This window comes from Trichosurus vulpecula, chromosome 2, assembly GCF_011100635.1.
Source record: "Trichosurus vulpecula isolate mTriVul1 chromosome 2, mTriVul1.pri, whole genome shotgun sequence".
NCBI lineage: Eukaryota > Metazoa > Chordata > Mammalia > Diprotodontia > Phalangeridae > Trichosurus > Trichosurus vulpecula.
In genome coordinates, this window is record NC_050574.1 from 425292020 (window position 1) to 425436198 (window position 144179).

At 38.7% G+C, this 144179-nt stretch overlaps 1 protein-coding gene across 4 annotated transcripts; it reads right to left on the reverse strand.

The window, feature by feature from the left end:
- Window positions 1-3386: 3386 nt before the first annotated feature.
- On the reverse strand, window positions 3387-116562 carry PHKA2 (phosphorylase kinase regulatory subunit alpha 2). Of its 4 annotated transcripts, XM_036745890.1 has the most exons (33): window positions 116384-116522; window positions 88400-88558; window positions 83573-83620; window positions 81897-82065; window positions 79179-79261; window positions 73335-73415; window positions 71484-71582; window positions 65753-65899; window positions 62995-63048; window positions 61195-61317; window positions 57397-57492; window positions 54343-54450; window positions 46069-46147; window positions 37378-37512; window positions 36435-36544; window positions 35014-35158; window positions 34679-34757; window positions 32578-32747; window positions 31775-31948; window positions 26590-26678; window positions 24769-24902; window positions 21979-22135; window positions 20313-20392; window positions 19771-19849; window positions 19539-19668; window positions 18620-18721; window positions 16102-16220; window positions 15276-15305; window positions 13440-13493; window positions 9963-10136; window positions 6026-6079; window positions 4700-4900; window positions 3387-4110 (listed from the first exon to the last, which is right to left on the reverse strand). In XM_036745890.1, the coding sequence occupies exons 1-33, from the start codon at window positions 116459-116461 to the stop codon at window positions 3940-3942; spliced, it is 3711 nt and encodes a 1236-aa protein (XP_036601785.1). In that variant the 5' UTR covers window positions 116462-116522; the 3' UTR covers window positions 3387-3939. The 4 variants fall into 4 exon arrangements, with proteins under 4 accessions (XP_036601785.1, XP_036601786.1, XP_036601787.1 ...); XM_036745891.1 differs by lacking the exon at window positions 15276-15305 and having other exon boundaries at window positions 116384-116530; XM_036745892.1 differs by lacking the exons at window positions 13440-13493; window positions 15276-15305 and having other exon boundaries at window positions 116384-116524.
- Window positions 116563-144179: the final 27617 nt, after the last annotated feature.

The window sequence follows — 144179 nt, forward strand, 5'->3', positions numbered from 1 at the left end:
CTCTAAGGACAGGGGTAGAATCGCTGGTTGTGATAAGGGTAGTGAAGCGACCCGACTGGCTGCTCAACAGCAGATAACGGGATATAACTGGTTCTTGGGGAGGCAGAAGGGAGAAATTTAAGAGGGAATGCACAAGGCAAGGCAGTAATGGGACAGAGTTTTGACCTGAGTTGAGTCTTCCGAGTACCTATATCCCATCACTCCACTGTTGAGAAATGAGCAAGAGGAATGGTTGGTCACTCTGATGGACATCAGATAGGAAGCAGTTGGGGGCAGGGGGAATCTAACAGAAGTGTGAATGAAAAAGCATGGCACTGACGCTTCCCCATCCTGATCTTGCCACTGATCCCTGAGAGGCCATGAGTTGAAAGGCATTTTGGTACTGCTACATTCTACATTACTTTGCCCATGCCTGGTTGCTGCCATGGTGGGGAAATGGCCCAATTTTATCTTTACTGGAACTCCTGGGTTCAATGTGCCTATATACTGGTTGGAACCTTGGTTTAAGAAAAGCTAGGATACGTAGCTAAGTTATAGATATCCTAGTATTTCAAAAATTCACTTCACTGAGTCTATACAAACTGTAGCACTCCATGCTAAGCATACCTGTCCATTCATAAGGCGGTCTGACTCCCTCCTATAAGATCATGTAACTAGGATTCAGCGAAACCTAAAAGATATTCAGGGAGGATGACAGGATTTCCAGTAGGTAGGGAGTGAAAAAATCATAGCTCTAAGAACTGAAGGGACCTCAGAAGTCTGTCTGATCCAATTCCTTTATTTTCCGGATGAGGAAAATGAGACCCAGTGCAGTGATGTGATTTGCCCGAAGTTACAGACATGATATGAACCCTGGTCCTATGACATCACAGCCAGTAAGATCCCTCCATTGTACCATCCTAAATCCATACAAACTAAGGGGAGAGGGGGATGGGAGATAGTTTGATGTGGTCATAGTCAGAAGTGGCGTGGGGGCCTAGTTCTGGCCAAGATAGGAAAGCCTACCTATAAAAGCAGGCTGACCTAAAGGTCACATCCAAGATCACGTTGGGAGGGAGATGAGAATAGTGGGAGCGCAGGCAACCAGTTGGGATATTCAATTTCATATTATAGTTCTGTAGGCATGTGCACTATCTCTTTGCTCAAAGGTCCTGGATGATGGGCACCGTATCCTTTGCTCCAAGGCCTAGTGCAGTGCACAGCACACAGCAAGCCCTATACATACAGTTGAGTATGGGGGTTGGGCCCACTCTACCACGGAACTTTGGAGGTAATGGTTCTTCCACTACACTACTCCTTTGTGTATCAGGAGGAAATTTCTCTTTCAGAAATCTATGTTTTTAGTTGAAGTATGCACTTACCAGCCTGGGAAGCCAAGGAAAAAATGGGTAAAATGATAGTTATGTCCAAGCATTATCTGATCATGAGGAAATGATGAGTGTTGGACCTGGAAGATGACCTGAATTAAAATCCAGCTTCAGACCCTTACTAGTTGTGTGACCTTGGGCAAGTCACTTCACTGGTTTGCCTCAGTTTCCTTACCTACAAAACGATAATAAGGACACCTACTTCTCAGGGCTGTTGTGAAGATCAAATTAGATATTTGTAAAGTGCTTAGCATTGTGCCTGGCACAGACTAAGTACTAATAAACACTAGTGATTATTGTATGACTTAGACTTTGCCTTAAACTTTCCTTGGTCTATGAAAAGATGCAAATCAAACTGGACTTTTCCAAAGAAGGGAAAGGTTGGTATCAGAATCAGCAAAAGCTTTGGAGAACCTTCCTCTATGAAGTGGATCTGAACATCAGCTTTGAAACTTGAAGCTTCAGTAAAAAAAACATGATGCTGAAAGAATGAAAAAGCCATTGAGAAAGAGTTGCTTATGTAGATGGTGTCCATGTACCATCAACTAAAAATAAGTGTGTACATAATATTGTATGGATTTTTCTCTTCTGCTGAACTAAAAAAGCAATGATACCTTAGATACTAAGGGCCCTTTAATAGAAAGGTTTAAGCAAACTATTATTAACACACTGGATAGTAGATTTTTAATTTACTATTTTCATTCTAGATTTACTGCTTCCTTATGAACATTAGGGAATTATTAAAAATATTAGAGAATCTTAGAACATGAAAGGATCTTGGAAAGCATCTTGTATCACCTCCTTACTTTACAAAAGAAAAAAAAAGAGGCCCTGCCCAAAGATCATAGAACTAACCTATCTGATGGTAGAGCCAGGCCTCAAATCCAGCTCTTCTGACCTGTCAGTGCTCTTATGAGCCCTATTTTTGGTCCTCCTGAGAATGAGCTACCAATGCATCCCTACAATGCTGGTGACTCTCCTGGCTCCCTGGGAGCAGTAGTATCCAACTGAAGTGCAAAGGACTCTTCCTCTCCAGAAGTAGAATGTTCTCCTAAAGTTATCTTTTCTTTCCTAAGTTTCAACAAAGTGGGAGTTCCTTGTATGGCAACTCCCTTCACCAATGCAGACTGACAACTGCTCTTGGAGAACTGCCTAGGGAACATTGAGAGGTGAAGGGACTTGCACTATTTATTACAGGTCCCCTTCCCTCTCTCCTTAACACTAGTGTCTTTCACTAGCTGTAAGAGACATAGAGAATGATAGGCTTAAAGAGGTCCTTAGAGATTGTGGTGGTGTTCTACCATCATTTTATTGCTTAGTCCTCAACAATGAGTTTGAAGGTTCCTATGACAAATTGCCTCTGTTCCTCTAAATCATCACCTATAACAAGATTTATCTAATAACATTAGGATGAAAGCAAATCCCTGAGAAGTTTTCAAGTCCCATGCCTGGTACTATTTATAAGGCAAGGTATTGTTTTTCCTTGGGAACACACCACTAATTTTCATCTGCATCTAATGAGTCATACCCATTACACCCCAGGCTCCCTCAAAAGGGCAAGAAAAAGACATCCATTGCCTTGCCAGAATGTGCTAAAATGGTTTCAAAGAGAAGGACAGGATATTCCACTTTTGTCTCTTGGCAGACAAGGTGCTAGAAAGCATCTCTAGGTCTCTAGGGTGAGTGGCCCTGTTTCTAAGAAGCTGTTTGCCCAGTCTTTTAAAGTGAATTAAACCGTACTCATGTCCACCCCTTCTCCAAAGACTCAATGATCTTCACCTTCCTGTTTTCCCCAGGGGTGAGAAAATGAAGCGTTTTTGTGAAAACAGAGGAAGCCTCCTGGTTGAAAGACTGCCAAGCTATGAATTATGCCACCCTCCCAATCACAGGAACCAATTTCTTAATTTTGGCAATAGACAAATTTCACTGAGTTCTGAAAATAAGAAAACTGAGTCACATGGACATCCCTACAATAAAATAACCACAGGTCAAAGAAGAAGAGTCAAACCACACAAAAGCCAAGTTTCATAAAAAGATGTACTTGTTATATTTAGGGGGGAAAAATAAAGTTCAGTGCACAGATACACTGAGCCTGAATGTTAATTTTTTTTCTATGTGACCGCAGGGTACATAGATACTGCGTGGATAAAGGTCTTTTCCATCTTTAGGATACATTTTTATCTCATGGAATCTATTTCTGTGCCTCTTCTAGAGAAGCAGCTTAGGCTAGATTCTTATTTACTTTGTACTCAAAAGAAAGACATTTCCATTCCCTTTCACAACCAGTGAGGCCAGATATTCCAAGATCTACATCAGAAAAGTGACCTTTGAAAATGACACTATAGAGTGACTCAGGGGAAAGCATAGGTCTCATAATTTTTTATGGGACTCGTACACACATGGGGTATGTATGGCACAAGGTCAGATTCCAGTGTCTCTTGGGATAATGTTTTCTGATGGACTACCATTTGGAAGCAGTACAGAGAGATCCAGAGGTCCAACAAAAGAAGCATCTTTCAAGGGTGAGGCCCAGGGCAGATCTGGAAGCATGTTAACTTTTGGGGGGGATGCCTCATTGCATCAGGCATCCTGTATTAGGAAGTAATTCCTGCAAGTAGGTGGCAACTGCTTTGGTCAGGTAAGTCATAGTCCCATAAGCTCCACTTGGGGCACTGTCATAGAAAAAGTGGCAAATTCCTGTTGCTGGGTCTTGCTCCAGGGTGTCCATGACTCCCAGGGATGTCTGTGGGAGAGAGAAAAGAAGGTGATGGGGTGGAAAAAGATGAACGATAAAGGCATGAGAGAGAAACATCTAATTTTCTACTTAATTCCATAGGTTAGAAAAGTTTAGAAACTGGAAGGGAGGGATATCACACTATCACCTATGATAGTTTCTTTTTAAGTAGGGGAAAAAATTCCAACGCTGACACCAGGAACACCAAAACCACCTTGAGTTTAGAAGTATTCAGAAAACTCAATGAGTTTTCACATACTTATCTTTAGGATTTTTAAAAAATTTTATTTCTCTCCCCATAAGCAAGTATAAATTTTCCCTCTTTTCCACTATGCTATCTTGTCTCAAAATATTCATTATTTTATTATTTTTAAATATATGTTATGTATGTTACTTATATATTCATATAATTTGTTTCATAAATCGCAGAAATGTAATTCTCTAAGTCGTAAGATCAATTTCCTACCTTAGGAAAATGCACTGCCCCTATTACATGAGCATGCCTTCTTTTATCAGAGGCAGGGCCTCCAACCAACTTCCAAATCCTATATCCCATCTCTGGTTACATTAATTTCTTTTAGGGCATCACTCCACAAACCTGATCCTTTAGGAAGAATTCATTGGCCATCTGCACTATCTGGTCTATGTGGATGATGCCTCCGATGCTATTCAACTCTATGTCTGAGAGAAGCGTGAGGACAAGGATAGCTTCTACGAGCAGCTGTCTGTATTCTGGCTGAGGTACGCGGTTCAACACAGATTCCACGTGGACAGCAAATTTGATTTCCTGAGGGGTCATCTGCCAGAGACGAGGGAGGGAAGAATAACAGGAAAGAAACAAAAAACATATCTTCTCATGTTCATGTGAATAAACTGCTCTAAGATGCACATTCTCAAAATAAAACAACTCAAGTTATATAGTCTAGGAAATAACATGTTGGTTTGCTGTTGTGGTTTACTGAAGTGACCTGTTTAGAACAATTAGGAAAGACACACTTTTAAATTCTGTGGAATCTCACAGAGATAAGCCATTTGTCCTGAATGGCTTAAATATTAACCAGTCTAAGTACAGTGGGATAAAATACAGGATTTAAACTCTTCCGGAACTTCTCTGATTCTATGAATAAATGGCCAAACCAGAAAGAGAATTGATTATATTTTTCCCTCATATATATTTGGAGCCATGATACCTAACTTTTAAGATACGTTCTCCAGGCAGTGGAATGACTTGTGCTTTTCCAGTTCTGTTAGCCTTACTTCTATCTCCCCTCTTCCACAGCATGTCCTAGCTCTTAACTGGACTAAAATAAATGAGAGGACGTTAAAGGAAAGTGATAGTGACTTAAGTCTGCTAAATACCAATGTGCAGATTGGGAGGAGGAACAAGGTAGCACATCTTTTTTTCAACCTAATGTTTATAGTTTATGTAAACCAATACAAGGTACAATAGTACATGTTTGAAAACTGCGAGTATACATCCAGAAAGAGCAGTTCTGGCTGCAGCAACGCAAAGCCAGTGTAGATAATGGTAGTCAGCTGAGAAGGAAGGATCAGGAGAGCCTTATTTGTGCTTCTGGCTAGTGAATGACAAGAGAAATAAGTGGAACACTAAGTATACAACATTAGTTTTCATGGGAATGTGTTTATGGAGTCAAATCCTCTATGTAGCTTTAGAGATGTTTATGTCTTCTTGAGTTAAGGATATGGTGGGTTGGGGAGAATAAAGGGAGGCGGGAATGGTCAGAGGAAGGTAAGGCTGATAAATGCAAAAGGAAGACCGTGAAAAATTAGTGGGTCAATATTCTATTTGAAAGGCTGCTTGAAAAAAAAATAGCATACATTTTTAAAAGGAGGTACTAACCACATGAAAACAAAGTGCTTATCACAAAATAGTGGAGGAATACTACCATTTTCATGACTCTACCTCTCTTGTGGTTGAAGATGGGAGAACATAGCCATCGATAGACAGACCATGGCACTAGGAAAAAAAAAAACAACCAATAACTAATTTTGGTATAAAGTATAGAGGGTGTTAAATATACACACAGAGCTATATACTCACCTTTGTACTACCTATAAAACCTGCAAGATGCATGAAACATGGCAGGGTATTTTTAAAGAAGGAATGTTCTCATTACCCATAGCTGTCATCTTGATGGAACAGTTCTCAGTGGACCAACAGGCATCTTTCATTTCTCACAAGAACAAATATCCCCTAGGGAGCAGGTGATTGTTGCTTTATGGAAGCTCACAATCTAACTTAGCACCAGATGACTGACAGGGCTGAGTGGCTCCCCTTGGTGCCATACAAAGGGAGATTTTCATCAGTCTGGTCAGTAAGGTGATGGTTCCGTGCATTTGTAATCATCTATTTTTGAGACTTCCAAAAAGAGCACCAATCTCACAAAGAACTAGTGTGTGCACAGATGCTGTGTGTATAAATATCAAGCCCTGAATTAACAAAAAGCTGCTTCTTAAGGACAGAAAGAATCTTTCATCAAGCCAGTGAAAATCTAGATAGAAATGCACATTATTTAAGGAAGCACAATCAGGTTTCTCTGAGGGTGCAGTGGTCCTACTCTTTCTTATGCTGCAATCCTAAATTCCTTAAACCAGTTATACTGGCCTTCACACTCTGTTGGGGCCAGGGACTATAGGAACACTGCCGATTGTACATTTACCACTCTGAGTCCTCCAGAACACACAAAAGAAAGGGTGAGGAACCTTCTGCATGGGGTCTCTACTCTTCAATATGGGTGTCAGGAGTCTGATTTTGGGGAGTGGGAAAAGATCTTAGATTTTTCTGTAAAAAAAAAATACTCCCTATGGGTTGTGGAAATCCTAGCATTCTATTGCTGGGACTGTTTTTCTTTTACTTCTATTGTGAAATGGAAAAAAAATGGGGGGAAAAATAACTGTCATACAGTTAGGTCCCGGTAGGTTTCAGAAATTTTATGTGAGGAAAGCTAAAGAGAACAGATTTGTTCCTTTAAGCAAAAACAAAAATAAGCTTTTATGTCAACCTGAAGAAGAGTGAGAAGGGCCATGGAGTGAGATCTTTCTATTCCTTTCCTTTTTTTGTGTTCTCTAGACAAACATGAGGAGCTGTTTTCCTCCAAGCCCACAGCACAGTTAAAGGAGATGCTGCAACAGCCTGGGTGCTCAGATTTAAAGGGGAAGCAACATCAGAAGCTGGCTCAAAATAATAAGGAACTTCCTAATAGTTAGTTGTCCCTCTCATATTCCACACCATTTAGAAGTCGAAGACTCCCTGTCCTTCTCATATGCTTTCTTTATCTTCCATGTCCAGAATGAATTATTAAAAACCATTCAATAAAACGTGTTATCTAAAGATGGGACAGTAAACTATCAAGCTTATAGCCGTAGTAGGTTTTTGGGGACACCCAGGATGAGGCATCTTCATCATAAGAGTTTACATTTATAAATGACTTAAAGTTTCACATAGTACTTTACATACATTATGCCACTTGGTCCCAAACCTTGTGAAAGAGATATTCCAGATATCATTTTAAAAATAAGACGACTGAGGCCTAGAGAGGTTGAAATTTTGAGGATATAAACAGAAGCAGTTCTAAAGATGAAAAAAGAGGAAAGCTGTCAAAAGAGACGGTTAAATCAGATTATAAAAGACATGTCTACAAGATAGAAGAGCAGACAAAAGCAAACGAATATAAAATGTCAGGAAAATACTAGAAGCTGAGACTAAAGCTCAGAATTAGTCAAGGCTGGCAATGAATGCTAAAGACAATGAGAAGTTCTGTTCTGTTTTGCGGAAGCTATACTGACAGAGAGGATCAGGGAAAGGAGAAGATGAATTCTCAGGGTTTTAATAATAATAGCTAATAGTGCGTTAAGGTTCATAAAGGTCTGTACATATGCTGATCTCATTTGAGGGTAGATAGGATCACAATGGATAATGGGGAAAGAACAAAATTACTTACTTTGCTGATGTTTACTCTATCAAGGACAAAACAAAAATTGTTCAGAGGAAGTGAAAACACAAGAAAAGTTAAGGAGATGCTAAAAGATCCCCAGCCTTCCCTTAATTAGTTCAAGACATCCGGCCCAGATAAACATCAAAGGGCACCCAAAGAACTGGCAGATGTGCTTGCCAAGCTCTGTCATAAACGTGAAAGGTGACATAGATGGGGAGGAGGACAAATGTTAGCTTGATTTAAAAAAAGAAGGGCAGATTCAACTAACCATTGAGTGTCTACAAACAAAGCCAAAGGAGCTTACATTTCATCAAGGGAGACACGTTCACATAAAATACATATTCACATATCCATACATACACATACATAATCTATGTATCGCACAAATATAAAGTTAATAGATACACTTACACGTGTTTTCACTCTTGATAGAATGTAAGCTCCTTTAGAATAGGCATTCTTTCATTCTTTATATTTGCAGCTCCAGCAACTAGCACAGTGCCTGGCTCATAGTAAGCACTTAATAAATGTTTGTTGATTCGTTGACTAATATGTGCATGCTTATCAAATTTGCAAAGGACACAAAATTGTGAACAGTTACTATGGATGGAAGGAAGAATGCAAAAAGATCTCAGCAGATTAGAATGTGGGCTATTACTTAATAAGAAAATTTAATGTGAAGTATGAGATCCTAAAGTTGGGTTCAAAAAAATCAAATTAACAAGCAGAAGATGGGGAAGGCATGGTTAAAGTGGATGCTGATCTGCTAATGATATGAGAGTTTTTGTGGACATTTTCATCTTTGCAACATCTCTTGAATATGCGTCCTTCTCTCCTCTGACACTGCTGCCACTCTAGTGCAGGCTCTCATTACCTCATGCCTGAACTACTGCATTAGCCTGCTGGTAGATCTGCCTGCCTCAAGTCTCTCCCCACTCCAATCTATCTTCCATTCAGCCACTGAAGTGATTTTCCTGAGGTGCAGATTCGATTGTGTCACCCCACTACTTGATAATCTCCAGTGGCTTCCTATTGCCTCTAGGAGCAAAGACAAAATGCTGTTCAGCATTCAAATCCTTTACCTCTACCTTTCCAGTCTTCTTACACCTTTGTCCTGCCCTCCATATACTTTTTGACCCAGTGACACTGTCTTCCTGGCCGTTTCACAAACAAGACATTCCATGTCTCAGCTCCATGCATTTTCTCTGGCTGTGCCCCTTGGCCATAATGATCTCCCTACTCATCTTTAACTGCTGGCTTTCCTGGTTCCTTCAAGTCCTAACTAAAACCCTATCTTCAACAGGAAGCCTTTCCCAACCCTTCATTCTAGTGCCTTCTTGCTTTTAATTATTTCTTATTTATCTCATACGTAGCTTGTTTACATATATTTGATATTGCCTCCCTTATTAGACTGTGAGCTCCCTGAAGGCAAGGACTGTCTTTTGCCTTTTTTTATCTGTCAAACTTTCACAAAGTGCCTGGATGCTATTTAATAAATATTTACTGAGCTCAAGCTTACTGAGTCCACATGACACATGGCAGTTGAAAAGCAGCCTCAGTAGTTTGTGGGATCTTCAGGCACTTGGAGGTGGAATAGTTAAGATACTCAGTCAAGGACAGGTAAAGCTTGATGGCCTTTAAGGTCCCTTCCCACTCTGTGACTCTGATTTGTCCATGGTCACAGAAGCTGGTATTTTTTCAGTCATAATTCTCTCCCAAATCCAAGGTCAGCCCTCTTATCATGGCACCATGTTGCCTCTGAGAAGTGAGTTACCATACGAAGTGACCAAGTGTATTTCCTGGGAGCTTCTTGCTCAGGACTGCCTCATGTGACAACCCCACTGGAGTGCAACCTGGTCTGCCCTTTGTGCAGACAAACTTATTCTTCCTTTATCCCCTGCTCACCTTCTGAAGGATCTTCCACACTTTCTGGTAGAACCCCACTGGAACTCTGTTAATGGCACCATCTAGCCTTCTCCTGCGCAGCCACTGACCCTGGCGCTCTCCCCAGCTGAGATGGTGACCACCAGAATCAGAAGACGACACTGTGCCCGTGGGAGAAGAAGGAGTACTGCACCTCTGCAGGAAAGAAGGTAAGCAGTCTTCAAACATTCCAGGAATCCTGGCGCTTTGACAAATTAAGCCAATTCCTGTGCTAAAAAATGTAGCATTTAACAGTTATCACAATATCATCTTACTTTAATGTGCTTTCTAGGATGAGTACCTAATGAAGGTCATTGTTTGGATGTTTTTTTCCATCTTAAAGGCCGTTTCTGTTAATAATTCAAAGATAGTAGGATGCAGATTTTTCCCAGAATCTAAACTATTCCTAATACATTTCTGGCCATGCCATTTCTACTCAAAAACTTTCAGAAGCTCTTTAATGGCACCCAAATAAATTCCTTTTTGCTTGCATTCAAGGTTGTCCACAACCTGGATCCAACTTACCCTTTTAACCCTTTCTACTCTCTTCACATGTACCCTGTATTTTACAAAAATGAAATACTCTTTTTTTCCCCTCCATTCTTAACTAGTCTTTACTTATCTTTATGTCTTTGCTCAAGCCATGCTCCCATTTCTAAAATGGGCTTCCCTTAACCCCTCCTTCAGACCCTTTCTTTCTTCAAGATCCAACTCACATTCCACCTCCCCACTGATCTTTTCGAAAAAGGAAGTGATTTCTTCTAATTTCTCACAGCAGTAGTCTTGGATCTCTCCCTCGTGTAACAGTTATTTGTGCACACATCCTTCTCCTTATTAGCTCCTGGAGAGGAGGATTTTTGTATCTCTAGTACCTACAACAGTGTCTTATTCATAGGAAGTACTTAATAAATACTTCTTGAATTGCATTCCCCAGTTGTGCTTTGGGTATGTTTGGAAGGTGCATTCAATTGTATTGAATCGGGTATTGTGTAATAAACTGCTCTTACAGGTAACAACACCTGACATTTATAAAACACAACACTGCATCTGAGCCATGTGACAATCCTTTGAGGTAGACATGATACATTTACATTTTAGGCTCAGAGTGGATGAATGTCTTGCCCAGGGCCACAACAGTTAATAGGACTCAGAGGAAGGATCTTAACCAAGATCTTCCTGACTCCAGGTTTAACAGTTTAGCCATTATACCATGGAAACTTCTACTAATATAAATGAATCGCTGTAGTTTCCAAATGGCTCCAAACTGAGGAGGAGTAAATTACTTCAGATCAAGACTACTTCTAAGAGAATCATGGTGGTTGCAAGAATGAAATCTGTAAACCATATGATTGCCTGAAAAGATTTCTTTTATGTGATTTTAAGCCTATACAATCTTTTATTGTCAGGGTTCTAGAATAAGTATATTCTAGAGCTGAATTGAGAATAACACTGGATATTTATTTACTAGAAGCGAAAATACTAAATTTTGCCAATTCTAGACTTAAAGGTCACTTATTTATCACCAAAAGGCTAGCCCCACAAAGAGTTCAACAGGTTATAAAAGCGGAAATGGTACATCTAAGAATGAAGAATGGAAGCCAGAATCCATATTACTATCATTGACCACACAGAGTCTATGTTACAGAACACATGAAACCTTCAGCCTCTTTTAAAATCTTTCTTTCTAGTCTCATAGCCATCCCAATACATCCCTCCTCCTTTTTTCTGTCCCCTTCACCAGAAGGTGTTTATCCTCATGCTTTATCTTTATCCCATTTAATTCCTCCCTCTCCACCAGGAACACATGTTCCTGTAATGCAGAGGGGGAGAGGAACTGCTTTCATCTCTTTTCTTCTCCTAAAATGATGCTTATTTCTTTCAGAGAGAATAATTTTCCTATGATTAGTGGTTTGGCTGTTGTAACTTCCTGCTCCCATATCAACAGCCCTCCTTTAAAATTAACAGAGAAAAATCTCTCAATAAGTGTACAAGGGAAACATCCCATCCTATCTTCCAGCAGATTATAAACTCCTTGAGGGCAGGGACTATTTTAATTTTTGTCTTTATATCTCCAACATCTAGCCCCAACCCTGGCACTGAGGAGGTGCTTAATTAATGCTTGTTGAACTGACTTGACCTCTAGGGGCTATTCAATTTAGGGAACTAGGAAATAAATTGGGCATTGGCCACATCTTTGAACTTGTGTGGGTGGTTTGGTGAAGGAGAAGAGAAAATAAGAAGAGAAAATAATGAAGATCTCCCTAGGAGAAGCTCATACAAGGTTCCTCTTCAGAAGATTACATATAAATCTCTGACCTCCAAATTGAAGAAGGGGACTTATTCATACTTTCAGATTTTCACAGCTATTCTGATTTTGGTATCCTTTTATACTTCTAGTTCTAAAACACATCTTGTTTTATAATTTTCTAATATACTTTAATTCTCAGATGTACTACCAGAAGTCAAGGCAGAATTCTCCCTACGTCTTTTTTTACTTCTTGGGGTCTTATTTTTAAATAGTAGTTAGGCTAGGTTGTTTGGTGGTCTCATTAAGACCCTTTAAATGAGGCAACAATTAGGCATGAGTAAAAGCAATTACTGCTACGCTCCTCAACGCCTCAGCTGACGTTCTATATCTAGTTTAGATCCACACAAGCAAAGCAGCTATACCCTTGCCAAAAGCACTATTTCTTCTTCCTTTTCCTGATCTCAGCCCTCACGTCAAAGTAAGAATTGGAGCAAACTTCTAATCACAGACTAGCAGAAATAATCTATGACTATATCATAACATAACACTCCAAAATCAATACCATTTCAATTCAACCAAAATTTAATTGGACAAAGGGCTGGTCTCAGAATTAAGCTGTGTGACCATGGGAAAGTCAATTAAACCCAGTGCCTCAGACAACTATGACCTTACAGAAGAGTTGCTAACTTGCTTTGGTAGAGGAAATTTCTAATGCTGGAAGTTCCATACACTCATGGAATCAAAGGTCTGGATCAAGTGTCTACTATGCACTAATCACTAGGGATACAAAGACAAAACAGAAATAGGCCTTGTCTTCAAGATTATAATCTATTCAGGTATGGAGATAATAAGGATATGGTAGGGAGAGAAGGAGATGTCCAATGAGGAATAGCCTTACATGTCAGGAAATGCTAGAAGTTAAAGATTTTTTCTTTTTTTAAAAACTGAAAGCAAGTTTCCAGTCTAGAACTTTGAAAGATTTCATGCCTGCCTCCGCAAAGTCACAGGCTGTATGTGGGATTCTGTCAGCTATGACACTAGCTACCTGTCACAGTACTTCTCCAAAGCCCCTAATAGTCTTTCTCAAGTATCAGAAAGTTTAGGATAAGGTGGGAGGTGGGGGTAGAGGAAAGGTTACAAGAGGTTTCCAAGACTACAAATTAGAAGGTGACAAAGAACATAATGCAAAATACTCATAATGGATGGTTTACCATGGACTTGGAAGAGTGAATGCTGCTGGAAATGGAATGGCCGACAGAAAATAACTACAAAACAAAAAACAAATACCTTAATAACATACAATATCTTAGTAAGAAACTGCAGAAAGGAGTTAAATGGAACAAAAAAAAAGTAGCAGAAGACATGGAATTAAAAAAGTCTGCCCTCATTAAAACAAACAAAAACATTCACTTCCCCGTGGGCTCACCCTTTCCAAAGCTAAAGGGCTGGGTAATATTGATATTAAAATTTATTTTAAGCACCACTACATTCCTATCAATCATGGAGATGACCAAGTTAACAAGCAATTTGTTTCCTGAGTGATATCCTGGCCAACATTTATAATGTATGTTAGAACTGTGAACGTTTCACCCGGATTAGCAAAATAACCATCACCACATTAGTCAAATTGTCTCTAGTCAAAAAGACATGTCTATAGTGCTTGAAAAATCAGGAGCATGCTCTTATTTACATTACCTTTCCCAGTTAAAAAATAATGTAAGAAATGTTCTTGATAAACTGGGTAGAAATTAGGGCTGGATCTGTTATTTAAAACCACAGAACGTTTGAGCTGGTTAGTTTATAAGATCTGTTAAATGTCTCTTGTGAAATGTCTCTTTGTTTGAATGACCAAATATAGAATTTTTCAATTGGTGAGGAAAAGTTAATTTAATCCCACTACCAACCAAGCAAACAAGGCATCTTAGGGCAGAAGGAGACTGATTTCTAGCTTCATTTGAACATGGATGACACAGACTTGGTGCCATCAAGTGGTTAGTCAAGGAAAAGCTAAAGAAAAATCTTTTTTCTAAGATTTCTATTTGAACAGGATCAGTGTGAACTGGAAGCTGGGGACTGACACCTGTGTTTTGCTCTGGGCTAACACGTTACGTTTGTGTTTATGTAACCACAAAGATCTGACTATGGCTGTAAAGAAGCATAAATATTAAAACACTGGGAGACTGACTAGATGTCATACTTCCTGGTAGGGTGCTGGGTACACAGGGTCCCCTTTTTTACTTTGTGTTGGGCATTTCTGGTAACTGAACTCAGCAGTGCAGGAGAGATCCAATTGCTCCCTCTTCTTACAACATAAACTCGAATTTCTAGAGCATATTTTTCAAAGTCTTTCATATTATTTGATCCTCACAACAAACCTCAGAGTTAAGACAAGGCAGAGATGAGTCCAGTTATGCGGATGAGGAAACAAGGTTCAGCGACTGTGTTACAGCCTGACCCCAACATCTTTTGCCCCTTTCCTTGTGCTCTTTCCACTGCTCCATGTTGTCGTGCTCTCAATGTTATAAGAAAGGATGGGAGGTCGCGTTTTACACTGATTTTCTTTCAACTACTTAATTTAGTTCTGTATCTATATGATATCAGTCTTTAAGGGCTATCTTTTTTTCTCAAGTGAGGAATAGGACTTTGTTTCATATCCAGCCCAAGAGGAGAGACTGAGAAATGGTGACTAACTGGACAATGTGGACCCAAGGGCAAAGACTACCTTACTTTCTTTTGTATCTCTCTCCACAAAAAGCTACTATATATCCCTAACCCTTGTAGAATTTGAGCTCCTGTAAGGGAAGGGAATGTATTTCTCTTTGCTTATATTTGTATCTCTTATGCTTAGCACAGTGCCCAGCAGAGGAAGCAGTGCTTAATGAGTGCTTGTTTCTTTCCTTCCTTCCAAGAGACATAATTTGATAGGCAGAATTGTTCTATGTACATTAAAGTTTATTAGTATAGATAGCTTCTATTTTTTTAGGTTTGAGCCAGAAAGGAAGAAAACCATGCATGAAAGATCCAAAAGCCAGTCATGTTTCTTTCACCTGCTCATCAGCACTGAACTTCCTAGTCATCTGTAATTAAGAATAAATTAGGCAGTAAAGATAAACCAGTTTTCAAACAAAGTATTCTTAAGTACCCACTCCTATAGCATCAATCTTCTAAACAGGAAAGTCACAACCCAGCCCAACCAATGGATTAAAAAAAGCATTATTATGCATTGGTAAGGAGGTTTTAGATAATAAAAGCATTGAGTATGAATCATCAGCCTGTTTATTAATGGAAAAATTATACACCACCTTTCTTTTATACCTTTGCCCAAAATGAAAAAAAGTGTTCACTGGGAGAATTTCATGTTACATAGGAGTGGGATGAAGAATTAAAGAGAAACACAACCAAGAAATAAATACCTCTGTAGGTGTGTGTGGAAAAAAAAAATACAGGTTATGTTTGAATCATTATGTTCTTTTCTTCCCCTAATACTCCACTTGAAGGTCACAATAGAGTTAACTACAAACCTGCTTGTTCGAGACAGGTAAAATATATTTTATTGTTAGCTATGTTTTAAGGTTGCTATAGTCTAAATGAAATATTTCCCATAAATGTAGAAAATCACTGACAAGTGTTTACTAACAATTTAAAAAGCAACAAAAAAACCAAAGCTTTTTGAAAGAGGGATAGAGAGGGGAGGGTCTTATACAGGGAAACCAAGCCCTCCTTGCTACATCTGAAATCTACCTTATACATCCATAAAGAAAAAAATCTGAAACCATGAAAACTAAAGAACATTGGATTTCAATCATTTTGAGGGAAAAGAAAAAAAAAAGGACCAGCTTTCCCTCTAACTGAACCACTGCAGAATTCCCTTACCTGTTTCATCTCACTTCTTAATCTATTAATACCACTCCTTTCTGTTTTGGTCACTCCAGTATGGCCCACCTCATGAATAGAGATAGCTGGGCTAGATGTAGAGGAGTGAATAGGCCGCACTAAAGGGGGAAAAAACCAACATATTAAAGTTCTAGCAAACTAAGCTTATATTTAGGACAGTCTTCATTCCTCTCTTCTGTACCAGAACTTTACTTATAGGTCCTAGGAAACAAAGCAATTCCTTCTATTCCCAAAGACATTCTATTTGTAATTGAAGCTATTCGAATCTTTTTTTTTAAAATAACAGAGCTAAATTATTTGTAGACCATTTGTAAATTTACACAATCAAGTCAAAGAAATAAGTTGTGGGTTGTTTTTGGCTTTGATGTTATAATAAATGGGTTGAAATATAGTAAAATAAACAATATTAAAACATATTTAACTACCTTGTTTTGAAACAAAAACACCAGCATCTCATTGTGTAACAGAAGTTAAGAAGCATCTGGCTGGGAAAGTGCTGGAGAGAAAACATGTATGACCACAGGCCAATTCTGGAGTGTGTTTACAAAGTTTGGGCTACATGCCCTATCTTATCACTTCTGGACTTCTAGTCCCAGAAATGACATTTGCTCACTCTGTGACCTAGGCCTTCTAGTAAATAATTTTAGAAAACTCAAACTATTGTACTTCTTTTTTTACCTTGTCTTTTAATTAAGAAAACTCATGGTATTTTAGGTGACACAGTTACACAAGCACTTATATTTTATACCCAACCAGAATTTTAAAATTGTCTATATCAAACCTTGTCTGTGTAGATAATTCCAAGAACCACATATCTAATCCTAATATTTCACCTGAGCCCAGTCCCACATCACAAACTGCCTATTGTATATCTCAAAATGGATGTTCCATAGGCATTTAAAACTCGGCATGTTCAAACCAGAACTTATCTTTTCCCCAAAACTCTCCCATCTTCTGATTTTTCTGTTGAGAGCACCATTATCCTTCTAGTCACCCATATTAGCAACTTTGGAATCTTCCTCTACTCCTTCTTCTCCCTCAATCCTCATATCCAACCAAATTTTTATTCTATCTCTACAACATATCTCATACCTTCCTCTCCACTCAGATGGTCACCATCCTAGTTCAGGCTTTCATTACGTCATATTTACAACTGGAATAGCTTCTAATTGGCTTCCTAGCCTCTAATCTCTTCCTTTATGAATCTGCCCTCCACACTTGTCCAAGAAATATTCTTAAAGTACAAGTCTGACAATACCACTCTTCAGTTCAAGAAACTCCAGCAACTTTCTTCCCTTAAGGACAGAGGTTCTTATCTTTTTTTGTGTCATGGACCCTTCTGGCAATCTAGTGCAGTCTATGAACTCTTTTTCTGAATAATATTTTTAAATGCATAAAGTAAAATAATAGAAAGGAAACCAATTATATTGAAATATCATGCATATAGCTAATTCAGTTTTTAAAACATTTTTAAAACAAGTTCATGGACCCCAGGTTAAGAATCCCTACTCTAGGATAAAATACAAACTTTTCTAGCATTTCCAGTCCTTCACAACCTATCTTCTAACCTATCTTGCCAGCTTTATTACTCTTCTTCACATAATTTCCTGACAAACTAGCCTACGTTCTTGCTGTCTCTCACACAGAACATTTCTTTTTCCATCTCTGTGCCTTTTAGGCCCATGCCTAGAATGCACTCCCTCTCTATCTCTGACCTGAAGAAGCCCAAGCTTTCTTCAAGATTCACCTCAAATGCCGCCTCCCATAGGAGACTTATCTTGATCATACCAATTGCTAGTACCTTGCACCCAGAAATTTGTATTTATTGGGTATATCCCTTGTATTGACTTAGCTGTGTGCAAATTATTTCCTCCCAATAAAATATAAGCTCCCCAAGGGCAGGGAATGTTCTGTTTTAGTCTTTTATATCTAATGCCTAGCTCAGTTTTCAGCAAGTAGGTTTAATAAATCCTTGTTCAATGAACAACTGAATATGAAGTGTGATTTGATCCCTCCTTCTAACCTCTCAAAGAATTCTCTACCTCTTATGCACTTTCACACGCTGATTATATCATCTAGAGATCTTATTCATCCTGAATGGTCAGAAGGTTCTTAGGATATAGCTTTTATTCATCTCTGAAGCCCCCTCAGCACCTGGTACAGTATTCACCCACAGAAGGTGCTCATCGAATTGAACCAAAAATCATGTGGTGGGAGGCACAGATAGATAAAATGTTGAATGAGAGACAAAGGTGAAAAATGCTCTGCTAATGTGTCCTGGAAAACTTTTAAGGTATAATAACTGAAAAGAGCCCCTCAAATTAGCTAATCTTGTTAATAGAGAGTTTAATGCTATTATTCACACTACATTTTTATTATTTAGAAGTTTAACTTACACCAAATAAGACATGCTAGGGACTCTATTCTTCATATATAATTGTATACATATTTATATTGAATATATATTACCTATGTATTCAAATTACTGTTTACTTACTGCTTCTTTCAACACCAAACTCTTTTCCACTTAGAATATGGTGTAAGAGATTTTTCATATCAAAAGGACTAAGGTTCATCAAACTTTCAGAGGCTTCTTCTCCTACAAAGAAACACATCTGATATATGTAAGACACATGACTAACCTCACTTGTAGGAAGAACAGAGAGTCACATTGGTATAGATTTGCGGATTTCCAAAAGAGGGCCCCTTGTGGCCAAGTTTTTTCTACTGGCATTGTCTTTGTACCTGAAATCTCCACATTAACCACTTCTTTGGGTTAAAGTGGTGAGAGCTGGACTTAAAAATGAAAATGACTCAACATTTTTGTTTTTGTTTTATAGGGAAGAAGTTGTTTATCAAATGAGGTTGAAGGAATCAGTGAGACATGGTAGAGTGGGCAATAAGCTAGCCTTGGATTTGAGTCCCACTTACGACATATATTGGTTAAATGACCTTGGACTTAACTTAGCTCCCAGAGACAGCTGTATAAGGTTACAGACCAGTTGCCAATCTGCACTGGTAAAGGGGGAATTTCTTCAGCCAGAATTCCTTATACTAAGGAAGCATTAGCTCAAGACTCCCACTTGACCCCAAAATAAATAAATAATTACATGACTACATTATTAACGAGAATCTTTATTGTAAATTCCGAGTACGATTCAAAATGACATAGAAGCTTATGAATTATGACTATTTATAGACTTGTCACAAGTGCCATATCACAGAAACCTCGCGGAGTTTCACTACAAACTAGATTACTGCAATTTGATACTTTGTGGGAAAAGCAGAAGTAGATTTATTGTCATGTTTTTGTACTTCCAAGATTAAACTGGACACTCAAGGAACTATGATCAACATGTCTAACCTAGAAGCCGGTTTCCTTGCTTATCTCAATGACATTGAAGAGGAGTCTTTACCTGAGCAATTCAAACTTCGAGCCAGCTCAGTTGCCATCACCTGGATGATGAGACCAATACGGAGCCTGAGCATCTCCACAAAGAGGCTGGGCTGGGACCTCACATACATTGCCAAGTAAACCACAATTTCCTGATGTGAACAAGGAAGCGCAGTTATTATAGGTAAAATTTATGGTTTCACTACAGGCCCTACCACCCACTTAAAAGCATGGCTCCTCTCCAGAATCTCAACCTGTGTAAGGACTGCAATGCTGATATCCTGCCCACTGGCTTCATAGATAAGTCTGGTCAATTCTTCAGGAGGAAGAGGGCTAGGGAAGAGAATCAGATAGGAAAATGACACGATCAGTACCAACACTCATTTCCATGTGTCCTTCTAGAATTCCTATTTCAGTTGTACACAATAGCTGTCTTATGGGCCCCAAACTGGCATTTTAAGTCTGCATTAAGGTTTGGAAAAACTTCATCTTATTTCAGTCTTATTATTTCCATTTTACCATTGAGGAAACTGAAGCTCAGGAAGGTTAAGTGAATGACCTATGGTTAATAAATGTCAGAAGCAGACTTAGAACCCTGGTCTTCCTGACTCCATGTGCAGTGCTATCCTCTGTTCCATGCTGCTCCCTTGAAACATGGACACTATTAAGCCCAGGTGAAAAGCAGGTAGCCATTTGTGTTTCATTACTTCACAGTTTAATCACTGGCAGGCTGGTTTAAGTGTGCAGGGCCCAAGCTTGATGGCAGAGAGAGAACACTGGCAGATATTAGACTTACGCAGAGATGGTCCTTTCTCGGGGTTCTGGGGGCAGACCTACTGTGAGCTGCTTCTGGTGTGACAGCAGGTCTGTACATGCCTATGTACATACCGAAAGGAAGGGGAAGTAAAAAGTAAAGCAATGCAAAAAGGATTACTTCTTCATTACTTCATTTATGTCAACATAGCAAGAAAGCCAACTTTCAGGACAATGCTACTGTCTGATTCTTTGGAGGGTTTTTACACTGCCATTTTAGTGACCTCTTAGTTACCAACTACTGAGAGGGAGGGCAAGCGAATGGAATGTAATGGCCTGGTTTGAGAGAGATTATAGTCCTAGATATCATTATCTTCTCCTGGAGCCTTTGAAGCTTCGATACAACCTATGTGACCAGATATCACACTATAAATATCTTCATGTTCCTTGAGAGTAAGGATTGTTTCACCGCTTGTTTTTGTGTCCCTAGTACTGCATCTGGTAGTGTGTTGATTAATCATATGCCAAGGAGAGAGTATGGGACTTTCAGGATTTAAAAAAAACAGTATTAAAAAGAGTTTCTTGTTGTACCCCCCACATCTGTCTCTTCCATACCTAGCTCTAACTCTGAAATTACTTAAAGATCTGTCAATTTTCAAAACAATAAAACATCTAACACTACTAACAATGCTGACTGTAACATAACTACTCTCTATTGAGAGAACAGTCCAGAAACCTTGGGGTTTAAATTATGATTATAGCCGTGTGAAAGTGCCAGCTAATAAAGATCTCTCATCAGTATAATGATAGATAATTGAGAGTTGACTATAATACATTTTAATCTCATTCCTTCTTTAGCAAATCTGGTCCCAGAGCTGCTAAAAGGGAACAAAATGAACTGGCTTGAGCTTTGTTCCATTTCCTTAGTCCATTTTCTGATGGCAGCAAGGAAAAGAAAAGGGCCCTATTAATCTACAAATTAGAAAACTAGCTCTTCTACCAAGCTGATAATATGAAGAATTCTCTCGAGGGCAAAAATGGAGGAAACACACCAAGTGTTAAACTTTACCTCCATGTATCTTTGACGAGGTCATTTTTCAGTTTCAGAAAACAAGACTTCAAAACATGAAAATTCTGTGGTTTCACTGACTGAATATGCCTTCCACAAAAGAAGAACACAATCCCTTTGTGGCTTGGTAGATAAGTTTTTGAAAGTTGTCCCTCGAAAGTTCATTATCTTGTGGCCAGCCTGGTGATATATCTCTCCAAACCTAGCTAAACTGGTCCTCAGACAAAAAACATATAATTCATTTCCAGGCTCATACCTGAAACCTTTCCAGTTTGGTGGGACCTGTCAAGAGATTATGTGGCATCACCTGTGGCTACTTAGGATAACCTCTATTTCATGAAGTCATACTGGCAGAGAATTTTAGTGTTTTATAACTCCAAATATATGCCACATATGTACGTATATATATATGTAAAATTACACAATAAAATACATATACAAAGGGGGAGGAACAGAGAGAGAGAGACAGAGACAGAGAGAGAGACAGAGACAGAATGAGAATGAATCTATTTCTACTGAGTCCTAGCAAACATATATATTCTCACTGCTGTTTCTTCAAGGCTTAATCTTAAGTTTCAAAAACAGTTTTGTTACATGAAAGCCAGAATAATAATGATTAACAACTATGCTTCTCTCAGACCTCTGCAAGGACTTCTACTTTCTTCTTCAGCAGACCTGAGATGTAACGAATCAGACCCCATTCTTTGTTCAAGCCCGCTTTTCGGTAGAGCTCACTAAGAAGGCTGTGGACTGTGACACCATGCTGTCCAGAGAGATTTGTATCCCAGTCAGGACCCCTGAAAGGGAAGAGGTAGAAACACTAATGTTAGGGATTTGTCAAGAAATGAAGAAGCTCAGGGTTTAGAATCTACATTCCTTTGTAGCACAGCACAAGTAGTCATGGATAGCTTTCACTGCATGTCTTATTTAGCAAAGAATCATCTACTATAGAATAAAAAAAATTAAAATGTATTCTTCATGCCATGTTGTCTTACAGGCCTCTAAACTCATGAACTGTGAAAAGTTAGATTTACCTGTTCTTTTACAGGAAGCAATAGTGAACCAAGGGATGATATTGTCTTTGTATGAATGAGGATTTTTTGGTGTGTGAAAGATCTCTTGAACTGGTCTGGTTGGGATTAATACCAAGGCTAAAGAAAATCTCTTGTCCCCTTGACCTTGCAGAGTTTTCACTCGGCTAATCTTTACAGCTGAGCAATGGCCACAATCCATGTATATTCATCACCTCTACTCCCTAAATGCCAAATACTCAGATTAAATTTCAAAATCTTGCTGTTGGAGCTACTCACATTGTTAGCCTTCTGAGTTATCCTTTTATTTATTTGCCTCTTACTAATGTTCTTTCGCACTCCCAACAGGAGCCTCTTCTCAAGGTGCCAAGTCTATCCCAACTTGTCTCTCTCAGCAGACGGCCTTGCTGATGACTTTACTGAGGACATGAAGCCATCCATCAGTGACTGGCTTCTTCAACTCCTCTCCTTTAAACTCTCAGTATCCTCACTTGTCCTATCAGCCTTCCCTTCTGGCTCAGAGAAAGAAAATGCCTCTTTTCCTTTCTGAAGCTGAGACTTCCAGTTAAAAACAAAAAGGGGAAAGACCAGTAACACAGGCTCTACGGCCACTGGCTGTACCAATGAAGGAAAACCTGGAAAATTTTATAAAAAGTAGATTGTGTGTATTCTGAGGCCATGCAGTACAGTATTCAATATCCTAGCATATGTAAATAGCACCTCAGGCCATTCCTAAGTCAGAGCACCACCATTTTTAATCACAGTTACAGCTCAAGGTCAACAACAAAAGGCTAAATAATTTTATTGTAAGGTAGGAAAAATGCCATACAATTTAGAAAATCCAAACGGCTAAAACATAAAAAGTTTTGGAATATAAAAGGTAAGTTGCAGCTGTTTGGACATCTCCTTGATTACTTCTAAAGGCATCCTTTAAAGATATTAAACTTGTACACTGTCCTATTGAATATCTTTAATTTTTAAATATACAAATGATATGGGATGACGGTAAATAATCAATGACAGTGTCTTGACAGTATTTTTAGCTTTACAAAGAATCATCATCATTATAATAAATGAATTTATATAGAATCATAAATCTGAGCTAAAAAGACTTAAGAGGTCCTCTAGTCTAACACCCTCATTTTACAGATGATGAAATGAGTCCCAGTTAGATAAGAGTCAGTTAAATGACTCACCCAAGTTCATATACATGGTAGACACCAGAGGTGAACAGGACATGAGCCCAGGTTTTCTGACTTCAGAGCCAATATTCTTTCCACTGCCTCAATGTAACACTTTAAGATTTGCAAAACATGTGAAATACACAAACTCAACTGAAAATAAACTGTGCCTGATAATGCTGGAAATTTAAAATAGTTCAATTTTGGCTCTCAGTGTTGTGCTATTAGACTCATCTTTGATTATTCTCTCTTTCTCATCCCAAACATACAATCAACACCCATTCTTGAAAATGCTACTTCTGTAACATCTTTTGTATCTACCCCTAGCACAGTGTGGTGGAAGGAGCCCCACCTCTAGAATCAGAGGACCTGCCCTCAAAGGTCACCTCTGACACTGCCTCTGTGATGTTAACTCTGGCCCTCAGTTTCCTCATCTATAAAATAAGGACAAAGGTCTCTGAGGTCCCTGCTACCTCTAGCTTCCTTGTCTCTACTCCCACTGCAATCATCCTAGCTTATGCCTTTATCTAATTCTTCTCACCTAGACTACTGTCATAGCCTCCTGGTTTTTTCCCTTTCACTCTGTTCGTCCTCTAATACATTCACTATACTGTTAGTTCTATTAATGCACCATGCCTATGATTACTCACACCTACCCTCACTGTTCCCCGTTGCCTACCAAAGAGAGCATAAAACCCTAACTCTCGTCTGCAGGGGACAGGCAAGGCCCTTTACAAGTTGGTTCCAAACTACCTGCCTAGCCATATATCATACTCTGTCTCTGGATATACCAGCCAAACTGAACTACTCTCTCTAGTCTGTGTGCCCATCTTCCTCTTTTCCATTTCCATATCTTTGTTCACACTATCCTCTGCACCTAGAACAGACTTTTCCCTTTTTCCTGTAGAAATGCCTTTCTTTCCTAAGAGGCCCAATTCACATACAATAACACCTTCTCTACAAAGCCTCCCTTACTCCATTATTCTCCTTGGGGGAAAATGACTGTTCCTTGCTCAGAATTCTCATAGCACTTTTCCTGGGCCACCTCTTTGTATGGGAGTTGTATGCTTGTTCTTTTCTCCATTAAATTTTAAGGTCCTTGAGAGCAGGGCCTGGGTCTTATCTTTGTGTCCCTAATACCTAGTAAAGTATAGGTGCTCAAGAATGTTAAGAATGTTAAAGCAATAAAGGCCAATCTGGCGAATACTGAGTACTTACTTTATAACATAAAGAATGTATAATATATCTGCCTGGTCCTGTAGATTAGAGCATTCCTTCAGCTGCTCCACCAGTTTCTCACAGTCGAGATCGCCATGGGCATCTTTGGGCCAATGGACATCAGTTTCTGAAGACTGGCAAACCAAAGTAAAGAAGTATACTAATTAAAGCTGAAAACACTAGGGTTAAAAACAAAACAAAAATCCCACCAATTTGGTAACTGGATTGCCATTCTGTGCACTGCTTTTTGCCGAACTAGCATATAGAGTGCTTAGAGATCTGGGCTGGGACTGATTTCTCACAATTACTTACAAGGTTCAAACAACATCCTAGGACTTCTCTCCTGCTATTTGTCCTTAGTTCCTAAAGAGGACCATGGCATCAGGAACGTGATGCCATGACTTGCAAGTGAATTGGATTTAAGTGGGGGAGGGCTATGCAAGATCACCAACCTCACTTTCTCCTCTGGAGCCATCTGGGTCCAATGGCAAGATATGAATCAGGAGGACTTATCTTCTAAGGATTTTCCCCACTAGGAGTTCTCCCATATTAACAAAAACCACAAGTCTTTTGTGCATTGCTTATAATTTATATGCTTAAGCTTCCCTTTTTTGGCACTGTATCACACACTATTTTATGAAACAGAATGGTGCAGATTAGAGAATGTGCTAGCCACATAACACATGAGATTAGCTGAAACATCACCCCACAAGATGAGGGCTTTATTTATTAGGCACTTTTATATTTGAATCATTTTAAATGTTGTGTGTATTACAACAAAGATTAAGTCATAGATACTCTTGATCAGTTGGGTAAAAGGTTTTCTTATCAATGGTTTTCAAGCTTCCAATAATTCAGGATAGGCTGACTGGCTTAAAGGCTGATGATTCATTATTCACATTCCTCTGCTGGGACTGGAGTCAGGAAGACCAATATTTAAATGTGCCTTAGACATTTACCAGCTGGGTAACCCACTGCCTCATCAGCCTCATTTTACCTTTGTCTACCTCGGTTTTCTCAACCGTAAAATGGGAAAAATAACAGCCCCTCTCTAACAGATTTGCTACGATCAAATGGGTATCTGTAAAGGGCACAGTCTCTGGCACCAAAAAGCTTGTTTCCTGCCCCCTCATGGGGGCCAGAGCTCACCCACCAGCTCTTCAGTTCAAAGGACAAAATAGTTGGTATTTTGGGAGTTACTGGCAAACATCTTGATTTATTTTTCTCCCTGGAGTTCTCATCTATCATTTTATTACTTAAAAAATAAGACAGGAACATTAACATTTACTTAGACTGTTTCACTAACATGAGTATCCATAGCTAGCTGACACTGAGGCTGCTCCTTATGCTAGTTTGGCTTTCTCAGCAGTGCTGGTACATATCTAAAAAATATGGGTCTGGAGCAGTTAGGTGGCACAGTGAGTAGAGCACTGGCCTTGGAGTCAGGAGGACCTGAGTTCAAATCTGGCCTCGGACACTTGACACACTTACTAGCTGTGTGACCTTGGGCAAGTCACTCAACCCCAATTGCCCTGCCTTTCCCCCTAAAAAAACAATAAGGGTCAAGAGCTTCCTATCTAATGTGGAATAGTTTATTTTAAGTAAATGAGTATGCTGAAGCAAATAATATACTTCCCATATGGAGGAAAGGAAAATAGTTAAGGGAGACCAAAATCTTAGGGATCAAAAAAATGACAATTTCTTTTTCCATTAGCTCTTTTTTGACTAAAAGGAGAAAAAGAAAAAAGAAAGAAAAAACTCTCAGGAATATAACAGCGATATGAGTATTATTGCTTGGGTCTAATATTCCAAACATGTTACCTTTACTAGGAGAGGTTGTGGAGAATCAACGAGGTTCAATGATTTCCGATGAGCACTTCGAACCTTAGTTGGCAAAGACATAGAAACACCTGGAAAACAAAAGAATTAAAATGAGGTTTCTTGAGGAAAGGCAGAAAATTTTCCCTACAATCCTCTTGCAATCAGGTAACAAAAACTACTGTGTCCAGAATAAACCGAGTCCAGAAATGTCTATGACCTCAGAGCCTTGATCTAATTTGCACCTCCCACCAGGTTTAGCTTCCTTTGCTCTGTGGTCTATCTCTTGTAGTTGGATTTATAAGTCAGGTGCCATTCAAGGGAAATAAAGGAGTTTTATTTTCTAAAGCAAGTGAGAAATCAGGGCAAGAGTTGCCCTATTTATGTTTCCACACTTCAGAGATTTGTGATTTCATCTAGGGAGCAGGGGGACAAGGCTCCATAACTTAGGGGACAGTTTAACAAGTTGCTAAAAGGCCAAAAAGCACTTCATCACTAGGTGACCAACCTACTGAGGATGATTGTCTCTGAACCTAGTTAGGCTGTCCTCTGATTACTAACAGGTGTTTTTTTTTTTTTTTTTTTTTACCAGGATCACACCTAAAACTCTTTTAGGAGGACCTGAAAGAGCTGCTCTGTTGCTCTAGCCTTGGGAAACTCAGTCAATTCCACATTATTTTAAAACTTCAGAGTAGAACTTTTCTGGAAGACCAGCCATTATATAAAAAGAAAATAAAGTGAAAATTCATTAGTTAATGACATCAGAAGGACCATCCAGGTCATAAAGAAGGCATATAGAGGATCCTGTCCCATGTGTTGGCTCTGAACTACACTAGCCTTTCAATGTATGAGTCCCCTCCTGTATTGGTATAAAGAAGGGGCTTCTGACCGGTGGCCTCCTCCTTGACTAATATCTGAACTTCAGAAACATCTAACCCCTGGATTTTGATAATGAGGCTCTGGCACCTCCTTAATCCTTGGGTTCAGAGAGGTGCAAGGCTGGATCCTTAATTGGTTTGTCACCTATTTTCCTCCTCCCATCATATCCTAGTGCCTGGTTTTAACCTTTGTGTACTCTTTTCCTTCCCTCTAGAACATTTTGTGGGGCTCAGAGTTTTCTGGGGCTCATTCAAAGGAGATGAAAAGAATAATGAGAAGAAAAGAATATGAAGGAAAAAGTCTGGGCCAAGGGCAAAGCATCTCTGAATGAATTCTGAGCTAGAACTCTGGGAAAGGCTGACAAGTGAAGTATCATTATTTGCCAGGCAACTACATAACTGAACAATATCAGTTCCCTGAATGATGCGCTACTGTGAATAAAGCAATAGTGGTTTGATAAGTTTTGTTTTTTATATATAATCATTATCCCCTTTTCTCACCATCTCTGACAAGTATCTTCTACTACCTCTGCCAGGCTACTTGTTAATGGCAAGAAAAGAGTGGCACTTATATTAGCCAGCAGTCTATCATTTCTGGGAGTCATATTTTTGGTCTCGTCTATGACTGGCTTCTTTTTTGGACATAAAGAAAATGAGAAGCTCTAGGTTCTAATCTGGATTTCAGTGACTTTAATCTGGATGTGGTTAAATATTTTTTTTCTTCAGTAAAACTTTCTCCCTAACTTTTACATTGAGAAGGCCCTATAAAATCTCTATGTCTATGAATGGTATCACTCTAACGAATGCTGAATGTTTTTAAGTGGGGTAGGTTAAGAATCCTTGTTCCACAAGGAAATTTGACTTATAAGGGAAGGATACCCTCAAGAATAAAATTTTGAAAACAAAAACTTAAAAGATCCCACTAAGAAGAAGCATAGTGGGAAGACAGGTTGCTTGGTGTTTGTGCAATGAGTACTAAATGTGGAGCTGGCGGGGCGGAGCCAAGATGGCAGCTTGAAAACAGGGACTCGCTTCAGTTCTCCCCCTAATCCCCCCAAACACCTATAAAAAATGACTCTAAGCAAATTTTAGAGCTACAGAACCCATGAAATGACAGAGTGAAATAAGCCTCCAGTCCAAGATGGCCTGGATGGTTGCTGGGAAGGGTCTATTGCATTGTGCTGGGAGTGACCAGTCAGAGCTGGATGACTAGGAACCCAGGAGCTTGGAGTTCAGTCCTGGGGCAAGATGAAAACTTTTCAGCAAGGCATTGGGTGTGCTTTTTTGTTGCCTTCTCCTGCACGGTTTAGAACCCAGGGGGAGGGTAGAGTTGATTATGGTGGTGGGGGGAAATGCTGTAGACCCCCAGGACCCCACCCTGTTTGTTTTGCTGCCCAGCTGCCCCTCAGGACTTGGAAGCAGGGTGCTGGAACAATGTAGGGAGGACACATCCCCAAGAGAACTTTATTTGGACTTTGTTGTTTGGGACTTTGCTAATTAAAGCATGCTGGTACCTGGGGGTGCCAGAATGAAGCCTGCCATGACAGTGTGGGGAGAAGGACACACCCTCAAGAAGACTTTACTTGGACACTCTGTATTGACTAAAGAGATTGACTTCCTTTGACTTAGGGGGTGGATAGTATATTGGAAACAAGTATTCTGGGGATGATACTGAATGACATGTTTTATGATTTAGTTCCCTGAATGTGATTGCAATGTATAATGCTTTTATTTGTTTCAGGATCCATGGCTATTTAGATTTTGTCAGGCCAAGGATCCTGGAAGGGGTGTATTATGTAATGGCAAGCAAAATTGGACTTTTCACCGTTCTTTGTTTGAATGGGCAGGTAAAGTGGGATCTTTTGCCTCGGAGTGTTTCTCAGCACTAAGATGATTGAGAGTCACTGAACTGTATATGATGTGGTGCTAGTGGCTGGAGCTTTTCCCACACTCTTGGTGTTAGTGATTTCTTACACTCTAAATGGTGAGCCTCAAGCCCTTAGGGCCCTGAGAAGGGTATATAAGATCTGAGGTTGGCATTTCATTTTGGGGGTACACTCATTGAAAGAATGTAGGTGACGAGATAAGCCGTTTGAATCTGCCCCCTGAGCTTTGTAACTCAGTGTGTTGGTAAACAAAATGGGCTCTTAGCACTCAGTTCAACCAAGTGCTCTTGAAGAGTTTGGCCTCTGCTTCCTTGACGACCTCCTTGCCTCAGGAGAGGGCCTAGTTTACACATGAGTTTGAGTGACGTTTGGGACATCAGAGGCTTTTAGACCATGTGGGTTTAAGTCGCCTCTCTGTGATGATTCTAGGTCACGTGGGTGAGTCACTGCGACGATTCTAGGTCACGTGGGTATGTCACATGTGTGACTCACCCTTGATCCTGAAAAAGATATAAAACCAGGGGTTGGCTTTCTATTTTTCTGAGCTCTTACCCACAGCCACGGTGGGACACGTGACTCTGGACCAGACCTTGTTATGAGCTGCCAAGCTGAAGTTGATGTTGGTAACTATGAATTGTATTTGGTCTGTGTGTCAAAGTTTGTAATTTGTTCGTGTTTGCTCTGAAGTTCAGGGTGCTGGCTTTTTCCCCTGAACTAAGTGAATGGTATTTGTATGCTGAATAAAAGTAACCTTGTCAACCCCTTAACGTTGCTTTTCTTAGTAAAGCAGATCCAAAGAACCTGGGCTTTTGTTGTTGGGCTTGTGTTGGTCTTTCACCCCCACAGCAGCTGCTAGCTGGATTGTGGAAACCCCCAGACAGATAGCTGTTGGTGCTTCTCTGGTAACTATGAATTGTGATTTGAATCAGACAAGGTCTGTTGATGTTTGTAATTTGTTTGTATTTGCCCTGAAGTTCAGGGGGCTGATCTTTTCCCCCTGAACTAAGTGAATGATATATGTATGTTTAAATAAACTCAGATTGTTAACCCCTTAAAGGTGCTTTCCTTAGAAAAGCAGATCAAAGAACCTGTGTTAGCTGCCCTTCTGTGTGGTGGTCATTGTTGGTCTTACACAGTCACAGTAGTTGCTAGCCTCACTGTTGTTACATTTGGACACCCTGTTTTACAAAGTATAGTGACAATCTGGAACATGTCCTGGGGAGGACACCCAGGATGGTAAGAAGACTGGATACCATGACATCTGATGATGGGCTAAAGGAACTGGAGGAGTTTAACCTGGATAAGACAAGACTCAGGAGGAAGTGAACATAACAGCTGTCTTCAAATATATCTATCTATCTATATGACTAGAATGCCGAAGAGGAAAGAGACTTGTTCATTTAGTTCTAGAGTGCAGAACTAGGAGCAAAGGGTCAAAGTTGCAGAGAGGCAAGTTTTGGTATGATATGAAATAGGCTACCTCAGAAGGTGGAAAGTCTTCCAACAGAGACTAGAATGTTACAGAGGAGATTATTTCAAGTCAGAATGAATTGCACTAGATGATTCCTAAGATCTTTTCCAACCCAGAGATTCTGGGACTTTACATTTTTCTAAATAATGTAGCTTGCATGTATATGTGCTTCTCTGTAAAGGGGCTGAATCATCAGTTCTAGCCAAATTTATATAATAATTAGCTCTGTTATAAGGCTAATTAAAACAACATCTAATGCCTGTTATAGAACTGCCTGTGCTTGGAGTTTCAGAAGACCAGTATGACACAAATGTTTTTGATACTCTCCCTCTCCTGTTATATACTTAAATAGTTCAAATATATACCACTTCATAGGTGTACAAGCTGCCTTCATACCACAGATCACAATACCTTCATGCCTTAACAAATGGTCTTTGTGAGTTACTACGGCAGAAAAAAAGATCATCACCTGGTGGCCAATCCTCTGTTCATGAGCCTAGTGAAATTCACTAGGCTGGGCCTCAAATTGTGACAGTGAAGTTTATTTAATAAAATGAACTATGAAGTGATTTAATTATAATTAATTTTGCCTTTTCAAATATTCCCAGGACAATTTAGTAGAACTTTCAATCTGAAAGGGATGTTAAAACATAATGAATCCAAGACCTTCATTTTTATAGCTGAGGAAACTAAGATAAAGAGAGGTAAAATGGTTTGCTCTCAGCCACACGGGGGAAAAGGTCTCTTGATTCCAAATCCAATGAGCTTTCTGCTAAAGTCACTAGTTAGAGTTCTATCTTACATAGTCATACTAAATAAATACTATTTACAATATTTAACTTATTAGCAATCTAAACATCAAAGTATCTTGTAAGAATATGATATATTCAGGACTGAAAAGAAACACATAACCGTATTTTTAGTTAGATAAGAATGATGAGTAAGTAGCATACAAGGAATTTCCAAACCCTTTTCCTTGGCCATCATAGAAAGTATATCCCGTGTAGAGTGAATGGCACTGAAAACATGGCGATCTTCGACAGTCTTAGAAAGTGTAGGGAGATAGCACTTAAGAGCTGTGCTTTGTAACAGGTGGTTGATGTACTGGTCAAGCTCATCTTGGATTTCTGAAATCAGATTATCATAAAGAAAATTCAATCAAAATAAGCTCCAGAAAACTTAGCTCCTGCAGACAAAGTCAAACTAGGAAAAAAAGGTTAAAATATAGCTACAGTGCAATATCTAAAAACAGAATAGCTACAAGTGAATTCAACAAAATAGCAAAAGTAGCTTTAATAATTCACGTTCACTGCCAATAACTAAACTTAGTATCAGGCAAGAAAAACTAAGAGTCAACACCCAGTTTTGGGGTGGGGGCTTGGGAGGGAGAGAGAGTATACATTACCTGTTCATTCTACCTATTGCTATTAAAGCACTCATTATTGAACCTCCACTCCAAACACTCATACTTAAGCTGTCACCAGGACATTTTTAATCACAAACCTACACAATATGAGGAATACTTACTCAGAATTTTACATTATTCATTTCAGCCAAAATAAAAGGTATAGTTTATGAAGGATTTTTGTCTTTAGTACTCAGGGGACTGAGTCTAAGACTGTTCTTAAAATTGTTCTTATACATGTTAATATTTGAAAGGGCAATTGTTCTTTGAGGTTGTGTCCTATTGTAATTTTACCAAAAAACCAAAATTTTAAAAGCTTCACAAAACACATAAAACTATTTCAGAATGTACCTTGATTATAGATATCTTCTGAATATCCATCTAGATCGTATTCACTATCAGGACTGTAGCTTCCATCACTGGGATCATCAAATAACTTCTCATCAGCATCAGGATCCAGGAAGGTCAAATCCGTATAGAATGATGTAGTAAGGAATTCTGAAAGATTCCCTAATTTCACTCTGTAAAGAGAGAACAATGACTGAAATAAAAGATAGGTTTTTAATTTCTTTTCAGGATGCAAGGAGAAGACTTCTTTATGTCCAGGAGGCACTTTTACCAGTATCATCACATTATATAAATTACACTCTATGTTGGCCCACATGGCAATAATAATTGTAGGTAACAGTCAAGAGAAAACAAAAATCTATACAAAGCAGTAAGCCAAACAGTCCAAAGTAGAATGGACCCTGAATCAATCTGAACCATGACTAGAATCAAAAGTTTATTATCTTTAAAGCTATCCTAATATAAATGCAACATTTCATTAAGCCAAAAAAGGTCTCTATTGGAAAAAAGCATTAAAGCCTATTAGAATTAGAATCTCACTGTGGGCAGCAGCAGAAAATTTCCCAGGAAGCTAATACCAGATTCTCCAGTTGCTATAGGTCTACCACCCTATGATGAAGAAAATTATATTTCTGCTTACACTCACTTTGTCATATTTGAGGGCATAGGAGAAGTAGGAATGTATGATTCTTTTAAAAAATACTTCTTTGAAAAATCTAATTATGATTCTTACAGCTATTAAGAAAAGCAGTTTATTGAGTAAATTTAAGTATTCAATTACAGCAGACTCACAAGTTGGATTTCAAAGGACAAAGAGCTAAAGAAAAGATTTCTTAGAACTCCAGGTCAGTCTTCCTCCTAGACCTGGAGTTGATATCACACAATTCTTTCAGCTTTGCCAAAAAAGTAAAGACAATACAAGGAGCTAGAGAAAATGCTCAGTTATTTGGTAGTACTAAGAAGACAGGTTAACACTGACTAAGCTGAACTATACAGGTATTTCCTGCTACTGAAAAAGTAAAGGTTAAAGAAATTACAAATATTAGTTGTCTCTCAAATACCTGGTAGGAAATGTATATATTCCCAGAATGGCTTTTAATTCTTAAATAATATTTAAAGGAGAATAAAAGAATTTTTTATACTCAAGACCAAAGAGAAAATGTTATGTCAGTCTTTAACTGTTAATCAATGTTAAAGTGAGACATATTTTCTGGAAGAGAGTGCCTAATCTATATCAATCATTAAGTAGTGTCTCATAGTTAAAGACTGTATCTAAGTTTTTATATTTCTAACTTTTAAATATGAAATCATGCTAACTAGTAAAAGTTACCTTTTCCTGTTTTAACTGTTTAACTGTTATCTACAGCTAAGGAAATATAACTGTCTGGGCTTCACAGTCTTAATCCAAGCGTTAACTCATTAACTGCCTCATATATACTCAATTCATCTTTAGAAGTAGAGTATAAATCTTAAATAATAAATAAATAGGTGAAGGGCCTAGGAAGAAATGAACTGCTTCTGTAGCACTAACCTTGAAAAGCCAAGCTTAAAAAAGGAGGGCAAATGTCATACACATTGCCTATGTCTCTATCTACAAGGTAAACAAAGCAATTACAACCTCTTCAGCAGAGATAGGAACCAGATATCTGGTAGGAAAATCCTTCCCAGCCTTGTCATGACAGTAGAGTTGAGAGTTTAGGCAGTTTCTTCAATGGTGGCAGAGTTAAAAGCTGATCTGAAGATGGGAGGGCAATCTAATGTCTTTACACTTGTACCTCTTCCACTGATGATGACAAGAGATCTGGACTGATCTCTATCAGGGTGACACCAAAACCAACCTCAGGTACTATGGCCACTGTTTTATCTATCCCCTACGCTACATCATAAGCCCATAACTTTTAGCAGCTTCACTACTAACTGTTCTCCTTGAACATGTGTCCTATGAACAAATGAGGAAAGGACAGCAAAAGGTAGGAAAATCTTTTTTATTATTACTTTCATTGCTTACTACTACTACTATTAATATGTCCTATGAACAGATGAAGGAAAGGAAAGCAAAAGAAAAACAACAAACCCAACAGTCATTTGGCAAATCATGAGTTACCTTGCTCCTCCAAAATATCCATCCTCCAGTTTCCTAATTGTGGCAAGCACGGCTGAATCAATATCTGAGCCATCATTTGCTAAAGGGAAAAACTGGCGTTACTTTCCTGCCATAGGAACAAATTCTTATAAGCTTTTAAAAATAGCTTTTAATTAATTTTCTAGAATACACTCTGATTTCAATACTACTAATAAAAAGTATTCCAAGACTAAAAAGTTCAATGTGACCAATAAACAGGTAAGATACAGGACTCTTATTGTGACAGTTATTTTGAAAGGGATCAAAATCAGTAGTTCATTTTTTTTAATGAGTCAGACAAAAGTAATAAGAATTACTGAGCATTGTGTGAGTGATGGGGAAAGTGAGAGTAGGTCTTCCTGTCATTCTCCATCGGGAACAAAGGTAAGCCAATTCAATCCGAAGCATCTCCACAATCATCTCATTGTCTAGGGCCAAATAGAAGTGGTGCTGATCAGTAAACTGTGGATCAGAAAATACATTATGTACAAAGCTGAGTTTCATTTCTTTTGACAAAAGCACAACTTGAATCAAAATTTTCCTCTCTCTCATTGCTTTATGACAAATTACACTGTTAAGAGGCTACTAGTTTGATGTAGACTCTAAAGGGAAAGGAACACTTCTATGTTTATTTTCAGAATTTCAGGAGGGTGTTTAAATTCCTTTCCTATTATGTCTCTAAAAAGAAATCAATACTTAATTTCTACTTCTTCCAGGGCTGATGGGTCCAGAGGTTATATCAAAGTGACAAGCAGCAACAAAAGAGTGAGAAATTCAAAATTTTGCTTTTTGATTTCTAGTAAGACTGAATGTAGAATAATGTTTCATAAGTTAATGAAAGCCAAACTGTTCTCTTGGATGAGAAAATCTTATGCACTTGGAGTGATACTTAATTAATAGAGGAAAAAAATCAAAAGACACTAGATTAAGTGAACAGTTTTCTGAGGAAAATTACTGTGTGCTGGATGAGTTTAAAAAAATTACTCAGGGATTCAAAACACTCATTATTGCATATAGATCATCAAGAGCTGCCCATTTAATATCTCTTTATTTTTTTTCTTTTCTGTCCTCCTAAATGGATGGATAGGTGTCTCTGGTCTTTCCTCCAAAATACTTAATCTCCATTTCCAATGGACTATTTTTATTCTTTGAACATAATTTAAATATATTTCTCCTTTAAATAGTAATAAATAGTTAGAAATTATATAACACTTTTCATGATTTACCAGATTTAACAAACATCAGGTCAGCTGATCATGTTACTTCAAAACTTAAGCTCTGAGGGTGACTGTAATTTGAAAATCACACCTGCTTTGTGATGTACAAAAAGTAAATGCAGGTAGTCATGGTGGTCTATACACGAAGACTTTCATTTTTTATAGGACATTAAAGCTACTGTTCTTGCAATTCAAGGTGTGTATACATACATATATATATATACACACACACACACACACACATATATTTAATGGAGCATATCTAAGAAATTTTATGTGACATATGGGGGGGGAAGGAGGGAGGAAGAAAGAAAGGAAAGGAAGAAGAGAGAGAATATGAATTAGAATGTGCATTAAGGATCTTTCCCTACGTAGCTTTCTATATTTCAAACAAGTGTGCTGTGCTGAACAGACACATTACTGTAAAAAAAAGAGTTTAACAATCAATCAAGCAAGTATTAAGCATCTATTTTCCAAACAAAAGGAAATAAGATTGTTTGTTGCTGGCTTATTGTCCTCACCTGAGGAGTAAAGGTAAATATTTGATTCCTAATCACATAGAGTTTGGAGGTTCCAAGAACACCAATATGTCTATATGGTCTCCCACTTAGTTTCATGTTCTTATTCCGTCCTATTCACAAAACAAAGGCAAGAACCAGTCTAAGTGAAATGTGATTGTGACCAATCTACAGAGTTTTTTGGGGAAAAAAAAACAGGTAACAGAGTTAAGAAACTAAAACTCTTACTTGATTTCTCTAACTTTCAAAAATAAAACCTTCTTTGGATATATACAGTACTTTTGCTCAAATTCATATATTTGAAAGGAAAATAATAAAGGCTTCTTTTAGTTTTTATTCCTAATTAAGTTTTAGATTGAACATTTGGGATCACAATCCAATGCTAATTTCTTTAAAAATTATGTGAATGGTGGTAGTCCCTTCCATTTTTCTCAATAAGAAATAGGTATTTTCTGATAATACTGAAAAAAAAATCCATCCATATTCACATTAGGTGACTCTAGTCAAGTCATTAACTTTCAAGTACTTCCAGTCAATTTTCTAAGATTACAAATTGCAGAGCAGATGTCCAGCTGTACTGGTAGAAGGAGTTTCTCCTGCAGGAGTGCCCTATACCAGTGATATGACAAGTCTGCCCAGCTCCACCCCCATCTCTAGATAATTAGTTGTAATTTTCAATATGGGGCTTATTAAATTGTTTGGAAACAGATCTAGGAAGTGATGTTTATCTAGGCACTGATAAATACCTAGCTGGAAATCAGATTAACACTAGCCTGAGTGGAAGAATCATGGTTATTTTCTCAGGGGCATTTTAACAAACTTAGCAGTGAGACTTGATAAACCATGATGCCTCTATTTCTTTGTACTTATATACACAGACACACCTGGAAATCAAACTGATAAAAGTTTTTCATCAAAACAATGGACAGTGGCTTTGCAAACCTACCAAGCTTGGCGTATATATGGCTAAGAATTCTGGCTGGCTGGACTCGGATTGGATGAATGTCAGCAATGCTCTGCACACTGAACCCATGCTTTCTCAGCAACTCCTTAATTTTATTTGATTCTGCCAAAACGGTGACTGGGAAAAGAAAAAAAATCCAACAGAGGACAGAATACGGATTTAGAGGATCAGTTTTTCAGTTTCACTGCTCTTTGTCAAAAACTACTTTCACAACTCTTCTTCCGTATACGGTAGCATACTTAGGACTCAAATGAGGATTCTATTCAATAATGATCATATGAATCACTATGTAAGAGATAAAAAAAAAATAAGGCATGATCTTTGACCTCAAGTAGCTCACATTCTATTTGAGAAGATAAAACAAGCACAGAATTATCTGCAATGTAACCTCACATATACATCTTGTGACTAGTACAAATGCTAGACTAGTAAAGTGAAGGGAAACATTTCTTCTCCCTGGGATTATTAGGTTTCATTGAGGACTTAGCCATTTGAGCTGAACTTTGGAAGGTTTTCAAGGAGTAAGAGATGGAAGAAGAGGGAATGGCATGAGTAAAAGCATAGAAATGGATGGTAAAGTACAAGGCATTTCTGAAGAACAGCAAATAGTCCAATTAGGCCAGAGTGGATGATATGTATAGAGAGTAATAGAAAGGGACAGAACCAAGATGGTGGAGTAAAGGCAGGAACTTGTGCCAGAGTTCTCCCAAATTCCGTTCCAAAGAATGTCAAAATAATGACTGAAAAAGATTTCTGGAAAGGCAGAACCAACAAAAGGATTAGGTAAAACAATTTTCTAGCCCAAGACAACTTATAAAGTTGGCAGGAAAGGAATATTTCACTGGGGTAAGGGTGGAGCACAGTCCAGTGACAGGCAAGCCAGCAGCAGGCCTTGGGAATAACTGAATTGCTTCTAGAGCTCACAGCCCACAGATTGTAAGGAGGTCAGACAACTGGTCAGAAGGAGATTACAGGGGACGCTTTGATGGCACAGGGAGCAGGACTCTGCAGTATTGCCCATACGTGGCTCCAGGTCCTAAGATGAGGAGGAGGAGCACTAGCAGGAGTAGGAACGCTGGACACAGTACCAGGCCAGAAAAGAGTGCCTGCTCACAGACCAGAACGCAGGCCAGAAAAGCAGCAACCACACCTCTCCTTAGATTGTACCAGCTTGGAAGAATTGAAAACCTACAGACTGCCAGAACTAGCTCTGAGAACAGCAACACAAAAAACTTGAAGGTTGGGACAGTGTCCCCTTTACTGCAAGAGCAGTGCCCAACTTCAACATGGAGTGAAAAGTTAAGAAATAGGCTAGAAAAAATGAGCAAACAACAATAATAAAAAAGAACCTGACCACAGAAAGTTACTATAAAGACAGGAGAGTGCAAGACAAAACTCAGAAGATAATGAAGTCAAAACAACTACATACAAAGCCTCAAAGAAAAATGTGAATTGGATGCAAGTCCAAAAGGAATTCCTGGAAGAGCTCCAAAAGGATTTTAAAGATCAAACAAGAGAAGTGGAGGAAAAATTGGGAATAGAAATGAGAGTGATGCCAAGAAAATAATGAAAAATGAGTCAACAGTTGGGTTTACGTGGCACATAAAATTCTGAAGAAAATACCTTAAAAAACAAAATTGGCCAAATGGTAAAAGAGTCACAAAAATCCATTGAAGAGAAATGCTCCTTACAAAGCAGAACTGGTCAAATGAAAAAGGAGTTACAAAAACTCCATGAGGAATGTAAACAAAACAGGTCAACTTTAATAAGTCTCTTATGATTTCTCCTTTTTGTTTACCTTTTCATGCTTCTCTTGATTCTTGTGTTTGAAAGTCAAATTTTCTAGTCAGCTCTGGTCTTTTCACTGAGAAAGCTTGAAAGTCCTCTATTTTATTGAAAGTCCATATTTTACCTTGGAGCATGATACTCAGTTTTGCTGGGTAGGTGATTCTTGGTTTTAATCCTAGCTCCATTGACCTCCGGGAATATCGTATTCCAAGCCCTTCGATCCCTTAATGTAGAAGCTGCTAGATCTTGTATTATCCTGATTGTGTTTCCACAATACTCAAATTGTTTCTTTCTGGTTGCTTGAAGTATTTTCTCCTTGATCTGGGAGCTCTGGAATTTGGCAACAATATTGATAGGAGTTTTCTTTTGGGGATCTTTTTGAGGAGATGATCTGTGGATTCTTTCAATTTCTATTTTACCCTCTGGCTCTAGAGTATCAGGGCAGTTCCCCTTGATAATTTCTTGAAACATGAGATCTAGGCTCTTTTTTTGATCATGGCTTTCAGGTAGTCCAATAATTTTTAAATTATCTCTCCTGGATCTATTTTCCAGGTCCGTGGTTTTTCCAGTGAGATATTTCACATTGTCTTCTACTTTTTCATTCCTTTGGTTCTGCTTTATATCTTGATTTCTCATCAAGTCACTAGCTTCCACTTGCTCCAATCTAATTTTGAAGGTAGTATTTTCTTCAGTGGTCTTTTGGACCCCCTTTTCCATTTGGGTAATTCTGCCTTTCAAGGCATTCTTCTCCTCAATGGCTTTTTGGAGCTCTTTTGCCATTTGAGTTAAGTCTATTTTTTTTTAATTTATTTATTTAACATATTTGGTTTTCAGCATTTTCACAACAGTTTGAATTACAAATTTTCTCCCCATTTCTACCCTCCCCCCCACTCCAAGATGGCATATATTCTGGTTGCCCTGTTCCCCAGTCAGCCCTCCCCTCTATCACCCCCCTCCCCTCTCATCCCCTTTTCCCTTCCTTTCTTGTAGGGCAAGATAAATTTCTATGCCCCATTGCCTGTGTATCTTATTTTTTAGTTGCATGCAAAAACTTTTTTTTTGTTTTTGAACATCTGTTTTTAAAACTTTGAGTTTCAAATTCTCTCCCCTCTTCCCTTCCCACCCACCCTCCCTAAGAAGTCGAGCACTTCAACCTAGGCCACTCATGTATCATTATTTATAACCCTTCCACAATACTCATGTTGTGAAAGGCTAACTACATTTTGCTCCTTCTCAACCCATCCCGCTTTATTGAATTTTCTCCCTTGACCCTGTCCCCTTTCCAAAGTGTTTGTTTTGATTACCTCCACCCCCATCTGCCCTCCCCTCCATCATCCCTCCCCCTTTTATTTTTCTTTATCTTCCTCCCTCTTCTTTCCTGTGGGGTAAGATACCCAACTGAGTATGTATGGTATTCCCTCCTCAGGCCGAATCTGATGAGAGCAAGGTTCACTCATTCCCCCCTCACCTGCCCTCTCCCCTCCTCCCACAGAACTGCTTCCTCTTGCCACCTTTAGGCGAGATAATCCACCCCATTCTATCTCTCCCTATCTCCCTCTCTCAGTATGTTGCTCTCTCATCCCTTAATTACATTTTATTTCTTTTACATATCTTCCCTTCATCTTCAACTCACCCTGTGTCTGTTCTCTCTCTTTTACATATATATATATGTATGTATATATATATACATACATATATATATCTGTATATCCATATATAAAAGCACACATATATATATACACCTACATACACATGCATACATATAAACAGATACATACATACACATTCACCTATATATATATATACATAAACATATATATATATATGCATATTCCCTTCAACTACCCTAATACTGAGGTCTCATGAGTCATACACATCATCTTTCCATGTAGGAATGTAAACAAAACAGTTCAACTTTAGTAAGTCCCTTGCAATTTCCGTTTCTTGATTACCTTTTCAGGCTTCTCTTGATTCTTGTGTTTGAAAGTCAAATTTTCTATTCAGTTCTGGTCCTTTCACTGAGAAAGCTTGAAAGTCCTCTATTTTATTGAAAATCCATATTTTGCCTTGGAGCATGATACTCAGTTTTGCTGGGTAGGTGATTCTAGGTTTTAATCCTAGCTCCATTGACCTCCGGAATATCGCATCGCAAGCCCTTCGATCTCTTAATGTAGAAGCTGCTAGATCTTGGATTATTCTGATTGGGTTTCCACAATACTCAAATTGTTTCTTTCTGGCTGCTTGCAGTATTTTCTCCTTGATCTGGGAGCTCTGGAATTTGGCGACAATATTCCTAGGAGATTTCTTTTTGGGATCTATTTGAGGAGGTGATCGATGGATTCTTTCAATTTCTATTTTGCCCTGTGGCTCTAGAATATCAGGGCAGTTCTCCTTGATAATTTCTTGAAAGATGATATCTAGGCTCTTTTTTGGATCATGGCTTTCAGGTAGTCCAATAATTTTTAAATTATCTCTCCTGGATCTATATTCCAGGTCAGTGGTTTTTCCAATGAGATATTTCACATTGTCTTCCATTTTTTCATTCCTTTGGTTCTGTTTTATAATATCTTGATTTCTCATAAAGTCACTAGCTTCCACTTGCTCCAATCTAATTTTTAAAGTAGTATTTTCTTCAGTGGTCTTTTGGACCTCCTTTTCCATTTGGGTAATTCTGCCTTTCAAGGCATTCTTCTCCTCATTGGCTTTTTGGAGCTCTTTTGCCATTTGAGTTAGTCTGTTTTTTAAGGTGTTGTTTTCTTCAGTGTATTTTTCAGTATTTTTTTGGGTCTCCTTTAGCAAGTCATTGACTTGTTTTTCATGGTTTTCTCACATCCTTCTCATTTCTCTTCCCAATTTTTCCTCTACTTCTCTAACTTGCTTTTCCAACTCCTTTTTGAGCTCTTCCATGGCCTGGGACCAGTTCATGTGTTTCTTGGAGGTTTCTGTGGTAGGCTCTTTGACTTTATTAATTTCTTCTGTCTGTATGTTTTGGTCTTCTTTGTCACCAAAGAAAGAATGCAAAGTCTGAGACTGAATCTCAGTGCGTTTTCGCTGCCTGGCCATATTCCCAGCCAACTAACTTGACCCTTGAGTTTTTCAGTGGGGTACGACTGCTTGTAGATTACAGAGTTCTATGTTCCACGTTTGGGGGGGAGGTGCCAGCTCTGCCACACCAGCACTGCTCCTTCCCCAACCCCCAACCCGAACTGGGCTTAGATCTTCGGCAGGCTGTGCACCCCTGCTCTGATCCGCCACTTAATTCCTCCCACCAGGTGGTCCTGGAGCCGGAAGTAACAACAGCTGTAGCTGCCCCACCTCCGCTGCCCCCGGGGCTGGAAGCCGAACCGCGAACTCCTTCCACTCCTGCAGCTTTTCCCACTAACCTTCTCAGCAGTCTTTGGTGTTTGTGGGTTGAGAAGTCTCGTAACTGCCGCAGCTCACTGAATCAGGGCGCTAGGGCCCCCTCCGCCCGGCTCCTGGTCTGGATGGTCCACGCCGCTCAGGCTGTGCTCTGCTCCACTCCGTTCCCAGCTCCCAGCTCCGTGTGGGATAGACCTCACCCAGAGACCATCCAGGCTGCCCTGGGTTGGGGCTCTACTTCCCTCTGCTGTTTTGTGGGTTCAGCCGTTCTATAATTGGTTCAGAGCCATTTTTTATAAGTTTCTGGAGGGTCTCCGTACGGAGCTCACATTATTCCCTGCTTACCAGCCGCCATCTTGGCTCAAGTCTATTTTTTTAAGGTGGTATTTTCTTCAGTATTTTTTGGGTCTCCTTAGCCATTGACTTGTTTTTCATGGTTTTCTCACATCCTTCTCATTTCTCTTCCCAGTTTTTCCTCTACTTCTCTAACTTGCTTTTCCAAATTCTTTTTGAGCTCTTCCATGGCTTGAGACCAGTTCATGTTTTTCTTGGAGGCTTTTGATGTAGGCTCTTCGACTTTGTTGACTTTTTCTGGCTGTATGTTTTGGTCTTATTTGTCACCAAAGAAAGATTCCAAAGTCCGAGTCTGAATCTGGCTCCATTTTCACTGCCTGGCTATGTTCCCAGCCAACTTGCTTGACCCTTAAGTTTTTTGTCGGGATATGACTGCTTGTAGAGAGTACTTTGTCCCAAGCTTGAGGGGCTGCGCTGTTTTCAGAGTTATTTCTACACAGCAAGCTCTGCCACACCAGCGCTCCTCCCCTGCCAAGAACTGCCAACCTGGACCAGACTCAGATCTAAGCTGGCTCTGCACTCCTGCTCAGATCTGCCACTTAATTCCTCCCACCAGGTGGGCTGGGGCCTGAAGCTACTGCAGCTGCAGTTCTGTCGCTGCACCTTCTCCGCTGCCCCCGGGGTGGTGGCCGAACTGGGAACTCCTTTCACTCTGTCCCCGGCAGTTTTCCCCACTAACCTTCTCTCTTGTCTTTGGTGTTTGTGGGTTGAGAAGTCTGGTAGCTGCCACAGCTCACTAATTCAAGTTTCTAGGGCCTGTTCCGCTGGGCTCCTGGTCTGATTGGTCAGGGCGCAGCCCATGCTGGGCTCTGCTCCCCTCCCAGCTCCATGACATAGACCTAACTCTGCGACTATCCAGGCTGTCCTGGGCTGGAGCTCTGCTTCCCTCTGCTATCTCATGGGTTCTGCAGTTCTGAATTTGTTCAGAGCCATTTTTATAGGAGGATGCTGGGGGGAGCTCATGCAAGTCCCTGCTTTCCAGCTGCCATCTTGCCTCTGCCCTCCAAAACACTTTTAAGGAGGGAAAGAGTGAAAGGAGAGACAGAGAGAGAGAGAAAGACGAAGAAGAAGAAGGAGAAGCAGAAGGAGAAGGAGAAGGAGAAGGAGAAGGAGAAGGAGAAGGAGAAGGAGAAGGAGAAGGAGAAGGAGAAGGAGAAGGAGAAGGAGAAGGCGAAGGCGAAGAAGAAGAAGAAGAAGAAGAAGAAGAAGAAGAAGAAGAAGAAGAAGAAGAAGAAGAAGAAGAAGAAGAAGAAACAGAAAAAAAGTAGGATGGAGGGAAATAGGCAATTACTGAATAAACTATGAATGTGAATGGGACGAACACTCATAAAATGGAAGTGCAAAACAGACTGGATTACATGAGTTAGACATAAAGGGTGATACCATAAGCAAATTCGCGGAGCAAGGAATAGTTTACCTGTTAAATCTATGGATACAGGAAGAATGGGGGGCAAGATGAAAAGTCTAGTTTTAGACATGTCTATGAGTTGCTGGTAAACAAAAGATAAAGAATATTACAGACCATAAAATGGATAATTTTGTTACATTAAATTAATAAAGTTTTACACGAACAAAACTAATGCAGTCAAGATTAGAAGGAAAGCAGAAAACTGGAAAAAATTTTTGCAGGAAGTTTCTCTGGTAAAGACCTCAGTTCCCAAACAGATAAAGAACTGAATCAAATTTTTAAGAACACAAGTCACTCTTCAATTGATAAATGGTCAAAAGATAGGAATAGGTAGTTTTCAGAAGAAGAAATCAGTTATTTATAGTCATGTGAAAAAATGCTTAAATCACTACTGATTAGAGAATTGCAAATTAATACAACCATGAGGTACCACCTCACACATATTAGATTGTCTAAGAACTGGAAATTTAGGGTACACCTATAAATTGGAGAATGACTGAACAAGCTAATATATATGATTGTGATGGAATACTATTGTGCTTATAAGAAATGACAAGCAGAATGGTTTCAGAAAAGCCTGGGAAGACTTATGTGAATTGATGCAAAGTGAAGTGAGCAAAACCAGGAGAACACTGTACATAGCAACAGCAATACTGTATAATGATCAACTGTGAATGACTTAGTTATTCTCAGCAATACAATGATCTAAGACTATTCCAAAGGACTTATAATGACAAATCTTATCCATCTCCAGTGAAAAAAACTGATGAAGTCTAAATGCAAATGAAAGAATACTTTTTTTTAAACTGTATTTTTCATGGGATATTTTTTGGCCTGTGCTTTCTTTTACAACATGACTAATATGGAAATGTTTTAAGTATTGGAACTCAAAGTTTTAAAAATGAATGTAAAAAATTGTTTTTATATGTAATTGGAAAAAAATAAAATAAAGTATTAAAAAATGAAGAGATTAGGCAGAAAAGACAGGCAGGGGCCAATTTTGAACGGTTTGAATGCCAGGATTAAATTTGTACTTTAACCTATGGGAAATGAGGAGCCACTGATGACTGTTTAAGCTAGGGAGTAACATGAGCAGAGCTGTGCTTTAAGAAGATTAATCCACAGGCTGTGTGTGTGGATATTAGAGCAACAGAAGAGACAAGAAACAGGAAACCAGTTCAAAGGCTATTGCTACAGTTCAGGTAAGACAAAAAGTCTGAACTAAAGTAGTGGTAATATTGGGGATAGAAAGAGAAATGGAGGTAGTCCCCTCCTGATATCCAAATAAATGTAACGGATAAAATAATCAATTACATTCTGATTTCTCACTACAACTATTTTGTATTTTTCAATGGTTAACTGCTACAACTGTATTCATTAGGTCATGTATAGCAAACATACTACTGAGGACAAATCTTACAAGGCTGTTATTAATGATTTAGATTTACGAAAATAACCGATTTAATGAAACTTTATTATTAGGGAGGTCATGAACAAAAATCATAGAAAATGGGCAGGCATGAATCATAATCTGTAGTTTTTTAAGGAATATCCACTAATCAATGAGATCACAGATTCACTACAGTATTTAAATATATTATCTGCTATGAATTTTTTTTTGCTTTTGGAAGATGCTAATTATGGCATTAAACAGTTGTTACTAATGTGTACTAAACTCTATGCATTATTTCATTAATTGGGAAGCAATTACAGTAACAGTGGTTATTAAAAGTTAAATGTGAATAGACAGTACAACTACAAACCTTGTACTACAACATCAGGTTTGACTGCTGTTGAAAATCTTCTATTCAAGGGATCAATTTCCCCAGTGGCTAGGAATCCCTACAGAAAAGAAGAAATGAAAAATATGGTCTATCTTTTTATTACTACTATAAACATGGTGTCTACCCAAAACTTCATCCCAAACCTCAGGTTTAGAAATAAAAATGTTTGTAATCTCACAATATATAGTATGGCACATTTAAGAGTACTTTTTCCATTGCAACAATCAACTATAGAAAAAAATACGTCACTAGGATTCAAGGAAAGACCATTTGGTTTGTCCTTAGAATCCCTGGCCTCCTTCAAAACTCTGCCCCACATAAGCCCTGTCTGATTCCCTTGGCAGCTAGGGTTTCTTCTTCACAGCCCTCTCTCTACATTACCTTGTTTTACTTTGTACCTACTTAAACATGTACATTATTTCCTACAGAGAATGAAAGCACTTTGAGGGCAGAGTCTGCCTCCTATATTTTTTTGTCTGTATATCAAGCCCCTAGCACAATGACAAGAGCAGTGCTCTTTCCACCCCAGGCTACACCTCTCCCCATTTTCTTGATTCACTATACTATTAGGACTGGTGAATTCCTCATTTGAGTTTCAAATCACTCCACACTTGGTAAGTAGTCTCTCAGTGGGTATTTTAAAAGTATTGGCTAAACAATGGTAGCAAGGTTTACAGGAGCAGCAACATCTGAAAAATGTTGGACTATTTACACCAGAACTTCAATTCTCTGTCAAATACTGAAACAATGCTAGAAACAAGACGCTTCTGGCTCATGAACAGCTAGTTTCATGCACAGGCTGAAGAGGTAGTTTTCTGATGGTATGCTTTTAGGGGCCCTAGTAAGCCTTCCCTCCCCTTCCCCTCAATATGTTTCACTGATGCTAGAAATTGCACCATTACTGAAACATTCCTGTGGATAAAGCATTAATGATTCCAAGTAAACTTTGGGGGGAAAGCAAATAGGGAGGAGAGGAAATAGTTCTCTCACAACTTAATGTCAAAAAGACTATAAGACGCATCTTCTACAATACAGAATATGACCCATTCTGAGGCAACTGATACCTAAAAAGGTAAGGAACGCTGAAAGTGGAGAAAAAAGACAAAAATAGCGGAGACAGGGCATAGAGAAGGCAATCTCTACTATCAGTGTATGCTGCCTTTAGGGGAAGAGTACATAAAAATTTAATTGGATTTCTAATTCTGCAACAGAATCAAAACTCCAGCAACATTAACAGACCTGAGAATATAATTGACATAATAACATTGTTACATCAATTAAACAAGGAGGAGGTAGAGCTCATCAGAAGTCTGATTAGAGTGAGAAGAGCAGATACAGAAGAGGTAGTTGTAAATTTGATTCTGAATAAGACTTTCTCATAGGTATGTTCATTTAATAAGAAAAGACACTTGACCAAGTAACAATACCTCCAAGGAGGTGGGGAATGCCCTTGAAAATGGCTGGAAAGTCTGCAATAGAGTAAGCAGCACTAGGGAGGCCCCACTCACAGAGCCACTGGGGTAGCAAGTAGGTGAAGCAAAACAGAAAGCAGTCCCTTGGGAGAGAAAAAGCCAAAAGAGTAATTAAGAGTGATAGAAAACTGAGGCTCTAGGTTTCACTGAGTGTGGAGGAAGGCAAGAAAAATTTTATTGACCTCTTGAGTATTTACTGTCAATACCTAATAACAGCCATGCTATTTGTTTACACACATAAAGGGAGAAGCTGGAGGAATGTCTATCCAAAGGAGAATTCAAAGTTTTGTCAAAGAATGGATGAAATGCTTCAAAGTGAAAACAAAGAAGGAAAAAAAAAACAATTAAAGAGGTGAATAACTGCTGAAGAGCACAAATTCCTGGGGAAGAAACTGGAATCTTAGGCTGCGTAACTGATGGCAAGGGCTTCAAAAGATTTTTGGATCATGGCTTAAAAGAAATGAATAATAGACTCTTTACTAGGGATAGCATGAATTTGGGTACCAGTAAAAACATACCTACTTGGAGGTTTGAAAAATCTAATGATTAAAAAGGTTTTAAAACTAAAAATGGAAGGCCAGGGAGATAATTGCCCACACACATCTGCCAAAAAAAAAGGACCTCAGAAACCTGAATATTAATGTAAATGACATTAAAGATGACACAATGACATCTGCTTTTTTTTTCTTCCTCACTCTAAGGACCACAGGATTTTTCCATCTTTCTGACTTATACAGGAAACCTCCTTAGATGTAATGACTCATACCTTGAGAACAGATTTTCTTTCTCTTCCATGTTGTGTCCAGCTTTAGCACAGTGACTTGCATATAGTAAGAGCTTAATAAAGGCTGGTTCATTCATTCATTCAATTTCAACCAAGATGGATAATCCTTATAGTCTGCACAGGTAACAGAGAAAGCTAAAACAACTCCATTTTGTCTGCAATTCCTCTATCTTGCCTCTGATCCTGTTTGCATTGCAACCCCCACCTCCACACACCTGCCCTGATCCATGCACAGATGCTGGAAAGAGGCACAGAAGGTGCTTGTGAGGCACCTGAAGATCATGGACATTGCCAAAGGAGCTAACACCCTTAAAGCTATAGTTTTATTGGATTTGTTTATTTGCCCTATTGTACTTATGTTTATTTTCTTATCTCTATGTGTATGTATCTCAATGGAACAGGTTTACTTTCCAGTTCTTTGCCACTACAAAAAGACTGGCTATAATTTTGTGCTAACCTATGGGTCCTTTTCTTTTTCCTTTGATGTCTTTGGGGTATGGCTCTAGTAGTGTTATTGCTGAATCACAGGGTATACACACAGTGACTTTTTGAGCATAGATTTAAATTGCTTTCCAGAATGCCTGGACACACAGCTCCACCAATAGTGCACTAATGTGCCTGTTTTCTCACAGTCCTTCAAACACTTCAATTTTCCTATTTTTTTAAAAGTAACTTTGCAAATTTGGTGGGTTTGAGAAGAAACCTCAAAGTTCCTTTAATTTGCATTTCTCTAATTATTAGTGACTTTTTTCATATGGCTCTTGAGAACTTGAATTTCTTTCTTGAAAAAATGTCAGGAAGTCAACATGCAGGGAGCACCAAGGAGTTAACTTCTTTGTCTGGTTCACCTTGATTCTCTAAAGCACTAGTCTTTTTTTAGTGTGGCTGGTTGTACCCTTTGCCTAATACTCACTTGCCAGCACAATCTGCTAAGCCTCCTGACTCAACCTATCTTCTAGACTGAGTCACATACCACCTTTCCAGACCTTCAGATTATGAGATACTGGGGTTGGTTTGCTGGTGGGCCTCTTCTGAATTCTAGTGTATGTACATTGTACACTGCCTCCCATGGCCTCCTCTGAGTCCCATTATGATTCCAATCCAACAAATATTTATCACCTCAATGAGTCATGGATATCTTGAACAGTGTATTCTTCTTACCCATATATAAGAAATAGTGGCAGATTGAGAGTATGGAGTTTAGGGTCAAGAGGAGTCCCATGTAAGAAAAACTATGGAAGATAGCATTAATACGAATTGAGGTGGGTTAATACAACGAGGGAGAGGCCTACTATCCTTTATGTCAGATTCCAGGAAAGTTTGCTGATTCAGATGTTTCAAAAGGACAGCCAGATCTGATCTTTTATGTTCAAGGAGCATTTGTTTCTTGCAATCATACCAGTTGGCACCTTGCTTGAATACTGGGCCTGAATATAGTTGTCCTCTCCCTGCTGCCGGCAGATTTGCCCCAGTAACTGACTAAGGTTTGTTTAATAAATGCAAAGCTTAGTCTAACCTACCAATTCCTAAATCTCCTTAAATCTCTTTACAACTTCAGCTACAGAGATGAATTCCATCATATACTTAATCTTATATTATTCACAAGTGTTCTATTTCCTTTATCAAGGAAAACTCTGACATTCATCTATTTGACCATAACTCCCTATCATTCCATCTCTCTCTGTTCCTCACCCCTCCTAAGCTTTTCTTCACCTTCACTATTACTTGCAATCCCCTCTTAGTACAATCTAAGGCTATTAGTTCATCTCTGACTCCACTTTCCTCCCTTTCAAATCTCAATCCTATTAAGAGTCAACTCTATAGTCCTTTACTCTCAAATCTTTCAGCCTTTTTTTGTCTATGGAATTCATTCTTGGCCAAATCTTAGTTCTGTAATACTTTCTACCACCTATCCTTCTGCTCCTATGTACATGCTGCTGAATAAGGCTAGAGGAAATCACACGGCTATGCTAATTACATTACAAATTCATGTTATCCAACTTCAAAAGGGCCCTCATTGCAACAGCAGTCCTTTATTTTCCCCTAATGGATTCTCTTTTTCCTCCCAGAAGCTTTCCCAACAAATGTTTCTGCAAGTTGTCCAAATCACTCCCCTCTTTCCTAGAGGAAGACCTTATCTCTTGCTTTACTGAGAAAACTGAAGTCATTTGCCATGAACTCCCTCTTCTCCCCTTCTCTTAATCTCAAAATATCTTGATGTCATTTGCCCATTCTCTTCTTCCCCTTGTCTCTGAAACAAAGTGGCCTTTCTCCTTGCCAAGGTCACCTGTTCTACAATATACCTTCCAGTTTTCTCCAGCCGATTGCAACCTCAGTTACCCCTCCTCTCTTTTTAACCTTCAACCACTATTTACCTGCTGGTTCCTTCTCTGATGCCTTCAATTCAAATATATCTAAGTATCTACATCCTTAAAAAGTCTTCACTAGACCCTACTACTCCCTCAAGTTATCATTTAATATCTCTCCCTTTCTCAAACTCCTAGAAAAAAAACTGCCTACACTCATTGCCTCAAATTCCTCTGCTCTCTCACTCAGTTCTTTTGAAACTGGCTTCTGACAACATTACTCAATTGAAATCGCTTTCTCCAAAGTTACCAATGATCTCTTAATTTCCAGAAATGATGATCTTTTCTCAGTCCTCGTTCTTAAACTGTCTGCTGCATTTGGCACTGTTAGCCATACTCTCTGCTTAGATATACTCTCTCTTCTCTTGGTTTTCATAATATCACAGATCATAAGATATATAGATGAAGAACTTAAGAGGCCCTCAAATCCAACCTCCTCATTTTACAGATGAGGAAACAGAAGCACAAAGAGGAGACTTGCTCAGGGTCACAAAGCTCTGTCACTGGGCCTCCTCTTCTCTTTATACTTTCTCTTTGTGAGCTCATGAACTCTAATGGATTGAATTTACATCTTCATATAGATGACTAACAGATGTAGCCTCAGTTTCTCCTGAGATTTCATCCCACATCACCAAGTATCTATTGAAGATTTTGAACTGGATGTCCCAGAGACACCTCAAACTCAGTAAGTCCAAAACAGAATTCAGTATCTTTCTCTTATTTCTGTTATTGGCACTACCATTCTTCTAACCTCTCAGTCATACTTCACTCCTCAACCTCTTTCATCTCATATATACAACTGGTTGTCAAATCTTGCTATTTATACCTCCATAACACCTCTCACTTCTGACCCACTCTACTCAGCCATCACCTGAACTAATCAAGCCTCTTACCTTCCTTCCCAAATCCATCTGGCATACTGCTGCCACAGTCATCTTCTTTAAGCCCGGATCTGGCCATGGTGCTTTATTGACAACTAACTTTACTGATTCCTTATTGCCAGAGATGCCCCAGGATAAAATACAAACTCCTCTGGTTAGCTTTTCTTTTTTTAATTTTTTTTTTGAGTGAGGGAGGTAGGGCAATTGGGGTTAAGTGACTTCCCCAAGGTCACACAGCTAGTAAGCGTGCCAAGTATCTGAGGCCAAATTTGAATTCAGGTCCTCCTGACTCCAGGGCCAGTCCTCTACTCACTGCGCCACCTAGCTGCCCCCCTGTTTAGCTTTTAAGACCCTTTACAACCTGGCCTCAACCTATTTTTCTCATGCCACTGGACATCACTTCCCCTCACATATTACGTGATCCAGACAAACAGTCCTCTTTTTCTCCCACGTGACCATCCATTTCCCGTCTCTGCCCCTGCAGTGACCATTCCCTGGAACATCTTGTCTATTGCATCATTTCCCATCTTTCTCTGAGACGCAGCTCAAGTGCCACCTTTGACATAAAGCCTTTCCTCACCTTCCTTCAACGTCTAAGTCCTCCCTTTTTGTGTTAACTGTATTTATTCTCTTTATATTTATCCCATTCATCCATCCATGCACATGCACTCGTCTCCTCCTATAGAATGTGGAATCCTTGTGAACAGGAATTGCTTCATTATTTGTCGCTGCCTCCCTAATGCCAAGCACCAGGCCCGAGACACAGGAGAGGCTTAATAAATGCTTACCGTTTGATTGATAAATGATTCTCTGGACGCTCAAATGTTAGTTTTTATAAGAAGAATAAAAACAGCAGCTAGTATTTCTCCAGTGCTTTAAAGTTTGCAAATCTAGCTTTATAACAATCCTATCGAGTAGGGACTACTATTATCTCTATTTTACAGATAAGGAAACTGAGGCTGAGGCAAAGTTGTTACTTGCCCAAGATCACAAGGATAGTAAGTGTCTGAGGGCAAGATTTGAATTTGGGTCATTCTGACTCCAAGTCTAAGTCTCTCTCCAATGTACCACCTAACCACCTAGGATGTCATGATAGTGCATTTGCCTCCAAATTTCAATAGTCATTAATGTAGGCAATAAGTAAGGTGAAACCAATTAAAAATAATATCTGATTTAATAGAGATTGGCATCCCCTACTGTGGCACTGATTAAGCTGCTGGGAATGACGAAGACATTCTAGATTTTTATGGTCAAAGCAGACGAAGATGAGGTATCACTACTGCTTCTAGGCTTCAAACAGAGCTTTGGCTATGGATTACTTCTTCTCTCAGACTATCTAGCCCCTTTCTATATCCATCAACTTGTGGGAGAATTACATGTAGGGCCAGAGCTTGGCAGAAAGTAGTGTAGCTTGTAAAACAGTGGCCCTTATGGTGATGTTGGAGGTGTAAGTCTTCCTGCAGGTTGAGACACACAGAAATGAAGATAAACTTGGTCTCTAGGTCATCATATGTGCCCTGTCACCTCTGGTGTCTACTGAAAAACCTGGGGGCTCTTCAGAAGATCAGTGAGTTGTACTATTAGTAAAGAGAACCCAGGAAGGAAGTGACAGTAGCATCCTATGAGGTCAGAGAACTCTCACTGGTCTTTAATAGAGACTGGCATCCCCTACTGTAGCATATATTAGCTCCCTGCTAATGGGGATTTGTTTTTGGAGGGGAAAAGGGAAGGCAATTGGGGTTAAGTGACTTGCCCAAGGTCACACAGCTAGTAAGTGTGGCAAGTGTCTGAGGCCACATTTGAATTCAGGTCCTCCTGACTCCAGGGCTGGTGCTCTACTCACTGCGGCACCCAGCTGCCCCTTTTTTCGTTTTTGCTTTTTTAACAGGGATATTATTCAGAGAAAACACTAGCTCCTGGTACAGCAGACCCTGAAGCAGTAGATTCATCAACTTCTGAAAAAAAAAATGCAGAGGCACTGGAACCCAAAGAGCACAATCAAGCATGCATACAGACTACACACATTCTGTAAAGTCACCTTCACGGTCAGGCATTCTGCCTTTGTCCCACTTTTGACAATTTGGTGAATATTACTCCGCTGCAAATGGAGTTATCAGATTACGTGTCAGAGATGACCTGTGAGGGCCTCTGCCTAGGGAGCAAAAAAAAAATATGGTGGACTCCAAGTGATATCTGGGGCTGATTATATGGTCTTCGTCAGCTTTCAACACTGCCAGGCCTGACACCGTTGCCACAGTTCTTCGGGCTGCCATTGGGAGGCTGGAAGCAGACGATCTTATTACATCTTGGCTCAGGCAAGGCCAGTGCCAGTGATCAGGGAAACCACTGAGAGGTTCTCACCTGGAAAAGGGCTAAGGAGGGTCTGAGTTGGGAAGTGAACATAAATCAAAATTCCAGGTGAGGTTAGTACCTGCTTGTCTGTGGAACAAAGAGATCAAAGGACAAGCAGAAAAGAATGACCGCTGAAGTAGGAGAGATTCAGGTCCTGAATGCAGGAGTGTACTGGAGAGCTGTTTATTTGCCTCAACCCGATTCCTCTAAGCTTTAGGTTAAATGTAATAGCTGTCAGTTCTACACAAGTAACACACACCAACAGATTTCTAAAGACATAAACAGAGAGAAATAATTGGTTTTGCCTCCTAGGAAACTAAAAAAAGGGTGCCTCAGTTTTTTAGCTCACTAAACCTCAAAAGTAGTACTCCAGTTTGTTAAAACACAAAAGCTCTTACCTCTGCCAACAGGGAACTGAGGATATACAAAGACTGGCCCCACAAATGAGGTATCTTCCCAAGTGGAACTCTATCCACGGTGTGAGGATTCTTATATTCTTCATCTACCTGGAGAAGTAAATTCGCAGAAGTCATAAAGTGGGTCAATCCAACTTACACAGATAAATGTAGCCTGGCCCCAGGAATCAGGTAACTTGGATGCTGCTGCTCCTGACTCTGCCACGTTAGTAACTAGCTACATGATCTTGAACACGTCACTTAATCTCACTTGGCCTGAGTTTCTTATCTATAAAATGGAGGCATTGAATCAGATCATCTCTGAAGTCTTATGTTTTAATGATTCCATCTCACATGGGTAATACATGCTTGAATATACACATATGCATAAATGGAAAGATGAAGAACAGGAATCCCGGCCTCTGTTCTTTGACTGTGCCTCTTATCTTTCAGCTATAAGGAACCAGAATTAATGTACCTTAGAGATTACATAATTTAACTCCCTCATTTTACAGATATGGAAACTCAGACATGGGATAGAGGCTGGAGGGGTGAAATGACATATCCAAGGTCACAGAACTAGTGCAAAAGCTGGAACTAAAGCTCAGATACACGGATCCTAAATTAAATGTTCTTTATGCCATACAATGGTCCTCAATTGTTTTAGCATGGTTCGTCATAATACAGATTTGTATTTATCAGATATTAAACCATGACCCTTAAATCTAAACTCTGTAGGTTAAACATGGTAAATCTATAATATTGGCATTGGTCATATTACCCAAAACTGCATTCCAAAAATGTCCAGTTTCGAAACAAGACAATATACGACCATATTACCACAAGGTGGTGCTATTTACTAAGAGAAAACTACTGTAATCTGGAAAAACAAATAAAAGGGGGAAAAATCTATCCAATCATTGCTCTCAGAATTAGAAATGACCTCAAAGGCCTAACTTGTATCAAAACAGGAATCTCTTCTTGGACATATTCAAACAATGGCCACTTGGTCTTAGTCTGAAGCCTTCCAGTGACGTAGAAACACACTGCCTCCCCAGATAACCCTTTCACTTTCTGACAGCCTTCACTACACACAACAGATAGGAAACTTTACTGACATTGGGCCAAAACCTACTTTTCTACAGCTTTCATCCACTGCTTACCTTTCTTCCTTCTGGAGCTAAGCATGACAAGATCTAAATTCTTTTCCATATGCTGGCCCTTCCAATACTTAGAGATGGCTATAATACTACCCCCTCTCCACCTGCAAGTCTTCTCTTCTGCAAGTTAAACATCTCTAGTATCTTCAACTGATATATGGCATGGTCTTCTAACCCTTCATTATCCTAGTTGTTCCCCAGTTTATTACCACCCTTCCTTAAACATGGCACCCGTAACTAAAAACAATAATCTGGTTTGATTAGTAGGGAATACAGAATAACTATCATCTCCTGCATTCTGGATGCAATTCCTCTCTCTCAATGGAAACTAAGACTAATATTAGCCTTTCTGGCTGCTAAAGAGAGCTGCAGACTAATTCTGAGCTTCCAGTACACTGATACCAAACCAGTCCCACCCTTAACCCCTTTCTACCTTCATTTTTCTGTTAATGGCAATTCTTCCGGCTACATCCTCTAACAACTCTTATGTCTGCCTTTCCTATAGCACCCCACTCCCTCCTAGGAGATCGTTAGGCAGGGTCTGGTTAACCACTTGTCAGGTATATTACAGTGGGGATTCCTTTCATTTACAGTCATTGAGATATCTTCTCTCAAATTTTGTGATTCTGTGGCCACAGAAACATCAGTTGTGACTAATAAAATTCTGTTTATGATTACATGAAAAGGGACACAATATGATCTATAGAATAACCAAATTCATTATATATGAGTTGCAGAGAAGGCACTGACCTGGACTGAGAGGGAGTTTCCATACCTGGGAATTCCCTATGCCAAAGAAATTACAGATTTAGTCTCTATCTCTCTATTCCTATCTTAAAACCCAACTTGGCCTCTTAGGTTGGTCATAGCTTCCAAAACACTTCAGTTTTACAGATAAAACATCTCTTTTTCACCTTTTTATTTATATGGTTTACATCAGCGCTGTCCAACCTTAGGTTTTTATTGAAACAACAGACAATATATTTTGATTTGCCATTTTAGTGAGAGCTCTGTGGTAGCTCAGCTTTTATGTATTTATGTATAAGCATTTATGTAAATTTCTATGCTTGTAGGCAGGCCACATTTTGGACAGTACTGCTTTACATCATATGTTTCTGCAAACAGAAATATTAATTTATCATACTTCTGTGGAAAATTATTTAAGGTATTTAACAGATGTCTTAATTATCATGATACAGATAATAAAGTATCTCTAGCTTTTGAAATTAAAAATATTACAAATTACCTCCCCCTTATCTCATGCATTCTAATTCACTCTTTCCCCCCACCATCCATTTTGTATCTCGGCCACATAAAAATCTGGGACACTGGAGAAAGCAACATTTTCTTAAGGAATGTTTTTGGAATTGGATAATTTAATCTCACCCAAAGAGAGACTTCTAATTGCTCATTTAAATTCAAGTTTCAAAAATAACTTAGAGAAAGTGTTCGGGTCAAAGAAAAGTCCTAAGGAAGTCATAGATATATTTAGGGAGGTTAGGAATAATTTTCCATGCATCTCTTTTAAAACGTCAGACAACAGACTGTGATATTTTTGATGAAAGCTACCAAGAAGCAGCAGTAAAATTGAGGTGATTTTTGAAGGCTCTCCTACTTTAACCTGAACATACCTGATTTTTTTCAAGAAAGTATTTGTGCCAAACATCAAATGTGCTACGACAACCCTACCCAAAGTTCACTGTTCTCCTGAGCAAAAGTTATAGATATCTTTATCATCTGGTGAAGCTATCAAACGGTCTTAGAAATAATTTCCTCTCAGGGAAAAGGATGCCTTAGGTCAAGAAAGGTGGAAAGAAATTACCAACATATGATTCAACAATTAACAAACATCAGAGAAATGACAAGAAAAACCCAGATTCTGCAAGATCCACTGTACCTTGCCAGGAGGAATGGCATATAGTTCTGGCATTAGATGTATTCCATTCTTGCCTCTAATTAATATTCCCTCCAAGGCCTCTCGGTACTCCTGGACCTAGAAGTTGACAACATTCCCATATAGAAATTAAAAAACAAAACCACACATTACTACTCATACTGGTGCTTTTAAAATTGAAATGTAATGCAATATAGTCGCCATCACATGAACTGCATACTATTAATCTATCGAAGCAGCTTAATGGGGGGGAAAGGCGAACCGGGAGATAGAAAGCCCCAATTTGTGAGTCAGAGGCCTTGGATTATAATCCTGACTTTCTTACGTACAAGTCATATGAATGTAGGCAATTCAGTTAACATCTCTTTGCTTGAATTTCCTTAGCCATAAAATGTGGATAATAATACTTTGTACTATACACCACTGAGTTGCTGTGAGAATCAAGGAAGAAGGTATGTAAATGAATTTATAAAATACTGTCAGCTATTATCATTATTAGACCTAATAATAAGTTATAGCCAAAATACATGTCCAAGAACCCTATACCAATGTTCTCATCTCAAAGGATGTGAGAGTGGGAGGTTGGGAATGCATTAGGTATATAATGTCATAGTGAAGGGGAAGGGATTGATGATCGTCCACTTGGGCAGGAAAATCAGCTCATATCCAACTACTGAGATCACAGAATTCAGGGCAAGTGACCTGACTAACCCAGTTCCCTTGTCTGAATGCCAGTAGAGGTTTAAGGGATGTATGTTTGGAGGAATGCCTGAGCAACGTGGTTGGTTTATATGATGTGAGCCTTTGGGGTTAGGAAAGTGCTATTTCAAGGAGAGTATGCACATGCCCATCTGTGCCCTGAGAGAACCCAGACCACAGATGGTTTTTAGTGAGGACTTACAGAGCATAGATTCTAGTTGGAGGAATTACCTGCCTGAATCTTGAACCTATAGGATCACAAATGTAGATATAGAAGGTGTTCAGAGCTTGAAAGTGCCACTGAGCACACATTTAATTTTAAGATTAGAAACTTAGTTTCAGGGAGGTTAGATCACTTGGCCAGGGTCACATAAGTAATATTGGAAGCAGGATTTGAACCTAGGTCCTCCGCCTCTAGAGCCTGGATTCCTAGCTGAAGAGACAGCACTGGTTGGTCAAATAACAGTTCTTGCAGAAGCAGACATGTCCTTGCCTGCTGAGCAAAGCCCCAGTCTCTGAAAAACTATCTTGAAGTATTCGTGTTCCCTTGGTAAGGCAAGCCCACGGTCTCCATGGGGAATATTTTTTCCTAATTTAGACAAAGGCTCAAGTACTTCAAGTTCACCAAGCTGGTCAGAGATATCATGATCAATTCTTAATAATGTGTGAGACATTGCAGGGTTGTCTTGAGCAATTATTTAAATCTTGTATTGCTATTTAATGTCTCACATGGCTATTTTTTTCTCCCCAACTTGACTGTAAGTTCCTTTAGGACAGGAGCCATTTCTTACAATTCTCTTCTTAACGGTACTTACCATGTGTTACTATATACCCTGAATAGCAGGTGCTCAAAAATATATTTATTGATTTGATATGAAAAAATCAGCACCACATCACACATCTAAAGTAATTTCCACGGTGTAACATTTAGCATACTGAGAGGAGATCAAACAAAATGTGGCAGTCATTACAAAGGAAAATAAGAGTTAAAATCTCAAAAACTTAAACAAAAGAGGTAGAAAATTTTTTGTAATGAGCCACATGGTCAAATAAAATTCCTTCTGTGGAGAGGCCAGTTTTGTCTGTAAGCCAAGCCTTTCATTTCACTGTTCTATCTGGGGGTGGGGTGGGAACAGGCAAGATTTTATTTGTTTAAAAAAATTCTAACTATCAAAGGGTCACTTGTGGAAAGGTCCTGGCAACCTGATCTATTACACTACTGGGATGGGGGAAGGGAGGATATTGTATGTTTTATGACCTGATTAGAAATACATAGAGTGTCAGGCATACTAATGTATCATTGGCAGACTTGTGAATTGGTCCAAGCATTCTGGAAAGCAATTTGGAATTATGCTAAGAAAGTGACTAAAATTTCCAGCACTTTTGACTCAGAGGTTCCATTGCTAGGCACACATTCTCAAGAAGGTCAAGGACAAAACAAAAGGCTCCATAAAAGCCAAGTATTTCTAGTGACATTTTTTTTTCTATAGAAGCAAAAAACTGCAAATGCAGTAGATCCCTATGGATTGAGGAATGGCTTAATGGTAAATGGATGTAACTGAATATTACTTTACTATAAGACACAACAGAAACGATGAATACAGGGAAGCATGAGAAATCTTGGATGAATGGGGACAAAGGAAAACAATACCCACAATGACAACAGTGTAAATGGAAACCACAACAAAATGACAGAAACCGAATGCTGCAAAAGTATAATGACCAAGTTTGGCCCTAAAGGAGAAATGAGATGAAATCCCCCTCCTATTTCTTCCCTGCCTCTTCAAAGAAATGGAGGGTCAGGGGGGTGGAACAGTGCATAACCACAGAGTATTTTGAGGCTTTGAGGTTTTTAAATATAAATATACACACATATACACATACGTGTGTGTATAGATATATATATATATATCTATACACACACACACACACACACACACACACACACACAAAAAGAGAGAGGGGGAGGTTAGTTTTGCTGAACTTCTTTATCCGTCCTCTTTTTTCTTCTTTATTATAGGGCATAGTTCTCTGGAGAGGGCAATGAAGGAATACAATGAGAAATATAAATGATATAAAAACAAAAGATCATTAAAATCTATTTTAAAAATACAGAATGTTTTATAGCATTCCAACTTTTCATTTTTTGAAAATTATTTGGTAAGCCCCAAACTGGAATTCAAAACCAATCCCCTTTAGGACCGTTCAGTTCTAGGATAAACAAGGGAGAAATACACAGGCCAAAATGGTCACTAGAACACAAGAACAAGAATCAAAATCCAGAAGAAGGAGATGGGGTGATTCTCTTGGAAGATAAAAATTTTAAATTTCAGACCCATGGGTAGCAGTGGAACTGCATTCCCCAGCAGTGACAGCATTCAAGAATAAAAAGACACATTATCTATCCCACCCAAGAACATACAGTCTGGTGGAAGCATGAAGGGGAAAGGGAGCAGAAATGGCAAGAGGCATGAGAGGCAGCAACATCACCTGGTGTTCTTTTAAAAAGCACTAACATTCATCATGCATACAGGAAAATTATTTTAAAAGTTAACCAGTCAAAACAATTTATTTTAATAGAAAGTACAAAAATTTTGCATGGGAAATATTTCAGAGCATTTTTTGTAACTTTACTGACAGGCTGTGTTGAAGGAAATATGTTGACATGAAAGCCAAACAAATGTGGAGAATGAACTTAAAAATAGTATCTGTAAAGAAAGTATTACAAAGTTCTGGGTGACATTCAAAATCAATGCATCTAAAATCAACATTTATGGATTTGGGGGAAGGAGATAATATGGCATTGATAGGGAGTACAAAATAATGACTAATTTTAGAACTGAAGAGTAAATAATTAGTTCACCACATGAGGGGAATGACTAAAAACAATGCCCAGAAATTTAACAGAGTAGTAGAGTGAAAGGCAGCATGGCCTCCTGGGTCACAATTTCTAGTTCTGTAGTCTCTTCCCTAACTAAGAGGGTTTCTGGGAGAACCAGATATGTTTCCTCCTTCTGTGCCTGGTGGTATTTTGCTCCTAGTACACACAATGTTTGATGAATGAATGATACGTGTAACCATATAAGTGCTAGCTATTATTACCTGTACTGCATCACCACTGAATACTCCATCTATTATGAAATATGTCCAGAACACTGGCCACTCACATTCTATGTTTTCAAAGAGCTTGAGTTCAGCAGGATCATAATGTAGTCGATTTGGGTCCTGGAAATTAAATACAGAGATAGTCTTTCTAGGTTATACATGCCATATATTTTATGACTATATACATTTTACTAGGGGTATTCACATAAGACTGGTCAGTCACTTGCTGGGAATGCTGTTCAAGTATAGGCTGAACAGGAAAGACTCTGAGGTCCTTCCTAAGTCTTAGGGTATATGTATGCATGTTTTTTTCGGGGGGGGGGATATGAAAAAATCAGGGGGAGGTAGGAGGTAGTATTAGTGGAAAGAACAGTATACTCAGGATTTGGGTTTGAATCCTAGCTATACTACTATCACCCAGGAGTTTGGACAAGTCATGTCCTATTTAGACCCAAGTTTCTTCATAAAATAAAATAAAATAACGGGGTTGGACCTGATGATCTAGAAGGAGCCTTCTAGCTCTCTAAGTAATGAGCGTGGTCCTGGGGCTTTTTTCTTTGGAATAGGGGAAGTAGTAAGAGGCTTCAGAGGCTCCAGATCTGTGGTTTCATCAGTGTGGGAAACTCTTAGGACAAAACTCCCCTCTATCACTGAAGAATGACAACTTGTCTATGCCTTGTTCTTAATCTGGAGTCTATGGACTTGGTTTAAAAAATATTATAACTATTTCAACATAACTGGCTTACTTTGCAATCTCAAGCATTTTATTTTAAGCTTTTAAAAATATGATTCTGAGGAGGGGTCCACAGACTTCATCAGACTGCCAAAGTGGCCAACATGGTTTTAAGAACCTCCACCTTAGAGAATTTCCTGGGGCAGTGAGAAACTAAACAATTTGCTCATGGTCATAGTGTGTCAGAGGCAGGACTTCTACTTTGCTGACTCCAAAGGCAGTCCTCTGTGCCATGCTGCCTCTCAAATGTATTCTAAAAGATATATATGGATCACACACACACATATGTATGATATATTACAAACAAACACGGAAAATGACTTGCATTTAGACAGTTACCATGTTGGACTTCTAAGAAATAACCTGCTATTATCACAATATACATGCTCATGCAATGAAGATTCTACTATAATAAAGACATAGAAACTCAGTTTTTTGTATAGTACTTAATAGAAAGTAGATCAGAACTAAATATGCTTTCTTCGTTATGTGTCCTGACAAATCTCCGACTGTATCCAACAGTGCTGGAGTAAAAATGTTCAATTCTTTTATGCTGGTTGAACTGGTAAAAGAGTTGAAAAGAGGAAGCCTGTATAGTATTTAGTGCACTGGACTTGGAGTCAGGAAATTCTAGGTTTAATCCCACCTCAGACCCTCACTAGCTGTGTGACACTGGACAAGTTATGCAACTTCTGTGCCTCTTTCCTTGTGTATAAAATGAGGGTCCTGGACTCAATGGTCTCTAAGATCTCTTTCGGTTTTAAATCTACGATTAAGCTGGTTCCATGTTCTTCCCTTTCCTATCCCCCCAAAAACGGAAAGAAAAAAATTCTTTCCTAGTGTATTGTCTATATTTCTCTACAAGATAGATCTCAACTCTCGGCTTGCTATTTGCATAGTTTTCATATTCCAATTGATAATCCCACACTTGTTGACTTCAGGACTGACACGACTCTCAACAAATGATTCTGTCAAATAATGGTTAAAAAAACTCAGCACAAAAACGTGGTGAGGTGGATTTGACTCCTCAAATGTGTTTTGTCAAATGCTTTTTGAAATACAACCTCTCTTGGGGTTTTATAGCCGTCTCGAAGGAATCGGCAGCATCCATAACGTCCCTGGTAGAGAAAAGAAGACATACAAATAAATGACAATGAAAAGGAAAAGTCAAACTTAGAATCACTATAATGCCCCTCCTTTGTCCCCAAGAGATGATGCGCACCTCTCACTGTATGTCTCAGGTGTGCTTTCATCATCGGTCTTCTGAAGTTGCCAGTTTGTTATTTTGATGAGAATTATGAAATCCTTCAAAGTTGTTTTTTCTTTTTTGCATATTGGAATGCTTGTGTTTGTTGATGATTGTAAAGTTTATAATAAAAAAAATTTTAATTTAAAAAATAATGAAACATTCTTTTCAGTAGAGAAGTTGGTGACTGTGAGTATAGATTATCGTATATGCTGTCAGACTCAATGTGTTTGCTGGGTTTAATAACTGTCTTTATTATATAATGTCTTATATATATTTTAATTTTTAGCATAACTGACTTTTCCACCATGCCATAGGAACCTCATCATTCTACAAGATCCTATCAGTCTTAGTACCCACCTCTCATCACTACTCATCTCTGCCCCTCTGATTAGAAGGCAGAGCCATGATCTTGAAAACTCCATTTGGGGAGGGCATTCAGATCAGACATTTCCTCATTTCTTACCTGGCTTTGTTACTTTGAGGCTGCTCTGACTTCAGCATGCCCCCACCATTTCAACCCCCCACCTTGCTTGTCTTTATATGTGTTGTCTTCTCCCATCAGATTGTAAACTCTTTAATTGTTGACCAACTAATGTAAAGTTTATTGGGTGGTGAGGTTATACCCAGAAATGACTTTGAGAATAAAAGGCATTAATAAAACTTTTAAAATAAATAAAATGTATCCTTGTCAGCAAGATATTTTAAGTTTCCTAGACCCAAATTCATTTGTCTTATCAATCTTCTTCCATGCCAGCCTCCTCCCATCCACTTTCATTTGACTATCCCCAGGGTGACAGATATTCCACATGACCTTCACTTACTTTTTTATGTGTCATAATAGCAAAGTAAATTAAGGCATGGTCAATACCCATGAGGTGATTTCCAGTGAATAAGCCATCCTCTCCTCCAATTTACCAAACCATACAATAATTTACTGTTGGAATAGCTGGACATCTGAATATACCCTTTTCTGGCTGAGATGTGAAAACTCTAAGTACATAATGGCCCTCTAAGAATCAAAAAGTATTTTTCAGAGAGGCAAGATGAGATGACCAAAAGCCAGATTTCAGTTTGAGAACCTCATTTTATAAATTTAATTTAGCAAACATTCATCCATGCCTAACTGTGGTAGACCCTTGGAAATGGGCATTAGATAAGGACTGGGCCCCTGCTCTGGCAGAGCTAACAGTCTAGTGGGAGAAATGACACAAAATATAGATAACTGTAGGAAATAATAATAATACGTGACAGATTCACTAGAGGTCCTGGGAGCAGACTGATACTGAGGGATTTGGGGAGGGATCAGGAAAGGCCATCTCCCATTCCTTTATTAATACGGGTCCTCTCCAAGGATTTGTTCTAGGCTGTCTATACTTTCACCTTCACTGAGTTCATGTGCTCGGATAGATTTGGTTACCTTTATGCAGATGATTCACAAATTTACATATCTCTTCTGATATTTAGTTCACGTCAATGATTGCCTGTTCTTCCTGGATGTCCCACAGGTATCTCAAACATATCCAAAATGAAACTCAATCTATCCCCTAACTTTTTAATTTATGTTGAAGGCACCATTATCTCCCCAGTGATTTAGAATTCTAAATGGAGATGTCTACAGCATTTCCCTTTTCCTCATCTCATGTTATTATTCACTTATTAAGTCTCACCAGTTCTACCTTAACACCTCTTCATTCCTCTTCTCCATTCACACAGCTACTAGAATAGTTGAGGCCTGCAACACCTCTCCCCCGGATTATTTGTTAATAGCCTCCTAACTGAATTCAAAGTTTCTAGACTCTCATCTCTAATCCATCTCACACAGAACTGCCAAAATTTTCTTCCCAAGGGATTGTTCAGAGTATGTCACTATTATGCTCAACAATCCTCACTGACTCCCCAGTCCCTCTAGGATAAAATATAAACTTCTTGGTCTGACATTTAAGGCCACTCATAATCTGGTTCATTCTTACTCTTTCAGACTTATTTCATTTTATTCAACTTTGCATACTCCATTTTCTAGACAAATTGGGATGATATAAAGATGTTTTTGAGAATGAAGGGGGGGCGGGCTGAAGTAATTTTAGGCTTGATGGCCTCAATCACATAAACAAAGAATCATCTACCTATAAGCATGAAGATGGGTGAACTTGAGGTTAGGGGTTTGAGTAGACAAAAAAAAGGTTTGGAAGAGTCAATGCAGATTAAACCAACATCAATAAGAGCAGAGTAAAAAGATTAACAAAAGCAGCAGTGACAATCCAATTGAGGATTCGTTAATTAATTAACCATAAATCTGTAGGGGATAAAAATAGTGTAGTTTTGTGAGTCTACGTGAGATTTCCAATTGGCCATAATTTTTGGTAGCATCCTCAGATTGGTGTGCCATGCTGTGTAATAACTGCCCACTACTATAGGTACCTGTATACCAGTGGTGAGTAAACTGATTCTCTTTTCACACAGCAAAAAACAAACAAATCAAAAATCCACACTCAAGAGTGAAAGGCAGCAGTTTAAAGAGACACAAGTTTCAATTCATTATGGAGCAGAAAGGCATAAATGTAACAAAATCTTACCTGGAGCTTGGCAATGATTTCATTTTTGGTGTCGTTTACAATGTTCACATCTTCCACTGCAAATGCAGGGTAAGAAATGATGGAAAGAAGTCCAGCATCAATCTCTTTAGATGTGGATGCCCTTGGCAGCATTGACAACAGAATTGACTATAAAAAATAACCCCCCCAAAAAGTTTTACTCAGAGGAGTACCAATTATAAGTGACGATATCCATAAATAAGTAACAAATTGAACTCATAAATTGTGGCATAGGAGAAAGCACACTAGATTGAAAGTCAGGATACCTGGGTTTGACTCTTGATTCTGTTATTAACTAGCTTGTTTAACCCCAGACAAATCATTTCACCTCTTTGGGACTCAGTTTCCTCATTAGTCAAATGGGAAGAATGGACTAAATGACCCCTCAGATCTTTTCAGTGTATTGGTAATTAAGGTGGAACTTTTTTACTGTTTTGTCTTTTAGAATGCTAAAGTAATCAAGTGCCTTTGATTAAGTCTTGCTAGCTACTAAACCCTAGGCCCATACCCTTTTGCTAACTAGGTATGAAGCCCCAGGTCCACACCCTTTTGCTGCTTAGGTATGGAGGCTTTGGGCCCTAAGAAGGGTATATAAACTCAGAGGTTACCAATTTGTTTGGGGCTCTCATTCACTGGAAGAGTGTCATGTGATTTGACTAGATGAGATTCTGGCCACTGTTAAGAGCCCCCTGGCTTGAAAACCCAGATGTTGGTGCTTCCCTGGTAACTATGTACTGATATGTTGGACAGAAAGCTAGAAGCCTATCTACTGGTTTGTGATATTTGATCTGTAGATAGTTTGTTTGTAATTTCTGTTTGTATTTGCTCTGAAGTTCAGGGTGCTGGCTTTTCCCACTGAACTAAGTAAAAGATATACGTATGTTTGATTAAAGTGAGATGGTTAACCCCTTAAGGTTGCTATCCTTAGAAAAGCAGATCAAAGAATCTGTACTGGCAGCTCTTCTGTGTGCTGGTGCTGTTGGTTTTACACAGCCACAGTAGCGGCAAGCGACATTGTTGTTACATTCAGTTATAAATGTTCTATGAGTCTTTGAAAGAGTGTAGGCTACTGGATTTCACTGTGGTTCAATGGAAATTATTATTAATAATTGTAATAATAACAACTAGTAACTAAATAGCACTTTAAAGTTTTCAAAGTGCTTACATTTGTTACCTCATTTGATCAAAGCACTCACTTGAAACACCACCAGATCTGGAGTCAGAGAACTTGGGGTGGGGTAGGGACGATTCCTCTGCTGCTTACTACCTTACTATCTTGAGGAAGTCACTTCTCTCTGGGCCTCAGTTTCCACTGAGAGGGCAAGACTTCTGAAGCACGTTCTAGATTAGGGCTGTCCAACCTTAGGTTTTTAAACAATAGACAATATATTTTGACTTGCCATTTTAGTGAGAGCTCTGCGGTAGCTTAGCTTCATTTACTTAAGGCATTTATATAAATTTCTATGCTTGTAGGTGGGCCGCATAAATCGCACTACAGCTGCAGGTGGCCATGGGCCGCATTTTGGACAGCCCTATTCTAGATCTAAATCTGTGATCTTGTAATCAGATACTTTATTAAACAGTTTACTAACTTTTTACTAACAGGGTAAGTGTGGTATGAGAAGTTGGGGAAGCTAAAATAGCTTAATGCTATGTTAACAACCCTACTACTACCTTCTTCCTTATAGCCTCCCCAGAAACCCTGTACATCTGTGCAGGAAGGGAGGACAGGGCTTCCTGTGTCTATTTGTTTACTGTATGTAAACGCCTGGGTTGCTTCCTGGCAAGGAAGATAGGCAACAGAGATCAGAAAAGAACATATCTATGGTGTTAATGTGTTGGAATCCAGAGATTTTGTGGAACATGTCCAATTGGACAAATTCCCTGAGAAACTACTTGAAACAAGAGTCAAATGTAATAGGTTTAGCCAGTGCTTGAATGCTAAATTAATTCCAGACTAGAAATAGCAGGTCACTCATATTACTGGAAGCATTATAAAATAAGCTCAAGCCACAGAATTGGCTTTGATTTGTTCAGCTTGAAATCAAAAGAAAAGGTTGGGGCTGCAAGGAGAAGTTCGGGAAGCAGGATTAAAGCCAACAGAGTTTGACAATTCTGAACCACAGGTCTAAAGTATCAACTGTCATTTGAAGATTGCTTGAAGGAAATGAGGGCAACTAGCCCAGCGAAAGCTTAGGAGAGACATTCTTGGAATTCACTCCCTCCATACCTTGGCCTAATAGACTCTCTCTCCTTTCTAGAACCACCTTTGACATGAAGCCTTTCTTGATACTCTTCTCCCTCCACTCTGCCCCAACCCCAGCCTCCAAGCTCTAGCGCACTCTTTTCCTAACTACTTTGTATTTAATTAAGATTTATTATCTTTCATTGTATTCTGTGTATATTTATATATGTACTTGTCTAACCTGCTAGAACGTAGGCTCCTAGAGAATAGGGATTATCTAATTGTTTGCATGCCCAGCATCAACAGTATCAGGCAGAGTAGCCAGACTGTCTTCAAGAAGTTGAAGGGTTGTCATGTGGAATAGGGATTAAACTTGTTCTGCTTAGCTCCAAAAAGACAGAGGTAAAAACAAATGAGTAGAAATGGCAAAAAGGCAAATTTAGTTTTGACGTATAGAAAAAAAACAAAAAACCCAACAATTACAGTTATTTCCAAAATGAAAAGGCTGCCTGAGAGTACGGCCCCTCCTCACTAGCGATCTTCTGGTAGAGGCTGGATGACTACTCGTCAAGTACGTTTTAACAGGCACTGGACGGACTTTCTAACTCTGGCATTCACACGACTCTACAGTCCTACATTGTACAAGGAGGGCTACTTATTACCTATGTGAGCTTAGGCAGCAACCTCCTCAGGCCACCCATACACTCATCTGTGGAATGAGGGGTTCAGACAAAGAATAATAGCAATAACAAGCGTAATGATAATAATCGCTAACATTTATACAGAGCTTTAAGGTCTGCACAGTGCTATGTAGACATCTCATTTCATCCTCATGATGGTCCTGGGACACAGGTGCCATTATCATCTCCTCAGGAAGTTAAGGCAGAAAGAAGTTAGTTAACCTGCTCACGGTTACATAGGTCATGTGCCACAGGCAGAATCTAAGCCAAAGTTCCTGATTCCAAGTCACTTGAGGATATGGGCAGGAAGATTTGAAGAGAGAGGACTGCTTTCTAAATCTTAAGAGTATATGCATCACTCACCCCTCGCCCTCGCACATATCCCTTTTCTTATCAGCACACAAGAAGAGGGTTAGTGTGGGTACAAACTTCACACAAGTACACAGGTGGCATATTTTAATGGTCAGAGTGCTGAACCCAGAGTCAGGAAAACCTGGGCATGGACAAAGTTATCAGAGCCTGTTTCTTCATCTATGAAGCTGGGATAATATATGTATTACCTACTTTACCAGATGGTTATAAGGCTCAAACGAAATTATACATATATATGTGTGTATATATATATATGTATGTATGTATGTATGCATGTATAAATCTCTTTACAAACATAACAACAGTATATAAATGCCTGTTATTATTAAGAAACATAGTACCATCTAATATGGCTTACCACAAAGGTCTGGCTTGTCCAGTTTCAACCTGTTTCATCATTGGGTCAAGTTCAATGCAGAGAAAAGGGAGGAACCAAGGATCATAAATTCTAGTTCTAGTTCTGCTATTCATTAGCAAGTCACTTTATTTCCCTAAGCCTCATGTTCCCCTTCAGTGTTAGTGAGGTTGATCAAATGAGGAGGCCCTGATCAATTTGATGAATTCCCCCCTCAGCCTGATGATGGACTTTGGCAGCATCGATGAGCACCGCCCCATGGACTGTAGAGATGCTCATGTATCTTGTTCATTAGACACAGAGAACTCTTGATGACTGGCTGTTAGACACAAGAGGAAAGGTACTTTTCAGAGAAGCCATCTCTACTGTCTATAACAATTAGATTAAACAACCTGCTTACATGTGCTCTCCTTTTTTTCATTCTCCCAACATTCCCTGATCCATCCCTTTAAATATGAAAAAAGGAAATACTTATTCATCATGCCTTACAGAGTTATGATGAACAGAATAAGAGAATGCATGTGATATTCTCTTGAAAATTGTAAAATGCTACACATATTAAGCATTATTAGGTTGTGTGCCTTACTCCATCCTAGTTCTTGGGCTATTCAGTTATTTCTTGCTGGAAATCAATTATAAGCCCTTAGTTTCATCCCAAAAAACTGTTACCAAGTAACTGGAACCAAGCGATGTTTTTTCCCCATAATTCATCCCAGCAATTATTCACTAGGCCCTTCTCTAACTTGGAAAATTTCTCCCAATGCAAGTCTTTTATTTGTCTTCCTTAGATAGAAGTTTTGTTTTCTCTTCTAAGTAACCCTTCAATCCAAACCAAATTCTTTGAACATCCCCCATATGCTACTCCTCTATCTTTTCTTTATTTGTCTTGCTGTAGGTCAAATAGTTCTACCCCACAATCCTTCTCCAATTTCACATACTGGTAAGATAAGTTGATAGCAAGAAGTATGGGTACTAAAGGATGTATACATGCCTGTAAAAAAGCCCCTCACAGGCTTTGGGACTGCTTAAATCTGTATATAAGAGGGCTAAGAATGAGAATAAACAGGTCTAGGAGCTCTTAAGGCTTAGCGATTTGTTCTGTGTCTCTTCCCCATCCACTCTTTTACATGGGAGAATGGAAGAGATTTAGTGTTTGAAAATGGGTAAACCCAGAATCCCAGGTGGTTACCAGTAAATAACAATGACCTGGTTAACAGTCTAGCTTTCAAAGATAAAAATATTAAAGGATATATAAACACTCACCATAAGCTAGGTCCCTGGACCAAGAAGAAAAGTATAAAACAGACCACCAAGAAGGACCTTGCTCTGCATTCTAACACTAACTCTATAATCAGATGACCTAAGTTTATGTTCTAGCTCTACCACTTATTATTATTGCTCAGCAGCTGAGATTCTGAAGGGACACGATGAGAAAATCTGGGGGAGAATATTTTTTTGGTTGTTTTTTTGCAAAAGCCTGGAAAACAGTCAACCAACCATACAGTCAAGATTCTATTAAGTGTCTGCTATGTGACAAGCAACCTGTCCTAGGTGCTAGAAATAAAAGAAAAATGAATCAGGCCTTCTCCCCATCAAGAACTTGGGGTCTGAGAGCAGGTGGGGGAATACATACATATAAAAGTATATACAAAACATATAAAAATGTAATTATGGAGGAGAAGGCACTAACAGACTAGAGTATCAGGAAAGGTTTCATGTAGAAGGCAATGCTTGAGCTGAACCTAAGTAACTAGGGTTTCCAACAGGCAAAAGTAAGGTCTTCCAGTAAGGCGCTCCAGACATGGGGGACATCCAGTACAAAAAGCATGGAGATGCAAAGGGGAATCAGTGTGAGAACATTACAAGAAAATAGCAGTGGTCAAAACTGGTTTCTATATTGTGCCCACTATATTCTGATTGGTGTCATGTGTATTTGTATTAAAAGTGATCACATCAATGGGAGCTATGATTTTAGAGGATATGGACCAGAGAATAATTTGACTCTGGTCTAGCCATTTCACAGGAATATGACGTTCTGCAGCTGGAGGTGCTCTCAGGAACACACAAGGAAAGGAATACTTCATCATAACATATTTCAATGCTACTACAGTGCAGTCTTACCTGGCAATGCTCCACCTCATCAGGAAGGACGTGAATCACTGACTTCCGTCCTCCATGGGCTCCAAACAGATCCAACTCATCGATCGCTTCCAGTGCTGCCTATAAGCACAGGTCTAAGGGTTATTCCCACCCTCCTACTTCATGCATTAACGCATTTTACAAGAACATTTTCCCCCCAGGAAAAACTGAGCAATATTTCTAAGTCCTACTTGATACTCTTGTAAATGCATGCTATCTTTGTTTTCACAAAACAATATTTCATTATACTTTGCAGTTCACAGTACAAGAAAAGAGAAATAGAAATATATTTTTAAAGAGGACTGTCTATATCATAAATGAATTATCTGCAAGTTTGCAGATGTTGAAATTCATATGTCTAGTGTCTTTCATTTCTCATACCTTATCCTTGAAGGAAAATTTCTGCCACATGACTTCTTGAATTTATTAATGTGGAGGGGGGGCGGGAGAAGGCACATTTTTGGTGAATTTTTCTCAACTGAGTTTTTTTTTTAAATTATGGCTTCCAAGTCTACATTTTATAAAAAAAAAAAAAACATCCTGCCATGTAAGGTAGAAGAAAATAGAACTGAGAAAGCCAGAGGAGAAGACCAAACTTGAGACCTACAGACTAAGAAGAGTGTTCAGTCTACTTTCATAGCTAGGACAAAAAGAACCTGCCATGAACATCATCTCTGCTTTCTTGGAAGATTGTGGAAAGAATACTATTCTATAAATCAAAGGATCAAAGTTCCAGTCCCTGCTCTGACTCTTATTTGGTCTATGACCTTAGGCAAGTCACATGACTTATCTAATCTTTAGAAATAGCATAACAGAGGGCAAAAGGAACTGAACATGAAGTCAGAAAACTTGAGTTTGAACGTGATTCTAGTATTTACCAATAATATGATATAGTAGAAAGAACACTGAATTTCAAATCAGATGACCTATGTTTATATCATAGTTCTACCACTTACTACTTGATGGATCTGGACTTGATGACCTTGGGGTCTCCATTCCCTCTGGATCTGTGATGCTATCAGTCTAACTGGGACAATAAGAAAGTCAGTTCACTTCTCTGAGCCTCAGGTTCTTCAACTGTAAAACGGTAATGACATTTGTTATGTGCTTCCTAACAGGTTTGCTGTGAGGCCAGTTCTTCCCGAGTCTGAAAGTGCAAATGTTATCTTATCTGTTGCAAGATGGGTAAAATACTGCCTCACCTCACTTATAGTATTATTCCAAAGATGAATACAGGGATGCACATGAAACTGTCTCTAGATCATAGGATTTGGAGCTAGGAGAGACCACAGGGATACAGTCAACTCTAGACTCTAAATTATCATTTTACGGGTTAATAGAGATCCAGATAGGATAACAGATTTATAGAAAGAAGGGAACTTAGAGATCATTGAGTACAATGCCCTCATTTTGCATATGAGGAAACTGAGGCACAGAGAGGTTAAGTGACCTGCTCAGGGTTATACCGCTAGCAAAGAAAATTAATGTAACTTGAACTCAGATGTTCCAATTCCAAAGCCAACGCCCTTTCCATTGTATCCCACTCTTCTCTGAAAACTACAAAGAGGTATACAAATGTAAAGCATTACTTTTATCAAACAGTTTCAAGAACTGACACACATGAGCAAATAAACATTGCAAAGAATAAGGGCCACTGTGTGTCCTGCAGATATTGACTTCCTACTATCTCCAAAGCAGATCCCTCATGATACAGTCTTAAGAAAGTTATATGCCATTTAGATTATCTTAAAATATATTATCAGAACTCACAGTAAAGTGAATTGAGCCAAAACAAGGGGGTGGGGGCAAAACAAAGGAGAAGAATAAACTCACTTTGGCCATTCCTACAGAGCTTGCATTCAGTTCAGGTATGCCCTGGTTCGTCTTATCTCCCCGTTCCCACATTCCATAATCCTATAGGGAGAGAAAAGAAAGGCAGCAATTGAAAGCACAGAAGGAATAGGCAAGTAAAAAGTAAAACATGATTTGTTCATGTTACTGTAACTATAGCAAAATATTAATATTTTCTTCTTTGGTGATAACATATCCAAAGAGCTTTACATATTCACAATACATTCTTCAAAAAGTACATTTCATTCAAGCTCTGTATAAAATGCAAAAAATGAATCTTTTATCAAAGATAAATGAATAAAGAAAAAAAATCCTTAATCCCCTACTTAAAAATGATTGTTATGCAGTAACAAATTTTTGGCTTGCAGAGAGGGAAAAAAAATATGTATATATATATATATATATGTGTGTGTGTATATATATACATATGTATATATATACACACACACATATACATATATATACACATACATACATACACATATACATATACAAAGAAGTGTGTATGTATGTGTGTGTGTATATATATATGTGTGTATATATATATATATATATGAAAAATGACAAACAATATTTTGCTGAATGACCCTAAATCTGATTTATTATTTTAAATTGTTACATTTATTCAAATGTGTATTGAGGTTAAGAATCAGGAAGCAAATGAAACTTCAATATATGGATTATAACCAGATAAAGCTAAAGCCAGTAAGTTCATTTCCTATCCATTTTTAGTTCCATATCTTGGAGAAATGTTCAGCAAATTCAAACTATAGCTTAACTTTCAAAGCCAAAACCAGTATACACATGCTCCATTGTAAATAAGTAATGTGAATCAGCTAAGTATTTTTTAATCACAAAAATAAGTTTGCATATTTGGGGAGAGATGGCTGACTTACAAATTTTAAATCTTATACATCATGGTATACCCTAGTTTTTCTAATTCTTTGAATTTATTTAAAGAAACTAGTATTTAGTACTACTAATAATAGAGAAGCGATAGCCCAGATATAATTGAAGGACCACTGGACTGTGAATAAGAGCTAGTTTAATTCCTACCTTTGACACTTAACTAGTTCTGTGTCACCCTAAGCAATTAATTTCTCAGATTTTTAGTTCACTCATCTTTAAAGAGAAGATAACACTTGCTCTACCTACTTCACTTGCTTTGAAGAGAGCACTTTAAAAATGAGGAAAGTATTATGTAAACCTATGAGCTGTTATTATTTTTCTTTTAAAACAGTGCAAATCACTAAATGAATAAGCTATGAAATGAAGACAGTCCAACAAGAATAGGACCAGTAACCTTCATTTAGTCAATATTAGCCTCTTTTTAAAGACAAAGATGATAAATGTCAAAATGTGGAAAAGGTTACAAAGAAATTCTTGTTTTTAAGAAAAGCCAAGGTTACATTTGTAACAAAACCTTGGTTTGCAAAGTCTGCATTTGTTAAAAAAGTTACAAATCTAGGAATCATTTTCTATTCCTCCCTTTTCTACAACTCTTATATCCAAGCAGTCACTAAGGCTTGTTTCTTCCTTCAAATCTCTTCCACTGCCCTAAGTCAAGCCCTTAGCACCTAAATGGATTCCTGCAAAATCCTTTCCAGTCTCTTGAGCATACTATTCATCCTGAATATTACCACCAGAATCACCTGCAACGAAATTTACCATAACTCCTAAGTTCTATATCAATATTGGCTATGATATATCTTATTTTCTCAAGTCCAAGTTCTTCTTTCTGACTTTCAAAATCCTTCACAATCTGCCATAACCCTACGGATCTAACCACTACTCTTTAAACAGAACCTTCCCAGAACACACACAAAAATTACTTGAATACAACTCCCAGATACAATTACAGAAATAATGACAGCTGGATAGACTGTGTTGTGCCAATATGACACTACTATCTAAATATAAATGACAATACTATCTAAATTACTTTACAGATTCAGTACTATAAAAATAGAACTACCAAAAGGTAATTTTACACAACTAGAAAAGAATAAAATGCACCTGCAGGAAGTATCTTGATGGAAATAATGATTAAAGTGTAGGAAGAAAAGGGGCCTACCAGAACCCAACCTCAGACTATACTACACAAAGCAGTAATTATCAAAGCTATTGGTTAAAAAATAGAAAAGCTGATCAATGAAAATAGATTAGATTTATAGAACCCTGAAGCAAACAAACTGTAGCATAGTTTGTAGCCTATGAAACCCAAGGAGGCCAACTACTGAGAAAAGAACTCATTGTGTGACAAAGGTTACTAGGAAAGCTGGAAAGCAATGTGGCCAAAATTAGGTTTAGAAAAACACACACCAAATACCACAAAAACTCCCAAATAGACACATGACTTAGATATACTAGGTCCTATCATAAACAAATTAGAGGCACATATAAATGGAAGCCTTTCACAACTATGGATGGGGAAAGAGTATTTAATCAAATAAGGGTTAGAGAGGACCACGGGAGATAAAGAGCCAATTCTGATTACACAAAATCTAAAAGCTTCTGTGCAAACAAAATCAATGTAATTAGAACTGGAAGGTTTCCTCTGCAGGGGGTAAAGCGGTGGGAGGAAATTTTGAAACAAACATCTAATAAAAGCATGCTATCCAAGATATATAGGCACACTTTCAGACAGTCAGTTTGTTGATTTGTTTTGCCTGACTATATTTATTTGTTACAAAAGAGGGCTTTAATTTTTATTTTTTACAAGGGAGGGAAGAGTTAGTGGTAGATATACAAAAAAGAAAACACTGGGGGAGGAGCCAAGATGGCAGCTGGAAAGCAGGGACCTGCGTGAGCTCCCCACCAGGTCCCTCCAAAAACCTATAAAAAATGGCTCTGAACAAATTCTAGAACTGCAGAACCCACAAAATAGCAGAGGGAAGCAGGGATCCAGCCCAGGACAGCCTGGATCATCGCTGGGTGAGGTCTATTGCGCATGGAGCTGGGAGCACAGGGGAGCAGAACCCAGCAAGGGCTGCGCAGATCAGCCAGACCAGGAGCCTGGAGAAACAGGCCCTAGTGCCCAGAATCAGTGAGCTGTGTCAGTTACCAGAGTTCTCAACCCACAAACACCAAAGACAAGAGAGAAGGTTAGTGGGAAAAGTTGCGGGAGACAGAGTGATAGGAGTTTGCGGTTCGGCCACTGCCCCAGGGGCAGCAGGGGTGGTGCAGCTACAGAACTATAGCTGCAGTTGCTTCAGGCCCCAGGCCCACCTGATGGAAGGAATTAAGTGGCAGATCAGAGCAGGAGTGCAGAGCCTGCTTAAGATCTGAGTCAAGTCCAGGTTGGTGGTTCTTGGGGAAGGAGGAGTGCTGGTGTGGCAGAGCTGGATGTATAGAAATAGCTCTGAAAACAACAGCGCAGCCCCTCAAGTTTGGAACAAAGTACTCTTTACTCTATAAGCAGTCATACCCCGATGAAAAACTAAAGTCAAGTAAGTTGGCTGGCAACATGATCAGGCAGCGAAAACAGACTCAGATTCAGTCTCAGACTTTCGAATCTTTCTTTGGTGACAAAGAAGACCAAAACATACAACCAGAAGAAGTCAACAAAGTCAAAGAGCCTACATCAAAAGCCTCCAAGAAAAACATGAACTAGTCTCAGGCCATGGAAGAGCTCAAAAAGGAGTTGGAAAAGCAAGTTAGAGAAGTAGAGGAAAAATTGGGAACAGAAATGAGAAGGATGTGAGAAAGCCATGAAAAACAAGTCAATGACTTGCTAAAGGAGACCCAAAAAAATACTGAAGAAAATAACACCTTAAAAAATAGACTAACTCAAATGGCAAAAGAGCTCCAAAAAGCCAACGAAGAGAACAATGCCTTGAAAGGCAGAATTACCCAAATGGAAAAGGAGGTCCAAAAGACCACTGAAGAAAATACTACCTCACAAATTAGATTGGAGCAAGTGGAAGCTGGTGCCTTGATGAGAAATCAAGATATTATAAAACAGAACCAAAGGAATGAAAAAGTGGAAGACAATGTGAAATATCTCACTGGAAAAACCACTGACCTGGAAAATAGATCCAGGAGAGATAATTTAAAAATTATTGGACTACCTGAAAGCCATGATCAAAAAAAGAGCCTAGATCTCATGTTTCAAGAAATTATCAAAGAGAACTGCTCTGATATTCTGGAGCCAGAGGGTAAAACAGAAATTGAGAGAATCCACTGATCACCTCCTCAAAAAGATCCCCAAAAGAAAACTCCTAGGAATATTGTTGCCGAATTCCAGAGCTCCCAGATCAAGGAGAAAATACTACAAGCAGCCAGAAAGAAACAGTTTGAGTATTGTGGAAACACAATCAGAATAACACAAGATCTAGCAGCTTCTACATTAAGGGAATGAAGGGCTTGGAATACGATATTCCGGAGGTCAATGGAGCTAGGATTAAAACCAAGAATCACCTACCCAGCAAAACTGAGTATCATGCTCCAAGGTAAAATATAGACTTTCAATAAAATAGAGGACTTTCAAGTTTTCTCAGTGAAAAGACCAGAGTTGAATAGAAAATTTGACTTTTAAACACAAGAATCAAGAAAAGCATGAAAAGGTAAACAAGAAAGAGAAATCATAAGGGACTTACTAAAGTAAAACTGTTTTGTTTACATTCTTACAGGGAAAGATGAAAAGATGATGTGTATGATTCATGAGACCTCAGTATTTGGGTAGCTGAAGGGAATATACATATATGTATAGATAGATAGATAGATATGTATATGTGTGTGTATGTATGTATATATGTATGTTTATATATGTGTATATATATACACATACATAAATATATACATACATACATACATATATATGTGTGTGTGTATATATATATATACACACACACACACATATATATATATATATGTGTGTGTATATATATATATACACACACATATATATATATATATATATAGACAGAGGGCACAGGGTGAGTTGAATATGAAGGGATGATACCGAAAAAAATAAAACCAAATTAAGGGATGAGACAGGAATACATTGAAAGAGGGAGACAGGGAGAGAGAATGGGGTGAATTATCTCACACAAAAGTGGAAAGAAAAAGTAGTTCTGTAGGAAGGGAAGAGGGGGCAGGTGAGGGGGAATGAGTAAATCTTGCTCTCATCGGATTTGACCTGAGGAGGGAATACCATACACACTCAATTGGGTATCTTACCTCACAGGAAAGAAGGAGGAAGAAGATAAAAAAGGGGGGATTATAGAAGGGAGGGCAGATAGGAGGAGGAGGTAATCAAAAACAAACACTTTCAAAAAGGGACAGGGTCAAGGGAGAAAATTGGATAAAGGGGGATAGGTTAGCAAGGAGCAAAATAGAGCTAGTCTTTCACAACATGAGTATTGTGGAAGGGTTATACATAATGATATGCATGTGGCCTATGTTGAATTGCTTGCCTTCTTAAGGGAGGGTGAGTGGGAAGGGAAGAGGAGAGAGAATTTCGAACTCAAAGTTTTAAAAACAGTTGTTCAAAAACAAAAAATAAAAGTTTTTGCATGCAACTAGGAAATAAGATACATAGGCAATAGGGCATAGAAATTTATCTTGCCCTACAAGATAGGAAGGGAAAAGGGGATGGGAGGGGAGTGGGGTGACAGAAGCAAGGGCTGACTGGGGAATGGGGAACCAGAACATTTGCCATCTTGGAGTGGATGGGAGGGTAGAAATGGGGAGAAAATTCATAATTCAAACTCTTGTGAAAATCAAAGCTGAAAACTAAATATATTAAATAAATTTAAAAAAAAACAAGTTAAATTTGTTCCTGCTACTGAGATAACTGAAAAGACCACCAAGGTTTATACTTACAGCGACTTTGTATGCAGCCTCGATGTAGAAAACAAGATTCTGTATGAAGGCCACCTCATCAAGGGTAAAAATAATACGTAAGCCTAGTGAAAGAAAATAAATACTGATGGCACCATAAAAATAAAGGTATCTGAGAGCTATAATTCAATTGAGCCCCCATATGCCACGTGCCTACCATGTGCAAGATACTGTTCTAACTGCCAGGGATGTAGGGAGAAAAAAAGACAAAGTGGTCCCTTATCTCTGCAGGGGGGCAGAAAACACGTACACAGATAGGTATAATACAAGGAAATGAGTAGTTACAACATTAACAAGTGGGAGCAAGAAGGAACAGAAGAATCCCTTAAGTGAAGCCTTACAGGATGATTCTGTAAGGAAGAGATGATAAAAGGTGCCAGGTATAGGTAACAAACTTGTGGAACTGCACGGAGGTGGGAGAATGTTGAGTTCAGAAAATAGCTAGTAGTTCAGTTTATCTAGAACACAGAGTATGGCAAATTGCCAAATTGTGCAGACCTTTTAACCTAGTTATACCACTATTGGCTTTTATCTCAAAAATAACAAACACAAAAAGTACTCAAATGTACAAAAACACATAGAGTCACTCTTTCTGTAGTAGTCAAAAACTAAAAACTAAGGGGATGTTATTAGGGAAGAGTTTAGCAAATTATGTTATATGAACATATATATGAGTTATGTTATAGAATGTTATATAATATCATATAAGTATTATTATATCATAAGACATGAATAAAATGGACAGTTTTAGAGGAGCCTGAACAAGGTGAAGTCAGAAGAACTAGGAGAACTATTTATACAATAACAACATCAAAAAGAAAAAATGACTTTGAAAGACTTTAGAACTCTCATTAATGCAATATTAAACCACCAGTCTAGAGGACTACAGATGAAATATGTTATCTACCTCCTGCCAGTGACTTGATGGACTTAAAATTCAGAACAAGACATAGATTTTTTTAACATGGTCAACGTATGAAGTTGTTTTGCTGGATTATGCAATTTGTCATAAGGGTTTTTTAAAAAGAATATTAATTTGTTATTCAATTGAGGGAAGTGTTAATGGTAGGAAGAGATAATAAATGCTTGCAAAATATTTTTTAAAAGCAAAATTTTAGAAGCAAAATTTTAAAAATCTAATTAAGTTCCCTGAGGGAATGGATTGTTTCAGTCTTTGTATTTGTATCCTCAGAGTCTGACACAGTGTTCTGGAACTTCATAGGTGCTTTATGAATACTTATTGTTTGACTGTCATTTAAAAAAATCATGGTCAGTTCTGGATACCGTATTTTTAAAATATCTCTCATAAATCAGAGAGTCCAGAGAAAGGTAATCAAATAGGTTAAAATAATGGACCAAATTCAGTCAAATTATTTCTAATAGGGACAATAAATGTAAAGCCTTACATTTTGCTTCAAAAAAATCATTCATCCAAGAAAACAAGAGATAAACCTTGACAACAGTTTATGTGAAAAAGACCCCTGATTTTAATAGGCTTCAAGTTTAATCTAAAAATATAACATTGTTAGGGTATAATGGACAAAAACCAAAACAAAAAATCCAAACCCATGCAGTCTTAGATCTTATTAACAAAGGATTGTTAGCAGAATAAAGGAGTGAAAGTTGCCTGTATATAAAGAAGCATTTTCTTGGACTGTCCAAAAATGAAACATGTTGCCTGAGAACGCTCCTCCCTGGAGATCTTTGCAGAGGAGCTTAAAGGGCCAAGAGATCATAGGATTATAGATCTGAAGCTGGAAGGTCTGTAGGTTACAGGTCACTATGCAGCCTCCTCATTTTACATATGAAGAAGATGAGGCATAGAGAGGTTAGAAGACTTTTCCAAGGTCATGTAAGAGCAGAATGAATTTAAATTCAACTCATCTGACTCCAAATCCAGAGCTCTTTCCTCTATAACTCAAGTAGGTTAAGGATATAAAAAGGAATTCTACTTGGCTTTAGTTTGGACTTAACCAATCTCTAACTCTTACGTTATCTAAAGCAATCTTTAGATTGGGTTTAATGAATCTAAGAAAGACTTGATAAGAATGTGAGCAGCAAGGATAGGATTCCAGGAACCATATCATATTAGAAATATTTGAAGGAACTGGGAAGCTTCAGTCTGAAAAAAGTGACAAAGTAGGGAATTGACTTATTCTGCATTTTTCCATTAGGTAAAACTACAACCAGAGGGTGGAAGCTACAAGGTGGTAGACTTCATGTTAACATGAGGAACGTTTGGAAACAGAGCAGGTTGCAAAATAGTGAATTCCTAGGTCACCAGAGAGCATCTAGGTGGCAGAATGGATACAGTGCCAAGACTGGAGTCAGGAAGACTCACCAAATCTGGCCTCAGACACTTGCTACCTGGGTGATTCTGGACAAGTCATTTAACCCTGCTTGCCTCAGTTTCCTCATCTGTAAATGGCAAACCATTCCAGTATCTATGCCAAGAAAACTCCAAATAAGATCACAAAGAGTAGAACATGACTGAAAATGACTGACCAACAACAAAAGGTTACCAGAAATTTTCACAAGCTACATCATGACAGGGATACCGTGGAATGAATTTCTGAGCTGGATAGGAAGTTCCCTTCTGACTCTAAGATTTTGTGATTCTATGATTCAGCAAGTCCCAATTTAGTTAATTTATTACTCATTCTTTCCTGTAGCATATATAATTCTACAAGCTTTACTTACCTGAGGCAGTCATCTGTGCTAGAAACAATAAAAATAAGGAAGTAGCATCAACTTGTAAATGTCCCCACTGATCATCACCAACCACAGTGCCACAGGTGGCAGTATTGTACTTGGCATGCAAGCTGTCCTTGGTGCTCTGAGTTTTCTTAAACTTCTCAACTTTATCCACCTAAGAAAGATAAAGTATGGCTCAAAGTTAATTAATCTTAAAAATCCAATTAGAGGCATTGAATTAACTAAAGATAGGGCATCTGACATTGAAGAGCAAACAGTTCTGAATGAATTACTTCATGGAAAAAGGCACTGTTGTTCAGTTGTTTCAGTGTTGTCCAATTCTTTGTGACCCCTTCTGCCATTTTCTTGGCAGAGATTTGCTATTTCCTTCTCCATCTCATTTTATAAATGAGGAACTCAGACAAACAGGGTTAAATGACTTGCTTAGAGTCACACAGCTAGTAAGTGTCCGAGGCCATAGGAAGATGAGTCTTCCTTACTCCAAAACCAGCACTCTATCTACTGTGTCACCTAATTGCCCCAGAAAGAGAAATACATCACAGGCATTATTCTTGGCCATTGATGAGAAATTTTCAAGTACATCATGAAATCCAGACACTCACTAAACAAACACTAATTAGGTACTTTAAGGAATATGGGAAAGATTTCATTAGCATAAGTAGAGAACACTGTTTTTCTTTTTCATAAATAAAAGTTATAGTGTGTTCTTCACAGTGCACATCAAGATTAAAAATTACTTGCCCAATTTCCCACAACAACACAGCATCAGGGGCAGGAACTGAAGCCAGTGGTTCCTGATTCTACACTCAGAATTTTATCTATTAGAATATAGTTGTCTTCCCTGATTGAACGTTATATTTTCTATGAATAAAGTCCAAACTATTTTGGCTTCTTGTGCTAAGCCTATAAGTGAAAAAATCCAATTAACAATGTATTTCATACCTAGATATTAAGTTCTTTGATGGCAGGAATGGTCTCATATATCTCCTCCATCCCCCTTAGTAAGTGCCTTTGGAGGGGGTGGTGGGCCAGACTTGTGACTTTACAGAACTCCTTGACATGAAAATACCTTTCACTGATTCAGATTAGGAACTTTTCTAGGGCACTGAGAAGTTAAGTAGTCAAGTGCTGTCTATTTAATACTAAAGTTTCTTGTTTGAGACTCTACCTTAAGACAGCAGTACAGAGAGAAACAATATACCAAAGCCTTGAGTTAAAACACAACAAAAATTTTACTTCAAGTTAAAAGAAATTATTTCTGTATATTCACAGCAATTAGCAAAAAGCGGCAGTATCTTCTTAGTTGTTTTGGGAATGAAGTTTTAAAAGGTTTCATAAGAGTAAAAGGATACACTTTCTCTTTTTTAAAAAACTAAGACAATTTATTAATGAATTTTTTTACCCTAGAATATAATTCCAGTTTTGTGAGAAGTTTTTAAACCAAAAAAATATAGTGTAGTTTTATGAATTTTTTTAACAAAAAATATGGCATAAAAAGGTAAAAAAGACTTTACTTTTCTATAACAAATTTTTAAGAAAGGCTTTGTGAGGAGTTGAAGAAAAATTCAAAGTGTCTCAAGAAGTTTCAGCTCTCAGTGATAACAATATGAAATTCCAGCTAAAATGACTTATAAAAACAAATATGTGAGTTTTCCAATTACCTGTCTCATCATACATTGAAGGAGACCCCGCATCAATTTCACCACATTCTGAAAAAAAAAATCAGAAATAGGATTATATTAATCAATCAATCAATCAACACTTATTAAGTGCCTACTATGTGTCAGGTCATATCTACTACTTGTTTTATTTATTATAAAATATAACCTTTTCAAACACTTTTTCAGACTCTATCAAGATTTGACTAGTCATTCCCATTCATTTTTCCTCATATATTCATAGGTCAATTCATCAATCCATAAACTGTGCCAGGTGCATTAAGGATACAAAGAAGAATGAAACAGCTCTGCCCTCAAGGAGGTTATATTCTATTAAGGGAAACAATACACATAAATATACATATACACTGTAAAACAAAATAAAAACAAGGTAATTTTGGAAGGAGAGTACTAAGGAGAGGGTAAGAATTATGAAAGTGAATCTTCTGGTCCTGATTTTTTAGCTCTGTATTACTTCATAAAAATGTTTTCAGACTTCTTCATGCCTTTTTATTTTAATGGAATCATAGTATTCCATTATATCAGTGTGCTACGATTATTTAATAAGAAATTTGTAGTGCCTGACAATTGGGTTGCTTCTAGTGTTTTGCAATTACAAATAATATTATGAAAAATTCTGAACCAAAATTTATCTTCCCTTCTCCCCTCATCCTCCCAAAAAGATTAATATTTTCAAAGTGTATACAGTTCTTGCTTCAAATAAATTTGCTTTATGCAAATTTGACTTTACATAAAGAATTCTGAAAGAAATTCACATTCCCAAAAAAACCCAACTATGTTAACTTCACTGTACAGTACTGTGCTTTTCTGTCTCCACTCCTGCCCCTCAGCTCAGCACTCCACCATCTGCCACCCACTCCCCCTCCAAAAAAAGACCCTAAAAAACCCCTCTAAATGAAAACAAGAATGGATGCTACCGCCATGCTATTGGAGGTTTGGCTTAAGACCTTTGGCACCAAGAGAGGAGACCTTTGCCCCACTCCACCACCTGTGTCTGGCCCCACTGTCTGCACTAAGGTACTGAATGGGATGGTGAAGACCTCTAAAATCTAAACCTCAGCCTTTCTGTAAATACAGTGGGATAAATAAGAGTGAAGACTTTTCATCATGGCTCAGGGCTTCTGACTGACAGCTAGGCCTAAGTTTCGAATCACCTGACCCATAGGAATCCAAAACTTAGAGTAGCCTGACCCCCCTCAGCACAAGCCTCACCAAATAAGGATAAAAGTGTTTCTAAGAGTTAGCTTTGGCTAAATTAGCATTTCCTTGTTCCTTCTACCTGGGGTAGATTTCCCCGTTTAGACTGTGAGTCTGAACTCCACCAATGAGAGTAAAAGGCCAGTGGTGGGTGGGGGTTGTTTGCCTTAGGTATATAGCTGGGTTCTGCCCTCTGGGCACCACCTATCCCTACCAATTGTCTATCGGTTGGGAGACAGTCCTTTCTTGTGATTCTTGTGAGATCTTAAATAAAGACTACTTTTTCTCCTTTTTGCTTCTATGAGAAGTCTCTGAATATTACTTGAGTTGTCTCACACAGTACCCAGTATTTTTCCCTGGCCCCTGTGTGTCGCACATCCTCTCATATCTGTATCCATGTTTGGCCCCAACATGTCTTCCCCCTGCATATACTTACCTTCAGTTCCAGCAAGGTCCTCATGCAGCTGGCCTTGACCCTGTTCTCCATCCTCTGGCCCTGGTCCCCATGTGTCTTTGAACTGTACGACAGCCCCCTCCCACCACAGTTGTGTGGGTCCCTTCCTCTGTCTCCACATCTGCCAGCAAATTCAGGTTATGTTAAAATCACTTTCTACAGAGGCCACTTGTATAAAGTGAAAACTCTATATTTATTAGGTTATCTGGGCAGCCAAGTGGCACAAGTGGGCAGAGCACTAGGCTTGGAATCATGAAGACTCATCTTCATGAGTTCAAATCTGGCCTCAGACACTCACTAGTAGTGTGATCTTGGGCAAGTCACTTGATCCCTGTTTGCCTCACTTAACTCATGTGTAAAAAAGAGCTGGAGAAGGAAATGGCCAACCACTCTAGTATCTTTGCCAAGAAAACTACCGAATAGGGTCACGAAGGGTTAGACGTGACTAAAATGGCTGAATAACAACAATCAGGTTATCTACTTCTTACAAACGGTATTATATAGACTATGATGCCATTGGGTGATTATATACAAGTGTACACAAAAAGAAACCAGTATACTTTAAAAGTCTATAATGTTCCTAAAAGGTTTTTATTATTAAGCTTGCATGTATGTATAAGTATTAGCTACTAGTAAGAGTTTGAAAATAGTCCAGGCACAGATGATGTCTGCTGACCGATGACCAGCCTAGCTAAGTTTGGAAAGACTCATCAACAAAAGGTCAGCCACCAGGTGATGAATTTTCTATGCCACAGAAACTCAAGAGGACAGTCTATGGCATAGAGTTTCCTGACCTTTGCTGGTAAAAGGACAAAATACACTGAACAAGATTACTGAACTTCTAAATATCTATTTTGGTGACCTACTCCTTTTTCCAAATGAGTTAACTCACTTTTGGAGTGAGTTGAAAGTAATAAAAGGGGAATTAATGAGATTCTCCTATTAACATGAATAGAAAAAAATATGATTATCCTACTGATACTGCATATTTTTATTTATATTTGCTGCTGTTGCCCTCTAAACGTTTCGTGATAAACTTCCACACCCGGGAAAAAAAAAAACAGGCTACACACCTAGAACCTATAGTTCCTAATGAGGTTTACTCAATGACCGAGGTCTCAGAAAGACTGAAGATGAGGTGGGACGTTCATCAGATCTTTTTCAAGATTTGTCGCTACTAGCTATATAAGCAGTATAGAGGTGGGGAAAGCAGTTGTTGTCTGTCTTTCATTCTTGAAGGTCTCAGGAAGGTGCTGTCATGACTTGCAAGTGAACTGGATTTAAGTGAGGGTCTATGCAAAGTCACCAACCTCACTCTCTCCTCTGGAGCCCCCTGAGTCCGGTGGTAAGATATAGATCAGGATGACTAGAGAAGGCCCTGGATGCAAGGGGAGACCTTTTCTTTTAAAAGCTTTTTTTCCCCAGGTCTCAGTTTGTCTGAGGCAAACTCCATTCAGTGAGTAAGGCTAGGTAAGAAATGAGGGAAAGAATGGCCTCTTTTACCTAGTCAAAAAAAAAAATCAATGTGAGAAGGGAAGACTCTCAGGGTTTGTGGCCAAAACAGAAACAACTGCTACTTACACTCACTACGGGCATCAGAGCCCAAACAAGGACCAAATTAGGCTTGGGCTAGCTATTGTTGGCCCATTAATAAGAGCCAGAGTGATTCTGGTTTAAGAAGCATGAAAAAAGTAGCAGTCCTCTAAATGGCTAGTGGCAACTCCCAGGAATCTCAGGAGAGTTGTGACACCAGAGGTGCCACCAGCTAGCTGAGCAAAGGCCTCAGGCCTCGGATTAGTTGGAAAGAACAGGAAGAGTGGAGGGTGAAAGGTGTCAGCCCCATATATTGTTGTGGGGTTGGGGGGTGGGTGGCAATTTGCTCCTCAAAGACCGCTGGCAAGTTTTGCTCCATTTTTTTTTAACAAAAAATTCAAATATCTGGCACAAACATTAGAGATATTTCAATTTTCTAGTTCTCAGGGACTAGAAATAAACTAAAACTAAACAACTAGAACCAGGACTAAACATAGGATTTAAAGACTCATTTTTTATTTAGGACTCAGAACTCAGTTATCTACAGGAACTGGAGTGCTACAAAATAACTATTCTTGTTGGGCTCAGATGAGTATTATCACAACTGTGGAAATCGGAAAAACTTCCCAAGAGTTATTAGGGAAGTAAGACAAAATTATGAAATTATAACAAATTACATAAGCAAGCAGAAAACAGTATTAAGAAATTCTCTTCAACTAGCTTTTCCATAGGCAAGGGGACCTGCCTTGAGGATTGCTTCTTGAGGAAGAACAGAAGAGCTTTTGCTTTAAGGAATTACAACTTTCTCTTGAAACAACAATTTCTAGCAAGAAATGAATATTCATTCTTTAGAATAACATTTGTAGTTTCAAAAGTTCTGAAAAACAGAAATGTCCTTATGCACATGATGATGCAGGTTACAGAACAACCAAACCAGTTTTCTTGGGCTTTCCCTTTAGTGAGCAATAACATTCGTGAAGTAGTAAAATGAAACCTTAAATTCAGCTGTCCTAATTTTTAACTGCCAGCTTCACTTAAATGATGATAGCACTTCATAGAAAGTGACAAACATAGAGATGTGATAGAGATAGACCTGACAAGACATGGGAGAGAGTGAATTAGACCCTTAACAAAAATAGGGAAGCCTTGAAAAGGTGGGATTAAGTGAGAAGACAACTCTGTTTTGTTCGGATATGCAGCACCCAAATGGAGATGTCTAACAGGCTTCCTATTATTCTCAGGAGTTTGTTTTTTACCACGCTCCTTCACATTGTTATTATATCTTACAAGTAAATTCTAGCATTAAAAAAAAATCAGTCTTTGTCAGGCAGATATTTGGGAGATTTGTTTCCACATTCTGTTTGAGGTTTTAGATGCACTGAGAAAAAGAGTCTCCAAAAGAGAAAAACAAGAGGTTGGAACTCCTTAAGCACTGGCCAAAGAAGTATAGTAGAGAATGGGGGAAAGTGGTCAGTGGGAGGAGATTGGGGAAATCATACAAACTATAAACTATTTAAAATGATTAGTTTGTTGAAGATTTTTGGGTAACAATCAATTACTATGTTAACATAAAATCTTAGCCCAAATATAATTCCAGGCTCACAGTAACTACCACCAATTATTACCTGTTCTAATTCATATGCCTTGGCCTTATCTTCATCCCGATCTGCATTCTTCCGATATGCCATTCCCAGGCCCCACACTGCCAGGATGCTGTAGATGTTGTCTCTAACCCAGGCATCTTTTTGTTCATGGCTGGCTGAAAGTAGTCCTGTTACTGGACTCTAGAAAAAGACAGGAGCAAAATAACAATTAAACTGTAATTTAGTTTATTCCCCAAAGTGGGACATCATCAGAGTGTCTTATATACAGACAAGATACAGCAGTCATCTGTGAGACAAAATAAAGCCCACTAACACAATGCCAGTAGAAGCTACCTGGTAGATATAAAACACAAAAACTATAACATAACAATTATAATCTTGGGACTGATTGAGAAACTTTCCTTATATTAAACCTAAATTGACATCTTTAGACTTTAACTCCTAGTTCTGACCTAGGGCCAAGAAAAATGTCAAATCCCTGTTCTACATGACAGCCTTTCAAATATTTGAAGACCAAATTCATGCTCTTAAGTCTTATTTTCTCTAAGCTCAATATTCTTAGTCTCTTCAGCTGACCCTTTTGTGTTATGAAGAGGCTCCCATACCATCTTAGTCATCATTTTCTATATGGTCATCTACGGTCGATGTCCTTTCTAAAATCTATTACCTAGGAGAGAACACAGCATGCCGTCTGTGTGACTAGCACAAAGTACAGTGGGGACTATCACGTCCCTAACCCTGGAAAAACCTATGACTCTGAACACAGGCTAAAATTGTATTAGAATTTTGAGCTTCTGCCAAAACTAGCAACTCATCCTGATTATGCAGTCCACTAAAACTCCCAAATCCTTTTCAGATATACTGCTATGTAGCCATTGCTGCTCTACAAATATAAAACTGAACTCATCTTCTTCCCCCAAATCCATCCTCCTTCCTAAATTCCCAATTTCTGCGGAAGGCAGAATCTTCTGTTCTCCCAGGCACCCATTTATAATACTTTAGAGTCATATCAGATTCAAACAACAAATATTTATCAAGCACTATTTGTAAAGTTGGGTTTCTGAACTCAAATGCTAAAGATTTTTTTTCTTTGACCTGTGATTTCATTGGTACAGAGAACTCTCAAGAAGGATATGGTCTCTACCAATGCTCTGCATTTGTAATCTTAAAAGAATTGCTTTGGGCTCTGAGAAGTGAAGTGATTGGCCCAGGCAATGAAGGATAAACATAATTATTTTAGACTTACTCTATAAGCTTCTTTCCCTACTTGATAGTCTTCCTTTCTGTTTACCTTCTGTTCTCCTATTTTCTATCATCCAAAACAACCACCCTAGACACAAACCACTCACTCCGGATATACCTGACTGTAGTTTTATCCCTACTTTAGTCCTATTCTCTACATTTTGCCCTCCACCACCACAAAGTCCTTCTACTTTGCCTTACAGAATCTATAGTGTAAGCACTACTGACCCCTCCCACCCTTTATCACGTCTCTTCTCATACTCTTATTATCTCACTGTAACAGACCTTGCCTTCACTTGATTCCAGATCCTTCACTGCCCTCTCTAGGACTTAGATGCTTCTCTCATGCCTCCCATAAGACAAAGTCAGAAGGAACTGAAATATTCTTAGCTCCCATCACTCAAATATTTTTCTAAAAGCCTTTGAAAGTAAATCCTTTCTATTATGCCGTATTTTCCCAATCCTTGTTGCTGTCCAATTTCTACACCTGCCTGGCTTGCAGCTAAGTGAGGAATGACTATAACCTATAACTGAGTGAGGAGGGAAGTGTCTAGCATACCCCTGACAAAAAAAGGATGCTATCTCAGACCTAGTACTTAGGAGAGACAAATTGTCGATTGTCACATTCAAGTATCTCCATTCTCCCTGGGAATTTTGTGACCTTGCTCTATGCAGACATTTCCAACCCTCTCGTGCCCCCAATTCCCCTAACACACACTTTAATCTTTAGCTCACAGATTACATTTTCACGCCTGGTCTTCTAGATTTATTGCCTTTATGGACTTGTGGCTCTGCTTCAAAACATTCTCCCAGTAAAAACTCTCTTGGATCTTGGTATGGACACTGCACTTTTTCCTCTGGGCTTATTTACTCCTTCTGGGGGATACGTTCTCCCCAGGGGACACTCTTCAGTCCTGCACAGTTTAACAATCTGCAACCCTCTCCCACATTCCTCAATGCCTCTGACACTTGAATTATGTTCTTCCTCTTCATTCAGTACCCTGTCACCATTCACAGCTTATTCATAATGACAGTCCTGATTAGCCTGGTCTTTTAGTTCTTTATCACTTCAACTCCTGTAATCTACTCTATGCCAGCTCTACTTCAGCTAACCATCTGGGTGGTCACATCTTAAACTTCACTTCTGTTTGAAACTGTTCTAAAATCCTAAATCCTAAAGTTTAGGATCCACACTCTTGAAGTCATCTACTTTGGGCACAATCCCCTTCATCACCCACCTTCTCCACATCTTTACTCAACCTTTTCGAGCCTGACTTTTGCTCTTCTCTTGATCCCAAGTCCCAGATTCCTTCTTATTTGCTGACCCAATTGCCCCTGTTCTGGCTTCATTTCCTTCTCATCATAGTCTTTTACCCACAGTCAGCTATTTAAATCATGCATGCTCTTCTACTTTTAAATCCCTTTCTCCCTTCATTTTCTTCTCCCCATCCTCTTATTTCCCAACCCAGGATAAGCCCCATTTGCATTTCCTATTCTGAAGCCATCAAGGACTAAATGGCAGCTGCCTGTGTTTAAAAATCAATGTTCTATGCAATAAATAAGTGATATCAATCTACTCCCAATCAGCTTCACTATGCAGAAGACTCCTAAATCTGTGTCTCCAGGCCTAATTTTTCCTCCTCAGCTCCTGGCCTTGACTGCAGGTCCTCTTTATTGGGACATGGTCAGCCAAAACCTCAATGTCAACAAATGTAAAACTGAGCTCATCTTCTCTCAAGAAATGTATCCTTCCTAATTTCCCAATTTCTGCTGAAGGCAGATTCTTCTGTTCCCCCAGTCACCCTTTATAAAACTTCAAAGTCATCTCAGACTCTAACAACAAGTTATTTATCAAGTACTTACTGTTTTCAGAGCAATATACTAAGCATGAGAGAGAGAAGAATATTAGATAAGCCTGAGTCCCTTTCCTTAATAAACTCACCTCAAAAAGCTGGTAAGTTTCTCCTTACTCTTCTGAAAAGCATGAGAAATGGATTCTAGCGTACTCTACCACTTACTAGCTCTGTCCAATGAATCTTAGGTGACTCAACTGCAAAAACTGGAATAACAGCTTGCCTATTTCAGATCAAGATAATGGACCAGATAATTCCTAAAAACATTCCACAAATATTAAAATCTATGACACCTGAAAGGACAACCAAGTCATGAATAAATCTATAAATCATGCTCAACTATGCTAGAATGAAAAAAAAAAGAAACAATCATAGTTAATCGGGGGAAAAAAGATGTAGCCTTTGCTGATTTAATGATTTTCTTGAAAACAATGGGAACATGACTCTGAGAATATATATATAATGGTACTATCTTATACATGTATGTGTATGTGTGTATCTCCCCCCCAATTATACGTTAAAACAATTTTACATCTTTTTTAAAAGTTTGAGTTCCAAATAATGGTGCTATTTATTATCAGTGAGCAAAAAAGAAAATCACAAAATATCATTTATGGTAAGGCCTTTAAAATATTTATTCAGTGTTTTCATGGATTCTGAACTCAAGTTATTAGGTAAAAAGCAATGGCATAAGTTAAACTTACAGGATTACACATCTGGACTTTTGAAATTTCTGGAGCTAACTTTAATACAAAAACATTTTAATTTAAATGATGGTAGTGTCCTTAGGAAAACCAGTGTTCTCTTGAATGACCCCATTCAACTTATTGACACAGTGTAAAATTCAACAAAGATAAGTTAATAACACAGAAGTCAAACTAGCAGTGAACTCCAGAGATCCGGCAAATGTTCAGCAAATTCCATCAAAAGCAGTACAGTAAACAGTTAAACTAAACAGCAAGTTCGATTAAAAACAATGTTCAATAAATCACTACTTACTTGTCACGTTAAAGGTAAACAAGCACTTATGGCATGAGTGACGAATAAATGTGTCAGTCTATATCCTACCAGTTAAGGAACCAGAGCACAAAAAGACTACCAGAAGACACAGGAAATGGGAATTCCAAAACAAGAATCTAAAGACCATCACCAAGTTTTCCATATTACTGTCTAGGCCATGCGTCCCCAATGTGTGGGTCCTAGACTCACAGGGGCTAAGAAAATGGTACAAGTGATCTATTAATATTTATGTACACTAAGCATTTTAATTTTGAGCTTTACTTAGCTAAAATGTGTTATTTCTAAAATGTATGTAAATGCTGTGATTTATAAAATAAAAATTTAAAGCCATTACAGAATTCAGTCTTTTTTGTCACTTATTTTCTCAATCAACAGATATACAATTACTATAACTGTACCAACAACTACCGTACTATATCTATAAAATGTTTTTTATGCAAAAAAGGATTAGATCATGGTATTCACAAAGGCTAGAACTACTCGAGTCCTCCACATTGCCCCCAAATCAAACAGCTGTTACTATTATTACCTTAAGCACTGGGTGTGTTTTTGGCTACTAAATTTCAATGTTATATGAAAAGAGAACTCTATTAAAATTATATCCGAGCCCATCACAACAGCAAGGAAATGGCCAGTTCTCCAAGACCATGTCAAAAAAGAAAAAGCCTCAGCAGGTCCTGGAAATGAATGAAAAAGTGTTTCTAAAATGTTTACTATGTGCCAAGTACTATGCTAAGCATTGGGGATAGAAATACGATAGAAAATCTTTTTCTTAAAGGAACTTATATTCTAAAAAGGGAAGACAACACATATTGAAGTGAGGTAGCTAGGAAAGTAGTTGTGTTCTGGGGAGTCATAGGAAAGATGAGTTGATACAGAGGACAGCTAATTACCACATCATTTTTCCAAGTGGTGGTATTATTATTGTCCCCAGAGCAATCGGTAGATGAGGATCATATATGCAAGCGTATTAGCAGCAGATAAATAGCCTAGGTGAACAACTGGATGGGGTGTGAATGTGAAACAAAAATGTAAAGTCTTTGTATTATGGACTCTGAGATGCACTCTAGCATTTGAATACCAACTTCGCTAAACTAAGAAAAATTCAGCAGAGGGTAGACCACCAAGATCAGGATGAATTTTTTGGGTCATAATGACTTATTTTCTAGTCAGTTACAGATGGGGTTGTGATCTCTGTCAGAATTTGAAATTATGATATTGAACATAAAACAACCTATTTTATTTCTTGGATTGAGCTCAATTTATTATTTATCCTTCAAAGAAGACTAAATATATTACAATTTCCTATGTGAAAAAGCATTTCAGATGGACAGACAACATTTATTTCTTCCTTATGACGTGTCAGTCACTGTAATAAGTGCTGGGGATACAAAAACAAGTAAGTAAAATGGTCTCTATCCTCAAGTAGCATGCATTCTAGTGGTAGAAAAACCATACATAGAAGGGGAAAAAAGGTATAGGCACTTCAGTATGGGGTGGAGATACCCAGAAAATTAGGAAAAAGTATGTCTTTGAGATGCTTACATGGAAATACCAAGCTAACATTCACTATGTGGGCTCAGATGGTACTATCAGCCCTTCACTGTGTTCAGCTTGTGAGTTTAAGAAAAACATAACTCAATCCATTATACATCCAAACCTATAAACAATGTTATGATGGGGTTTTATTACACTTAGTAAAGACAGTTTTGTTATTCATTCACTCAAGACTAAATCAGATAAAAAACATATGAGTAGTCAATGTGAAATCCCTGGTTCACAAACTTCCAAACAAATTCACACACGCATATACATTAGTCCTTATCCCACTGGTCTTTGTTTTCCATTGTGTTTCCATGAGTATAGTAGAGTTGTGCTGAGTCATCTGTACTATCACAACTTCCTAGTGGGGAAAAACCCTCACTTCTCAACAAAATTCTTAGAGTTCTAGGGTCTTTTCCTTCATATGCTGTATACTAATAGGAATATGAAATTAATTCCAGAAAAAAGGGCACATTACATGATCTAACTGTAAAAGTTGTCAATTGCAAGTAAGATTTATTACCTATTATATGCTAGGAACTATATTAGGCCCAGATAGCAAACAATCTCTCCTATCAAAGAAGCTGTTTATTCTACTGGAGAAGGTAAGTTTTCATATAAGTGTATACAGAAAAACCATAAAGATAGTATGTAAAAAGTAGCTAAATATAAGGTAGTTTGAGAGAGAAAAGTATTAGCAGCTGGGGGGCGGGGCGCATCAGGAAAGGTTGCATGTAGTAGGTGGTACTTGAGCTATGTATTAAAGGAAAGTGTAAAGGAAGAGAGGGACAACTATAAGGTGCAGAGGTGAAGTATGTGGGATGGCCAGCTCAAAGGCAGAGAGAGGGGAGACAGAATAGGTGAGAAACACAGAGGCCCGTTTAGCTGGATCACCGAGTGTGGGAGGGAGAGTGATATTTAATGAGGCTGGAAAGATGGGTTGGGGCTAGAGAGTGAGCCTTTTAAAAGCCTTTAAAGTTAAACAAAACAAATTTACATTTTATCCTAGACGCAGCAGGAGGACCACTGGAGTTGACTAAGAGTGACACATAGTTAGATCTGTGCTTAAGAAAAATCACTTTAAGTAGATGGTGACTGGCGTGGAGAAAACACTTGAGGAAGCTATTATAATAATCTAGGGAAAAGATGATAAGGGCCTGAACTAAGATGATAGCTATGTGGGTAGAGAGAAGGAGTTGGATGCAAGAGATGTAGAATGTAGAAATGACAAGGTTTGGCAAGTAAATGGTAGGTATGTAGGGTGAGGGAGAGTGAGGTTTTGAGGATAATTCTGAGGTTATGAAATGAGGAACCTGGACTTATGGTGGTACCTTCAACAGAAATAGGGAGGTCTGGAAGGCAGAAAGAAAATTATTTCAATTGTGGGACAAGCTTTGTTTCAGATGTCTCCTTGTCATTCAGCTTGAAATGTGCAATGATTCCAGACTGAAGTTCAGGAGAGAGACTGGACCTAGATGGATCTGGTAGTCATTTACTTAGAGATAACAGTTATATCTATGGGAAGGCAGTGAGGGAATCTATGAGACAGAGGTGGGAAGAGAATGAATTTGAGGCTGATATGACCAAAGCAGTTTTTTATTGTTCAGTTGTGTCCAACTCTTTGTGACCTCATTTGAAGATTTCTTGGCAAAGACAATGGAGTGGTTTGCCATTTCCTTCTCCAGCTCCTACCATCTAAGGAAGCTGCTGAATGCCTGAATTTTAGAACACTAGAGTTGGATGTTGCATTTGGTTGACATGTTGGCTAGTTTCGCCAAATTATTTTTATTCTTTGCTATGAAATATGGCTCTCTGGGAGGGTAAGGAAGGAGGATTTACTTGGAAACATGGGTGATGTAAAAACAAGTTATCAATTTTTAAATGTATTCTATTGACTGAAAATCCATTATAATGAAAATATCATGGAGGGCGGAGCCAAGATGGCTGCTGGAAAGCAGGGACTTGCGTGAGCTCCCACCCAGGTGCCTCCAAACACCTATAAAAAATGGCTCTGAATAAATTCTAGAACTGCAAAACCCATGAAATAGCTGAGGGAAGCAGGGCTCCAGCCTAGGACACCCTGGATGGTCGCTGGGTAAGGTCTGTCCCACGGACCTGGGAGTAGAGCAAAGCAGAGCCCAGCGTGGGCTGCATGGACCAACCAGACCAGGACCTGGGCAGAACAGGCACTAGCGCCCTGAATCAGTTAGCTGTGGCAGTTACCAGAGTTCTCAACCCACAAACACCAAAGACAACAGAGAAGGTTAGTGGGAAAAACTGCAGGGACAGAGTGAAAGGAGTTTGCAGAGGACAGCAGAGGTGGTGCAGCTACAGAACTACAGCTGCAGTTGCTTCCGGGCCCAGGCCTGCCTGGATGGAGGAATTAAATGGGGGATCTGAGCAGGAATGTAGAGCCAGCTTAGATCTGAGTCTGGTCCAGGTTGGCAGTTCTTGGGGAAGGAGGGGTGCTGGTGTGGCAGAGCTTGCTGTGTAGCTCTGAAAACAACAGCACAGCCCCTCAAGCTTGGGACAAAGTACTCTTTACTCTACAAGCAGTCATACCCCGATGAATAACTCAAGGGTCAAGTAAGTTGGCTACAAACACGGCCAGGCAGCGAAAACGGACTTAGATTCAGACACATACTTTGTAATCTTTCTTTGGTGACAAAGATGACCAAAACATACAACCAGAAGAAGTCAACAAAGTCAAAGAGCCTACATCAAAAGCCTCCAAGAAAAACATGAACTGGTCTCAGGCCATGGAAGAGCTCAAAAAGGAGTTGGAAAAGCAAGTTACAGAAGTAGAGGAAAAATTGGGAAGAGAAATCAGAGAGATGTGAGAAAACCATGAAAAACAAGTCAACGACTTGCTAAAGGAGACCCAAAAAAATACTGAAGAAAACAACACCTTAAAAAGTAGACTAACCCAAATGGCAAAAGAGCTCCAAAAAGCCAATGAGGAGAACAATGCCTTGAAAGGCAGAATTACCCAAATGGAAAAGGAGGTCCAAAAGACCACTGAAGAAAATACTACCTCACAAATTAGATTGGAACAAGTGGAAGTTAGTGACTTGATGAGAAATCAAGATATTATAAAACAGAACCAAAGGAATGAGAAAATGGAAGACAATGTGAAATATCTCATTGGAAAAACCACTGACCTGGAAACTAGATCCAGGAGAGATCATTTAAAAATTATTGGACTACCTGAAAGCCATGATCAAAAAAAGAGCCTAGATATCATCTTTCAAGAAATTACCAAGGAGAACTGCCCTGATATTCTAGAGCCAGAGGGTAAAACAGAAATTGAAAGAATCCACTGATCACCTCCTGAAAAAGATCCCAAAAAGAAAACTCCTAGGAATATTGTTGCCGAATTCCCGAGCTCCTAGATCAAGGAGAAAATACTGCAAGCAACCAGAAAGAAACAATTTGAGTATTGTGGAAACACAACCAGAATAACACAAGATCTAGCAGCTTCCACATTAAGGGACTGAAGGGCTTGGAATATGATATTCCAGAGGTCAATGGAGCTAGGATTAAAACCAAGAATCACTACCCAGCAAAACTGAGTATCATGTTCCAAGGTAAAATATGGACTTTCAATAAAATAGAGGACTTTCAAGCTTTCTCAGTGAAAAGACCAGAGCTGAATAGAAAATTTGACTTTCAAACACAAGAATCAAGAGAAGCACGAAAAGGTAATCAAGAAAGAGAAATCATAAAGGACTTACTAGAGTTGAACTGTTTTGTTTACATTCCTACATGGAAAGATGATGTATATAATTCATGAGACATCAGTATTAGGGTAGCTAAAGGGAATATACATATAGAGAGAGACAAAGGGCACAGGGTAAGTTGAATATGAAGGGATGATATCTAAAAAAATAAAATCAAATTAAGGGATGAGAGAGGAATATATTGAGAGAGGGAGAAAGAGAGAGATAGAATGGGGTAAATTATCTCGCATAAAAGTGGCAAGAAAAAGCAGTTCTGTAGGAAGGGAAGAGGGGGCAGATGAGGGGGAATGAGTGAATCTTGCTCTCATCGAATTTGACCTGAGGAGGGAATACCATACACACTCAATTGGGTATCTTGTCCCACAAGAAAGAAGGAGGAAGGAGATAAAAAAGGTGGGAATGACAGAAGGGAGTGCAGATAGGGAGAGGAGGTAATTAACAGCAAACACTTTTGAAAAGGGACAGGGTCAAGGGAGAAAAATGAATAAAGGGGAACAGGATAGGAAGGAGCAAAATATAGTTAGTCTTTTACAACATGAGTATTGTGGAAGGGTTTTACAGAATGATACGCATGTGGCCTATGTGGAATTGCTTGTCTTCTTAGGGTGAGTGGGTGGTGAGGGAAGAGTGGAGAGAATTTGGGACTCAAAGTTTTAAAAACATGCTCAAAAAAAAAAGTTTTTGCATGCAACTAGGAAATAAGATATACAGGCAATGGGGCACAGAAATCTATCTTGCCCTACAAGAACGTAAGGGAAAAGGGGATGGGGGGCAGTGGGGTGACAGAAGGGGGGCTGACTGGGGAACAGGGCAACCAGAATATTTACCATCTTGGAGTGGGGGAGGGTAGAAATGGGGAGAAAATTTATAATTCAAACTCTTGTGGAAATCAATGCTGAAAACTAAAAATGTTAAATAAATAAAAAATAATGAAATGATCATAATAATATGGGATTTAAGCCACATGAGTCCACAGATTATCTGTATAATTACTTTCTGTCTCTATTCATCTAGAGTTAGACTGACATACATGTCAAGCAGATTAGACTAAACTTGATAAAAAACACAACTTATATCTTGCAAAAATCTCCTTCCTTACCTAAAAATCTTGTAGATGATTTATTTATCACTTGTGAATAGTATTTTCTAAAAATCACTTCTAGGAGTATCTTTTTCAAAATCTAGATATGCAATCGCTATGCATTCTTCAAGATGTACTGCCTAGAATTCGTAGAGCATTTAGAAAGGCTCAGATGCCCAAAGCTGTTCCTCTCAACAGGAGAAACAAACTGAATTTAGGGCCAGAAATTCCAAGAACAGGAATAGTGGCTTAAAAAAAAAAGATACCAACACTCACTTCAAAACTTTCATAAAGCAAAAAATTTACTAGGTCACTTAGTTAGCATCCCAAGTGTAAATAATTGTAGGGAATAGACTATAGACTATGCCTTTGGTTTCATGGATAATAGAAATGAGGAAACTTATTCTACCGAATAACTTTACCATTCAAAAAGGATTTTAATCTGTTGTTGAGTTTTTTTTTTTAATTAATGGGAACCAAATGGTATAGAATAAAGGTTGGTTTGCTAGGTTGCATGGTAGTCTTAAGACATATTGAAATTGATCACAAGTCCTTGTCACACTGGCCAGTCTCAGTTTTATATACAAGGTACTTTTTAAACATCACGAAATGCTAATCTTAACATCTGAGGTTTTAAACAAGAAGCTTATTTTTTATGCCTTTGAAAAATTCGGCCATGAAATATATTCATGTTTAGTATGTCTTCACCACTTCCTGTTAGCTAGATTTCAGTTGAGAAGAGCACCACCCTTTCAGGTCCCCAGATTTGCCTTTTCAGAAGTAATTCTTTTTTCTCAAACTATTTTGTATTGACATATTTGTGTATATGCTTTGTCTCTACCCCTCATATAAATTCCCTAAGGGGAAAAAACTTTTTCATTTTTTTTCTTTGTATCCCCAAAACCTAACAGAGTCTTGCACACAGAAAATGCTTGATGTTTACTGAAGTGAACTGCTCCTCTTTCAAGTCTATTCTAGGTTTACCTTTTCCAGAAAGCTTATTAAGATTTGTCTCACTTTAATTCAGTTGTCTCATATGTAAATAAAAGGGGTTGAACTAGATGACCTCTGGGGTCCCATCCAGCTTTAGAGTGAAGGTCTTAGTAACACCAAATTATCCATTAGCTTTCCCATTGGCTTAGCATTTTTGTACATATCTCCATATATCTGCAATTGTTTCTTAGTGCCTCTGTTTCTATCACTTAGTGTGCTAATGCACAGGCACATGGTTCTATACATCTATTTCTTCATACTAGCTTATATGTTTTCTTTGTTTGTCTAACTGAAGAGTTAGGCTTCAAACTCGATGGAAGGAAAAGGATTAGATTTCACTGCAGAAGCTACAATTCCAACTGGTTACTTGTATAAAGACCCATCTCTCGAATTGCCTCTAAAGAATAAAAATCCTGAGTTAACCCAGTGAAGAACAATGGAGAAATACATTATTTGCTCAAGTAGACTGTAGCATATTTCTAATGATAACCCCCACACAAGAAGAAATGTAATAAAAATAATTGAGGAAATGTATGATTATAAAATGTGATGGATTGGCCATGTGTCAAGAATAAGATTGAGTCAATAAATAACAGAATTATAGATTTAAATAAGGGGTCCAAAACCCTTCTTTTACAAATCAGAAGACAGAAACCCAAAGAAGTGAAGGAACCTGTTCAAGGTCAGACAAGTTATAAAGCCCACAATGCCTGGAACTCCCCAGGGATGGTACCTGAGGTGCACTGTCACATGAAATATGTAACAAGAGCTAGAGAAAGGTCTCCAGAATGTTGGATGGAGCCTCTGGAGCAAGAACGGAAAAGAATGACTCAAAATGAGAAGGCATACAGAGGTTGCAATCTACATGAATGGTAAAATAATCACATAAGTGATATCATAGACTCCCTGGAATAATGAAATCGTATAAAAAATGGAGCAAAAGCATTCTCTTCTAAACCAAAAGTGAATGAGCCCAGGGGATGAAGGCTACATAGATTCTTAGCTCCATTTTTTCTGTCTCTATAAGATTAAGGTTCCCCAAGATAAAGGACCAATGGTACAGAGGACCCCAATCTTCCCCTCTCCTTGTCACAAATGAGACACAATGAATGTCAACAGAATGTCAACTTCAAGACGTCCAAAAAGCAATTGGTTATGGGACTGTGGTTCAGGAGAGAGATGGATACAAATACCTGGGAATCATATATGGAGAGATGAAAACTAATGAAATCACATTGAGTACAGAGGGAAAAGAAAAGAGGGTCCAAGACAGAGCCTACAGGAGTACCCACAGTCAGTGGAAATAACATGAATGAAAAACTAGCAAAGGACAGTTAGTGTAACACTGCTTTCATTTCCCCCTCAACTGATCAATATTCTCTTATCACAACTAGATGTATGTAGCAAAGGAAAGAGTCCTGGGCTTTGGAGTAGCTCTGCTACTTTTGTGTCCTAGCATAAGTAATTTTTTTTTTCTGGGCCTCAGTTTCCTCATCTGCAAATGAGTGGCTTGGACCAGGTAGGTGTTCTGATCCCTAAATCTACAATCCTGTGATTTTGTGATCTATAAAAAATTTTAAATAATCTGTCAAAAAAAGGCTAATTTACCCTGAACATTTGAAGCTATTTTCCTTTTACCAATCTTGGTAGAAATTAAACTAAAAACCAAAGAAATGGTCAAAGCAAACTCTTGTAATATTATTTTTGAAAGCACCCCCAACCCCAAAGTATTCATATGCAAAATCAAACCCCCACGTGGATCGGTCAACAAAGTCAGATCTTTCCCAGTTTTGCTTGAAAACTCCTACAACGTTTAGTACTAAACATATCTGGAAGCTGACTCATGGGAAAAATTTCTCTCAGAAAGATGGGAATGAGACTGCACTGACATGTGAGCTACTTTGAATGAGTTAACATTTAAGGTTAAGGTTAACATTTATTTCCCTTTGCTCTGACTTTTACTCAGGTCACCTGGGTCACAATTCTTTTATATTGTAACTAATTGATCCCAGAGGCAGAAGGAAGCCATAGGAGCATTTATTTTTGTGTGTGGGGAGGTAATCAGGGTTAAGTGACTAGCCCAGGATCACACAGCTAGTAAGTGTTGGATTTGAACTCAGGTCCTCCTGACCCCAGGGCCAGTGTTCTATCCACTGCACCACCTAGTTGTGCTTTGAATGAACCTAGTGCTGCATCCATACATCCACCCTTGCATCATAATTTGCATCTCCACCTTTTGTAACTTCATCTCCAATGCTTGCTAAAGGTGAAGTTGATTCAATCAAAACTGCTGCAGACTAATAGCATTATGCTTGGACCACTACCAACTCCTGGACAACTAATCTCATTTCCAAAAGATACTGTAATAGGGACGAGCTGGGAAGACACTCAGCCCATCTCCTCACTGAAAAGTCTACCAATCATGATTGTCTTACCCTTGCCTTTTGACCCAAACCTTGTCTTGTTTGTGGTTGAGGGTTTCAGACAGAGAGGACCTTACAGACAAGAGGATCTTCCAAACTGGCAGTTATAAGACCCACACTAGGACCCCAATAACCCTAAATAACATGCACAGTAGAGACTTGCCACCTGCAGGAATGGAGACTTGTACCATCCTTCCCAATAACTGGAGTAAGTTTCAAGAGGGATCTTTCAAGAAAAACTGTACCACTTTTATGACAAGCTGTGCAAAAGTGCGAAGCAGTACGCAAGATTGGATCCAATTAATTAAAGGGATGATAGGATTCTTAATTTAGCTTTTTGTAATGGTAATCAGGGCAGTTTTTTTTGGCAGTTCTCTTTTGGGATGCTAAGTCTATCAAGTACTTTTAATGTGTCTGTCCTTTGTTTGAATGGCGTAGGTAAAGTGGGATCTTTTTTGTCTTGGAATGTTTCTCAGCACTGGGACAATCTGAAGTTACTGATGTGTATATGTTGTGCTGGTGACTGGAGAGCTTTCCCACACCACAAATGGTTGGCCCCAGACCTCAGGGCCTTGAGCAGAGTATATGTGTTGAAGGTTGGTGTTTCACTTTAGGTGGCACACTCATTGAAAGAGTGTAGGTGAGGACACTCTGGGCAAGCCAATGAAACAAGCCCTCCGGCTTTGATAGAAAACCCAGATGTTGGTGCTTCTCTGGTAACTATGTATTGCTAGGGATAGACTGGTTTGTTATTTGCTCTGTTTATAATGTATGCTTGTAATTTCTGTTTGTATTGCCCTGAAGTTCAGGGGGCTGATATTTTCCCCCTGAACTAAGTGAATGACACATGTTTAATTAAATTGAGATTGTTAACCCCTTAATAGTTGCTTTCTTTAGAAAAGCTAATCAAAGAATCTGTGCTAGCTGATTTCTGTGTGCTCTTTCATTCCCAAAACAGCTGCTAGCAACATTGTTGTTAGAAAAATGGTGCAGTGGGCAGGATGTGCAGATTAAAAGGAAAGTATGGAGTTTGGGGTACTGAGATAGTGATTGAATGTTTCCCAGTTATTGAGATGCTCTTTACACTAGTCGTGGCTATGGTTCTATGGAGCCCCAAAAGCCTGAGGGAAAACAGGCAGGTAGTAGTGAAAGAAGTGGTTTCCTGAGAGCCCAGAGCAGGGGCCTGTAATAGTAATTAAGGTGGGACTTTTTTGCTTTTCTTCTCTTAAGTGCCTTTAATGATTCTGGCCTTTGTTTGAATGGGGCAGATAAAGTGGGATCTTTTTGTCTTGGTTACTTCTCAGCACGGAGACAATTGGGAGCCATTTGTATATGATGCCATACTGGGAATGGGGAACTATCCCACACCCAGCCTGGGTGAAGTCAGAGCCCTCAGGGCTCTGAACAGGATATAACTGAGGACAGCTTGGCATTTGACTTTTGGGGGCATACTCATGAAAGGAGTGTTGAGACTCTGGGTAAGCTGCAACCGCCCCCCCCCCCACCCCCAGCTTTACAACTCAGATGTTGGTTCTTCTCTGATAACTGTGTTGTGTTTGAATCAGACGAGGTCTGTCTGTTGATGTTTGTAATTTGTTTGTATTTGCTCTGAAGTTCAGGGTGCTGGCTTTTTCCCCTGAACTAAGTGAATGATATTTGTGTGTTGGTTAGAAATAAGATTGTTAACCCCTTAATGCTACTTTCCTTAGTAAAGCAGATCAAAACAACCTGTGTTGGCACATTTCTGGGTGCTGGTTGTTGGTGGATCTTACACCCCTACAGCAGCTGCTAGCAGGATTGTTGAAACAGGGCCCTGGGAGATAACCTCTCCTTCCCCCTCTTTACCCCACTGGTACTTCAGATGAGACAGGCTGGAGCAGTGGCTGTGGGAGGAAAACAAGCAGAGGCTTGGGGAAGGTGGAGATAGCCAGAGCCAGGGCTTGAGTGACTTAGCCTGGCTCCGGACTGTGCTGGAAAGGTGAATGTTCTGAGACTGTATTATATGTGGAGCTTCGAAACAGGAGCTGAGAACGGCCTTCGTATAAACTTGACGGGAGCGACTGGTGAGGCGAGAGAATAAGCTGACAGCTGCCGACATAATGACCCAGACAGAGCAGAGGACTGCCTGTGTGAGAACTTTGGAAAGGTGAGACAGAAATCGGTGAGTTGCCTTGGAGCTGACTTTGGTGAGGTGACAGCAAAGGTAGAGAGCTGCCTACATTGGGATTCTGGCAGAAGCCAGGAGTGGCCAGCAAGAGCTGGACAACCAGGAACCCAGGAGCTTAGGGTTCAGCCCTGGGGCAAGATGGAAACTTTGCAGCAAGGCTCTGAGTGTGCTTTTTTGCTGCCTTCTTCTGGAATGTTTGGGATCCAGAGGGAGGGTGGAGTTAACTATAGTGGGTGGGGGGAAGTGCTGTAGACCCCCAGAACCCCACCCTGTTGGCTTTGTCGCTCAGTTACCTCTCAGGACTTGAAAGCGGGGTGCCAGAGCAGTGTAGGGAGAACAGATCCCCAAAAGAACTTTATTTGGACTTTTTTGTTCATGTTGGGACTTTGCTAATTAAAGCATGCTGGTACCTAACGGTGCCAGGAGGAAGCCTGAAACAGCAGTGTGGGGAAAAGACACACCCTCAAGGACTTTACTAGGACACTCTGTGTTGACTGAGTAAATTGTGACTTGCTGTGACCTGTGGTGGATGGTGTTTGTTTTGTAAACAAGTATTTTGGGATATGATACTGAATGATATGTTTTGCTATGCTTTAGTTCCCTGAATATGACTGCAATGTATATAATGCCATGGTCATTTAGATGGCAAGGCCAAGGATCTTAGAAGGGGTGGATTATGTAACGATAATCAGGGCAGGATTTTTTGCTCTTCTCTTTTGGGATACTAAGGCAACCAAGTGCCTTTAATGAGTTTGGCCTTTGCTTGGATGCGGCAGGGTAAAGTGGGATCTTTTTTGTCTTAGAGTGTTTCTCAGCACTAAGACAATGGGGAGTCACTGATATGCATTTGATGTGGTACTAGTGATGAGAGAGCTTTCCCACACCTTAAATGCTAAGTTGGCTTCAGCCTGCAGGGTCCTGAACAGGGTATAAGAGCTCTGAGGCTGCCATTTTGCTTTTGGGGGTACACTCATTTAAAGAGTGATGAGACTCTGGGCAAGCTATCCCCCAGCTTTGATAACCCAGATGTTGGTACTTCTCTGGTAACTACTGTGATTTGATCAGACAAGGTCTGTCTGTTGATCTCTTTGTAATTTCTGTTTGTATTTGCTCTGAAGTTCAGGGGGCTGATCTTTTCCCCCTGAACTAAGTGAATGATACATGTATGTTTAATTAAACTGAGATTGTTAACCCCTTAAAGTTGTTTTCCTTAGAAAAGCAGGTCAAAGAACCCGTGCTAGCAGCCTTCTGTGTGCTCTTGTTGTTGGTCTTTCACCCCCAAAACGGCTGCTAGCAACATTGTTGCTACACCTTTATTAGCCAATCCTAAGGGACATTATTCTAAAAGAGCCCAGGTTGTCATGAGAAGAATATCAGTGAGCTTAAAAAGCAGTGCTCATTATGTTTATGAAGAGAGAGACAAGCTAAAGGAGAAAGATAAAGTGGAACCAAAGTAGATACCTTAGGCATTCTGGGCTGTTGCTCAAACAGCTCAGTCTCCAGCTCCTTTAAACTAATCACAGAATCATAAACCACCAATGTGCTTTTACAGTCAGAAGAAAAGGCACATGATTGCAGAGAACAGAAAAAGCAGGCTTTTCTGGAACCTTTGAAGCTTGAACTAGAATACCTGACTTGCCCTTGCAGACTTCAAGAGAGCTGTGTTATTGGCTCCAGTGTTGGGACTTTCAGATTACAGTAATCACTTTTCTCTTTCTTGTACCCGTGAAGGAAGCCTCTGGAGTCCTCACTTAATCCCTTGGGCCCTATTATCCTACCTAGCCAGCTGCAGTTTCAGCTAGCACTCTACCCTGCTGGTTGTGGTTGCCACTGCCCCTTCAGTAGAAAAGGTAAGAGATCTGGTATTTAGGAGCTGAACTTGTAGCACAAGAGGTTGAGGCTTTTTTTTGCTGAGGCATTAAACTGAAGTCTTTTCAGATCAGAGACTTGCTAGGTATAAAGTGACTTTACCGAGCAAAGAAAATATAACTCTGAAGCTATGCTCCATTCTTAATCTAGTCACTTTACTCCCTGACATTCCAACTTCAGGGGAGTCTCTCTGTGATTGTTCTTCTGTTGCAGATATAGCTGAAAAGCCCATGATGATATTTTAGATACCCCACTTGTCCTTTGTACAGATGGTTCCTCTTTCATGAGGTACATTACGTACAGAGGTGCTGCCATAGACTCTTACAATGACACTCTCTGGGCTTCCTATTTGCCCAAGTGTGCCATCTTGCTAAAGGACAAAGTGCAACCATTTATACTAACTACCACTATGCTTTAGGAGTTTGCCATGCTGTTGGGGTGATCTGGTTACAAAGGGGTTTTCTGAGGTCATTGCTGATTACAACAAGGAACTTTTATCTGCCCTGCAACTTCCAAACTCACTTGCCATAGTTCATTGCCCTGCCCATACCAATAGCACCTACCCTGTTTCAAGAGGAAAGAGCTGGGCTGATGCTGGCTGCTTTAGAAGGCCCTACACATGTTTCATCTTTCTTCGCCTGATGACCTTTCTCTCATCTACAATGATGCTGAAGTCAAAAAGCAGAAACATTGTAAGGCAAAACATGTCTCTAGGGTCTAGGTGAGTTCGGATGGTAAGCCACTCTTTCCCCAGAGCTTCTATTCACCAGGTATGCCTTTTTTGTTGGGGGGGCACTTTGGCACCTGGGAATAATAAATACATAAAAAGGTATGGGTTGTCCCAAGCATCACCAATGTTGTAACTCGAATCTGCTTGTCTCACTTGTCAAGCATTCAATCGACATGTTTTTTGAGCCACTGCTTCTGACGATTGCCCTCTAGTTTATCCCCCATTTGAGTATTTACAAATTGACTTTTTTGCTTGCCAAAACAATTTTTTTTATATTGGCCTCAATAAGGTCTGTCTTGTTATTGTTGACTAACTTGGTAGGTCAAGGCTTTCACTGGTTCTAAAGCATTTGTTGCTAAGATCCTCCTAAAGTAAATTCAATTAATGTCTCTGTCTCTGTTATCTCTTCTATAAAATGAAGGAGCTGGACTAGATCAGGAGTTCTTAATCTTTTTTGCGTCCTGGACTCCTTTGGTAGTCTGGTGAGGTCTACATACGGCTCCTCCAAATAATGTTTTTAAATCAAAATACATAGGATTATAAAGGAAACTAATAATACTGAAATTTAGTCTGTAAACAAAGAGGACCGATCATGTGAGATCTAGTGGTAAGTATAACAATTATAAAAATTTTGAAGTAGTGATGACTGTAAATGATATTTTGAGATCTATAATAAATGTAATGTGATATGCTATATTTCAGTAAGGTATTTATAAAAAAATATATAATATTTTCCTACCCAATTTCCCAGGTCCCCTGAAATCTATCCATAGACCCTTGGAGATCTTTAGCCCCAGGTTATAAACCCTGGACTAGATGATTCTATAATATATTTTTTTTTTGCCTAAACTACTTATCTGGACCACTCTCATTCTACAATGTGCAACTGGTACATTATGAATTCAGTTTTTGTTGTTGTTCTTCAGTTGCATCCAACTCTTTGTGACCCCATTTAGTGTTTTCTTGGCAAAGATACTGGAGTGATTTGCCATTTCCCTCCTGCTCACTTTACAGATGAGAAAATGAGGCAGAGAGGGTTAAGTGACTTGCCCAGGGTGATGCAGCTGGTTAAGTGTCTGAGGTAGCTTTTGAACTCAGGTTTTCCAGACCCAGCACTCTATGCATTGACCCACCCAGCTGCCCCATGAATTCATCACCTGAGCACATAAAGAAAAATGAGTCTCAGTCTTTTCATGGGCATAGTTGACACAGAAAATAATACATAAAGATATGTGTTTCTGAAAGCAGCAAATCACCTCCGGAGCTTGGCAGACACACTAGTGTCATTGTACTTCAAAGAAGAACAAGGCTTTAAATTTCATTAAGGTACCCTAGTTAGAGGCTTCACTATGATGAAGAGCAGTGGCTAACTGTACAGATTGCAGACTGATAGATAATTCACCACTAGATTTCCTGGCATAAAAATGCTCGGACTTTTTTCAAGTAAGCTGTGGAAATTCACATTTAATGGTGGTATAATGGAAGACAGAAGAGGTGATAAGGAAAGTCTGGAAAATTCTTAGTAATTCCCTGAAAACAAACATATGAAAAAGCTCAGATTAAAAAAAGTTAGCTTTTAAAATATTCCATACCAAAAAAAATTCCAACAACAAACAAACCCTTGTTTGTTTTATGAAACCAGGGATCTTAGGCCTGTGGATCTTAGGTCTCAATTCTGGAAAATGGAATTACCAAGAATAATTAAGCATCAATCAATAAGTATTTAATAACAATCTTGCATGTAGTCAACAATTGGGCTGATTTTTACCCTCAAGGACCTAACTGGAGACAGAAAATTAACATTGGTGAAGCAATTAGAGAATAAGTGAGTAATGAACTGTGCAGTAATGACTAACTTAAGGGCAGAGGAGGTCAGAAAAAGAGGAAAGCACAAAGAACAGGAACAGAAATAGGAGTTCATTCTAACATACTACTTGTTTTGTAAAAGACAGGTGAACAATTTTGTTTCCACAGAGTTGAAAGCATTGCTCTTCCTTCCCCTCCCCCACCCCAGTGGTGGTCTCTGACCCACACAGTTTGGGGGCCCACCCGGGATCCCCCTTATTTGAGGAAGGGTCTCCCAAGCAATCTGAGAACAGGCACCAGCTGGCCATCTGCTAGTAGTCCCAGAGTGACTGGCAAGATTTCCTTTCACTCTTAAGGAACAGACCCTAATAAGACTGTCTCAGAGAGGCAAAAACTAAAGTGGTGCTAGCCAAGTCCACCTGGAGGAATGGCTGAATTGATCTGGTCACGTAGGTCATGTGCATGACCCAGGTAAGCAAGACCCGTGAATCCTCTAGAGGGCAAGACCTGTGAGCCCCTGGGTGACCTGGGATTGGGGCAAGATCAGTATGATGCCCTTTGGGAAAAGGAGAGCAAGACCTTGTAAGCCATGAGGAGAACTCAGTCTAAGATAGGGCTGGGGCAACATCAGTGAGCTTTCTTTCAGAAAGCAAGAACTTGTGAGCTACAGTCTAAGATGGGTGGCCCACTAGTGGCCAAGCTAGTTAACTGGGAGTTACCAAAGTACAAAAAGGAAAGACAAGAGAAAAAAAAATGCCAGTGATATTTAATTTGTGCAGGGATCCTCCCTGTTGTTTTCTGTCTGTATCTGTTCTGGGTTTGTGTTTCTGTGTGAAGTGAGTGCGTAATCTGGCACCCTGCAACACTATCTTTGCCTTTCTCTCCCTCCCTGACTCTGGTCTCTTTGGAGAAGCAGGTGGGAGGGAGAGAGGAGAAGGGGAAAGGGGAAGAGAGAGAGTCACATATGCGACTCACCCACATGACCTAAAATCATCACAACAGTGAGACTTAAATCCACATGGTCCAAAAGCCTCTGATGTCACAAACATGTCACTCAAACCCATGTAAACTAGGCTTTCCCTTGAGACAAGGAGGTCATCAAGGACTCCTAGTTTAATCAAGGAAACAAAGGCCAAACTCTTCAAGGGCACTTGGTTGAATAAGTGCTAAGAGCTCATCTTGATTCCCAATACAACTAAGCATGGGTACATGCACCAGACTTGTCCAAAAGATGCCTGAAAGCTATGAGCAGATGAATAAAACTTGAGTTTAATAACTTTATGTAATACATTTTTTTTTTCAAATTTCAGGTCCCAAAATTAAGGTGTGTCTTATACATGGGGAAATACGGTAAACTGTTAGACATTTAACTTTTTGGCTGGAGAAGAAGCTTGGTGAGTATATTATTTTTTTTTTCATTTATTTGAAATGTTTGAGGTAGTTTGGGTCAAGATTAGGAGAGGAAGAGATTGAATTTGGAGCAAGAATATTTCAGTAAAGATTGGGAAAGAGACTGAAATTATTTGAGTGGGGGAGTGAAAACTATAGCTAAGTCCACGTGGCTTTGAGTCCATGTGCTGTTAGCCACTCCTCCACCATTCCACACTGGAAGACTGTGGGTGGGTCAATCAGGAGCTGGGGCTGAAGGGAACTTGTAGCCTGACTGGAAAAAAAGGCTGATTGGTTAGTAATCCAAGGTTTTATACTGAAGATATTGATTTGTATGATTATAAAATAAGCTTTGCCTGTGTAAGGTATGATTGAATTTTGTGTCCACAGAGATTTTACAAAATTATGATTTAAAGCTAGTGGCTAGGGATAGGAAATTAAGCTAGCCTCCTGAAAATTAGCATATCTAAAAAGGACTAGCTCCTTTGTTCTTAGAAAGGCCTCTAGGCCAGGCCCAAATTAATTCACCTAGGGATGAGATCCAGGACTCCTAGTCCATTAAAAGTATTTTTTTCTTTTGGAGGGGGAAGGCATGGCAATTGGGGTTAAATGACTTGCCGAAGGTCACACAGCTAGTAAATGTGTCAAGTGTCTGAGGCCACATTTGACTCCAGGGCTGGTGCTCTCTTCACTGCACCACCTAGCTGCCCCAAGTATTTTAACTTGGAATAAAGAACTGGTGTGTATGAAGATGAGAGGGGTTTAGGGAGGGTCTTGAGGAGTCTAAGGAAGATCTTGTTGGGACTGGGGTGGCTAGAGGTTAAGACTGGAGGAAATGAGAATGAGATTTTGATGGGATCAAGAGTGGGAAGCAGCTGGGCAACAGGGGGCTAGCCCAGTAGAGATTTGGGCCTAGATAATCTAAGGCTTATAGCCTCAGGGGAAGGCCAGATCTAATAGGAAGATTCAAGGAGAGTTCAAGGGGGTTCCCAGAGACTGTACCCCATCACACTCCACTACAAACACCTTTTTGATTAAGGAACTTTTTGATATTTAGGGATTCTGTAATAACTAGGAATTTAATTTCTTGAAAATACTTTTGAATTTGTGTTACTTAGGGACTTTTGCACTAACTCAGCTTTAATGAATTCCAATGTTTAAAGGTTTATTTTTGCTTTAAGGAAGAAGAGATTTCTATCATTTTAAAATTTTCCAACTAATTTTCTTCATAAAAGTTTAGTGATTATTCCTCTTAATATCAGGATAAATTTTTAAACTTTTTTTGAAGAAGGGGAAATCTCTTATGTGACTTTTAGAAGGCTTACTGTGAATCTGTAGTCATTCCATGGCCTAAGCAAGAGTTAAAATTAGTGTTTGAACTTATCATATGTAAAAGATTTAATTCCTAAAGTATCTCATTCTTCTAGACTGAGTATAATTAGAGAAGAATAAATAAGCCTGTGAAACAAGGACATAAATCCATCAACCTGTGGGGTTAGTCATTAACCTTTTTTGCTTTGTTTAAGCTGGAATGGAATTCCAGTACAGTAGTTATGTTAGTAAAGGATAATAACTTATGAGTTATCTTGTCTTATGGTTGAAATGTAAAGGAAGGCTGAATAATGGGTAGTTTCAAGTTTTAAATACATAAAAATGTTTAAGGCATTAAATTTGTATGGTTTAAACATGCATTTGTATGCTTTAAATGTTGTTAAGAATTGTACTATCAGAGAAAAATGATGAAGAGGTCAAAAAGCTGTTACTGAATTATTACTGCAATTAATTTTTGTCAATCATGTACAGTGTACTTTGGGAATTTATGAACAGCAATTTCCCTTATAATCTAGATGTTGGTAGATTAAGAACTGTACTTAATCAAGAATTGAGGCTGTTAACTAAAACAAGGATTTTAGACACAAATTCTTATCAACCCTGTGTAAAATCTTGAATTTTATGAGTCTTTGGTTGGCACCAAATGCTAGGGAGATATGCACAAGCTGAATGTGCCCCATAGAGATATCAGGACAGGTCTGGGCAAATGTTAACGCCCCCTTTTGCTGAGAGGGATGGAAATTGATGACCAAAATTTGCCCTCTGATGTAAAAGAACCCACCCTCTGGGAGAGGTGATATGATGCTGCCTTGTTTTATGGCAGGTCTCTGTAATCAAAAATAAGTAGTTAGTGATAAAAGGAAAGGTATCTGCCAGAATCTGTTACTATTGTGAAATGAAGTTGTGATACCTACAGACCTAGATGGTTTTATGGGGAAAAATGGAAAATCTGAAATCTTGCTCTTTTCAATCAAATGACTGGGTAAATTGGTACTCTTGTATAGTCATATGAAGGATAATATTCTTTCAAATATTAATAAGAATAAATAGAAAAAGAGAAAAGAAATTTGCAAAATAAAGACACAAATGTAAGGTTGAATCATAATGCCATAGACTAAGGCTGGGATTTAAAGTTATTTTGTATCTATGTGGAATAAGGTACTTAAATGTTTCAAAGTTATGTAAGAGCAACTGGGTATTAATTATGGAATTAAATCAGAGACATTTTCAGTTTGGAGAAAATAATTTCAATGTTCCTTAAAGAGAGATGAGTTGTAGAATATTTTTGCATTGATGGGAAAAGTTAAATGTGGTTGTTTGGATTTCAATTCATTCCATAGTCTAAAACGTAGTGTTAATATTTGAACCTATCATATTTCTATGATTCAATTCTTGAAGAATATCTCATTCTTCCAGATCAGGCATAGTTAGAGGAGAATAGAAAAGCCTGGGAAACTGGTGCAAATGTGTTAGAGCAATAACTTATGATCTTAATGGGAAGATTTTATGAACAAAAGTAGAAGTACATGTGAGCTCCTTGAGGCTCACTTTAAGGATGTTCCTTAAGCAATGGGAGATTATAGTCATTATCTTAAACTGATTATTGGAACTTGCTATTCAAAGACTTAATGAGACTGTTAACTGACTGTTTCTGAGTCTTAACTCCAGATGTGAATATCAAGGACTGAGCCACTGATCCATGATGCCAGCAGCCCTGTGAGGAGCAAGCATGAACTGCAGGTAGGATTTCATGGTAAAGTTGAGAGAGTAACTTCCATATGTGCTGAAGTGAGACTCTCTTGACTCGATTCCTTAACTGAAACCTGGAACACTTAAAGCCTGGCTCAATGCAGCATGCAGTTTGACACAACTTCTGCCCGGAATTGACAGGAAGCTGGGGAAATATCATCCCCTTACTATAAGTCCCTAATCTCTTAGTGGCAAATTTCTATAATCAGAAGGTTTTGTAAGTACAGTAACAAATCTATTAAAATAATTGATTATGGAACATCTTAGGTTACTATAGGACTGGGTCTAGTGTTCTTGTGTGTGATCCTGTATAAGCTAGGGTAGTTTATAAGGCCCTTGTATAGGGTCTTGTATAAGTTAGGGTCTCTTAATTCTCGGTAATGGTATGGAGACAATTAGGTCAAAGGTTTGTGAGAATATTATTTTGTTATTTGGTTAATATCATGCTTGCCTAAGGTTTTGTTACAATTAGTAATGTTAAAAGGAGAATGGCTTGTGGTTTATTTTGTAAATGCCACCAAAGAAGCATGGCATGACTAAAAGGTTAAGATTTTATATGTACTATATTAAAAATTGATTATTTAATGTATTTATGTATGTACTGGAGCCTGTTGTTAATTCTTTAGTGAAATCTCATCCTCCTGGTGAGGATATTAATAATGGGTTAATGAAAAATATAAGAAACTGGGTTCTGATGTGAATTTCTTAAACATTACAATTGGTCAAGGTTCCAATTTTGAATTTGTAAAAATGATCAGGGTATAAGGATTAGAAATGGTAACTTAAAATTGTGTTAAGGTAACTTTTGTAGGAGAATGGAAAGAAAGCTGGTTCCTACAAGAAGACAAAAAGAAGAAGATGCTGAGATGCTGTGCTACAGATGGCTGGAACAAATACCAAGGACCAGAGGACTTCATTCCCTGCCAGACAGCTTATGGGAAGAGACATTTGAATATTAAAAGGACAATTGCATTATTGTTTTCTTTTGGGTCTCTGTATCTGTATTTATAAAGGGGACTGCCCCACTTTGATTTGTCAATGCATTGATCAACCTTTACCTCTTCCCACATTTACTTAAAAAGGTGATGGTTAAGGAAAAAAATTCAGATGAAAAAGAGAGTAAGGGAGTATTAAAGATGTGGAAACAAAAATTTGCATAAAAGAAGAGGGGGAATTGTAAGAGACGGAGGTGCAGTTTTGTTTCCACAGAGTTGAAAGCATTCCTCTTCCCCCCACCAGCTTTAGCAGAATGTAAGTCAGGTGACTATTTGGAACTAGTTGTAATCAAAGCCCTGGGGTGAAAGGTTAGAGGCTTGTACACATGCTTAAACTAGCCATTTGAGGACAGCATGGCACAGGCAGTCAGGGGGTTGTATCTGGCCAATGAAGAGCCTAGCGGGAGATTCGAAAGGAAAGTCAATAAAAGGACTGGAGTCCATCGGAGTCCTTTGTACTCTCCTGTACTCTGTTCAGATGTGCCCATTTACTCAAACCAAATAAATGTAAAACATAATGAAAGCGCCCCCACTTGGGTGGTGTCCTTTTTCACGAGAAAGCAATAAAATTCCTTTTTGCCTTCTCTCAAGAATGGTCTCTGGATACTTTCTACTTATATTCGGACAATCCCTTCTGACTCATGATTTTGGAGCACTATGTAAGCAATTTGAACATAACCACACTCCCCACCCCCTTGCATTCCAAACCACCTAAGAATAAGCAAACAGAAGCTTAGAAAATTAAAAAAACAAAAACAAAACACTTTGCCAGGCAAGAGCCTGATCAGCTAGTACTAGTTAGTAGCAGAATGATGGTTACCTAAATTCCCTTCTTTCAAGCCAGTCCTCTAACCCTCAAATTATACTTCCTTTTCTTGGACTCCCAAAATAACCAGCACAGGGTCCTAGCCAGCTGCTTCCCCACCAGAAGAGCAACATTTCAATGTAAAGAGCATGCTGCTACCTACGTACTCAGTTATTTTCACACGATCTCCCCTATTAGAAATGTTAAGGTCCTTGTGGCTGGCAACAGTTTTGCTCTTTCATTATCTCCTTAGTGCTTAGCATGGTGCTAATGGATTAATCAATGTTTGTTGACTGACTAGTGGGGTGACTCCTAGGATCACAAAATTACCAATCAATGGACACGTACTGATCAAGTTCTGGTCACTGACCCACCAGTCCGTCAACAAGCACTGTGGACTATGTGCCACGCACTGTGCTAGGCGCTGGGGGTACAAGTACCTTTGAAACAATACCTGCTCCCAAAGAGGTGATATTGTAATGGGAAACACAAGTGTGCGTACGTAGACAGCATAAATATAAAATTAATAAATATGTATATACAATACAGACACAGAGGAGGAAGAAGGAAGAGAGGTTTGGAGGGAGGGACAGAAGGGGGGATGGAGGGCAGAAGAGGGGGACAAAGGGAGAGGGATATGCAGAGGAAAGGGGGGAAAGGAGAGAGAGGAAAAGGTAGGGAAGGAGGGGGAAGAGAAGACAGAGACAGAAAGTGGGGGAAAGGGCAGAGGAAAGGGGGAGAAGGGGAGACAGAAAAAGAGAAGACAGTCCAAGAGCAGAGGAAGGAGAGGCAGAGAGGGCCAAAAGCACGGACCGGGGCAGAGAGAACCGTTATCCACCCGGCTCTCACACCCCCATAACTGAACCCCAGTTCTTCAGGCCAGGCTGCAAGGTCACAGAGGGGACGCCTCGGCCAGTCCGCTAGCCCCTGGCCCCTGAGGGCGCAGCCACTTTCAGGGTGGGCGCTGGGGTGCCCCCAGCCTCAGCTGGGCCGTACCCGAATGCTGGGGGAGGGGAGCCGCACGCTTCCCTCTCGGGTCGCAGAGCCGTTGCGCCACTGGGGCCGGGAGCACACCCGGGCAGGCGGGCGCCCGGGGCGGTGGAGGGGTCTTCCCGGCCCCGGCTAGGCCCGCACGGAGCCCGGCTCCCCTCCTGCTTCCTCCCAGTCCCCGAGGTGCCCCCCCCACCCCCAGCCGAGGCGGCCGAGCCCCCGGGAAGCTGCCGCGGCGCCGCGGGGGTGGGGGTGGGGCGCGGCGGGTCCCGCACCCACCTGATAACACAGAATAGTCTGTTGGACCAGCCGGGCGTACCCGTCCAAACGGACTCCCGAGTTGCTCCTGCTCCTCATCTCTGGGATCGTCCCCCACCCCCAGCCCTCCTGCTAGGAGAACGCTCGAGCACACGCACGCACGCACGCGCGGACCCGCGGGCGGGAGAGCAGGAGAAAGGCGGGCGCGTGCCCAGGAGGCGGTGCCGCGCACGGGCCCGCGCGCGCGCCCCCGGGCTCATTCACACCTCGGGCTCGCGGCTCCGTGTGTTACCCCTAGTTGGCTCCAAAATAAAGAGCCGCTGTCAGCAACCGGACCATTGGTACATCAAAAAAAATTTTTTTTACCCCATTTATATCTAGGCAGGTGGTAGTGGTGGGTGATAATAACTAGCGTACATATGATCTACAAAACGCTCATTATCTCCTCAGCACAACCCTGTAAAGCAAGCATTGTCATCACCCCCATTTTACAAATGGGGAAACTGAGGCCTAGAGAATCAGACGTTTAGTATATTCTTGAGCGGAGATTTGAACTCGGGTCTATTTCTGACTCCAAAGTCTGGCAGTCTAGTCACTGCGCCCACTTCTATATTGGAAAGGGAATTTTTTTTTTTTATTGCAATGGCAAATATTTTTGGACACGGCCGGTATGGGCATTGGTTCTGCTTCATCATTACACTTTTGTTTCTCTTTTTTTTCTTTCTGGGTAAGAGAGGGAGAGAAAATAAACGGTGGCTAATTAACAATAAGTTTGTTTTTTAAAGTGGGGGGGGGAATTATGTATGCAATAACTTGACCTTGGAGCGGAGCAGGTGCGATTGCGGAGCCAGAGCGGCAAATTCCACGTCCCCCCCCCCCACTCCCCCCCATAAATCGCAGCGCATTGGAATGGTCACAAGGAGCTCTCTCTGGGGCAAGCTGCACCTAATCCATTACTTCGGCGGAGGTCGAAACCGACTGACAGCTGACACGTCTGTCTCCCAAGGAGCCCCCAAACTTTCCAGCCTCTTCCACAAAAACTACCCCCCTCCCCCCACCAAAAAAGGAAGAAGCAGTCTTTGGAAGCCTGGCCGGGGAGGGCAACCAAAAGGTCCCTTTCCGGTATCAGGCCTCCTAAAGGTGTGGCTAACGGCTAGAAGCAGCCTAAGGCTCAACCTCTGAGTCCTGCGTAAAGGACGAGAAAAAGGGGAAGGCACTAGCCGACCGGGAACCCCCGGAAGTATGTATAGCACCTGCAGTATCCATCCACTGCAGTTCCCCTTCCTACCCTAGTGTCGCCAGCTTTGCAGCAGAGCGGATATCCCCTTACGGATGGGAGGAAGAAGTGAGAGAGTTACGTTACCGCCCTCCCCAATCTCCTGCCTCGTCTTGCAACCTGCTGGGGAACGGAGAGGGTTTTTGCATACCAGGGGCTCTTTGGTGTTTCTTAGAAGAGAGGATGATCCTATCTTTTACGACAGATTAGTTCTACAGCAAGCCCCATAAAACCTCGAAAACAAGGGGAATATATCCGGAGTCCAACAGGTCGCTGAATGTTACGCTTCCACGGCTTGCTCTCATCTCAAAACCGGGGCTCTTCTGCCCTCACGCCCCACAAAACAGGGAACTAAAAAGACAGCTCGTCTCGATTTTCTAATTTCTGTTAACGATATATCAGTATCCTACCTGCTCAAGGTCTGAACATGGACGCGTCACCTTTGAGTCTTCTCTCACCCTTAACAAATACCTGATCCCAGAATGAGTGTGTGTGTGTCGTTCATGGGAAAAGAAGCGTGGCCTTAGGCTTCAGATTTAGCAAGCGAAGAAAAATCAAAATTGGAATAGGGAAGCATTTGAATGGCATTAATATCATGCTTAATATGAACTGCACGGCTATGTAAGATGGTTGATCATTTAAAAAAATATAATCAAATTAAAAATAAAAACACCTAAAACCACATAATCGTAAATAAGTGCAGAAAAAAAAAACCTTTGAAAAAAACGTAACACTCATTTATGCTAAAACCTATTAAACAGAGACATAGAGCATCTTAGATTTCAGGGGGTCAATGAACTTAGATGAGAAAAAAATACACCTTTATTTTCAAAATAATTGGTTTCCTTTGCTATCTTATGTATTTTATTTGATGTATTTAAAATCATTCTGAGGCCATAAACTTCACCAGACTGCCAGAGGGGTCTATGACACCAAAAAAGAATTTTCCCTCCCATTATAAAATATATAAAAAAATATATGTGGAAGGTGAGCTAGAGAACAGAGATCATGTTTTTGCCATTCTGTCCCTGGCATATAATAAGCACTTAATACATGATTATTAACTAAAACTGAAAACAAGCATATGCAATGGAAAAACCCTGAAAGCTTTCTCAAGAAACATTGGAGGATCCAGTAGTCTTAAGTTCAAGCCTGCTACTCAAATGTGTGATTTTGCTTTGTTTGATTAGGCACAAGGATTGTCATTTTTTGATTCGGGGAGAAAGGAACTGGCTATAATGATGCCAATAAAAAAGGAAAAAAAGAAAGAAATATTTTTTAAATGCAGAAAACAGAAGAATAAGCTAGTTGTCTTAATAGATAGTTCTATACTTAGAATAAGGGAGACCTAAATTCAAAGCCTGCCTCAGACACTCAGCTGCATCACCTTGGACAAGTCATTTAACTTCTTTTGCCTCATTTTCCTGATTTGCAAAAAGGCAGGGGGTGGGAGGTAGGGGGTGGAGGAGCAGGGGTGGGGGTGTGGGGAGGTGAGGTTGGATTATTAGATACATTACTTTTATGGTCTCTCCCTGCTCTAAATCTCTGATGCATAGGTTCAGAAGAAAACATAGACCAATAGGATAGCTTTGAAAGTAATATGTTGAATTTTATTAAAAAAAACCTGTATTATAATAAAGATTTGTTATTTCACATATAATCCTACATTTCTGTTTTACTTTGTATATCAAAATGTTATCATTTTTGAAGTTTGTTAACTTCTGAATTTAAAAAATTTAATAAAAATAAATACATGAGTAAGCTAGTATATCTAGTTTCTCTGCAATTATTTGACATACTTTAGAAATGCCAGCTATAGCAATAAGACAATGGAAAGAAATTAAAGGCATCAATGTAAACAAAGATAAGCTCACCTGCCTAGGATATGATGGTTTACTAAGGAAAACCTCCAGAACCAACAAAGAAAATAATTGAGACAACAATTTCAGTAAAGTAGAACTTACAAATAAATGCATAAAAATCAGGAGCATCTTTCTACAGCCATAGCAAAATCCAGAAGGAAATAGTAGAAAGGGAAGGCCTAATCAAAATGGCCACAAAGGGAAAGATAACTGGCCAAATCTTTGCAACAAATTGCCCTGATAAATATCTAATTTCCAAAATGCATAGGGATATATATGGAATACCTCCCTTAATTATTTCCTATTTACCCTCCATATTGCTTGTTTGTACATATTTATTTGCTCCTCTACTCCATTAGATTGGGAGCTGTTTGAGAGCAGAAACAGTCTTTTGCCTCTTTTTGTATCTTTTTGTATTCCCAGCACTTGGCACAGTACCTGGTGCTTAATAAATATTTATTGACTGACAAATATATAAACAAGAACTGCTCCTTAATATATAAATGGTAAAAGGATATGAGTAGGAATTTCTGAAAAGAAAAAAAAAGGCAAACTATCAAAAACCATATGAAAAAATGCTCCAAATCATAATTAAATTAAAGCAATTTAACCTCACCACCTCACACTCATCAGATTGGCAGAGTTGACAAAAATGGGACATGATGGTTTTTGGAAGGGCTGTGGGAGGAGTGCACTAATCCTGTAGTGGTGGAGCCATAAAATAGTGCAATCCTTCTGAAAAGCAATTTAGTACTATTCTGAAAAAAGGCATTATGCTGTGCATACTCCAAAGAAATCAAAGAAAGAGGGAAAGGATCCATATGTACAAAAATATTTATAACAATACTCTCTATTGTAACAAAGAACTAGAAACAAAGTGTATGCCCATCAATTGGGAAATGGCTGTACAAATTAGAGTACATGAATGCAATGGAATATTAGTGTGCTATAAGAAATAAGCAGTTTGAGAGAAATCTGGGAAGATTTGTACATATAAATTGATGTACAGTGAACAGATCTCATTAGAACAATTTATACAAAACCAACATTGTAAGGATTTTTTTTTAAATTAACCCTGTACAAAACTTTGACTTAGTAATTGTTTTCAACAATGGCCAACCATGATTCCAAAGGAAAGATGAGGAAATATGCTATCCACTCCTGACAAAAGTGACATACTCAAGGTAAGAATGAGACCTGGAACAGCTAAGTGGCACAGTGGATAGAGTGCCAAACCTAGAGTCAGGAAGACTCACGTTCTTCTGGTCTTGGATACTTGATAAGTGTGTGACCCTGGACAAGTCATTTAACTCATTTTCCTCATCTGTAAAATGAGCTGGAGAAGAAATGGCAAACCACTCTAGTATCTTTGCTAAGAAAATCCCAAATAGGGTCACAAAGAGTTGGATACGACTGAACAATAAAAAAAATGAGACACACATTTTCTGATAATGGGAATTTATTTTGACTATGTACAGTTGTTACAAGAGTTTTGTTTTTCTCTTTTCAATATGTGGGTGGTAATTTTGAGAAGAAGAGTGGTGCTGTAATAGAGTTGTCAGAAAAGAAAGAAGAGAAGGTAATTGGAGCAATTTTTAAAAAATGCATAGAAAAAAACCCCAGATCGAAAGCCAGAAGGAAACAGACAAGGAAGAACAGCTTTGAAAGTTACATATTTAATTTTTTTTCTATTTAAAAGGAAAAGCAAGCTATGTATAACTGAGATTGATGATTTCATGTAAAATCTTTTTTTGAAAATATTCATTTTATTTGATGTTTGTTTAATTCAAAACAAAATAAACAAATCGATAAGAAAATGGGGAAAAATATATGGCAAAAGGGACAGACTCAGAAAAACCTGACCTGTATGAACTGATATAGAATGAAAATAACATTCAAGAGAATGATTTATTCAGTGACTACATATTTGTCAAGAAAATAACTGTGAAAAACTTAATAACTGTGACCAAGACAGTGACCAATCACCACTTGAGAAGAATGATGAAGACACACTTTTGGCAGAGAAGCAATGGACTAAAAGGGAAAAGGAGACGTTTTTAGAAACAACCGGGGTGTGCTAAAATCGGCTAGAACCATCTCTCACGAAGGTTATTAAATTTTCAGTGTAAGCATTTACACCTTAGAAATCAGCAAGTGCTGAAAATCAGGGCTTCATTTATTGTCTTACTGATTAAGACTTTTACAAATGATGGGAAAAATGGTAATAATGAAGATTGAACTTAAAAGTCTGTCATGCCTATATTTGTTTTTCAGAGAGCCAGTTGTTAAAACATTTACCAGCACATCCCTAGTCATATCCAATGTGTGAATTTGTTTTTTGAGATTATGTTTATTTGTTATGAGGTAGGGCTTTTGGTGGGAGGGGAAAAATAATGATAATGATATTTTTTAAAAAAGAAAGGGGAAAAAGCATCAATAAATCTTTAACATGTATACAGAACAGACAGGAAGGAAGAAGGGTTGCAGACAAGCAAAAAGCAGTGTTGAAACAATAATGTTAAAATACACAAAAATGTTTGTAGATAGTGTGGATTTGATTTCATATACAATGATATTTCTGTTCTTTGTATATGGAAATCTTCATTTGTTGATGATTATCAAGTTCATAATAATGAAAAGAAAAAAATATTCTTTACAAAACATTTAACCTTGGTAACAAAAAAAGCCTATAGTCTATTTACCAAAGTATACTCAAGACCTGTATAAATATGTTACCCAGGGTTGCTGAGACCCAGGATCTCAGGGACTTAGGAGGATCTTCTCTAGGAATCAAAGAGACCTTGTCTGAATCACAAAAATCTCTCTTGGAGTCAAAGAGGGCTTCTGCACGATGACAGAGAATCCTGGGGCAAAATTGTTTATAGATATTATGAGAGAGCTCCGTTTTAGAGTTCCATTACCCTTGAAGAAGAAACTTCCATGAAAGTTCAGGGTCACCAGACAGGGTAGGCAGCTACCTGAGAGTAGCAAGTAAATGAACTGCCAGCCTAGATAATGAGAAGACAGAGGAGGGAGTGAACTGGGGCTAAGAGACCAAGATTTAATGAGCAATTGTGGCAGTTAATAAAAGTGAAAAGCAGTGCTGGAGAAATTTCCACATCACAATTTAAATCTCAATTGTTTTCTTCAGAAATCTTTATAAATCTTCTGGGAAGAAAGTATAGAAGGGAAGAAAAGAGGTGACCCTGGATGGAAGCATCATCACAACCTTTTTAAAATCACTGTCAAAGGCCATGTAATTTATTACCAAACGGACTAACGTAAAAATGCAGATAAACATTTACTAATTCAAATATATAAGAACAAGAGCCATTCCCCAGTGGAAAAGAGGTGAAAGCATGAGAATAAACAGTTCTTAACAGAAGAATTATAAGATACTAACAATCATATAAAAAAATGCTCCAAATCACTAATAAAAGAAGTGCAAATCAGAACAACTTTGACATTTCAACTTACACTGAACAAATAGGAAGAGATGATATAAGATGGGAATTATCAATATTGAAAAGGCTGTGGAAAGACAGGAATACAAATATACTGTAATCAGAGCCATTAATTAATCCAACAATTCTAGAAAGTAGCCTGGAATTAGATTAAGAAAGTGACTAACATGACTAAGCCACTAATGCCTACCAATTAGTCCTCAAGGTACAATGCAAAGCTATCCAGAGTACTCTCCACTCCCTCATTTCATTGGTCTCTCTACCTCAAATTTCTCTCCACTCTAGTCCATTCTCCACTCAGCTGCCAGTGTGATCTTTCTAAAGCACAGATTTGACCATATTACTCCCCTATTCAATAGACCCTAGTGGTTCCTTCACTTCCAAAATAAAATATAAAATCTTCTGTTTGGCTTTTAAAGCCTCTTCAAACCTTTCTGATTTTCTTACACCTTGTTTCCCTCTAGTCTCTTGTCCAAATCCAAATCCAGTCCAGGGACATTGAACTCCTTGTTATTCTTCGCCTAACATACTCTGTCTCCTGACTCTTCCTTTTCACTAACTGACCCCCTTGCCTGTAGTGCTTACACCCCTCCCCTCTGTATCTTGGCCTCCTTGGCTTCCTTTGATACAATGCAAATCCCACCTTCTATAAGAGGCCCTCTGTCTCCCTACTACTAGTGCTATATCTCTGAAATTACTTCCCACTTAGACTATATATACCTTATATATACATAGCTGTTTGCACGTTGTCTCCCCATTAGAGGGTGAACTTGAAGGGACTGCATTTTCATTTTTTTTGTCCCCAGCACTTAGCATGGTACCTGGCACATAGTAAGTGCCTAATAAATACCTGTTGACTGATGAAAAAGAGTAACTGCATAGCAAGTACAAACTGCTTCAGAGAGAAAAAAAAATGACTTCATTACAAGGACTACAAGAATGGCAGGAAGAAACAAGAGGTTAAAAAAATAAAATTAGAACTGAAATAAAATCACTGGAGTACAACATTGTGGAGATACTAAATAATTTAGTAAAGAAAATAAACTTCCACAAGTAATGAACTCACTGAAGAATAAAATGGAACAATTAGAACTCAATGACTCCTTTAAACAATAACAAATAATTCAAAAGATTGAAAAAAAGAGTAAGGGTATATTATAAAAACAATATACATGGAAAATAAGACAAGGAAAGATGATTTAAGAATCACAGGACTTGTTGAAAACCATGACTAAACCAACAAAAACCATTTAAATAATATTTTAAGAAGTCATAAAAGAAAACTCTTATTTCTGCTAGACCCAGAAGGCAAGGTAGAAACAAAAAGAATCAACTGATTGTCTCTTAAAAATCTTAATCTTAAAGCACCCAGGAACCTGTTAGTCAATTTCTAGAGCTCCAAGTAAAAGTTTTAAAGTACTGTAAGCAGCCAGAAAGAAAGAGTTCAAGAATTAAAGAAACAACTATCAGGATCATGTAAGACTATGCTGCAACGAGAAGAAAAATGCTTTTAATGTGATATTCCAAAAGGCAAATAATAAAGGCTTATAACCCAGATTAATTTGACCCACAAAATTGAGTATAATGCTATGGGACTTGGGGGGAGAGGGTAGTGATGGTGGAATGGATTTTTAATAGAATAAAGAACTTTCAAGCATTCTTGTTGCTATGGGAGATTAGGTGCACTAATGCACTATTGGTGTAACTATGAATTCACCTAACCATTCTTGAATTTGTAATTATAGAAGAAAAAGTAATAAATTCTGTGTATCTCTACTTAATATACCCTAAGGTCTAATATATACAAAATATTTATAATAGCACTTTTTGTTTAGTGAAAAACTTGAGAAAAGAGCAAGTATCCATCAATTAGGAGATGGCTGAACAATATATGGTATCTGAATGTAATGTGATATTGTATTCTAAAGAGATGCTGAATTATATTTATATCATAATTATATATTATATGAATTATATTAACTGATGAAAGTCAAATAAGTAAAACCAAGAAAAATTTATACAACAGCCATGATAATCTATAGTTAAACAACATTGAATACAATCGGAACTCTGACCTGTGAAATAAATAAACATTACTAATGTTGAACCTGCCTCTTTTCTCTTGGCATGAAGATGATGGATTATAGGGGTGGATGAGGCTATATTATTATATTGGACATACTGGATAAGAATATATTGTTCTCATGACTGAATATTGGACATTGTCATATTATATGAAAACACACTGTCATAGATGTTGATAGGCATGGCCAATGTGTTGGTTTGTTTTGCTTCAATACACTCCTTTGTTATAAGGGAGGATTCTTTTGAGATTGAGCCACAGGGAAGTGACAAAGTAAAAAATAGTGCCAACAAAACATTTCTTTAAAGTACAGAAAAAGCTATTATCTAAATGATAGATTATTGAATTTGTGCATAAATATCTTGGAAAGGCACTGCAGGTGGACAGCTAATTGGGCCAGGTGTTGATTAGGAAGAGGATAATGGACTACATTTGGGAAATGGTGTAATGGTTTCCATGTTTCTAAAATGCTTATTATTTCAAAAGGTATTTTTTCAACACCAGTATTCTCCCAATATAATATAGATGTATAGCTGCCAATCACAGAATATAATGATTTCAAAAGAATTAAAATTGTGGTTGAATCAAAAGGCAATAAACTGTAGCATCATGTCCTACAGGAAGCCCTTTCTGATCGTCATAGCTGCTAGTGTCTTTCCCTCTGATGCTATCTTCTGTCTGCGTTCTATGTGTTGGGTATATACCAATCTATGTATATGTTGTCTCCCATATTAGAAATGTAAGCTCCTATAAAACAGAAAATCTCTTAGCTTTTTCTTTGTATCCCTAGTGCTTAGCACAGTGCCTGGCACATAGTCAGGGTTCACAAATGTTTGTTGATTGAAATAAGTAGACTATAGCATGTTATCAGACTTATACCAAAGAAAAGGCATGACAGATGCCTTCGAGGATGTATATGACTGGAATAGGAGACAGAATAGCTATGAAGCAAAAATGAAAAACAATAGAGAGGTAGCTGAATGCTATGTCAGTACCTTGGTTTTATGATTTATGGAAGGATGGGGATAGTTTGTGATTTGCACCAGTAAACAGTGTCCACTCTAATGAGATTAAAATTCCATTTAAGATATACGTAAAGTAAGCATATCGTATCTCTTCAACTCAACTATAAGATCCATGAGGGATCCATATTAATCTTTCTGTCCCCCATATTGCCTAGCACAGTGCTTTGTATGTAGCATGTATGCAATAAATATTTGCTGAATGAATGAATCTTGTTCAACTGTCTTTCTAGATTTGGCACATGGTGCATGTTTTTAGCTGACGTTAGAATATTTCTGCATAGCTCCATTATGATGTACTCAGTGAGAATTCCTAGTGCAGTAGATCAGGGCCCTATCTGGCATATATCCCTTTTGTTTCCCTGTTGTCACTTCTTAAGTCCTTGTAATTAGCTTTGGTTATGTATGTCACCAAGTTTCCAATCTAGGCACTACATGCAAAAATACTGAGTGAAACTGCTATTTTTAACTACAACTTGGAATTAAATTACTTAAGTCTAACTTAGTCTTGTTCAGATTCTTACTAGGATTCAAATGAAAAGATAAGAACATTGCTTTTTCATCAACTCCTTTCATGCAAATTTGTTCCTTATTTAGCAGGGGGCTTGCTACTGTAGAGGAGAAATTAGATGAGAAGTATTCATTACTTAATATTCCCATTGTGCTTTGGAATTTCTTTTTTTAGTATATTTATCTCCTTTTTGGTTGATTCTATTTTCTTGTCCCTTTCCTAGAATATGTAAATATCCTACAATTGCAGGCTCTCCAATGTCTACTTTCTATGTTTAGGATTATCATCACAGTAGTTCCATGTTTCAATAAGCTTGAAATTCTAAAGCACTATAAAGAATGAGAAGGGAAATTGAACCTTTTGGCCTTAAATAAGGTCTCTTAAGACATATTTGCAAGTTTATTTCAATATTCACTCCAGATTTTGAAAGACTGCTACAAAAACATATGTCTCCTCTCTCTTTATGGATGCCCTGACAAGCTTGACAGAAAATATTCCCTCTAATACTTACAAGATTAAAAACTGGGACCAGTCAACCACTAGAGTGCAGTGGTTTGCACATAGTAGGTGGTCAATAAATATTTATATGAATAAGGAGGGGGGTATCAATTAAGTTATTCAATTAAATAATTTTACCTCAATTAAAATAAGTGGCAATATGCTATACCTTAATAACTTAACAAGGTGAGAATGCATCAATTGAATCAATCCATAATACGGTTAAGACTAAGTAAGGAAAAAAATTATTCAATTTAGTCCTTAAAAGTCATTGGATGAATTAGAGTGACATTATAAAGAAAGTATGTTTGGATTTGCTAAGGAAATTTGGTCGCACTCTAAGAGTTATTCAAAAAATTGCTGATTAGATTAAGATCCAAAGGATTTTTAGCATTTAGTAGCTTAGGGTGAAAGCCTTCCAAGCAAGTCTCTGAGATGGAATAGCAGAGGGGAAAACAGAAAATCCCCAGCCCCAGCCTCAGTCTTATTCTCCTCTCCCCGTTGGCCAGAGGAGGTAGGTCCTCATTAATTTTAGAGGACTAGAGGCTTTGGGCTTCTTCATTAGCATCATAGGTATTAGGGAGGATGTTTTACACCAAATGTTCTTATATTCTTATTGTACAGCCTTAATAAATATTCCTTTCTAAAAGCTAGTTAAGTCTGGTTGATGAATATCAACTGATAACAATGGGGAAAGCACACTGGTGAGGAATCATAAATTGTAGCATTAAAAAACCACTCTCAGCCCCTCAGAGCTGCTCCTCAAACTATGTGTTTTGCTCTCATTGACTCATTTGATCTTCACCACAATCAATCAATCAAACATTTATTAAGTGCTTACTATGTGGTTTCACTATTCTAAGTGGTATGCACATAAAAACAAAAGTGAAAACATGTGAGAAGGTCTTATAGGTATTATATTGTCCTTGATTTACAGAATAAATGAATGAATTTAGTGTGTTGGAGAGAAAGGACGATGGAGCAGGAGTCACAAGGCCTGTACTTAGGTTTCATCTCAGCCATGTCTCTAACCTTGAACAAGTTAACAGCTTTTCTGAGTCTTGCCCTACTCCTCTGTCAAATGTGAGTAATAATGCCTTCCCTATCTACTTCATAACGTTGTTGTAAGGATGAAATTAGATATGCAAGCACTTTGCAAATGTTGTATACTCTTTGAATGTAACATATCAATGAATTCTTGGCAAGAAAGGTATATCTCACATGACATATTTATTATATATCTCCTAAAGTATTCGGGTTCTTTTTTCTCTTTCTAAAGGAATAAAAAGATGAAAACCAAGAGCTGAATCTCACATTGTGAATCATTCCACCAGAGAATAAGTATTCTGATAAGTTCCATAGTCATTGAATCCATCAAAGTATTCCTAGAAGTCCCCGTCAGTGGGCAAAATAATACTGTATTCATCTTTTAGGTACTAGATTTTTTTTAAAGAACATATTTACATAATGCTTTTATGTATGTATATATACATGATTGGTTGTTGTCTTTCATTCTCGAAGAGGGCCAAAGTGACATCACTATGCTCGAGCCAAGTTTCAATGCATCCAACTGTGGCCGATCAGACCAATATGAGCTCGGTATGCTCTACCACAGGTTGGGCACAAATAGTCCATGTGAACATATGGGGTGGGTACTCTAAATTTGCTCATCCTGTGTTTCCTTTGAGCAGTTTCAATTCCACTTTGCTCATAGAGCACAGTACCTTCTCTGATGTGGGCATGCCATTCTGGGCTGTCCTGTGCCAGTGTCTCCCATGTCACACAATCAGTTCCAAAGTTCTTAAGAGAGGTCTTGAGAGTGTCCTTGTATGGCTTCTTCTGACTACCATGTGAATGCTTGCCCTCTGTGAGTTTTCCATAAAGCAGTCTTTTTGGCAAGCATATGTTTTGCCTTTGAACAACTTGGCCAACCCATTAGAGTTGCACTCTCTGAAGCAGAGTTTGAATGCTTGGCAGTTTAGTTTGAGTAAGGACCTCAGTGTCTGGTACCTTATCCTGCCACATGATCTTCAGAATCTTCCTGAGACAATTCAAATGGAAGCAATTCAGTTTCCTGGCATGGCGCTGGCATGGTACTGTCCAGGTTTCACAGGCATATAACAATGAGGTCAGCACCACAGTTCTGTAAACCTTCAGTTTGTTAATCAGTCTAATACTGCTTCTCTCCCATGCTTTCCTTCAGAGCCTTCCAAACACTGAGCTAGCTCTGGCACTGCATGTGTCAACCTCATTATCAATGTGTATATCCCTGGAAAGTACACTACCAAGGTAAGTGAACTTATTCACAGCATTCAAAACTTCTCCATTTGCTGTAACCAATGGTTCCACATATGGATGGTGTGGTGGTGGCTGATGGAGCACCTGCATTTTCTTCATGTTAATTGTTAGGCCAAAATTAGCACAAGCAGTGGAGAATCGATCCATACTTTGTTGCATCTCAGCTTCAGAGGCTGCATTGAGTGCACAATCATCTGCAAACAGAAAATCTTGCACCAATATTCCCTCCACTTTGGTCTTGACTTGTAGCCTTTTCAAGAGGAAGAATTTACCATCATTGTGGTGGCTGACCTTGATGCCTTGTTCCTCCTCATTGAAAGCATTTGCTAACATGGCTGAAAACATCATGCTAAAAAGCATGGGAGAAAGCTCACAGCCTTGTTTCACTCCATTGGTGACTGGGAAGGCACAAGAGCATTGTCCATTATCTAGAACCTGGGCCAGCATGACGTCATGAAATTGACGTACAATGCTGATGAACTTGTCCAGGCAACCAAATTTTGACATAGTTTTACATAAGCCCTCATGACTGACAGTATCAAAGGCCTTGGTCAGATCTACAGATGTGTATTGACCTCTGTTCTGCTCCTGGCATTTCTCCTGGAGTTGTCGGGCAGCAAACACCATATCGACTATTCCTTGTTCCTTTCTGAAGCCATACTCGTTCTCAGGTAGATGATCAACTTCCAAGTGAAGGATCAGCCTATTAAGGAAGACTCTAGCAAGACTTTTGCCAGCAATGACTAAGAGAGAGACCCCCTGTAACAACAATGATGCTTGTTGCTACTGTGCCTGTGCAAAGACAGTAACACCAGCACACAGGAGGGCTGCTAGCACAAGTTCTTTGATCTGCTTTTCTAAGGAAAGCAACTTTAAGGGGTTAACAATCTCAGTTTAATTAAACATACATTTATCATTCACTTAGTTCAGGGGAAAAGCCAGCTCCTTGAACTTCAGAGCAAATACAAATAGAAATTACAAGCATACATTGTATAAACAGAGCAAACACACAGAGAAATCAACGGACAGGACTCTATCCATCTGACCAGAGAATTACATAGTTATCAGAAAGAGAGGCACCAACATCTGCTTTTTCAATGCAGGGGGTTGGGGTGGGGTGGAGAGGAAGTGAGGGGGGAGGGGGCTCCAACAGCTGCCCAGAGTCTTGTCTGGCCAAATCACCAACACTCTCAATGAGTGTGCCTCCAAAGGCAAAAAACACCAACCTAAGAGCTCTTATACCCTGTTCAGGGCCCTGAGGGCTCAGAGCCTACTTAGCAAAAAGGTCTGGGTCTTTCTTGTTTCTTAAGCAGGTCAAAGACTCTTGATTCAATCAAAGACTCTCTATTGGAATAAAGTTAAGATTCAATCAAATGCACTTGATGGCCTTAGCATTCCAAAAGATAACAGCAAAAAAAGTCCCACCCTAATTACCAAAACACTCCCCTCTCCCCTACCACATGATTGTCACAGGACAATCTATTTCCTTTACCTTTATAGAGATGGACAATGGAGGCATCCTTGAACTCCTGGAGGACAGCCTCCTCTTACCATATAACCTGGAATATTTCAGTCAGTTTTTGTCTGAGCAATGGACCTCATACCTTGTAAGTCTCAGCAGAAATAGAATCAGCATCAGGTGCTTAGCCACAGGAAAGGAGCTTAATGGCATTCAAAACTTCTTCAGTTGGAGCTTCAGCTAGGGAGGGATTGACTTCAACCTGAGGTAAACAGTCAATGGCCTCAGCATTGATCGATGATCGTCTGTTGAGAACACTGTGGAAGTGTTCAGCCCGTCTTTCTAGGATCACATCCTTATCACTAATCAATGTGGCTCTGTCAGCGCTGAGCAGTTGAGATGCACCATAGGTCTTTGGCTCATAAATAGCCTTCAGGGCATCATAAAAACACTTTGGATTATTGCTGTCCACATAAAACTGAATTTCATCTGCCTTCTTACTGAGCCAAGAATCCTGCATCTCTCTAAGCTTTGCTTGTACTTTACTTTTGATGGAATTAAATGCTTCCTTTTTAGACATGCATGAACTATCTTGCTGGTAAGCCCTGTGTAATTGTCATTTTTCGTTTAGCAACTTCCAAATTTCCCCATCATTTTCATCAGACCAGTGTTGGTGTTTGTGAGTATTCTGACCCCAGATGAGCAAATGCAGTGTTATACACCAAATCTCTGAAAACTGCCCACCCCTTTTCTTCTCCACTGTTGCCGACTGTGTATTGGTTCAACTTTCCCTCCAAATTAGCAACAAACTTCCCTCTAGAGAAGAGCTCTAATTTGTTGACATTAATTCATCTGGTAGTCATTTTGTTTTGGAGACACAGCTTTTGTTGAATGTGAATATTTAGCTTGGAAAGATAAGTCTGTGATCAGTCCAGCACTCTGCACCACACATTGCCTTTGTCACTCTCACATCCTGTCTGTTTCTTCTCCTTACAATCACAGAGTCTATTAAATATGCCAATGTTTGCTGCAACGGTGCATCCATGAAGTTTTATTGCATTGAGGTAAATGGAAGACAGTATTGGTGATGAGAAGTTCATGAGACACAAGTCTTCAATAGTAAATGACCATTGCTGTTACTGTTTCCAATTCCATTCTTTCCTAAGACTCTCTGCCAAGTCTGGTAGTCTAAGCCTAATCTGGCATTAAAGTCACCCAGAATTATAAGTTTGTCTTCTTTTGGCACATTGATGATAAGAGTCTCCAGGTCTTCATAAAATTTTTCTTTGACCTCATCAGGGTTCATCATGGCGGGAGCATAGGCACTGATGATGATGGCCCAACATTTTCTTGCAAGTGGCAATCTCGTTGTCATGAGCCTGTTGTTCACTCATTTTGGCAGGTATACAAGCTTGTTGACTAGGTTAGTTTTGATTGCAAAATCTACACCAGTTTCATGTTGCTCCCCTTCATCGCACTCCAGAAAAAAGTATATCCAGCTCCAACTTCAGTAAGCTGGCCTTCGTTTGCCAGCCTTGTTTCACTCAGGGCTGCTATTTGGATGCAATATCTGCTGAGTTCTCTTGCAACAAGAGCTGTTCGTCTTTCAGGTCTACTGGATTTTGTGTTCTCTATAAGTGTGCACACATTCCATGTACTGATGGTGAGTGGAATTGTCTTTGTAGATGTTTTTGTGTGTGTGTGTGTGTATACATATATATATATTTGTGTTTCAACTGTAGAATGAGATTCTCCACCTGCTCTGGTAATCAGGCCAGGGTTGGCTAACAGACAATTTTTAGGGCACCTTTTCTACCCCTTTCTCACACCAGGAGGTAAGCAGTGCGATGCTTAAAAGGCTGTTCAGACACCCAGGGGGCTGCCAAATCCCACTGCTGCTTCCAGTGAGAAACGACTCTATGGCCTGGGCCGCCTGTGTGCAGAATTGTGACTACAGCTCCCAGTGTATATGCACCTGCTGTTTCATGACTTGCCTGTCACCACAGGACTTTGAGATAGGTATAATGGTAAAATGCTATGGGTGGTGTCTTTTGATTCGTGCATAAATTCCATTTAAGTGAGGCAGAGCTGCACTAAGTCATTGGCCTCACTCTCTCCTCCAGAGTCATCATGGTCCAGTGGCAGGACAGAATCAAGATGACTGGTGATGGCTCAAGATGCAGTGTCTTTGATGTCTAACCAAGCTCTAAGTGCTCTACAGCACCTGCTTCTACTGCCTTCATGGCCATTGGAACAAATTGTTCTCATCCCCCCATTCCACCGGGGGAGTCTTCACATACTTGGTGTAGATACCCCTCTAACTCACCAATGGGTTTGAAACCTTTTGGTTACCCTCAACCTGGTTCAGCCTGTCTGCTGAAACAGTTTGCTGGGGTCTGGCTGCTGTGTATACTACAGCTTCTTGGAGCCACAGGTGAGAGCTGAGTCCAACAGGTGGACACAAAACGTTGAAAAACATCCCTGTAAAGGGCTTGGCAGCCATCACACCAGAGGTGCTAGTCTTCCTGAACACACTCTACACTCCATATGTACATACACACACACACACACATATATGTATATATGTGTATGTATATGCATAAATATATTTAAAAGACAGAGTCTCCCTATCTCATCCAGGCTGGAACTATAGTGGCTGCTCGTGGGCCTGATACCTTTCCTCTCAGAAGGTTTGACCGGCTTTATTTCCAACTTGGGCAAGGTTGTTGCTCTACAGGCAGCTTGGTGGCATCTTTCCCCACCCTTGCGCATGGGAGTTTACTATATTAATGCTGAACTTAGTTTGGAGACCCTATGGACTTAGGCCACTCACTATCACTCAGAACTACTGAGTTCAAGAGATCTCCCAGCCTCAGTCTCCCCAGTAGGAGGAATTACAAGTATGTGCTACTATGCCTAGCCCTTTAAATGTTTTTTTAGAGGGGAAGGCAGGGCAATTGGGGTTAAGTGACTTGCCCAAGGTCACACAGCTAGTAAGTGTGTCAAATGTCTGAGGTCAGATTTGAACTCAGGTTCTCCTGACTCCAAGGCCAGTGCTCTACTCACTGTGCCACCTAGCTGCCCCCCTTTAAATGTTTTCAAAATGCTTTCTTCACAGCAATATTGTGAGGTAGGTAATAAGAACATTATTGTCTCTAATAGATGGTGAAATTGAGGCTCTGAGTAGATAAGCAATTTACCCACGATCACACAACCAGCAAGTGTCTAAGGCAGGATTTGAACCCAGGTCTCCTGACTCCAAGTCCAGCATTCTACACCACATTATCTCTCAAAAAGATTACGGTTTCTTGATCTAAAAGAGAATGAGTCCTTAGTTAGTTTTATTAAACTTTTTAATTCAGTCACCAGGATTTTAAATTTTTTTTATCGGGAATATTATTTTTAAAAATTTAATATTTTTAATTTTTTACAATTACATGTAAAACATTTTGACATTCCTTCCCCCCACATTTTAAGTTCCAAATTCTCTCCCTCCATCCCTCCTTCCCCTGCATTGAGAAGTCATGTATAGTCATGCTGTGAAAGAAAACACAACGAAAACCTCCAAGAAAAATGAGGAAAATAAAGAAAAAGTATGCTTTGGTTTACCTTCAGACTCCATCAGTTCTTTCTCTGGAGACAGATGACATTTTTCATTCAGAATTGCCTTTGATCATTGTATTGCTGAGAATAGCTAAGTTATCGATCACCATACAATATTGCTGTTACTATATGCAATGTTATTATATACAATGTTCTCCTTCACTAGGTGATTCTTAAAAAGTATTGTTGAGGAGGAGAATGTAGCAATCAAGACTTGTCAAGAGGCCACCTTAGGAATGGTCCTGACTGGTATATTGAATCAGTCCTATATGGTCAGGGAGAGGAGCAATGGGAAGAACTGAAGTGATTTAATGAAGATGGGTGGTGGTAGGATTATTTTGAAGACTGTTTTATTTTCTTCTCTTCAAAGGGGCCAGCCCCAAGGTGATTGAATCAGTCTTTACTATTATATCTGTTGGAGAACAAGAAGACGTATTGTTTGCCTTGTCAATTTTAGTACCAGACCTTACTCAGGATCAAAAATAGGATTAAAAACAAAACTAAGCCCAGAAAAATCAGGACTGTAATTTCCTAACAGCACACTGTCAAAGCACCATCTCCAGGATGTTGTTCCAAAGCTATCCTCTCTACTCTACAGTACATTTATCTGATCCTTGAAGAAGATACCTAAATGCTTTGTATGCCCCCATTTTGCAGCTAGCTAATATGTATGGAGAAGAAGAAACAAATACTTTCAAGGCTAGCCATACTGGGGCAGAAAAAAATAGATCAAAGAACACTTTCTGAACATGGGAAACTAGAGAGCAACAGTAATACCCATATATTCTGCAATTTGAAAAAAAAAATCTATCAACCGATAGGCATTTATTAAACTCTTACTATGTACCAGGCACAATGTTAAGTGTTAAGGATACAAAGGTTTTAAAAATGAAATAGTCTTTGCCTTTAGGGAACTTATATTTTAATAAGGGAGATAACATGCATATATATAAATACATATAGAATATATGTGAAGTGAATATAAGGTAGTTTAGGAAAGGTATAATAGGGGCAGTTTCTTCTCTGTCTCCATCTCTATCTCTTTCTACCACTTTCTCTTCTTTTTGCTTCTGCCTTTGGAAAAGATGATTTAATGACATTTTAAATTTTCTTTCTTTTGGACTTGGAGCTCAAAGAGCACTCCTCTTCCAACTCCTAGAAACTCTCTTCATTCTTTCTGAATACTGAGAAGCTCAGAAACTTATTTGCTTTTATTGCTTTCCCAGGAACTTTGAACCCTGCAAAGAATGGTCTAATAGCTCCCGAGAAAAACTATATTTATTGCTGTGATCCATCTTTCCTTAGAGTAATTTTCGGAGAAAGTTGCAGCTTCTCTATCTGAGCCCAGTGTCCTCTGTTCTGAGTGAGTGTGTGTGTATGTATCTTCTCTCTTTCCTTCTGTCTGCTAACCCTTTACCTGTATATATGTCTTCTCTGCTTCTATTTGTATTATTTTCAGAAATTGTTTAAGATAAATTTCCAATGCAAAGTATCTGCCTGTTTTACCTCATTTCCATTTTTATGTATGTTTTAATAAAACAAAAAATTAATTGAAACACTTTTTTAATAGATAAAAATGTGCATTTTTTTGAAGAAATATTTCCCCCATGCAATCAAAGTGTAGTCATTTGTTTTGTCTGGATCTGTGATTTTCCTGGTGTAAGGAGCTCCTTAGATAGGTAGCTGTTTTGCAACTTAGAGTTTGATACCCGAGGCACTGAATGGTTTGTTTACTTTCCAAGATCGCACAACCACTTTTGTCAGAAGCTAGACTTGAACCCTGGTCTTCCTGACTCCTGAGTCTAAATCTGGCCTCAGATGCTTACTAGCTGTGTGACCCTGGGCAAGTCACTTAACCCCGTTTGCCTCAATTCCTCATCTGTAAAAAGAACTGGAGAAAGAAATGGCAAGCCAGTCCTTTTACTTTGCCAAGAAAAACCGAAATGGGGTCACAATAAGTCCAACATTACTGAAAACAATTCAACAACAAAACTTCTAACTCTGAATATATCATAAATATTTTTTACAATTACATATAAAGATAATTTTCAACATCTACTTTTTAAATTAAGATTTTGATTTTCAAATTCTTTTAACCTCTCTCTCTCTCTCTCATACCCCTCCTTCCCAAGATGGCAAGCAATCTGATATAGGTGATACATGTTCAATCATGTAAACATATTTCCACATTAGGCATATTGTGAGAAAAGAAACAGAACAAAAGGGCAAAAGCTACACAAACAAAAAAAAAGTGAAAATAATATGCTTTGATCTATATTCAGACTCCATAGTGCTTTCTCTGGAAGTGAATAGCATTTTCCATCATGAGTCTTTTGGAGTTGTCTTGGATGGTTGTATTGCTGAGAAGAGCTAAGTCAGTCATAATTGATCACTGTACAATGTTGCTGTTACTGTGTACTATGTTCCCCTGGTTCTGCTCACTTCACTTAGCATCAGTTCATGTGAAACTTTCCAGGTTTTTCTGAAATTCTCTTGCTCTTCATTTGTTATAGCGCAGTAGCATTTCATTACATTCGTATACCACAACTTGTTCAGCCATTTCCCAATTGATGGGTATCCCCTCAATTTTCAATTCTTTGCCACTACAATTAGAGCTGCTGTAAATATGTTTGTACATATAGGTCCTTTTTTCTTTGTGTATGATTTCTTTGGGATTCAGACCTAGTAATGGTGTTGGATCAAAGGGTATGCACAGTTTGATTGCTCTTTGGGCATAGTTCCAAATTGCTCTCCAGAATGGTTGGATCAGTCACAACTCCACCAAGAATGCATTAGTGTCCCAATTTTCCCATATCTCCTCCAACATTTGTCATTTTCCTTTTCTGTCATTTTAGCCAATTTGATAGGTGTGAGGTGGTACATCAGAGTTATTTTAATTTGCGTTTTTCTAATCAATAGTGATTTAGAGCATTTTTTTATATGATAGTTTCAACTTCTTCATCTGAAAACTGCCTGTTCATATCCTTTGACCATTTAGGGAATCAATTGGGGAATGACTTGCATTTTTGTAAATTTGACTCAGTTTTCTATATATTTGAGAAATGAGGCCTTTATCATAAACTCTTGTTGTAAAAATTGTTTACCTGTTTTTGCTTTCCTTTTAATCTTAGTTGCTTTGGTTTTGTTGTGCAAACCCTTTTTTAGTTTAATGTAATCAAGATTATCCATTTTGTATTTCATAATGTTCTCTGTTTCTTGTTTTGTCATAAATTCTTCCCTTCTCCATAGATCTGACAGGTAAACTTCCTTACTCTCTTAATTTGCTTATGGTATCACCCTTTATGTTTAAATCATGTAGCCTTTTTGCCCTTAACTTTTTATATGATGTGAGATGTTGGTCTATGCCTAGTTTCTGTTATACTATTTTACAGTTTTCCCAGTTTTTGTCCAATACTGAGTCCTTATCTCAGAAGCTGGAGTCTTTGACAGTACATTCCTAAAATTAGTTACTACTGTGTCTTGTGTACCTAATCTATTCCACTGATCCACCACTCTATTTCTTAGCCAGTAACAAATAGTTTTGATGATTGCTGCTTTATAACATAGTTTTAGATCTGGTGTGGCTAGGCCACCTTCCCTGGCATTTTTTTCATTAATTCCCTTAATATTCATGAACTTTTCTTCTTCCAGATGAATTTTGTTATTATTTTTTCTAGCTCCACAAAATAATTTTTTGGTAGTGTGATTGGTATGACACTGAATAAGTAGATTAATTTAGGTAGAACTGTCATTTTTATTATATTAGCTTGGCCTACCCATGGATTTTTTCCCAATTGTTTAGATCTGACTTTATTTGTGTGAAAAATCTTTTAAAATTTTGTTCATATGGTTTCAAGACAAACATCTGGGCAAGTAGACTCCCAAATATCTTACATTGTCTACAGTTATTTTAAATGGAATTTCTCTTTCTTTCTCTTCTTTTCCAGAGATTCATCATGTCTAACTTTCCTAAAATTCTGTTCACCTCATTAACTTCTTTCTTGTTTATTTTGTGGTTAGATTTATCTAGTTCTGAGAGGGGGAGGTTGAGGTCCCCCACTAGTACGGTTTTGCTGTCTATTTCTTCCTGTAATTCACTTAGCATCTCTAAAAATTTGAATGCTATACCCCTTGGCGCACATATGCTTAGTATTGATATTACTTCATTCCAGAATTCTTTTAGGTACTTGATTTCATGTTGTTTCTGAGGGAAACAGAGGAGAGCTCAGGCAACTTCCTGGCTTATCTCCATCATCTTGCCTCCACCCCTTGAAGATATATTTTAATAAATGATAGCATGAGGGAGAGATTCTGAAAGGATGGTGAAATAAAGTGGGAAATTACCTACTCTCCTAAATTCCCCCACAAATAATTTAAAATAATGCCTCAAAATGAACTTTAGAGCAGCAGAAATAATTGAAAGTTGGGGTAAAGCAGTTGCCCAGCCTAAGACAATTTGGGAGGAAGTTAGGAAAGACTTGACTTCCTGTGGTGGTGGTCTGGCCTGATTAAAGTGCAGATATCTCTGGACAGATATCACCAAATCAACCAAAAACAGCTTCAGTAACTTTCATCATATGGATCATTTTGGGGGTCAGGGGGCTGAGCAGGGTAAGATTGCAGGGTCCTCTGCTGGCTGGTCCTGTCAACCAATTAAAAAAGAGATCCAGAAACTTAACAGAATAACTCCTTAAAAATTAGAATTGGGCAAGAGGAAGCTAATGACTCCATAAGACACTAAGAAATGACAACACAAGATCAAAAGAATTAAAAAGTAGAAAAGAATATGAAATATTTCATTACAAAAAGAACTAACCTGGAAAACAGATTGAGGAGAGATAATGTATAAGAATTGTTGGATTACCTGAAAGTTATGATAAAAAAGGAGTATGGACACTGTACTTCAAGAAATTATTAAAGAAAATTACCCTGAAGCCTTAGATTGAGAGGTAAAAAGAAATTGAAAAAAAAATCCACTAATCAACACCTGAAAGAGATTCCATGATGAAAACTCACAGGAACATCATGACTAATTTTCAATGCTCCCAGGTCAAGGAGAAAATACTTCAAACAATTATAAAACACAATTTAAATATTGTTGATCTACAGCCAGGATAAAACAAAATTTAGCAGCTTCTACGTTAAAAGACTGAAAGGCATGGAACATTATATTCTGAAGAGCAAAGGAACTGGGTTTGCAGCTAAGGATAACTTACCAACAAAGCTGCATTTAACCTACAAGAAAAAAATGGATATTTAATGAATTAAGGCACATTCAGATATTTTTTAGGAGAAGACTAGAACTGAACAGAAAATTTGACCTACAAGAATCAGGAGAAATATGAGAAGCTAAACATGAAAGATCAATTATAATGGATTTAACAAGGTCAAACTATTTACTTCTTATATGGGAAAACATTATCTGTAACTCTTAAGAGTGTCATCACTACTAGGGTAGTTTCAAAGAGCATATATAGAGAGAAGTCTTGGGGTTGAGCTGAGTATGATGAGATGATCTTAAAAAAAACAAAATTGGGTAGGGAGAGGTAAAATGGAGCAATCACTTCATATAAATGATGTCTGGATGGAAAAAAAAACAGTGGAGGGCAGGAAGGGGTAGAGGGCTGGTAGTGCTAGAACCTTATTCTTGTCAGAATTAGGTTAAAGAGGGAATAACATATACATCTAGTAGGGTATAAAAGTCTTCTTAACTTATAGAGAAATAAAAGGGTAAGGGGATAGTATAAGGGGGGACTGTTACAAGGGAGGATTGATTAGGAAATAGGATGACAAGAGGAGAGAGGATAAGAAAAGACTATTAGAATGGGTGTGGATTAGGGAGGTAGTGATCAGAAGTAAATTAGATGTGTGAGGAGGGATGGGGTCAAAAGAGAGGGAGAGAAGGATAAACAATGAGGAAAAATGGTACGGAGTGAAATAAATACACAACTTGTAATTATAACTTTTTTCTATCTTTTTTTTTCTTTTACTTATTTATTTTTTCTTTTTTAAAAATTTATTTCATATATTTTGTTTTCAGCATTGATTTTCACAAAAGTTTGAATTACAAATTTTTTCCCCATTTCTACCCTTCCCCCACTCCAAGATGGCGTATATTCTGGTTGCCCTGTTCCCCTGTCAGCCCTCCTGTCTGTCACCCCACTCCCCTCCCATCCCCCTTTCCCTTCTTCTCTTGTAGGGCAAGATAAATTTCTATGCCCCATTGCCTGTGTATCTTATTTCCTAGTTGCATGAAAAAACTCTTTTTTGTTGTTGTCGTTTTTGAACGTCTGTTTTTAAAACTTTGAGTTCCAAATTCTCTCCCCTCTTCCCTCCCCACCCACCCTCCCTAAGAAGGCAAGCAATTCAACATAGGCTACATGTGTATCATTATGTAAAACCCTTCCACAATACTCATGTTGTGAAAGATTAACTATGTTTTGCTCCTTCCTAACCTATCCCCCTTTATTGAATTTTCTCTCTTGACCCTGTCCCTTTTCGAAAATGTTTGTTTTTGATTACCTCCTCCCCCCGTCTGCCCTCCCTTCTATAATCCCCCCTTTTTTATCTTCTTCCTCCTTCTTTCCTGTGGGGTAAGATACCCAATTGAGTGTGTATGGTATTCCCTCCTCAGGTCAAATCCTATGAGAGCAAGATTTACTCATTCCCCCTCACCTGCCCCCTCTTCCCTTCCTACAGAACCACTTTTTCTTACCACTTTTATGAGAGATAATTTACCCCATTCTATCTCTCCCTTTCTCCCTCTCTCAATATATTCCTCTCTTATCCCTTAAATTGATTTTATTTTTTTAGATATCATTCCTTCATATTCAACTCATCCTGTGCCCTTTGTGTGTGTGTGTGTGTGTATACCTACATATATACATACATAGACAAACACATATGTATATATATGTATACACATAAATATATGCATATTCCTTTCACCTACTATGATATTGAGGTCTCATGAATCATACACATCATCTTTCTATGTAGGAATGTAAACAAAACAGTTCAACTCCCACGCTGAGCTCTGCTCCCCTCCACTCCGTGTGCGACAGACCTCATCCAGTGACCATACAGGCTGTCCTGGGCTGGATCCCTGCTTCCCTCTGCTATTTTGTGGGTTCTGCAGTTCTAGAATTTGTTCAGAGCCATTTTTATAGGTTTTTGGAGGGACGTGGTGGGGAGCTCATGCAAGTCCCTGCTTTCTAGCCACCATCTTGGCTCCACCCCCAATGTAATTATAACTTTTAATGTGAATGATAACTCTAACCAAAAAAATTAATAAAAAAGAAGACATGGAGATGAATAGAATCTTCGACAAGCTAGATGATAGATATCTGGAGAGAACTGAATGGAAATAGAAAGGATATACCTTTTTCTCAGTGGTACCTAGATAAAAACTGACCACATATTAGGGCATAAAAACTTTATAGTTAAATGAAGAAAAGCAGAAACATTAAACGCATCCTTTTCAGATCTTAAAACAATAAAAATTATACCTAATAATGGACCATGAAAATACAGATTAAAAATTAATTGGAGACTAAATAACCTAATCTTATTTTTGCAAATCTTTTATTTTTGAACTTAAATACAAAATAAGAAAAGAAAAAAGAAACAAACTTAAATACTAAAACTAAAATAATACAAACTAGGAAAAGATAAAAAAGCATTGCCATGTGCACAACAGACTGTGAGCAAGGATTCAACATATACAGCAATAAATTTCCATTTCAAGGAAGCCTATACAATAAATACTACCTGTTGTGTTGAGAACTTTCCTTCTTTGCTTCCTTGAAAATTTTCTTTTGTTCTCTGCTGTGCACTTTTTATTTTGTTCTTTTTCCCCCTTCCTCTCACCTTACAAAAGACTACAATTAAGTACAGATACACACACATACAGACACACACACATGCATATATACATATAGAGACATAGGCATATAAAGATATACATATATACATAAACACACATACACACATACATACATACAATTACATATACTTAAATATCGATAATCATAGTCATATATAGACATCTACATCTACATCTACATAAGATTGTATTATACTTATTTATCAATGCTTTCTCTGAGGATGGATAACCTCTTCCTTTATTAGTCCGTGTCTTTCCATATTTTTCCAAGTCCACCAACTCATCATTTCCTACACCACAGCAACATTCCCTCTTTATACTGTCTAGTTGTTCTGAATAGTTTAAAACAACGTTGATAAATATGGCTAACACATAGTATCCTCTCTTTTGATTAAATGTGTTTTAGACTTAGCTTTGTCCAAGATCATGATTACCACCCCTGCTCTCTTTCCCTAGCACATTCTACTCCTGATCTTTATTTTATGTTTGTGCATATCTCTTATTTCGTACCCCACCTGACTCCTCTATTTTATTTCTATCCACTACCTTGACCTCCTATTATTAACCTACTCCCCCTCCAAGGATCTCCCCCTTATCCTCCAATTCTCTTAAATCTAAACACCTTTCTATACTCCTTTTTAACCTATTCCCTCACCCTCCCCTCTAGAGATCCCTTCTTTATCTTCTCCCCCTCCCTATCCCCTTAACATTTTATTTCTTTCTGAATTTAGAAGACTTTTATACTCTTCTAGATATATATGTATTGTTCCCTCTTGAACCCATTCCTGATGAAAGTAGGTTTCCAGAATTAAGAGCCCTCCTCCCCAATCTAATTCCTTCATGTCAGTTCTTCCTCTTGCACCTCATTTGTGTAAGATAATCACTCTTTTTAGCTGTTCCTAAATGGTTTTATTTTTTAAAGTCATATCATATTAAGGTCTACCCCATTCTTTCTTATGAACTACTCAATTACTAATAACAATCTCAGACATATGTTTTACATTTTACATATGTAAAAGGTAAACAGTTTGTCCTTACTTAATCTCTTAATTGGTCTTTGGTATGTACCTTATATATCTTTTGGCTCTTGCATGTCAAATCTTCTATTAAGTTCAGGTTTTTTTTAAACAAAGTCCTGAAAGTCTGACAGTTCATTACATGTTCATTTTTTTTATTCAGGATAATGCTTAGCTTCACTGGGTATGATGTTTTTGGCTCGAATCCTAGTTCTTTTGCTCTTCAATATACAGTGTTCCAAGACCTGCAGTCTTTTAGTGTCACTGCTGCTAAGTCTTGTGTGATTCTAACTGTGGCACTGCCATATTTAAATTGTTTTTTCTTCCTTCTACCTAGTAATATTTTATCCTTGAGCTGGGGGTTTCAGAATTTGACTATGTAAATAACTAATCTTAAAGAATGAGTGAGTTAAAGAATAAGTCATAGAAACAATAAATAATTTTATTAAAAAGACTGATAATAATTAGACAACACACCAAAACCCATGGATGCAGCAAAAGCAGTAACCAGAGGAAAATTTATATCTCTAAATGATTATATCAGCAAAATAGAGAAAGAGCAGATCAATGAATTGGGTATGGAATTTAAAAAAAAACTAGAAAAATAACAAATTAAAAATCTCCAATTAAACACTAAATTGGAAATCCTAAAAATTAAAGGTGAAATAAATGAAATTGAATATAAGAAAACCACTGAATTAATAAATAAATAAAACTAGCAGTTGGTTTATGAAAGACTCAATAAAATAGATAAATCTTTGGTTAATATGATTTTAAAAAAAGAAAAAAGCAAACCAAATCATTAGTATCCAAAATGAGAAGGGTGGAAGCAATTATTAG

Coding starts and splice junctions, on each gene's coding strand:
- PHKA2 (XM_036745890.1), bottom strand. CDS start 116,461: ATGAGGAGCAGGAGCAACTCGGGAGTCCGTTTGGACGGGTACGCCCGG. Junction 83,621..88,399: donor AGGCATATGAATTAGAACAG/GTAATAATTGGT, acceptor TTTTTTTTTCAG/AATGTGGTGAAATTGATGCG. Junction 71,583..73,334: donor GCTCTGTAGGAATGGCCAAA/GTGAGTTTATTC, acceptor CTGTGCTTATAG/GCAGCACTGGAAGCGATCGA.